We start from the raw sequence: 144,179 nt of genomic DNA, 5'->3' as shown, positions 1-144,179 counted from the left end.
AAAGGCAAGATTCTCCAACATGCATCCAGCCTGGGACCCCCTTGCTGTATTCAAAGCAAATATTGCATGAGAAATTTGACTTGTTAATATTTGTTTACTGCTGCAAACTTTTTTTTTTGTCTGGAACTGTACTCTAGACCCTTACATAGTTCGTGGCAGCTCACCTCCTTTGTAGCTACACAAGGGTATCCTTGTGTTTGGTGAACCAATGAATGAGAGAGAGAGAGAGAGAAATGGAGTGGTGACTGCCACCTAATGCTTTTCTCTGCCTGAATGAAGGAAGCCCAGCTGCTTTTAGACAGCAAGACAGAGAGAACCAGAATACACACTGAGAATAATTAGGAGGACATGGCTCTATTTAATTATTTCAAGGCATTATTCAAATTATGGCACAGCAACTGCTGTGCCCCACTGCCCTCTGGTTCCCATGAATGCAAAATGGCCTAATTTCAAAATCACCAGTACCAGGATAACTAGGGAAAAAATGTTGGGGAAAAGATAATGAGAGCAAATTTATTGTGCCCTCCCTCACCTCGTTCTGTTTGATCCAAATAACTTCTCAGCTGGAAGTTCAGACGTCCTGAGATAATCTATAAAACAAGTCATGCAACTCTTCTTCTTTCTCCACAGATAGTTTTGGGAACCTGCACTTATCATTCTTGTATAGTATTTGAAATTGAGTGTTCTTTTATAATCTGCTGCATCACCTCTTCTGTAGGGGGAGGAGAACAAAAGAGATAAGGGGCACTTGGACTTTGAAAGTGGGAAGGGTAGTAGATGAGTACGTATGTGCGCACATTCACAAGCAAACAGAAATCATCCAAAGGAAGAGTTGGTAACCATGGCAACACTGAGGCCATGTTCTTCATAAATGTAAAATCCCAGCTGTTTAGGACCATATGTAGGCTATATTTAACCACTGCTGAGTGGTAAGTGAGTTTGGAATTAACTCTTCCCAAAGGCAGTGAGCCCTGGACCTTTAATGTTTGCTTATGTCTCCCTAGTCTTAGTACATTGTGGTTTAGCCACACAGTGAATGTATGCAGGGGGGAAAAAGATGTAACTGATAACAAAATTGATTTAAGTGATCAGATGCCCTCCCTTTTACCTAATGCCTCAACAAGTCCATGAGAGTTGTAATTTTAAAAAGAAAAGAGCAAAAGAGAGATGATTCAGTTGTTTAATTAATGGCATACAGTTCTCATCCTTTTATTTGCACTTCTGTTTCTCCTAAAACCAATAATCAAAACTGCATTTTCAGTCCGAGTGACTTTCCTTCCAAATTAAGAAAATCAACGAAGCAATAAATGATACATTTCTAGATGGGGGAGAGACAGGAGGTCAGGTATGCCACAACAGGCAGCTTGACTGATTTCCAGTGGTTCCTCTCCACACCATAGCACAGGCTGAACCTCTCTAATCCAGCATTCTCTTCTGTCAAAATCCATAGACTGTCATGATTTTAGTTAGCCAGACAACCACTTATCCTGAGTGTGGCCAAGTTGCCTGTGGCCCATGAAGTTCATCTACAGCCACCAGTCCTGGCTGTCAGTGCTCTGCACTGTTATTTAGCTCTAATTTACCCCTACCTGTCTTCTAAGTGCCTGGTGAGCAGTGGTAGTGTTGGTAATGCTGCTACACACTATTAACCTCCCATTATCTGGCAAAATCTCTCTTTTGGCGCTGGTCAGGTCCCAGTGGTGCTGGGCTGGAGAGGTTCAGCCTGTACACATAAAAGAGGTGTATGTATGTAAAGCTTTATGATTCTATATGTGTGTATATCAAATCCCACCTTCCTGACAGTCATCCTTTGATTTTCTGAAGTAGCAGTAGATACATTGAGCCCTATCAAGATGCCTCACGTGGAAGAAACAGAACCTATTGGGTACACTATTCATGATACTGGAGAAGAGTACTATCCTAGTATCTCAGGCTGCAACTTGTTTATGATGCCATACACCAGTGCTTGACCTGCGTCCTCTGATGGATTTGTAAACAGCTTGATAGTTCTCAGGATACAGCCCTGTATTCAGTTACTTATGCCTTTTCCAGATTTTAACCACTGGAGCTGAAATGTTTCATTCAAGGTGTCTGCCTAGGGCTGAGTTTACTTCAGTTAAAATGGCTCATCTCTTTGTCAGAAAGAAGCTAGAGGGAAATCTATGGTTTTGTGCTTGTTAAAAAGTACTTTCCATTTTTTGATGGAGCTGTTTTGGTGATCCTACACTGTGGAGCAGGGAATTGAAATTTGGCAGAAGGATCACCCTGTTAGGCCTATTCCTTTTTACTATGGGTGATGATCCACCCTTATTTGACCAAGTTATGAGCCTCTGAAAGTCTTTTTTTCACGTTGTCAGTAGAGATTTTCTACAGTTTGATAATTAAATTTGCTAATTTCACCTTCACTAAACAAAATGGTCTGTTTGTGTACCTCCACCTCTGAACAAATGTGTGCCCCAACCTGGTGCTGGAGGAAAAGAAAAGGAATGTTTCTGTGGTTGTTCCATGGGTTAAGCAGAGCATACTGTGGCTCTGGGCATCAGAACAGAGCAGTCCAGCTCTCTCTGCCATAGGCTTTCAGTGCCTCCTGTTCCACCCCTGCAGTAGGGAAGAAGGAGCCACGTCTGAGAAGACCTAAGAAATTAGTAGTGAAGTAATAGGGAGAAGGGGGCACAAATGAGGAGCCCAAGGGGGCTAGGATTGGAAGTGCAATGAGGTCTAGCAGGAGGTACTAGGCACAGAAGGGGTCATATTTGAAAGGACGTGGCAAAAGGATCTGTGACCACTGACCTCTGAGCTATTTCATTAATGCTGTCAGTTACTCCAGAATTACCCTCTGTGTTTCATCTGCTGTAGGTTGAACCTTTCTGTTCTGGCACCCTCAGGACTTGACTGGTGCCAGACGAGAGAATTTGCCAGACTACGGGAGGTTAATATTGTCTAACATATTACCAACACATCCACTGCTTATTGGGCTCTTAGAAGACATTTAGGGGTAAAGTACAGCTAAATAACAGCACAGAACACTGAGAGCCAGGACTGGTAGCTGAAACAAACTTTATGAGATGACGGAAAACTTGGCCACAACTATGATAAGTGGTTGTCTGGCTAACTAAAATCATGCCAGATTGTGGATGTTGCTGGACAAGAGAGTTCCAGTTTAGAGAGGTTTAACCAGTACAGGGAGATGAGGACATGTTTTCTGTGGCTGTACCACAGGATTATCAATATCTCCCATCCCAACTGCTGCAGATAATTTTAGCATACTGGAAATACTGATGGCATGATGTAAATTACATTCAAATAACCAATGCCAACGTTATAATTGTATCTACTGCAGACTGATCAGTTTTCATTTGTTCAGCAAAGAACGTTCACAATTCTACCTGCATCACAAAAAAGAAGCATGTTGTGTTTCCACAGTTAAATGCAGAAATACGGTTCGAGATTTAAATCAGCTGAGGCGCACTTTGCAGCCTATCTGTATCAGATCTGTCAGTCTGGTCAGCTGGTACCACCCACGTCGTATCAATCTGCAAGCTACTTTCTCCCTGGCGCTTTGGGCTCTAATGCAAAGTAGCAGCCACACAGTGTTTTCCTATTTAAGTGCACCCTGCCCACTCTGAGTGCATTAGAAAGCATGCCAACAGACAAGTGCTATCTTGAACTCCAGTATTAAATTAAAGCTGGGCTAATATTAAGGTTCCCTATTAACGTTTAATTGCACATTAGCGTTAAAAAAAGGAATCAAACACACTTCAAGGAAGGGAAAACAATTGCTTAACTTTGCCCCTGTTTGAGTTACAGGCATGCATCTCATTAAAAAGGAAGCAATTTAGGTTAAAATGAGACTCAGGAGACTGTAGTGAAAACAAGGAAATAGTAGGGCATTAGGGGAGATGCACAGTGGTATGGTTAATCCAAATGGTAGAAATGCAGCCCGCTACGCTAAGCAGAAAAAACACCTCTCTGATTGTACTTCTGTATTCGTGTTTCTTCGTTAGGAGCACTCAGAGAGAATACATAGGAACAGTAAAATGAGACAGCCCTCCCCAAGCAGGGGTAGTGGGGTCAAACCTGAGTGGTGATGTGACACCCCAGGCACTAACAGAACCATGTACTTAGCTTTGGCCTGGCTGTCATCTCGTCCCAACAAGGGGCTGGTTGGGCCAAACCTGAGTCAGCAGCAGTGTGGTCAACATTGCTCCTCCGCACCACTACTAAAGTTACATAATAATACATAGGAACTCTGGCAGCGGCAAGGATAGAATCCAGTTGTCCAGGGCATTATTCTTCTGTCTCGACCATAAGTCCAACACCTCTTTCATTATGTATCTTCCAATGGCTTTTAACAAATGAGATGTGGTTCTTCCACACAACACCCTCATTGGCTACACAATGTCAATTTACTCTCCAACTACCCTGCTTCCTGCGACCAGAATGAGGCAGGTCTTGTGGAGGGAGTAGTAGTCGATCACGTAATTAGAGCTTGTATCATAATACATATATGCATGGAGGCCAAATCTGGGCTCCAAACGTAACTGAAATTCTCCCATTTGCAAACATCTGAGTGCCTGTACAAATTTAACCTCTCTCATCCATAATCTGGCAGGATTTTAGTTAGCCAGATGACCAGTTATCATGGGTATGGCCAAGTATCTTGTAGTCCCATGAAGTTTGTTTCCAGCCACCAGTCCTGGTTCTCAGTGTTCTGTGCTGTTTGTTAACTGTAATTTACCCCTAAATCTCTTCTGAGAGCCCTGTAATCAATGTAAGTGTTGTTAATGTGCTAGACAGCATTGGCAAATACAGGACACTAGCATCTGGGGCCGGAAGGTTGCGGTCCTATGTCAGGGCTCCTCAGCAGTGGGGACTTTTGCCCAATAGCAAGGCACTGAGGATGAGGGCTCTGCAACCTCCCAATGGGCCGGGGAGGAGCAGAGGGTAGCGGCTCTGAAACCTCCTGGCAGGGGGTGCTGAGAAATCGGAGCTACATAGCCTCCAATTTGCGGAGTAGGAGGGAAATACCACAGCCATCCCATGGAGAAGCTGAAGTGTGGGATGCTGGGGAGTGAGGTATCCACTCCACGGTGGAGCTTGCCAGCAGCAGAGGTGGCCAGCATTGGGTGCTGTGGAATGGGGCATCGAAAGGAGCTCCCCTGCAATAGGAGCTTCTGACCCTGGGTGCAGGGTGCTGGGGAACAGGGCAGTTGTCCACCAGAGGAGTTCCCTGGCAGCAGAAGCTTCCACCCCAGACACCAGGCACTGGGGAAGAGGAGCCCTGCAAAATACAGGACAATTTGCCCATTTTTTAAAAAATGTCAGGACACTTGTGAGGCAGCATAAAAAGGGACTGTCCCAGAAAAACAGGATGGATGGTCACCCTATGGCTTAGTCCTCCAAATTCTCTTGTTATGGTTAGGTCCTGAGGGTTCTGGACTAGAGAGGTTGCACCTGTCTTTGAAACCTTACCATTCCTTTAATGTAGATGAAACCTTACCATTCCTTCATTTTGAAAAAAAAGGTCATATTGCAAAAACAAATTCCATGATGTGGCATCACACTGACACTCGTATGGTTCATTAGCAAAGATGAACTGACTGGAGAGGAGAATTTCTATCCCACAGAACATTTTAAGGTTTCAAAAGAAAAAAATATCTTCCCAATCTGGGGCAAAAAGTTAGAACTTTGACCTTCTTAATGGGATGGAAATGAAATAAAATAATTTTGGGAGAGTCAAATGTGACCTTTGTCCTCCCAATAAGCTACTGGAAGCTGAGTGCCCCAGCTCTTGACCTCCCTGTCTCTCCCACAGCATATCTGACAGCAAGGTAGCTGGCTCTGGAGCAGGCAGAGAGCTGGGGAGTTGAGCCCCTTGACGGCCTCACATGTTTGGTGGTGGGAGAGGCGGCCAGGAAGGACCAGCCAAGCCCTCCAGTAGCAGGCCTGGCCCTCCAGTAGCAGGCCTGGAAGGCTCTTGTCAGTTTCTTGATGAAAAATTAATTTTGTGAAAGTGGCCTTAGATATCAGAGAATCATTCAAATAGAAAATTCCCAACCAGCTCTGGTCAGAAGCTGAACTGTTAGAACCAGCTCACAGACCTCTGATCATCTGGCATTTCTGCTGGGAGATGCCAACATTTTCAGGCTAAACCCTGTGGATCCAAACTAACAAAATATACCCATTTACTGTTCTAGTTAACATTTTCTTCCATGATTCCATTCTTCATAAACAAACAAACAAAAAACTACTGTCTCCCCATATACAATAAGGTTCTGCAAAAATTGCTGTTTAATGAGAGAGAATAGGAAGAGAGCCAGAGAGAGGTTAGAGAATTTAATGAAGAATTTTGTTTCTATGACTTATAATTCTTCATTAAAATACACAGTCATTTCCATATAGCTCTAGGAAATAGTTTACAAAATATATAGAAAGGTTGATATTGCCTGTTAAATTCTGTATAACTTTTTTCTGAGGTTCTCTGTATTTAAACTTTGTATATAGATGTAAATATTACTCTAAACGACAATTCCCTGGTCAGGCAATTTAGGCAGCTACAGATACCATAAATTTCTTCTAGGTATCATGCCATGTAGTTATTTCCATTAAGAGTAAACTTGAGTGAAAACTCTAGACCCAGACTTTGGATTATTTGAGAATGGATCGGAGTTATACTCTTAATCCACTAAATCCTACCCAAATCTACCAGTTGCTTAGAGAGCTATAGACTCTATCCATTAATTTGCAACCTCCCTCTTTGTTGGAAAAAAAACTCAGCATGAGTGATATGAAGCTCTTTGCATCTGTGTCCCCCTTGTGAAGGATTCAGGACAGATCAAAAATCTGCACCCTGAAAGACATAGCTATACAAACCTAATGTCCTCACGTAGACAGTGTTATGTAGACAGCAGAGGAACATTTCCCATCAACACAGGTACAGGATGGCCCTCCCTAGTCTGGCACCCTTGGGACCTGACCAATCCCAAACAAGGGTATTTGCCAGATCAAGGAAGGTCAGGCCTCTGAGCTGGAGGGGAACACCAGCCTCCTGACCACTGGGTCCCATTGACCCTGACACAGTGGGCTCAACCAGCTGCACGTGCTCCGCTATGACTACTTTGGGTAAAGCCTGACAGAATGAAATAATACATATTAATATAGTGTGATCTCTATCTCTGTCTACCAATGCAATTTAGCAGCTTTATTTTTTCCAGGGAATCCTGTCTAAAATGTCTCCAAATTTGAATCACTTACCCTACCCCGCACCTTCTAAAGTGAAGGCAGTAAATAATTTTTTCTTAAGGTCCAATTATTTTGTACAGTATATAGTCAATGTCCAGACTCCATAGAAAATAATAATACTCTCCCAGCAGTAATAAGTATATAAAAAGATTTCAAAAAATGTCTGCCATTCCAGATTACTCCTGGAGTCCTCTCTGTCCTGTTCTAAAGGCATAAAACATTTCAAAGAAATTTAAGCATGTCAGTTTTATAGGGTTACCAATTTTGGTTGGACATATTCCTGGAGGTCTCAACACATGATATACTCCTTAATTAAAAAAATATTCTTCAACTCCTGCAGACTCCAGAGTAATCCTGGAGGGTTGGCAACCATTCAGTTTTAGGACATAGCACATATGATGAAATGCAACTTTAACTGTAGTGGTGCTGCTGTGCCACTATATTTAGTAGGGTGAACACAAAGGTAACTGCAGGCTAAAACCTAATCCAGTTGAAACTGGTGGCTTTCGTATGCAATTCTTCTTTTCCATTGGATTGTGGCCTTGAAGTCCACCATGGACAAGAGTACATGCTTATGTGAAAAATGTTGTTATTCTGTGCCACTTTTTTGGAGGCAAGAATAAAAATATGCCACTGTCTTAGCCATGCATCCACTCTCTGACTAGAGTGGAATGCTGTGCTGGTATTTCAGGGAGCAAGGCTACGTCTACACGTGCCCCAAACTTCGAAATGGCCACGCAAATGGCCATTTCGAAGTTTACTAATGAAGGGCTGAAATGCATATTCAGTGCTTCATTAGCATGTGGGCGGCAGCGGCACTTTGAAATTGATGCGCCTTGCCGCCAAGCGGCGCGTCCAGACGGGGCTCCTTTTCGAAAGGGCTCCGCCTACTTCAAAGTCCTCTTATTCCCATGAGCTCATGGTGGTGAAGAAGGTGGCGTCCTTTCGAAAAGGAGCCCCGTCTGGATGCGCTGCGCGGCAGCAAGGCGCGTCAATTTCGAAGCGCCGCTGCCGCCCGCATGCTAATGAAGCACTGAATATGCATTTCAGTGCTTCATTAGTAAACTTCAAAATGGCCATTTGCATGGTCATTTCGAAGTTTGGGGCACGTGTAGACACGGCCCAAGATGGCATAACTTGTCTTATGTTAATGTGTTGTAAACAGCAGGGCCTGGGCTTGTCTAAAAGGGTCTTTGAAAAACTATGTGTTCACCAGCTCTGCTAAGGCTTCATGTGCTTCGCTCATAAATATTTTATAGCTATTCATGCTTGAGTGCTTTTGAAAAGTCCTTTCATACAAGATTCTTAGCCTTAATGAGGCAATATGAAAGAAATTCTCTGTTGCAATGTTAAAGGGGAGCATGGGGCTCCACAAATGGGACCCTCAGAAGACAGATCTCTGCCTGCCCTGGCATTCTCCAACAATGCTCAAGGCTTCAACGTTCAAACTGAATTACAAATAGATTTAATTCCTGCTGTATGAAGATGCCTTTGAATCTCTGGGTTCTGACTTTCTGGGTCCTGTTGGTTCTCCTCATAGTTAAACATGTCTTTATATTTAGGGGTCACAAGAGGATTTTTTGCTAATTTTTACCCTTTGATGCCCAGATTGGATATGTGGTGGTTCTGAGAGAAAAGAGTTATCACCAAAACGTTCCAGACATGATACACTGGTTTTGATTTCACCTAGCTATGTAACTTTCTTTAATTCCCTTCAGGGACTTACATTTAAACATACATGTCTTCCAGCACTGATTGGATTTCTGGAACTTTTATTCTTCATTTAGACATTGGTTTGGGCTACAAATAGTTAATGACCCCAAAGCTCTGGGTGTTTTAAATCTAGGATTTTTTTGACCTGTCTGGATCTAGATTTGGTTTCCTACCTCCTCATCAGGTTAGTTTGTATCTAGAGGTTTGGCTCAGGCTCAGGCCTAGCTCTGCTTGGATAAATAATTATCTCTGAGCTATATTCCTTTAAAATCTGTTTCCTCTTCTACTGCTCAGAAGTGCACTTGCATAAGAGCAGTAAGTACTCTAAATCCTCCCTCAGAGGAGCAGATACTTCAGCAGAATGTTGCTTAAACTTAAAGATACAATCTGTCTAATTGAGGAGATCCTATTCAAGAAACTGCTGCAATATTTACATCAGCTGTACTTACACTCTAGCTGATGGAAATCCTAGGTTTCTTGGCAGGTCTTCCTAAGGAAATGGTAGAACTCTGCATTGCCACGTGATAGGTCTTACTTAGATACCTGCTACATCTCTCTCTCCCATTAGGATGGGAATGCTAACTAAGCAGTGGTTGGAATGTGCTCAGATATTATAGTCAGAAGCATAGTATCAAAACATCTATAGAATTGTCTTGCTGTATTGGGAAAAGCAACTACTTAGCTCTGTGAAGTCCTGGCAGCTGCATGAGGGCACGATTCTGGGCAGGACTGTGGGATGATAGTTAAGATGTGTGAACTGATAAAAAACAGGGAAAAAAATCTGGAGCAGCTGATTGAATCCCATCCTCTAACTCTCACTGGGCATCTTTTATTTCCTGATATCAGTTACTTGAGAAAAAAATCCTTCTTAGAATCAGATTAGGTCTGGCAAAATTTTGTGGTCATCCTAGTGGTCTTTTTAAATCTTTTGAATTTTGGAGGGTGAGGGTAGGAGAATCAGAAAATTCAGATACATTTGAGGCTCATCTGAACTCCCAACTTTTAGGAGCAGTCTATAATGATTCAGTGGTACATTCCAGAAAATCAGAGAGATGTTACTCTTACAATCCCAAGGTAGTCTTAATGAGGACAGGGATTTAATCCTCCCTGCCCAATCAGGTTGCTCAGAGATTGTTTATTTAAGAGGGAAGATGAAAATATCATGGACCTATCGCACGAAACATCACTCTAATTAAATGGAATGAATGAGTAAAATAAATTCCCCAGCTTCCTCTTTCACCTGCATTGTATACTGTTGTGAAAGGGTCCAGAACAGCCCACCATTGTTTTCAGTTAAAGCATTGGCTGAAAACACATTAACACGGTGCTGCTACTAATTAGAATTAGGGTGACTATCCTGCTATATAAAGGTGGCGTCACCACAATGCCCCTTTTACACACTGCACTTTTCAGAGTCTGTCACTGGCATGCAAGGGCATTTCACGCCAATAAAAGAAACATCAATAATACATTGCCCTGGAAGACTGTTGAATCTCCATCACTGGAGATGTTTAAGAGTAGGTTAGACAAACACCTATCAGGGACTTTAGGGAAGTCATTTAGTTCTGCCTTGAGTGGAGGAGACTGAAGTAGACCTCTTGAGGCCCCTTCCAGTTCCATGATTCATTATGCACTGATAGACTGGGACTTCATATCTAAATTATATCACTATGCGTGTATATGGCCTTTTACAGGTAAATACTTTTCCACTGGGTTTACAGTCGATAGCTAGACTGAAACAAGAACAAAGACTGCAGCTCATGGAAGACTGAGAAAGATAGTGAAGTATCAAAGGTGTAATATATTATCCTCCGAGAGCAGGGTTTCTCAGAAAATCTGAGACTAGTCTCACTTAAATTTCGTATTTCATGTTTGTTAAAATTTTACACAAATGTAGAGAAAGCGGGACTCCAGTTGGTGTAAACCAGCATAATTTTGTTGAAGTCGATGGAGGTGCACCAAGTTGTATTAGCTGAGGATTAGACCTTCGTCTTTAAAAAGACAAAATGAACAATTTTTCTGAGGATGGGTTACTTAGATGGGCCTTTCTCTGCACTGGGACTTCAGGAAATGAAAGGTACCAGCTATACAGGCACCCCGTAGGATGAGTGGGGTAGGGAGATACCACTTTGGGCAAATTAAAGCAGTGAAGGACACTTGACATCACTGAGAAGGAAACCTTAGCAGTTGAGCATCAGGAGGAGTTGCATTCCTTGTCCTTTTATGACTGAACAGATTACTTCCTTGGCCATTTGTCAGATTTTTTGAGAGACAAATGCCAGGGATTTTGTGTAAGGAATTCTCCAAGTATCTGTTATATCGTCCTCCTTTCTTTCTCACAGAAGGTCTGTACTTGAAATGCTGCATCAGTGCAACTGTGTCAATGAAGTCAATACAGTCAATGAAGACTCTATTATGCTGATGGGAGACCTCTTGGCACAGTTAATTCACCGCCATGAGAGGCAGTAGCTTTGTTGAGAGGAGAAGTCCACACACGGCTGTCTAACTGGTGGCTTCAGTCTGTATAACGGCATCACTCAGGGCTGTGAAGTTTTTATGTCCCCAAGTAATATAAGTTATAGCAATAGAAGCTTATAATGTAATACTGGCCTTGTCCCCCCTCCCCCCCCCTTTTTTTTTTTTTTTTTTGCAGCCTCTTATTCTCCTAGAGGAACTTCTTTTAGATGACATGATTTTCACAGCTACTCACAGAAACTAATGGCTCTTCAGCCTTAGAGTGACTTCTGGCATTTTGGCTGTTTCTTTTCAAATGAAACCAGTTTTTATTCCACAGCGTACTATCTCTGGGGCTGAGATGACATTTGTACAGCACTGCAGCTGCAGACCTGCCTGTCACAAATAGCAATGAATGTTCTTCCCAGCAGCATGTCCACAGGATTTGAAAGGACAATGTTAAGTTATTTAAGCTGAAAATGCCAAAACTTGAAGAACATTCATTGCTGAAAGTAAAATAGATTTCTAAACACTTGCTCTTTTAATGTATACACACACACACACACAATTATTTATATGTGTGATATATAATGTGTCTGTTTACAGGGATGAGAGGCTATTCCTCAGCCTACAATATAGCATCTTTACAGTGTTGCAAAACAAGTACTGATGCTTCCTGAAAATATATTCTTAGCATTAAAATTCAATGACTATGCTTGGAGCTACAAAGGGAGATGGAGACACCTTCCAAGAAATTTTCCAAATGCTCTGGAACATCAGGGCCTGATTGAGACTACAACCAAGACAGATCTTTAATATCTGTCCCATGATTCCTTTTCTGTGTTCCTTTTGGGTTGCAGGCATTTTGGCAGTCCTCTGTATGCCACAGACTACAGGTTGAACCTATCTTGTCTGGCACCCTTGGGACCTGACTGATGCCGGACAAGAGAATTTGCCGGATGACAGGAGGTCAATATTTTCTAGCATATTGCAACACTACCGGTGCTTTCTGGGCTCTTAGAAGGCATTCAGGGATAAATTAAAGCTAAATAACAGCACAGAACGCTGAGAGCCAGGACTGGTGTCCATAAACAAACTTTATGAGACCACGGGAAACTTGGCCACATCTATGACAACTGGTCATCCAGATAACTAAAATCATGCCAGATTATGGAGCTTGCCAAATGAGAGAGCTCTGAATGAGAGAGGTTCAATCTGTATTTGAATGCAAACTCTTTTTTGTGCCCCTATATTTGTATGGCAGTTTGAACCAAAAGTTTTCTGTTCCAGAGATGAGACTGAAGTCAAGTGTCTCCTACTTTGTGTGAGGAGGACTGATTGATTGTACTTGTCTTTTTAATCTGACCACTAATGATGTTCCAATAGAATTTTCAACCCCAAGGGTGTCAAAGCATTCCACAACCTTAGTGATACTACAGAACATCTCCTGTAATCAAGCTAATGTAGTACTTTGTTTTGCCCAGACTGATTTGAAACTTGACCAAGGTCACACGCAGTTGGTGGCAAAGCTGAGAATAAACCTCAGCTGTCCTGATTTCCAGTTCTTTGCGCTAACTACCAGTCAGTGCAGCTTTTCTGATTTCCCTTCTGCCCTCTAATATCAACGAACAATAAAAGATACATTTTGGAAATCTCATTTAATGGAACTTGATTTATTCTTCTTCATTTAAGCATTTAGTTTTGCCATCAGTTGGATAACACAACAACGGGTCTTTATGGGAGTCTGATCACCAGAGAGGTAAATACAGTGTTAGACAGTTGGTTACTATTAGGCTCCTTCTATTTTCTACAGATGTGGGGGAAGATGCTGCATATGAGTGGGTGAGTGAGCGAGCTAACAAGCAAGCAAGCAATCAATCAAAGGAACACCCTTTCTTTGCTTGGCACTCTGTCAGAAGGTTCTTGGAAAGCTGACTTTGGCTTCATGCTGTCTTATGGAGACAAAATAGGCCGTCTGAAAAGACCCTTGCTTAGAGAGGTACTTATGTACTTAGCCTGATTTAGGTTCTGGGCCTGACTATCTCAAAAAAAAAAAAAGGTCATCCCTGCCAGAAATTGACTGAACACTGTCTTGAAGGATAGTTCCAGCTCACTCCAGCGCAGTTACATTTTAACTACATCATGAGTGCCTAAGCATTATTCAGGATGGCTGCTATTACCTTAGTGGGCAAAATATTGACTAAAGACATGTGCTTTTGCAGAATCTCTCACTCTCTTCTGCCTGCTTTTGTCAATATTGCTTTTTAATCTTAATTCTCACATCTGTGAGGGAGACACAATTGCAAAACTGAGCTCAGCATTCCTGGTGTTTCAAAAGCTAAGCTGCCTTCCTCTGGATTCAGGATAAGGTAATAACTAGTCCAAGCCATCACCACTACTTGGGATTTGCAGGAACAATGATGAGTTGAGAAGATTTTTTTTTACTGTAATATTCACTAAGAAATGTAATAAAATGAAACAAAGTAATTACAAGGAATGAAGTGGTGGTTTATAAAAATATTTCAGATTAATGGAAGAGTGGATTTAAGAGATTTGTTAATGGGAGATAGTAACCTTGAATGTAACCCAGATTGGTAGTGATTGAATGTCATTATTGCCTGAAGGCGGGTTTATGTGAAATCAGCTGGTGATCGTAGTCCCAAGTCCACACAGCATAAAAACTACAGCTCACTGGAGAATAACAATTCTGTTTTTTGGCAACTTTCACAGTTTCAAACAGTTTTGCAAAATGGAATTGTCAAAGGTCAGGTTTTCAATTCAGGGCTCTGTGTGTGTGTAAGCAAGCAGATAGTCTGCCCGCACCTCTGAAACCTTCCTGTCAAAAATGTCATCGAAATCAATACGTCATCAGAAACATTTTGCCTTTCACAAAACAGCATTTCTGGACCAAACAAACATTTAATTGAAAAAGTTGTCATCAGCTCTGATGAGAATCTCAGGCACAATATTAGTTGTTTGTGCAGAGGGACCCAGGACTGAATGGACACATAGCGGAAAGAAACTTTTTACCCTTGGGCTTTCTCCGGCCCCTGGTGAAAGCACACAAGGTAAGGGAACCTTTAACCTGCAGTGTCTGTGCTGTGTCCTTCTACAAAGAGAGGGAGAACCTTAGTCTGCAGCTGAGCCAACCTTTACCTTTCATATATATATATATTTAGTTGCAAGCCAAAAAGTAGAGGTTTACTGTCACACAGACCCTTTTAAAGAAGGTGCTCAGTATCTGAGGTTAAATATGAGTGTGTCAGTTGGACAGTGTACACTCTTTATAAGGAAAAGCCATTCTTCGCTGGAAGACTCACTTCTGTCCACTTGATGTGCTGTTTAATGGCAAAGTTCTCTGCATTGGCAGAGCTCCTCTTGGCTGTCAACGGCTGGAAGCAGAATTCAGAACAGTTTAGCATGTTCTCTGGATTTGTGCTTAAAAAGGATTAGTCTGGAGATAGACTGGTGGTGGACAGGTGGTTCTGGGATCCAGACTGATATCAAGAGAGGGAACGACAAGGGGCCCATATGAAACAAGTAATGACCCACTCTGAGAGTATGTTTACACAGCAGCCTTATCACCTGCACACATAGAACCTATTGAAAACAGGGCCATTGGATGCAAGATGGCTTATTTCAAAATAAACTATTCCTTGTTTTAACAGAACCTATTCTGAAATACAATTTTGAAATAAACCAACCACTGTTCTGAAACCATTTCAAAATAGCAGTTGCATTGTGTAAATGCTAGACTAGTTATTTTGAAATAATGACTCTTATTCCAAAATAACTTCGCTTTGGAGACATACGCTTTGAGGACCCCATATGAACGCAGAAATGACCCCTTCTTAGAGAGCTCACCACAAATTAAAAAGGTATGATGGTCTCTGAAGAAAAGGGGCAGTGTAAGGGAGTAAAGGATCCTTAAAGAGGTGAGACTGTGAAGGGAAAGTTTCAAAAATTTGTTCTCAGAAAAGAATTAATGCTTACATGTGTCTAACTAGGGCTACTCCTTATACATATGAAGGATTTCTCATAAAATCTCTGCATAGCCACTTCCTGGACCCAATTAAAAAAAGTTAGCTGGACTGGTTTGAAAATCTTCCAAAATACTTGCTTCAGATAACAGGCAAAAATTATGTTCCATGCTTGTAGTAACTGCATCTGGTGAGTTACTTAGTGTTAAGACGGCCCTCATGTGAGAGTGTAATGAATATTACCCCTCTATGATTAATTATTCAGAACTTTTTAAAATAATTGTATTTAATGATGGACCAATCTAAAGACTAACCAAATGATAAATTCTTCTTTGGTCCCTTCTTGAAACTGGTAACTAACTCACACCGTAGAGTTTTATTTCATTTGGATTTTTTTACTGCTCTCAATCAATTGACATCTTAAAATGGATTTCTGTCCTCACTGCTCTTTGTTATTGCTATTGTAGGAGGGGGTGTGATTGTTGTAATACTACCTGTTAGTTTATTTTATTGTATATATTTTAAAGAGAAGTTAGAGCTCGAAAGAGGTGTTAAATTTCAGAGCTCTGGAGAGTGAAATTCTGTTTTTATTTTTAAGATACAATCAGAGCCCATGGAAACTCCTCCCTGATTGCCTCTTTCTCGTCTAGTTCAATCATAAGTTAGTGAAGGAACTTTTAAGAATGAGGGAAAGAGTTAGTCTGTTTCTTTTCAATCTTTAGTCTCTCTCCCATGAGCGCCAATGGGAAGTCTGAAAATACCATATCGCTCTCCCTCGTGACTGATTTTTTCCCCTCCAAACTGCATAGTTCCCTGTCTATGCTTTAATATTCCCAGGAAGACGGACTGCTGAGACAAGCCGGCACTTTTGCTTTGTTCTCCCTTTAGCGGCTGTGAACAACATGACTGTTCACAAATGCAAGTTATCACACAGCCCTTTCCACCAAGCAAGCACTTTTATTCTTAAGGTGACAGCCTTACACAGAAAACATATGAATTGCCTCTGCGCTAGCCTGTTCTTTTGAAAGAGCAGGCCCCACTTCGAAGTAGAGTGTGGTGCGTCTACACACGCCACATGATCTTTCAAAGATGAAATCGATGTTAGATGTCGCAGGAATTGAAACCAGTCTTCCAAACGGAAAATAGGAAGAGGCTGCTCTTTCTGAAGAGCAGTCCTTTTCTGAAAAAGGACATGTGTGGACAGTCTGCGTCCCGCTTTTTTGAACCAGCAGAGTCTGCCATGCCGGTAATCAGCTGTTTGGCGGAGACGTGTCGCCCAGCCCCTGGGGGGCTCTATGGTCTGTGTGTGCAGAGGCTTTTAAAGCCACACAGACCAGGAAACCCCGTTGCAGGAAGCTGAAAGTGTGCAGGCAGCAGCTGCTACATGTGCTGCCCCTGCATGCCTTAGTGCAACCCTCAGCAGCCCCCAGAGAGAAATGGCCACCAGCCAAGCATGCGGAGAGCCGCAGGGCCGCCTTCCAAGCACACCCAGGGCTCCCAAGGGTCCAGCCGAGGGGGAAAAAGTGTGCCCCCTTCTGGACTGAGCACAAGCTACAGGATCTGCTGGGGCTCTGGCAGGAGGAGGAGGTGCTCCTTGTCATGGGGAGCAAGGGTTGGAATGCAGCTGTCTTTGCCCAGCTGGCTGAGGGCCTAACTACCCAGGGTCACCCTGCCCGCACTCCTGACCAGTTCAGGAGGAAGGTGAAGGAGCTGTGGCAGGGTTGCTCCCAGGCTCAGGACTCAGCCAGACGGTCGGGGGCTGCTGTCACTTCCTGCCTCTATAAGAGTAAGCTCAGGAGCATGCTGAGCCCCTGGGATACCTCCTCCCTGCTGGCCCTCCTTGGCCGGGGAGCCCCAGCTGGGAGAGGAGCAGGAGCCGGGACCAGCAACGAGCCCCACACCACCAGCACTGGACACAGAGCCAGACTCAGGCAGGGACTGGTCCAGTGAGGAGGGGGAGCTGGTCATAGGCCTCCCTTCCTGCATCTCCAGCTGGGCATCAGCCAGACGGCCATCCCCTGACCTTGGCAGTGGACCCTCAGGTAAGTACCCAACAGGGCATACACTGCAGATAAAGGGGAGGGGAGCATTATATATGACTGGGGGACCCCACAACCCCGGGAGACCCCGTCTCACCAGGGCCCAGCTGGACCACAGCCCTGGGACAGCGGCACAGCCGCCAGTGCTCATCAGCACCTGCTCCCACAGACAGTGCTGTGCCCTGCCCCCAGGGGGAAGACTAGGGGGGAACCACACAAAGGGGCTATCCACAGGGCCACTGCAACCCCAGATGGGGGACGGGGGACAGGGACCTGGTGCCCATGGGGGGCCATGGGGCAGAGGTCAGTACTCATGGCCTGTTCCTCTCTTCCCCACCTGTTTCTGCGGCCACACCATCTGAGGGCCAGGAGAGCCTTGCTCCATTTGTGGTACTGGACAGCCCTGCAGAGGCGAGGGTCGGCAACTGGCTGGCGCCACCACCATTGCCAAGACCAGCTCAGTTGCAGCGGAGCCAGAGGTGGCCGGCAGAGGGCTCCCACCTCACCACCTTCATCTGGCACCAGGTGGAACTGGCTGAGCACGAGCTCCACTTTGAGGAAGGGGAGGCCATCTAGAGGGGAGTTCCTGGCCACCTTCTGGGGTGTCGCAGCCATCTACCAGGAGCTGCTGGCCCACCTGCCCCTCCTGCTGCCGCGCCCCCCGCCCTGGCTGTTCTCCCACCGTGGCCCCACTCACCAGCCCCCCAGGAGAGGACCCTGCTGGCCTGGTCTGCTGGCCTGAGGCTGATCCCTGGCCAAACTTCCATGTACTTCCCTCCCACTCTCAGCCCCACTGGGGACCCTGGACGAGGCAGGGGCATGGAATCCAGGGCTGGCAAGGGTCACACCCCTCCACCCTGCCCCAGAGTGGTGGCCCACTGGGCGGGCCACCTAGGTACCCCCTCCCTGTAAATAGTTACCCCCCCTCCATAAATAGTTAGCCATTCTGTTATGTTTAGCCATCAGTATTACACACCTAGGTTTTGCAGTTACCCATACACTGGTTTATTTTTCAAATACCCCTGTGTGCTGTGTGCTCGATGGGCGGGGGAGTGTGCGGGAGGTGTGGGGAGTGTGCAGGATGTGGGGAGTGGTGTGTGGGAAACCCGCCAAAGGAGGCTGGGGCACCACTCACAGGGGCCCCTGGCCAAAGTATCGGCGTAGGGCCTCCCAGAAGCCGATTCCATCCTGGTGGACCTGGGCTAGGGGCGGCAGCTGGCTGGGGGTGGCCTGTGCCAGCCTTGACCACCCACCCCTGCACAAAGGCCTCCCCCTTACTGTACACGATATTGTGGCACATGCAGCAGGCACCCACGACCTGGGGGACATTGATGTAGCCCATGTCCAGGTGGGCGAGGAGAGAGCGCCACTGCCTTTTCAAGCAGCCAAAGGTGTGCTCAACCCTATGGTGGGGGTGGTTGAGCTGGCCATTGAAGCACTCCTGGCTGGGAGTGGGGTGGCCTATATAGGGCTGCACGAGCCAGGGCTGCAGTGGCTATGCCATGTCGGCCACCAGGCAGAGGGGCATGGTGGTGTCTCCCAGCGGGATCTCCCACTGGGGGATGTAGGCCCCTGCCTCCAGATGGTGGCACAGGCCCAAGTTCTGGAAGACCTGCACATCATAGCTGCAGCCAGGCCAGTCCACGTATATGTCCTTGAACTGGCCCCAGCTGTCCACCATGGCCTGCATGACCACGGAATGGTAGCTTTTCCTGTTTATGAATAGTCCTCCGCTGTGGTCTGGGACACAGATAGGTATGTGGGTCCCGTTGAGGGCCCCGAAACAATTCGGGAATCCCAGTGTGGTGAAGCCCATGATGGCTGTGTCCAGGTCCCCGGTGTGGATGACCCTCTGGAGGAGCATGGTGTTTAGAGTGTAGTCCACCTGGTGGGGGGACAAAGGTACCTGAGAGGGTGTGCGGGGTGTGCCCTTTAGAAAGAGTGCACTAGTGTAGATGTAACTATTAGGAATAAGAGAACCTACACATATACTAGAAAGCTTATCAGAGATCAGCCCAACCTCAGGTTCCTGTAGGTGTCAGTGCTTCAAAACTCTCAGCTAGGTTTTCCTCCTGTTTACAGGTCTGTCTCAGGTTCACTCCCCGATCTGGGAGTGGCACATCAGCCAGTTTCTTTGTACACCTTGGGAGCTTGATCATGGCCTCTAGTAACAGACAGTCACTGCAGCAGGCTGGTTCACATGGTTGGAATGTGGACGGTTGTGCCTGTTAGTCAGAACAAGAGTCAGTAGCCTGGACTTAGAATTCAGACTTAGAAAAGGAGTCACAGGCCAAAACCAAATAAGAAATGGGAGCTGAAGGTCAGAGCCACAATACTTGAAGCAAGGCAAGGCTGGAAACATGGCAAGAGCTATTGTGGTCATGGATAAATGCTTCGGGAAGCCACTAATCTAGTGTGTCTACTGTGCCTGGGTTTAAGAACTTGTTTGATGATTCTTCTACCCTATTTGGCAGAATATTACAGGCCAGTCATACTTATTAGGTTGCCTGAAGACAGGTGGTTACACAGGCCCTGAATCTTGACAGCATTGCTTTCGCTTCTTGTGGGTTTTTTGTGTTGGGTAATTTGCATTAACCTCTCCTTAGAGAATCCCCAAGGAAATTCACTTAATACAGGTTGAAGCTCTCTGGTCTGGCAATATTTGTGATCTGGACCACATATGTTGCTGAACCAGAGTGCCTAGATCAGAGAGCTGCAGCTGCTATCTGGCTGGCTAGCTGGGAGAAGAGTCCTGCTGATGGGCTGGCTGCAGGGGTGCGGGGAGGCCTGCTGGAATTCCCTTGGTGGCAGGGACCTGACCTGGCGTGGGAATTAGGGAGTCCCACTGACAGCTGGAAGTAGAACACCAGCCAGCAGCCCCATGGCAGGGAGCCTGGCCAGGCCAGGGGCAGAGAGCTCTGCTGGCAGCCCAATGGCATGGGGCTGGGCTGGCAGGCCAGGAGCAGAGTTCCCTTCTCCTCACAGCAGCCCTGGAGGAGGGAGTCATGCCATGAGTCATGCCCCGAAGTCCATTCTTATCTGGCACACTTTCGGTCTAGAACTTTGAACTCCCAGCCTGACATTGCATCCTCTCTCTAGGGACAAGTAGTCCTGTAGCACCTTAAAGACTAACACAGTTGTTTATTAGGTTATGTGCTTTTGCGGGTCAGACTCACTTCTTCAGACCCAAAGAATCTTAGCTATGAAAGCTCATTACTTAATAAACTTTAGTCTTTAAGGTGCTACAGGACTGCTTGTTTTGTGTGAAGCTGCAGACTAACACAGCTGCCCCTCCAAGTGTCTTTTGGGACTTTATCTACTATCCCAGCTGTAATAATACAGACACTTCACATTAAATATAATGGCCCCAAAGATACTTTACATTAATTCAGTAAGTTCTCTGAAGGTAAGCAGAAAATGTGTATATTGCAATACGTGTCAGTAACGGCTTTCTGTCATTGCTGACCTAGACTGAATCAGAACCAGCAACGTAGAAGTGAAAGGCTTTATAGCTTGTAAGTAGGATCATGAGCCATACTCATTGGTTACATAGAAAAAAAACATGGAAGAGATCACTCACCTAAGATGTTTAGTTAACAACTCCTAGGCCGTGTCTACACTCACACAAAACTTCGAATGGCCATGCAAATGGCCATTTTGAAGTTTACTAAAGAGGCACTGAAATACATATTCAGCACCTCACTAGCATGCCAGCAGCCACGGCACTTCAAAATTGTCACGGCTCATCACCGCACGGCTCGTCCAGACGGGGCTCCTTTTCTAAAGGACCCTGGCAACTTCGAAATCCCCTTGTTCCCAACAGCAGGAGCTACAGATCTGGCATTTGGGACAGGGGCAGTATGCTGTCCCATGCATAGGAGCTGGGAGGCATCATTCTACTTCTTTTGGGAGACACACAGAGCCACAGCAAGCAGGGAGCTTTCCGTAGCCCTCTGCACTGCCAACCAGGCTTTTAATGGCTTAGTCAGCAGTGCTGACTGGAGCTGCCTTTTTCCCTGGACATTCCATTTGAAAACTGGACACCCGTCAACCCTTAAAAAAGCCTGAGTAACACAGAAGTGCTTGGTCTCATATTTGAGGAGGCACATGGTTGAGACCAGCTTCAGAAAAACAACCAGTTGTGGGTGTGCTTATCTTAACCTGACCCTACAAAAGCTCACAATTTAAAAACAGGTAGCATGGTTGAATACCTTATGCAGCCTAAGGATGCATTTTTGGTATAGTGTAATATTTTATTGATTTAGTATAAAAGATCAAAGAAGCTGGGAGACATCTGGGAATTCGTGGGGTTAGCAAGATAACAGCAGCAAAGTCCTATACATCCTGAGTTTTATCCCTAACGCACCGCCGGTGAGTGGGGTCTCCTTCACTTCTTTCTCAATATGCTTTTGTATTTTAATATAGATTTAGGTGTCTGCTTCTTCATAGTCCCATCTCAAAGAGGCAAGTTGACCACATGAGCCAAATTGCAGAGGGGATTTCACTAAGGAAGGGAGCGAGAAAAATTAAACCAATGGAAAGATCAGAAATAAACTGGATTCTAATTGAATATGGGAACCCTCCCAGTAGAATTCAATCTTGCAGTGGACAGCATCCAAGAGCCCTTCTTATTTGACCCTAGAGCATTAAATAGATTCCATCCAAAGTTTCAGATTGGGATGAAAGCCAAAACGCCTTGTGACATGAGCCAGCAAGGTAGCTTATCTCCGAATGTGAAACTTCTGGGCTGACTGTGCTTGGCTGCCTAATGTTCACAAAGTCAAATCTCATGGGCTACAGGATCTAGGGCTCTGGGACCAAAAGGGGAGCTTCTCTTCATGCAGCTTGTATTAAATCCCTTTCAAGTAAATAGTTTGCTCTAACTTCTTGATCATAAAGCTGGGTTATCCTAGTCCTTAGCAATATCACTCTCAATAAATATATCTTCAAAGCTACCACTTCCTCCCGTGAGGTGTACTAGGGCTGTGTAAGTGTATCAGGGCTGACCTGTTAGGAGGAAGTGAGGAAGAGAGAAAATGCCGATGAGAATGCAAAGTAAATGTGAAGTTGGAAAATTCTAGCTGTCTATGAGTAAATCAGTGTTTCTTGAATTCTTCTACCTATTCTCTGAGTTAATACATCCTGGAGCCTGAAGAGATACTAACAGAAGTGACTGGCAGCTGTTTGCAATTGCTCAGATTCTGCCAAGCATTTATGATTGTTTCCTACGCTGCTCTAAAATACATTCACTATGTGTGGGTCTACTATAATAAAACAATTTTCAGCCACATAATCCCAGGCTATAATCCCTATCTGAGTTTTCAAGATAAACAACATTAGACCTAGTTGGTATTTCCATGCTCAGTTTTAAGGAAATTGTGGTAAGTGGCATTCATCCCATGAGCGAGCATTGAACCAAGCCTTCAGCATAAAGCAGAAGGGTTAGTGTTGTAGGGTTTGTCTATCAGAAGAAAACAAGGTGTGCACTGTCATGCCACCACCCATACTTTACAAAAAATGGCTTATGAATATGTATATTCATAACTTAAAGATGCTTTTGGCAACATGTGTCATTACATATCTTTAACGTTAGTCTACTGAACTTATATATTCTGTTTCTATACCTGTATCATTCTTGTATGTGAAATTAGAAATATGAAGTGTGACTGTTTGTAATTTTAAATGTGCTAATGAGGGCCATTAGTGACACCCTGGAAACATAATGGCTTGGTTCTCAAACCAACAGTCTGTGAATAGCTTTGTTTTTCCTGTAACCCCAAATGTGGCTGGTCCTAAAAAGACATGTGGCTAGGCCACCTGATGCTAGAACCCATTTTGGATCTGGTACTTTTCCAGTTAAGGTGAGAAAAGTTTTATCTGAACACAAAGAATTCCTGCCTTGGGCAAAGGGGATATAAAAGTGAGAAACCAAATAGGGAATGGCCAGAAGATAGGAGACACCCCACTTACCTGCCAAGATGCCTGCTGGAAAGATCTAAGATTGAAAGGGCAAATGATTGTGCCCAAGCAAGGAGACTGCCTCGCTCAAGAAAAAGACAATTAAAACTACTGTTAAAGTAAGGATTTGTGCGTAACAACTTTCTTAGTATTAGGCTTAATTGTTTTGTTTTGTTTTATTTGTCTTAGTAACGTCATTTTTCACTTGCCTTCACTTAAATTCAATTATTTGTACTTAATCAAAACACTTCTGTTTATTATCAAGCCCAGTGTAAATAATTACCTGCAGAGAGCCACAGCTGTGCATCTCCCTCTTGCATTGTTAAAGAGAGTGAACATCTTATGAGCTTTCTTTGTGTAAAACTTTTACATGGACTAAAATTGATTTATTTGGGGATTTGGTAGCTGTGATGGGGCAGACTGGGACTGGAAGCCCCTGCTGGAGGCTTTCAGCATTGCCATACTCCAATTCCTGTAACCATAGAGCAGTCCTCCAAAGGAAGCTAGATCATTGACCAGAGGAAGCAGCCAGTCAGGAACTAGGAAGGCCCTATATGAAAAGCTGCAGGACCCAGGCCAGCTCAGTGTGGAGGGAGTCTACCAGGAGAGAGGACCTATGTGAGTGACTGCTGGTGGCAGTGAGAACTCAGAGTGCAGAGATGGTGAGAGACTATAGAAGAGTGTCAGTAGACTGATATTAAAGCTCTAGTCTAAGGGCAAGGACTCTGTCTCTGGGGGGCCAGGTGGGGGAATCCCTTGAGGTGCCAGTCCCTGCCCAAGTGGGGAACAGACTATGGAGGGCTATTAGTGAGGGCACAGTAATGTATCCTTGTTAAATAGATACGCTGGAAGGGTTTGATTTATATATACTGTATGTGACTCAGCTGGAGAGCTGAGTTTTCAGAGATCTTTGACTTGAGTTGGGGAAGACATGTGCACTTGTCCAGCCAGGGGTGCTACTGAGAGCTGCTCTGTTACTGACCACTTTACAGGTCCTTTTGAGTGTTGTGTTCCTGGGTGTTAAGTTCCTAGAGCTGAGCTGGTTTAGGATCTGTGTTACTCTGCTGGGGGGCTGTTACCCCCAACTCTGTGCCCTGGCTGAGTGAGACCAGACCTTCTGGCATAGCAGGACAGAGAGTTGGGTACCCCAAAGGGCAGGTAGGTGGGCTCAGTGGCATGATCGGCACACCAGATGACAGCTCCAAGTGGTCCTCTGTGATCAGTTAGATCACACTCACTTTATGTAATCATAAAGTCCCCCTGTGATTTTTCTTGCACAAGTAAGTGTTAACTCCTATGTCCTGACAAGCTTCATTTTGAGTAATCAGCTTTTTTCCTTTATTTAAAATCCTCCTTATTGCAGTTTCCATAGGTTATTGAATTCTTTATTTTGTAAAGCATAAGCTGTGTCTACACGTGCACGCTACTTCGAAGTAGCGGCACTAACTTCGAAATAGTGCCCGTCGCGGCTACACGCGTCGGGCACTATTTCGAAGTTAACTTCGACGTTAGGCGGCGAGATGTCGAAGTCGCTAACCCCGTGAGGAGATAGGAATAGCGCCCTACTTCGATGTTCAACGTCGAAGTAGGGACAGTGTAGACGATCCGCGTCCCGCAACGTCGAAATTGCCGGGTCCTCCATGGTGGCCATCAGCTGGGGGGTTGAGAGACGCTCTCTCCAGCCCCTCAGCTCACTGGTGGCCGCGTGGAGCAGCCCCTTAAAGGTCCCCTCCCCCTCCCTGACTCTGCAGGAAGCTCAGGCAACGTGCAGGCTGCAGCCTGCACACGCGGGCAGCCTGCTGCACCCTCAGGCACCCACCCAGCGGCGATGGCGAGCCAGCAGCCCCCCCAGCGCCCCCAGGGGCCCCCCCCAAGGGGAGCCAGGGCAGCCAGCCCAGCCAGAGGGCCAGCCAGTCTGGAAAGCGGCAGCGGGGCCCCTCCTGGACGGAGGCCGAGCTGCGGGACCTGCTGGGGCTCTGGAGCGAGGAGGAGGTGCTCCAGGTAATGGGGAGCAAGAGGCGGAACGCGGATGCGTTCGCTCGGCTGGCCGACGGCCTGGCTGCCCGGGGTCACCCTGCCCGCACTCCTGATCATGTGAGGAGTAAGGTGAAGGAGCTGCGGCAGGGTTATGCCTGGGCCCGGGATGCGGCCAGCCGATCTGGGGCCGCCCCCGTCACTTGCCCCTTTTACAGGGAGCTCAGGGACATCCTGGGCTCCCGGCACACCTCCTCCCCTCCGGCCACCGTTGACACCTTGGCTGACGAGCCCCAGCAGGCCCTGCAGCCGGAGTCCGCCCCGGAGGCAAGCCCCGCACCCCGGGGGTCCCCCCTGGAGCCCATCCCCGGGACATCGCGGGAGGAGGAGGAGGAGGAGGAGGGGGGCTCCTCCTCCGCAGAATCCAGCCTGCAGATCCTCCTCCTGCCATCCCAGAGCAGCAGCAGGGCCTCCGACCCCCGGGGATCTCCGGACCGTGGGAGCGGACCCACAGGTAGGTACCCCTCTCTGGTGGACACCCCTGGGCTTGAGGGGTGGGGGTAACAGATGTGTCCAGGGCCCCCCACACGCTCACATGGCCATGGCCCCAAGGACACGAGGGGCATGGCCCTCACAGCACTGCAGCCATAAGCCCCTGCCCCCCGCCACCCTGCATGACAGTGCCATGCCCCATCCCCGGGCCAGGGGGGAGCGGAACCTTGAGGGGCCCCCGGGCGGAGGGGGTGGGACACCCCGCAGCAGCAGCATGTGATGGAGTGGGGGGAGTGCCAAAGGGAGACTCAAGCTACATATGAGCCACAAGAGCTGAAGAGCTCCCAGGGCCAAAAGAGGATCCTGGCGCTACAGCTGGCAGGTGACACCTCTACCCTGAAGCAACAGGAGGGAGGAGCCGAGCTGGCTTGGAATTGGGGGGCGAGGGCGGGGGCCACAGGTAGAGGCTAGGGGAAGGGAGAGCTGGTAGGCAGCCAGCCTGAGGAGGGGGAAAGCTGCATCCCAGAGGGGCCCCCCTTGGGGTCTTCTCCCCACGACGGGTTGGAAGGACTGTCTCTTCCGACAGCTGGTGCTGTCACTCCTGCCAGAAACTGGCCATCTGTGGCCTAAGAAACCTCTCCTGCTCTCAGACCCTGCGGGGTGAAGTGAGAGTCGCTCTCACCAGGGGATGGGGTGCAGGGCAGGGGGACCCCTGAACCCCATCCATCTCAGCAGCATCTCCCGGGGACGGGGATGGGGAACCTGCAGCACAGGGCGGGGGGGACAAAGGCCACGGCTCGGGGCCCACACTAACGCCTGTCTCCATTCTTCTTTCCTCCCTCCTCTCCTGTGTCCTGCACCTGCACCATCAGAAGGACCGGAAGAGAGCGCCAGCGAGGCCTCAGTTGTCCCGGAGAGCCCTCCGGGACCATTGCTCCAGGGCAGCCCCTCGGCCGAGGAACGACCGGCCCTGCGGAGGGCTAGACGGTGGACCCCGCGCCTACTACCGCCAACGGCGACGGACCCCCAGCTGCTGGCCATCCTCTGCCGGCAGCTGGAGGTCTCGAAGCAGCACCTCCAGCTGCAGGAGCGGGCGCTGGCCTGGCGCCAGGAGGCATGGAGGGCCTATATGCAGACATTTAACCGGCTCGTCGACTACCTGGCCCCCCATGTCGCGCTGGCCGACCCATCGCCCACCCTGCCTGCTCCTGCAGCCCCACCACCAGCTGCTCCAGCCGTCGCTGGCCCATCCGCCGTTGCCCCACCACCCACCTGCGAGGGCCAGAGCACCGAGGGACCCCTGGAGCCACCTGAGACTCACCGGCACCGATACCTTCCGGTCCAGCCCGCTCCCACCCAGCCGCGGACCAGACTGCAGGCGCGGCGGGGCTTCCGGCCGGGCACGCCCAGTGCCGGGCTATAGGGGCGAGGGGCCCGGGACGTGGCCCCCCCCTTGTATATAGTTGGACCCTGTTTTTTTGGTGCCCCCGTTTGCCCCGTCCCCCCCATGTAAATAGTTCTCCCCTTTCTCCTCCCTGGTTTTCTTTTTATTATGTATGCCACACAGTTGTTTCTTTTGGATTGTTTTATTTTTGTACATATTGCTTTGGTTGAATGTTTGTACCTAGTTTTCTGTTTGTGCTTCACATATTTATTTACACCCCAACAAAAAGGTTCGGCCAGAAAAAAAAAATTACGTTCAGCCACAAGTTCGTGCTGTCATTTGTCCAGGACAAGTGCGGGGGGGCGGTGGGGTGCCCCATGGTGTGGGCGTTGGGGCAGGAGTGTGGGGGAGGAAGGGGCGGGCAGTAGGGGGCCTGGGCAGAGTTCACCCCGCGGCCTGTTGGTCGAAGTGGGCCTGCAGGGCCTCCCGGACCCAGGTCCCCTTGGGGTCCACCTGCCGACTGGGGGCAGCAGGTGGCTGCACGTGTGCCCTGCCGGCCTCCGCGGCCCAGCCCTGCAGAAAGGTCTCCCCCTTGCTCTCCACGAGGTTGTGCAGGGCGCAGCAGGCACCCACAATCTGGGGGATGTTGTTGGGGCCCGCATCCAGGCGGGTCAGGAGACATCTCCAGCGTCCCCTGAGGCGGCCAAATGAGCGCTCCACCACCTGGTGCGCACGGTTCAGGTGCTCGTTGAAGCGCTCCTGGCTAGCAGAGAGATGGCCCGTGTAGGGGTGCATGAGCCAGGGCCGGAGGGGGTATGCCGCATCTGCGATGACGCAGAAGGGCATGGTGGTGTCCCCCAGAGGGATCTCCCGCTGGGGGATGTAGGTCCCCGCCTCCAGCCGGCGGCACAGGCCCGAGTTCCGAAAAACCCAGGCGTCGTGGGTGCTGCCAGGCCAGCCCACATAAATGTCCTGGAAACGTCCCCGGCTGTCCACCAAGGCCTGCAGGACGACAGAATGGTAGCCCTTCCGATTGAGGTATCGTCCTCCACTGTGATGCGGGGCGCGGATGGGGATGCGAGTCCCATCCAGAGCCCCGAAGCAGTTGGGGAAGCCCAGGGTGGCAAAGGTGGCGACAGTGGCATGTGGGTCCCCCAGCCTCACGAGCCTGTGCAGGAGCATGGCGTTGATGGCACGCACGACCTGCAGAGAAAGCACATGGGACAGCCCCAATGAGGGGTGAACAGGGTGTGCGTGGCCCTGCCCTGCCCTGGCCCCCCTGCCCTGCTCTGGCCCCCTTGCCCTGCCCTGGCCTCCCCCTGTGGGTTCTCTTACCTCCATGAAGACAGCCCCGACGGTGGCCTTTCCGACACCAAACTGCTGCCCCATGGATCGGTAGCTGTCCGGAGTGGCCAGCTTCCAGACAGCGATGCCGACCCATTTCTCCACAGGGAGGGCACGCCGCATGGCAGTGTCCCGGTGCCTGAGCGCCGGGGTGAGCCACTGGCAGAGCTCCAGGAATGTCTGCCGGCTCATCCTGAAGTTCCTGAGCCAGTGGTCATCGTCCCACTCCCCAAGCACCAGCCGCTCCCACTAGTCGGTGCTGGTGGGGTAGCTCCACAGCCGCCGGCGTGTGAGGCGGGGGGTGGAGCGGGGTGCTGCAGGGGTAGGGGTTGAGCCCTGCTGCCCTGGGGGCATCTCCTCCCCTGGGGCAAGGAGGTACTCAGCTGCCTCCCACATGGCATGGGCCAGGGCAAGCCCTGCTCCTGCCGGGAGGGCTGGGTGGACCTCTAGCTGCTGCTGCTGCTGCTGGGGGTCCATGACTGCGGCGCCCGGGGTCTGTGTGCCTATGGCTCCTCAGACCGCGTGCTGTGCAGGCTGAGTGTATGTGGGAGGGGCCCTTTAAGGGAGCGGCTAGCTGTTGCCCCGGAAGCGCTAGTCCGCTCGTTGACCCTGTCTGCAGCTGTGCCTGGCATCCCTATTTCGATGTGTGCTACTTTGACGTGTAGACGTTCCCTCGCTGCGCCTATTTCGATGTTGGGCTGAGCAACGTCAAAGTTGAACATCGACGTTGGCGGCCCTGGAGGACGTGTAGACGCTATTCATCGAAATAGGCTATTTCGATGTCGCAACATCGAAAGAAGCTACTTCGATGTAGGCTTCACGTGTAGACGTAGCCATAGTGTGGCATTGCCATGAACATTTCCATCAGTGTTGTCTGCATTACAGTTACAGATAAAGTAATTCCAGTAGATAGACTGTAGTTTGTGATGCATTGACTATGGCTGGGATGAAAGAAAAGCCCGCCAGACATAACAGGTGTTCTGCGGTTAGACTGCAGGTTTAGGGCTTGGGCAATCTGGGTTCACATCTGTATGCCCCCCTACCCCTTTCTGTTTTTCACTGAAGTACTGATAGCCTATCTATGAAGCAGGGACAATAGCACTCCAGTGCTTTAGAGAGGTAATTTCGGTGTTTTTTTTCCCCCTCCTAGGAAAAAGGTGCAAAACTAAAGTCTGACTCCTCATAGGGGTTAGGGTGTTGAATTTTAATGCCCCAGTCTCCCTGCTGCTGTGGGACCAGTGAGGACTCTGGCCTCAGTCCCCGTGCTGTTGCGGGACCAGCGGTGAAAACTTCTTCTCTGGTGTTCTAATAAAAAAAAAAAAGTGCCAGAACTCCATTCCAGTTAGTTCTGCCAGGAGAAAAAAAAGCCATAATTTTAAAGATAAAATACATCAAGATTGTTAAGCGTTCAAATTCTATATTATATTCTATATAAGTAAGTTCATTAGATAACAATATATACTTTAGCATTCATCTACAGACAGAAGGTAAGACAGGTGTGAGCTATCACTCACTGGGCTGAAATTAGAATAAGGAGTAAGGACAAATAAAATATTCTTCTCTGCTGGATAGTATTATTCAATAAGATTTCTGTCCATGGAGTAGTCCTTCTTTGTAAAACATTTCCAGTTAAGGCCACCAACAGGGGAGGCAAGGAACAAAAAAGGCAGCTTCCCAAGGGTCTGGCAAGTTTGGAAGGGCCCAGGGCTCCTGGCCTCCATCACTGCTATCTTGGTACCATCAGAGGCCATATCACTGAGCCCTTTAAATTGCCAGTGGAGCCCCCAAGGGTGCATGCCCTGTGTTTTTAGCAGTGCTGAAGAGTTGGTTGATGGAGACTAGCCTCCACCTCCATCCCTTCTGCCTCAGGCCCCACTCCTTCTGGGTCACCAAAGCCAGCTCCCCACCGGGCCTGACAAAGTCTCTCATCAGCACTGTTATCAGAGGTCTTGCAAATGAGTAATATCTACAGTAATTTGAAGGTAACAGTGGACTGAAGCCCCACTTAAGTGTGGCTTCCTCTCATATTTGGGTAGTGACAAGAGTTTTGTGCAGCCTTGTTTGAAAGTGCTCCTGTCTGGAAGAGTTGGTTCCTGAGCAGTTAATCTGGGGAGATCAGTGACTACAAGGATGACACATGAGAGTCTGAGGAAAGGAAAGAATAGAGATGGTCAAGGAGTGTTGCTGATTTATACAGAGGTCTGCTAGTCATGCAAGAGCTGGGGCAATGATAGCTGCACCAACCTGAAGGTCTTTGAGTGTTCTGTGGCCAAATCTGGGGAGCCACTGTTAGTTTGTATGTGCCATGTCTGCAAAGAATCTTCAAAACATGGGGAGGAGAGTACAAGATAGGGCTCCCATAAACAGAGCTCCACTGAGTTGTATGATGAGGTACATAATAGAGAATAGTAGAACTGGAAGTCACCTTGAGAAGGCATCAGGTCCAGACCCATCTAGACCAGTTGTTCCCAACCTTTTCAGGAACAGGGCACACTTCAGACACAAACAATTCCATGGCACACCCACTTTCTCCTTGTGTGAGAGCCTGTCATGGTAGGAGTAACAGCTGAAAATTTCAGCAGTTACTTGATCACTTGCGAACGAGGAGGCAGCTCCAGAGAGCAGGTTCCCCTCCCTACCAGCCCCCTTGAAGTTGTGGTGGTTCCCTCTCCCCTCCCCACTGTTTGCAGAGCCATTGCAGGGGGGAGGGGGAATTGATGACCATGCACCAGCTGAGGGCTCAAGCAGTAAGGCTGCCTGATTCCCAGCTGATGCAGGGTTAGTTAGTTTCTCCTTGCTGAGGCTTTGCAAAGTGTCTGTGGGAGGGAGATTGAGGACTCTACATCAGCTGGGACTCAGGAAGCCTTGATGCTTGCGTCCCCAGCTGGTGTAAGGTCATCTAAGTGTGCTGTGAAATTTCAAAGTCCTACCACCCCAAACATGCCCCCCCCACATCTTCAAAGAGCTGGAGGGGAGGGGAAATTGATGAAGTTTCCATATCACACTTAGACAGTTCTCATGGCACACTGGTTGAAAATCACTGATCTAGACCATCTCTGACAGGCCTTTGTCTAACCTACTCTTAAAAAATCTCTGGTGATGGAGAGTCCACAACCTCCCTAGGCAATTGATTCCAGTGTTTAACCATTCTCACTGTTAGGAAGTTTTACTTAATGTCCAATCTAAATCTCCCTTGGTGCAATTGCCCCTTTCTGCTTGTCCTATCATCAGAGGCAAAGGAGAGTATTTCTCTCTCCTGCTTGTAAAAACATTTTTAGATTCTTGAAAGCTGCTCTCATGTCCCTTGGCTTTCTTTCTTTTAGACAAAACAAACCCAATTATTTCAATCCTCCCTTACGGGTCATGTTTTCTAGACCTTCAGTCATTTTTGTTGCTCTTCTTTGGACCTTTTCCAATTTGTCCATATCTTTCTTGAAATGTGGCAGCAAGAACTGGACAGAATACTACAGCTGAAACCTAATAAAAACAAAATACAGTGGGGAAAAATACTTATGTCTTGCTTACAACACTCCTGTTAATACATCCCAGAATGATGTGGGTTTTTTTTTCCAACAGTTTCATCCTGACTCACGTTTTAGCTTGTGATCCACTACAACCCATAGTTCCCTTTCTGCAGTCATTTCCCATTTTGTGCGTGTGAAACAGATTGTTCCTTCTCAAGTGGAATATTTTGCATTTGTCCTCATTGAATTTCACCCTATTTACCTTACACCGTTTCTCCAGTTTGTCCAGATAATTTTGAATTATAATGCTATCCTCCAACCCCTCCCATCTAGGTATAATCCACAAACTTTATAATTGTACTTTCCAGGCCATTGGCTAAAAGCTTGTCTCATCACTGTATTATTGTGTGTAGTGTTCCCCTGCTCCTGCAAGCTGCTGTGAGTGGGCAGACTCTTAAATCCATTCAGAACTCCCATTAAAATCCATGACATTTTTGGTAAACCCAGGGGACTAAGCACAGGGAGCAGCTTCCGGGGCCAGGATTTTTAGTCATTTTAAAATTTGGAAATAATTTTTGTCACTTTTGCTTTATTCCTCCCCCATTCAGTATGGGTTTTACTTTTTAAAATCCATCTTAACAGGTTATTTTGTCATTATGTTACTGCTTATCAGTCCTCACTTGATTCAAAATGCTCTCAAAAGTTAGCGATCAGGAAGTTGGGGATGGATGACACTTTCATACAATCCTCACAAATGTTCTCAAATCCTTGTGGGTCTGCAAAATTAGGCTGGAAATATCATGGGGACAAAACATATTATTGTGTCTTGGCACTTCCTGTTCAGGTCCCACTCAGAACACAAGTATAGTCTCAGCAAAAATAAAAAAAAAATTAAAAATAGTTTGAGGGGTGGCTGTAAAAAAGATCAGTTTAACATTTTGGATTAGTTTGTGCATTATTCAGTCTTCATTTCAGTTTGCCTTCATAATTTGGCTTATCTATGTGAAAAGACCTTCTAAAGAAATATTGGATGAGTAAACTTTTTGGTCAATAATCATCTGAGTCACTTCAAGATCTCATATTACTCAAATGGTATCTCTCTTTAAATGGGTTTCATGATTGTTAGTACAGCTTAAACTTCTCTTATTCAGCATGGTTGGGACCTTACGGGTCCTGAATAAGAGAATTTGCCAGACCAGAGAAGGTTCTGAGCTTCTGCCCTATATAGTCCTGTATTTCCCCGGACTGCTGCAGCACCAGCAAAGGTACCATAGGGCTGCCACAGGGCTCCAGCCCTTGCCTTCCCTCCCCTGCAGCTGCCATAGGGCCACCAGAGAACTCTAGCTCTGTCCCTGGCCTCACATACTGCCATGTGGCAGGTGAGGGTCTCCTGTACTGGACACTGCCCAAGCCCAGTACTTTCTCTTGTCCAGGAACAGCCATGGTGCTGCTGGATTATAGATGTTGCTGGACAAGAGTAGCGGATTTGAGAGATGCAACCTATGTTGTTGTTTTTTTGAAGTGAAACCAGGGGTTTGTTTAGCCAGCATTTTCCGCTTACATGCTTTTACCATAATACTTAATTGTATGTTCTCCAACATGTTTCAGCTTCACTTGGGCTACTAAATACATTCCTAAGTGACCAATCAGTGCTTAACACATTTGAAAAATCAGGCCCCTTGGGTTGAGATGCCTAAAATGGACTCTGGTGCCTAACCCTTGTTTTGAAAATGATACAACTTAAACACCGGCCTTTATATATTTTAAGCATACACTAGTATCCCTGGTACATCATCAGACAATAGAAGTCTTTGACGTGTATCTTAAATTAGACAATATTCCATTTGACTTAGACCTGGGCAAATTGATTGTGTGTATGGTTTTTTGTTGCTTCTGTTTCAGTAGCTTAAACGGGGGTTTGGACATGGAACAGTTTGGAAAAAATCTGGTTCCTACCCACCCCGCCCCATTTTCTTGTTAAAATGGGCAAAAAATGAAGTTTGCAACTGTTCAATTGATGTGTCTGAACCATTTTGACTTTTAAAAAGTTCCTCCTATTTTAATTCAGCAGAAAGGCAAAATTGTTTTGATTTTTTTCCTAAAGCTACATAGTTCATCAAAATTTAGTATTCATGGGGAAGAGAGGAATATTTCCCAGCTCTAATTCCAGTGACTCTGCTGCTGTGCTACTGAATGAAGTATATGGATTTAAAAATGTAGCCTGATCCTTATAAATGCTGTAAAAATTGGGGTGACTCAATGAACACTCTGAGGTGTCCATGGTCACAAAGAGAATGTGGTGGCATAACAGTGTAATGATCTGGCTTTTGTTGGCACTGTTGCCAGATAAGGAATACAATCCAAACTAGTGAGCATTGGAATACTAAATGAGCTGCTCCCGTAGCTCAGATATTAAAGGCCTATAATGTTAGTACAGGAGGACTTGAGTTGTCTTCTTTCTGAGAATGTTCCAGATGGCCAGATTGCATATTGCAATGGCCAATGTGAGGTTTCCAGGGAGCCCCAGATCTGTTGTATGGGGGCTTTGTAGGACACAGGAATAGACATTGGGTTGGGGGTATGGAAGTTTTCTATTAAATGATATGCAGTAAGCTGGATTTAGTGGGGAGCTGCTCTGCTGTGAGGCTACACAATCAGAGATCTTCAGGTTATATTTCTGTGCTGTATGCAAGCAGGGTGCCATTGTTAGTCACAGCTCCAAATAGGAATCACAGTTCATTTTATAGTTGTCCTGAGTGGCGACTGAATACTGCTTGGCCTCTTGTGTGCTCTGTTCCTTGATCTCTCTACTGCATACTGAATGAAGTTTGCCCCATCTACATTAACAACAAGACAGTCCTCAGTCCTAGTTGAAGGAGGAAAAAGGGAAGCTTGGATACCCATTCTCACCCAGGTTTCCAAATTGCAGTGCTGGTAACTCTTTGTTCACTATCAAAATCTTCCCTTGACAATTCCAGGATACCTTTCTAGGAAGCACCTATCACAGTCGTCCTAGTTAGTAAAATAAGATAACAGATTGAAGCCTTGCTTTGAAAAGTAAATTCCCCACCGTCTTACACCTGTGCTGAACAGCCAGAGATTGACTACTTAAACTTTGTGAGCTCAGCTAACCGGAAACCAGTTTATTTGGACAAAACAGTTTCTTTAAAATATTTGTTAATATTATGAACAGCTGGATGTAGACACCTTGCTCGATGCAATACATGCATCACAGCTCTGCACACAACCACAGAGATCATTCACTGAGAAGTAAGGGGGACTTAACGGTGCTTCTGTACATAGCATTCTGAAGGGCTGGATGCATTTAGATGCTGGCTCCCTTCTCCCGCCCCCCCCCCCCCCCCGATTATAGTCAGAAAGATAATTACAAGGTTGAAGATGAACAGCCTAATCCTCTGCCTTGAATTCTTTCATTTTTTTTCATTATTCATATTTCTTGGCTGAGTGCAGGGTGAATGCTAATGATTGTGCCACTTGCTGGCTGCTTGCTATCACCATCTTTCTTTCCAGGGAAATCTCTCCAGTGAGTATCTATTCTTAAATTCATGATTTTTTGGAAGTGTCACAGCATTGTCTCTGGCATTCCTATAATCCTCTTCTATCCCTGTATTTTAGAATATTCATACAGCATAAAAGTTTCCTAACTAGGAATGAATAGAGGCAATGCTGTTGCCTGGGGAATGCATATATTCAGGAAGGAGATAATTTTGACTCTGGCTCTCTGGTAGGTAGTTACCCTTTGGCATGTTTTCTTTTTTATTCTGTTCTCCCCCGCCCCTCTTCTGCCTTCTGAAACTGTGCTTGTTTCCTTGTATGAAATGGAGTTCCTATCTTATGATAGTTAGCAAAGCTAACAATGCCCCATCTTTTCACCCCGGGCCACAGGATATCAGTTGATGGATTTTTTTTTTAAATGTTGCTATCTGTGTAATATGCAAGGTCCAGTTTGCATAAGCATAAATCCATGTGAGATACAGCTCCAGGATGAAGACCTTTTATAACTGTCCCAGTAAATCTGATATCCGAGAGGGTCTGAATTAAACTTCTAGCTGCAGCAATGTGCAAATGACACAGTCAGCCAGTTGGGATTGGGGATGATGTCAACTTCCTTAATAGATTAAAGATGAAAATCAGTGGGACTTGTGCTCCTAACTCAGGGTGGAATTGTAATCACTACAGGTGGCTGGTCTTCACCTGAGAGGCTATCCCTGTTCTACCCTTTAGAGGTGGGGTAGAACATCCACAAGTAAACGCATAGGAGAAGAGTTTCATTTGCCCATTCTCTCTTCCTCCCCACCCTGCACCTTTATGTGAAGGAATGGCAGAGATACCTGAAGAGCTATCCCAGTGTAATGACATAATGGAAGTCACATAGCCGCAGAGATTGTTTTGAGCACTCTAGTACTTAAATGTCTGTCTAGGTTTTCACTAGAACAGATTGATGACAGGTAAAAGTTATCACAGCTGTTCAATGAAGCAGAGTTTGTGCTATCAGTCCTCTTGTAAAACATTGAATCTACATCCCCAAAGTGACCATGCTTTGAAATGCTTGTCACCTTTGTGGGCACACAGCCATGTAGGATAAAGACTACATGAACCAGAGACACTATACTGTAGAGGTTGGCAGGAGGCAGATTTGTCTTTTGTAGGAGCTCCTGTCAGTTTTATTTTTGGTTTTATCTCATTTCAAAATGGAAAAAAATATTTCCCACAAAAAGACAGCCTGGAAAAAAATTTCTTCAGGTGGACCGAACTGTTTCTGTCTAATTTCAGTTTTCTAAATTGGAGGATGGGGAGGGGAGGAAAGGAATGCAGTCATTTTGAAATGGAAAAATGAAACTTTCTGTTCCAAACAGGTCAATACTAGAATGTTTCAACCTTATGTCCTATTCCAAGCTATTTTCTAAATGACATTTCAATTAAATCAATTTTTTTTCTGCAAACCGTTTTACTTTTTTATGAACAGACATTTTCTCTTTGGATAAAAGTTAGCTGGAGAAATTCTGACCTGTTCTATTGGATTATCAGTTTACACTGAAGTGAGACCATACAGGTCAGGGTGTGGGATATAACGGTAAGGGAGATTTTAATTACATCTCATTCTGGATGGACATCTCCAGGAGCTCATCCTGTTACTCCCCAGTGGGGTATTCGGTTCAGCTCTGAGGCAGAAGATGCAGTGTCACCCATTGAAGAAACCCTTCCTAGAGCACCTGGAGTTGTCTTGGAGATAGTCTATCCAAGTACTGACCAGGACAAACACTTCTCAGCTTGCAGTGCTGTGTGCCTTCATTTTGTGGCTTACTGATGAAACCAACGTGCATATTGTACCAACTCTCATGGTTTTATAGTAATGTGAGTGACAGTCTGTGTGGGAGTATACTAAAGCTTCCAGCTCATGTTAACACACTTGAAAGACATATACCACTAAATTCTAACAAGGCCCCTGTAGAAAGATTATCAGCTATGCTGTAATTTTTCTTCATGCAGCTCCACTTGACCTCCCTGAAACTCTTTCTGGGTTCCAAGTAGGGAGAATGGCAGATATTGCTATAGCTGGCTACATTTCCACCAGAATTACTAAACCATCTGGCAAACGTGCTACTCTGGAGCCTCCAACAGCACCAGCTTTTCCAATTAAAGCTGCTGTTTAGCACAGAGATTACAGTAGCAGTCAAGGGGTTAATGGATGAAAGCCAGGAGTGGTAACTCACCACTCACCTAGGATGACCTCAGCTCTGTGAGAGAACAAATTAGCATCTTACTGATAGGAAAACTGAATCCTGATTGAGCAATGTCTATTTATGCAAGCCATGTGTCTGCACTGAGTTGGGCTGATCAGAATGCTAACTAATGTTCAGGTAACACCACAGCATGCATAGCCAGACCATGTCTGAGGCACATAGTATTCTGTAGGAATGACTGACTGGCTGAGCAGGGCTGTAGCTCACCCCTGGGCAATGCTCTGAGCTAAGACTCTAATTGCAATTAGAATCTGAAGCTAAAAATACCTGAGCAGGTATGTGGGAGGATTTTTCACTCAGTCAGGGATCTGGATCTTCACTCCATTATTTTTCCAGTGGAGAATAAGAATAAAAAGAGCAAGTATTTCCTTCTCCATGGAGCAGCGATTGAAACAACAGGTATCTCCTTTCTAGGACTATGTAAACAAAGAAGGCCTGCCTGAGGAGCACCTACTGCTGCTTGAGAAATGATAACTAATAGTTTCTTAATGGATAATGGTCAGAAGGAAGAGTGGGGGTCACAACCTGGGTGTTAAAGGTAGTGTGGAATTTGCGCCTGAAATGTTAAACACTGGTCTAGATTGAACCACTCATATTTGCTTTTTACTCTATCTCTAGGCATTTTTCATGCTCCTTCTTGATGTGGTGTCTGAGCTCCTAGGAAGACTCTAAGGCTTTTTGCCAGGGATGCTTTAAATTATTTTGTTCGTATATGAGAAGCTTTGCTTTGTCTTGCATTGGCAGTTTCAAGTAACTCAGTGTACTTCCTGATACCATGGCAGATTTGGGCTTCCTTCATGTGTCGGTTCCCCTCCCCTTGCATTAGCAATTGGGAATATATGCCCACCATAACTGGTTTCTCCAATGTGCTAAATCATCTCTTGAATTAGCAGGTTCAAGTTTCCTCCATGTGCTGATTCTTTCCAAGAAATATCAGTTTCAGGAATGCCCCCATGGCCTGGTTCCCTTCTTTATGCATTAGAAACTTAAACATTTTCCCCATGCTTTTTTTTTTTTTTCTTTTCCACGTTGTAGTAGGTTCAGGTTTCCCCACAACATTTATTCCTCCCTATGGACTGTCAATTGCTCCATGTGTCTTTAGATTAGATTTCCGCCTGGTGCTCTTAAGAACTTATTGTAGTTGGAATTCTTTGCAGGCAGCCTTTGGAAATATTTCCCTTTTTTAAAATTCCATTTGCTGACTGAATAGAATGCAGTGGAGCCAGCAATTAGGTGAGTCTTCACCTCCTCCGCCCCCTTCACTTCCTTGTGATAAGACACATTGCTGTCTCCAATACATTAAATATTAATGCCCTTGTTGCAATTTCTCTCTAATGTGCTTTATTTTGGTATCAGTCCAAGCTGTGGAGATGAACCCCTCCCCACATTCCTCCTTGGCACCTGATGTAGAATATACTGTGCTGTGCAGTTTTGGCTGTAAACATGGTAATAAATTAGAGGATGTGATGAATATTCATTAAAGCATGTAAGGTTCCTTCTAGTCCCTCATCCCCATCCTATCTCTGCCCATCAATTCCTCCACACCACCTCAACCCTGATAAAAGACCCTTTCATGGGTGTTGGCAGCTAGTGACTTGATGTGTTCACTGCATTATAGACGAGAGCTCTGCCTTGGGGTGGGGGGTGGAATATTTACTATAGAAAAGCTCAGAGGTGCCTTGTTTTTTACAACACCCACTGCAGAATCCCCAGCTCCTCAAGATTTTGTTTAATGTAGCTAGCAAATTACAGGCCATAATAAGACCTCTTGGTGTGGGTGCATCACCATAACTTAAAAAGGCCAGATCTGCACATACCATAGTTGAATTTGGCTCCTTGGCTGCACTGAGAGCTATGTCTGCAGCCCATAGCTTTTCAAGTATACTGCTCTTGGATCTTGTTTCTCAGTAAGGTCAGTTCATACTGAACTTGGTTACAGTAAAATGTAGTTCACAGAATGGGGGCGGGAAATATCTCAGGCTGCTACAGTAACCTTTCAATGCATTTCCCCCCCATTATTAAATTTTACTCTTCTCATCATGACATTTCACTGCACTACAATAGTCCCCCTTGAAAATATAACTTTAAAGCTGTCACTACCTTCTGGGGAAAGGGGAAGAGAGATTCCTGGTTTGTGAATTATTTATGTTGTGGATTTGCTATCAGATGTGATTGAATCAAGTATTTTGGCTGCATTTTCAAAAAGGGCTGATTTAGCTGATGACCAATGACATTAGTATTCGGCAAACTTGAAATAAGGGTAGTGAAATACTGGACATCAGAAAAAGCCAATGTACATTTCCCCCCTATATGCAGCATAGTTACAGTAAGTTCTCTCTCTTTCCAGGGGAAGGAGATTAGAATTTGTGATTTCATTTAGTGCTGTTTGGTGTAAAGCTGGGGTGGATAATAACTTTTGGTGTGGGTCCATGCCAAGCATTTGGTAAGTGAAAGGGGGTTCTACTTTCTAAGACATGAATGGTGGAGTTGTGGGATCTGGGATGGAACGTTGGTACAGAAGAAAGCTCTGGCTGGGAGCTCAGGGTGCAGCAGGGAAAATGAGATCTGGGAAGAAGTGTAGATTCAGGAGGGGGTTCTGATCTATGGCAGTTTGGATGCTGGAGGGGGCTGTGACCTGAGGCAGGGGTACAGAAGTGGGTCTGGAGGGTTTGGATGCAGCAGGGTATGTGGTTTGATTGAGCTAGTGACCCCACCAGGAATAGTAGTCATCAGGTAGAGTTTGAAGGAATGGCAAAACCTAGGTTCCATATGCAAGAGTTATGGTCAGAGTACAGTCAAGGATGAAGACCAAAGATTAGGCTTGAATCAGGAGGCAAGGGTCAGCATCAGGCTGGAGTCAGTCAGGCAATGAGGCAGTCTGAGACTGCATCAGGTTGAAATCGGTATAGTTTCCTAGGCAACCCTTAGTCTCCTTAGGCAACCCTTCAGACTTAATAGGATGTTTGGCCAATCAGAGGGCCATGGGATACTATCACTCTGGATCTCTTGGGCAGTACTCCCTGGGATGCCTGTTCTCCATAGTTCTCCTTGGCTGGGATACTGTAGGACTATCAGATGTCATGAGTTCTGAAGACCTGTGTTCTAGTCCTAAAGTCCTTATATGTAGCTATGACAAAGGTTAATAGTTCTTGGTTTCTGAACTTAATAGTGTGTCCTGATGACCAACTAAACTGAGGAAGAAATTTCCTCCAATAATAAAATAATGCAGTTTGGCATTTTATGGAGATTTTATACCTTCCTGTAAAGTATCCAGTATTGTGTGTGTTGCACAAAAGACCAGGTTTAGAATGATCATACATCTAGCATGCCATGGCACTTCATAACAAACCTGTCTCCCATTTGCCCAAGGAGTCACTGATTAATTTGCCCATCAATATTTGATTAGTGCAATGTTACTGCACTATTAGGTTTTGTGGTCCCTAAAACTACCCCAGTGGTGTTAGCTGGGTAAAGAAGATACCTCCTTCCTCAGCATTGTTCATGACCAGCTTGTAACCTCTGATTTGGATCAGCCTTAATTTCAACATCTCATGCTTTATACGCACTTTGCTGACTTTGTGTTCTCCCCACCTTGCTGGTTAGGGAGCAGCATTTACATAACTCACTGTGTCTCTGCACAAACAGCGTTATTTGTATTTTAAATGTACAAACCTCAGCACCTATCCCAGACTGTGTGCCACAGACAAATAATAAAAAAATGCAACCCTGTACAGATGCAGCAATGCCAGTTTCTTTTTGCAGTCATGAAACTTAATTTCCCAAATTTCAGCTTCTACAAAAGTTGATGTTTTTTTAACCCTCTAGTATTCCCTGAAAGTCTAAACATGTAGGCTACGTCTACACGTGCACCCAACTTCGAAATAGCTTATTTCGATGTTGCGACATCGAAATAGGCTATTTCGATGAATAACGTCTACACGTCCTCCAGGGCTGGCAACGTCGATGTTCAACTTCGACGTTGCTCAGCCCAACATCGAAATAGGCACAGCGAGGGAACGTCTACATGCCAAAGTAGCACACATCGAAATAAGGGAGCCAGGCACAGCTGCAGACAGGGTCACGGGGCGGACTCAACAGCAAGTCGCTCCCTTAAAGGGCCCCTCCCAGACACACTTTCATTAAACAGTGCAAGATACACAGAGCCAACAACTAGTTGCAGACCCTGTATATGCCGCACGGACCCCCAGCTGCAGCAGCAGCAGCCAGAAGCCCTGGGCTAAGGGCTGCTGCCCACGGTGACCACAGAGCCCCGCAAGGGCTGGAGAGAGAGTATCTCTCAACCCCCCAGCTGATGGCCGCCATGGAGGACCCCGCTATTTCGATGTTGCGGGACGCGGATCGTCTACACGTCCCTACTTCGATGTTGAACGTCGAAGTAGGGCGCTATTCCCATCCGCTCATGGGGTTAGCGACTTCGACGTCTCGCCGCCTAACGTCGATTTCAACTTCGAAATAGCGCCCAACACGTGTAGACGTGACGGGCGCTATTTCGAAGTTACTGCCGCTACTTCGAAGTAGCGTGCACGTGTAGACGCAGCCGTAACCTGGTTCAGACCAAGGTGTAGATGGAGGAGGAGGGATTAAAAAAAGGAAAGGTCCTTCATGGACAATGCCTGAAGCATCCTCTTTTGTTTACTTCTGTGCTCAGATTGAGCATTATGGCACAGGGAAAGATGTGATCCCTCTTGTGGACAGTTGAGATCTTCCTCAGATGTACCCAAGTTTGCAAGGCACCTCACCACCACCTGCCCTCATTCCCCAGTTGAGGAAGCCATGTTTGTATCTGCTGTGGATCAGCCTCCTGAAATCAGCAGCTTCCAGCAGCACAAGCACTAACTTAACAATCCTCACTTTCCTCTTCCTACCTGTACGTAGAATGTATTACCCCCATTACTGACTCCTCAGATTGTCTCCTATAGTGTCCAGCTCTTTATCCACTGGACACTCAAGCTGTGTTTAGATTATAGTTGCAAATATATCCCAAAATAGCAACTCTGTGGCTACTTACTGTGCTTGAAATAGCAGCGCTATTTTGAGCACAATATTCTGTTTCCGCTACCCCTCGTCATGACGAGAGGTAGCAAACACCTTGAAATAGCTGCTTATTTTGAACTTGGAGACATTTGGATGGCACCAATTTGGAAATAAGTTAACTCAAAATAATGTATGCAATTTGTGCAGTGCAAATTGTGAAAATTATTTCAAGTTGGGGAGACAGTCTAAACATAGCCTCATAAAATTGCCATGCCTGCTGTCTCTGACATACACACCAGTTTGCATGCTTCAACTTAGGATCACCATTTTGCTCAACACCATGCCACTGGGATATTTATAGTGAAAATAAGAAGAATACATTTATTCAAGATTAGAGATTGAAGCAAGTATATTGAAACAGTTACCTAAAAAGCATAGCATGTTTTCTGGAATCTAAACTTAACTCTCTGAAGAGGCTTATCTCATCCAAAGTTCTGTTTCATTTTGTTTTTAATTCAGAACTTGAGATTCTTCTTTCACAACGAGATCCTTGTTTCTCATTGGGTGGAAGATGATAGGGTGTCCTCTTTGCAGAGAAAATGCTCGAAAAATTGGTTCGGGGGAGTGAAGGAGTGGCAAAGACCATTACTGAGGAAACAAGGATTTTGCTACATGTACTTTACAGCACTGAGATAAATAATGTTAGTAGAGTAGCATTTTATTTCATTTGAAGCTGGGTATGCATATTATGAGCAGAAGCATAGCAATGAACAGTTCTAAGATTGAGAGACTGGTGATTTTTTTTAATAGCTATGACAGCAAAGTCCTCCAATTGGTCACTTATGAGGTTCCTCAGGTAAAATTTCACCTGTAAAGGAGTAGCAACAAAGGGTCCTGTGGCACCTTATAGACTAACAAAAGTTTTCAGCATGAGCTTTCGTGAGCACAGACTCACTTCATCAGATGAAGCGAGTCTGTGCTCATGAAAGCTCATGCTCAAAACTTTTCTGTTAGTCTATAAGGTGCCACAGGACCCTTCGTTGCTGTTACAGATCCGGACTAACACGGCTACCCCTCCGATACTGTTAAGGAGTGAAATTAGTCTTTCAGATGCAGCACTTGATGGAAGAATATTAACACCAGTAATACATAACTTATGCAGTTTGTGGAAATTCAGTTTATATATGGGAAATTTAGCACCTTCAGCAGACTGTCAACCTTAGACTTAGGTTATTCTTCATAACATTCAGTTACTTTTGGCAAAAGTTTTTATCTTGGTCTCAGCACTCCCAATATCAAATTTTATAGTGTTCTGTGAGTGGCTTTCATTATAAAAAGTCAAGCAAGTTCTCACACGTTGGGTTAAGGTAATAGACACCCAGACGAACAGATATCTTGAGAAAATCATCTCTGAAGTTCTCTAGTTATTTGATTAAGCACTAAGCAAAAAGATGCATTTCCTGAAGTCTCCTTTTCCTCAGCAGGGCTAGTCTCTACTTTGACACTTGGTCAGTCAAAAGCCTCCTGAAATTTTTTAGGCACTTTCATACATGGCTGTATATTCCCCAAATTTCACAGGACTTCTAATCATTTTCTGAAGCTATGGTAACAGCTTCTATAAAAATGGCCATACTTAAGTCAGGCAATGGTTTGTGTAGCCCAGAATCCCATCCTCTGAGAGTCAACATTGCCAGATGTTTGAGAAGGAATGAAGAGAGGAATTTATCAAGTGATCCCATCCCCAATCACCCAGACTACGTGGATGTGTCCCTGATCACTTTGGCTAATAATCATTGCTGGACCTATCCCCTATGAATGTCTCTAATTCTTTTTTTTTTTTAACCCAGTTATACTTTTGACCTTGACAACATTCTTCTGGTGGACCCTGCATTGCGTGAAGAGGTACTTCCTTACCTTTTTTTTAACTTGCTGCCTATTAATTTTCTTTGACTGCTGGTTCTTATGTGAAGTGATGGTTAGCATTTTACATTTATTTTATAAATCTCTGTCATATCTCTCCCTTAGCTTTTGCTTTTGTAAGATGAACGGTCCTAGTTTTTTAATCTCACCTCATAGAGAAGCTGTTACATATGCCTAATCATTTTTGCAGTCCTGCTTTATACTTCATTCCATATTGTGATGTCTCTTCCAAATCTCATGTGCTGAGAAGTTTACAGATTAGAAGAAATACGTATACCTGAGAAGTCATGTTCAGCTGCTTGCAGGTAGTCAGATATAGATTTAAGGAGTCAAAAACTTTGTGACCATGTAAAGGTGGAAAATTAAGTCAGTCTAGCACTGACTAAAGATCTCTTGCAGTCATTGCCTGTCTCTCATGACACACAGCAGTTCTGGAACTAATTTAACCTTGAACCTGTTGAGACTGGATATCCAACTCTCCCAGACCAGACTCTATTGATACAAATGTATCCAGTCCAGGACAGCGGGCAAACCTCTGTCCCAGGCTAGGTCCTCAACTGGGGGGCAAGTGCAGAGCCCTGGGCTAGCAGCAGGTGGCCAGCAGAGATTGTGGTAGGGCCAGAGGAGCCTGCAGCTGGATATATGGTGTATATGTGGTAGGGCCTGAGAGACATCAAGAGGGATGGTGGCAGGACATGTGACAGCTGTTGTGGTCTGGGTGGTGTGAGAGTAGAGTGACTGGCAGAACCCGGGGGAGGGGAAGTGAGTGGGATCCGTAGTAGGATGCTTATGGCAGGGCCAGCAAAGTGCCTTGTGGGACTGCCTCCAGGCCAGGACCAAGGGCTGCAGGAACTGACAGTGGGGCCAGCCCCTATCTGTGAAGAAGCTGGATGCAAATATACTTCCTATGCCTATGTTGAGATAGCTTAAAGTAGTATATGAGTACCACAAGAATGGATGAAATCATCTTTTTCACAAAATTACAAGCACAGACTTGGTATATACATGAAATGTCACAAAACTTGGTCTTCTTTTTCAAGACTTTATTTTTGGTTGTGGTTTTTTTATTTTTACTGGCTATGAATTTTGCTTATATAGCACCTCCAGAGAGAAACATGTACCATTTCTCCAGCATAGTGAAGAATTAATCCATATTTATTTCATGTGCATACAGCTACAATAACTAAATTGAGCCTGTGACTAAAATACCACAGTCATACCACATTTGCTGCTACTTCCCATATGAAAGAGCGAACACCACCAAGACTGCGTCTATCCTTGCATTCCTCTTTCGAAAGAGGCATGCAAATGAGGGAAAATCGAAAATGCAAATGAGGTGCAGATTTGCATGACACCTCATTTGCATATTCTTCTTTTGAAAGAGCTTCTTTCAAAAGAAAAGCGGTGTAGACACAGCTCTTTCAAAATTAAACCCCATCTTCAAAAGAACCCGTTTTTTGAAGATGGGGTTTGCTTATGAAACAGCCGCATCTACACTGCTTATCTTCATTTGAAAGAATACGCAAATGAGGTTATAAATATGCAAATGAGGTCCAGATTTACTTATTAATGACTTCATTTGCATATTCTTTCAAATGAAGATAAGCAGTGTAGATACGGCTGTTTCATAAGTAAACAAGTCCATTTGGAGGGAAAGAATGGAGTCCTATTTGGTGGATGGTAGACAGGGAAGGATAGTGTGTGTATGTCACGGTGACTGTTCATTGCCCCACAGACTTCAGGGAAATTACCCAACCAAGCAGAGGCAAAAGTTGGTTATCAGTGTGAATCTCACTTCTGCTGTTGTGCATCCTGTAGGCTGTGAACTTCTAAGATGGGATAGGGAAAAGCATACCAGGGGCATTTGGGGGATGGTGACTGCTACCCCAAATCAGCCTGCCTCCTTTGTCCCCAAGATACACTTAAGCAAGCCTTTGACATGAAGCTGAACATAGCTGGGAGGAGGAGGAGAAGGAAAAAACCTGTTTGCTTTTTACTGTTGCGCTTCTCTCTTTGAAGTTCTTTCAAACCTCCATTAATATTCAGCTCAGACTGGTCAGGAGATCCAGTGTGAATAATAGACTACTTAATGTATATGTAAACAGTCTGCCAGGAAAAAAAAAACATTTTGGTCTGACAGCAAATCTTGGCAAGTGACCAAAACCTAGACACAGGCATTAAGAACATATTTTTAATGTATATGCATTACTGTTTACACAATTACAAATGATTTCACAATGATATTGATTACTATTGTGATACGGCTTTTATTTGACATATGCCATGACATTCATTGGTCAATTAGAATGTACAAATCAGACCCAAGAGATACTTAACCCTGCCAGTTGTCCTTAAGAGGTTCTTAGGGCATAACAATACCTAAGCCATTTATGGCTCTACAGAGTAGGAAAAACTTCAGTCATGGTCACAGTGACTTATGATACTTGAAGAGAGAACTATCATTTTCTGTGCCAGCTGTAGGTTCCAAGTTGATTTTTAAAGTGGAGCTCCATGTGTAGCATATTGTATGTGTCTATTCTTGAAATAAGAGACAGGCATGACAGTAACAAGGTCCTTTTTGAAGAAAAAATGCCATGGAATGAATTTAGGTCTTGATCACTTGTACCTAGCCAACTGTCAGTTTTAGTTCAATGAGCAATTCAGCTTAATCAGATGAAGCCTAATACAGAATTACCCCCAACGTGGTTGCAAGGTGGTTTGTATTAGAAAGTTATCTATAACATTTAAAAGCACAATGGCTGTTTTCTTAGTGGCAGCATGTTAACCCCAGCATGTGCTCCCATATAGAAGTTCCTCAGGATAATACACATATTTTGTACACAATATAGGTATTTTAGGAGCTGCTGATCCTGTTGCCTTGACTAATTTGGTGGGTTGTAAGAGATACCATCTTACAACAAAATGAGCATCCACTTCCTTGTTTTGGAGTTATCACTTAGAACACTGATCCGTAGCATCCCAGCCTTCTACAACCTGTCTTTCTGAATTATCAGTAAGTCTAAAGTCCAGAATGGTATCTTTCATGTAGGTCCTCCTCCTCTCAACATCTCTTCCCATTCTGTCTTTACTTCTAGGGGGTATTCAGTGATTTCTACAATTTAATCATGTGACTCATCCTATCATTCCTTTTCTGATCACTGGACAGTACAGCTAATAACCTCAGCTAATGTATGGTCATATGATGTCTTGCCATCCAAACCACTTTCAAATAAGAACTGTCTGGCTCACCCCGAAGCTTTGAGGTCAGGGATTTCTTGACAGAAACAGCTAATAGAGATCACATCTTGATTCTCAACCCCACAGGATTACAACTTTAACAACTCACTTCATTATTAAAAACATGAAGCGAGAGAACTGCTTTTCCCTGCCTCTTGAAATATATCTGTCAATAGTAATTCAATGCATCAGGCTATTAAGTGAGAAAGGAGACAGAGACCTTCAAGGGAATATGGGATTCACTGCTGCCTCATGAATTGTGCCAACTGCCTTTCTCACAGGGCTTGGAAATAAGTTTGCTTCAATGGAGGCATTACTGTGGGCAGACTGCCAGGGTCCCAGGGTATCTCACCACAGTGCTAGGTGAGAGAGAGGTTTCAAGTCCATGCCAAGGCTGTGGTGACAAATGGCACCATGTTTTTGAGAGTTCTGTTATGGCAGAACTCACTCACAAGTTGAGTTTTGATTTATACCCCTCACTCAAGTGCTGAAATCCTGCCCAACTCCACTGCCCACCAATAATAATACCAATCCCACTCCCAGCTAATGGAATCTTCAAGACCTCTCACTGTCAAACAGTGTAACATGGCACACGGTACATTATGAGCAACAGTTCATCTGAATTTCTTCATATACTCCCCTCACCCCACTCTCCTCCCGCACATCCTATGGTCAGCACTGACTGGTCAGCCTCTCTGAATTGGAGAAACTGCTTTTTAACCAAATGAATCAAAATCAACATTAATGGGTTCCTGAGGCCGATAATGGTTGCAACCTTTTTTAGTCCTAAATGGACCATCTGGCTGGGGAAAGGAGCAAAATTAAGGGAAAACATGAAGCAATCCTGCAGTGTTCATCCCCACACTCAAAAGCTTCTAGGGGACCTAGAGAGAGACCTAAGCTATATGGTTCCCCTCCTTCTGAGGGTGTTCCATTCTAAGCCTGTATACTGGGTGACTCTCGAATGAAAGCTGGGTTCTAGGAGCTCTTCTGCATTACTCCTGAAGGCAGAGATTCTATTTTAGAAACTCTCTCTCAAAGTTTGAAATCTATCAAGTGACTTATAATCTTCAAAATGGCTGTTATTAAAAATAGATCTTCAGTTACTGTCTGCTTTTAGATCTCTTCCTTAATTTCTGTAACTAATCCATTAGAGAATGACATGTGGACTCCAACCCCAAAATCTTTCAATATCAGGTCAAGGATGTGGACAGCTAGGCCCAGGAGTTAGGCTAAGGTGAGGGACTGGATTCTCCTGCCAGATTTCAGAATCAGGAGGTAATAAACCAAGAGTCAGATATCAGGAATCAGGTCAAGTTTAAAGTCTGTATGTCAAGATAATCCAAAACAGAGCGGGTCCCAATTGTATGAATAGCTTCTGTTCCTCGCCTTGTCTTAAGGATAGTAGGCCAGTTGACCTCTGCTGTTTCCCTAGTTGGAGCTCAGGGGCTGACTCACTAGTCTGTGGTGAGCTTCAAGACATGCCAATAAAACATTGGATGGAGGATTAGAGCATAATTAAGTCCAGGAAACCTGTGAATTTGGGTTTGAGAATGATGGGACTTAAAATATGCACCATTTTACAGAAGATGCAGACTTATACCTATTTTCCTAATATGCAACATGCTCCCCAAAATAAAGGATTATTCCTAGTTTGAAACAAAATGTTTATTTCACAAAAGAAGAAAGTCTCAAACTGAAATACATGGCTCTTTCCTGTGATCTCAGAGCATTTTGCAAACATCCCTGTGAGGTGGAAATGTAACACCATTTAAAAAAACATAAATCAGTGATGTAGTTAAGAAAACCAAGTGCAGCATGGAACAAGTAAAGGAAGAAATCTACTACTAAGATCTTCAAGCACTAGACCATGCTCCCCATTTCAGACAAGAATGGGCAATCTCATGGTGGAGTCTGTAGCATCAGGAAGAAAGACTACTACAAAGTCTAAAGAGACCTTTTGGGAATTCTGTGCAGTTCAGATAAAATAATTAAAACGATGCCCAGGAAGAAGCTTAACTAGTAAAGAATTGCATTTCTGATTGTTTGCCTCTCTTACATGGAGATGTAACATGCTTTTTTTTTTTGCATATGAGGAGTGGAGCAGTGAACAGAACAGTGAAAGAAACATTGACTACATTGGATCTTAAGGTCTCTTATCCAGCCCAGGGCAGAAGGACTAGCCATGTGAATGGCTGCACTGTGTCTAAGATGAGTATTAATTGGGCAATTGTTCGTGATGTAGCTGAAAGTTTGTACCATGTCCCAGTCGGGCAAGTCCCCCACTTCTCATGTATGGAGTAAATGGGTATATCTTCCATGTCAGGTGTAGATGCAGATTAGCACTGTCTCTGTGCAACAGGGGGGATAGAGAGAGGTCTGGAACTTGCACAGTTGGATCATTGAGTAGATTTTTTTGTTTAGTATGTCAGCAGCTGCCCAGGCTTCAGGCCATCTTCTGCGAACATGCTTCTCTTCCCCAAGGACATCTGTGACACAATGTCTTGACTAACCTGAAAGAACAAAGAAACACTAAAAAAAAATCATAGATAAATAATACAGCAATATCCTGTCTGAGATATCCCACCAGCATCTCTATGATTGAATCTAATGTAAATTCTATCTTAGTTACTGTTCACTTGCAACTACCAGCAACCAGAACAATTCTCAATACAGTGAGAATGTGGGGTCACTGGCTTGACTATGATATCATTGTACCGTGCACAATTATTAGTTTCCTAATAAAATATGGTTTTCAGACATGAGATATTTACTAGTATGCACAATATTTGACTTGGACCTAATATTGTGGGAGATACAAGTGACAGCAACTTAATGTCAGTACCTAAATAACCTAAAATATCAGTATCATGACTTTTTAAACCAAATATTTACAGCTACGTTTTTCATGTTTCATTTAAATTATTACAGTGATGATAAATACACATCTCCAGAGTGCTTTACACGAATGGATTAACTAAGCCTTCTAAAACCCATGTGAGTATATGATTCTCTTTTAGAGATGGAAACATAGATGTGCAGAGAGGAGAAGACATTTGCCTATAATTACACAGAAGACCAAGGGCAGAGCTTATAGTCCAACCCAGGACTGACTCCCCACATCTGGTCCAGCTAGTAGCCAGCACTACCTAGTGTGTATAATGTAGCATCCACATAACTCATATACAAAAGTACTTTGATTTGAAGTTAAGTTTGGCTAGCAAGCTCTCTGAGGATGCAGATTTATCAGAATGATTCAGCCAAGCTGAAATTTCTGGCAAGCTTTTAAATCTCTGGTATTATCAGTTAAAATTAGGAAGGGGGAAGGGAAAATAAGAGAGCTATTTTTCTGGTGTGCTTGTGTATATTCCCTGCAAAAAAGGTAATGAGACAGCTGCCATTATGAAAAATTCAGCTCTGAAGGCTTAGGTGTACTTAGCTGATCCTCATTCCTTATCACCCCTTAAGAGTATAATCGTCTTCTGATAACTGCACCTCCTTTTTGTGTCATTAGAACTGAAGCAATTTTCTCTGAAATCCTACAGTTAGGAGATTCAGGGGTGGAAACTGTGTAGGCAGGAATAGAATTTTCAATATCATGGTAAACAGTATTCTAGGAGAATAAGAGATACAATTAATAAAAAAAAGACAAATGCAAAACCATGAAAATTTTTATGGGGAAATTTTATCTTCCCAGCTCCTTGCTCTGAAGACTCCTTGTCAATTTCCCTTTCTGCCTGCAGGATTGCTTTGCCTCTCCACCCGTACACCTGGTGAGTGGGCTTTGGAGGCTGAATGGCCAAGGTTTCTGCCTCACACACACCAGAGTGCAGACCAAGGCTTCCTAAAAGCATTGCCGCTCTGTCATTTTGGCCCTAGAGCTGGGGGCAGTGGGCAGGTAGGGAGCTAGGAAACAAAAGATCTGAGTTCTCAACCTCACTTATCCTTCTGAAAGATTTCTGTCAATTTCAATTTTTGCCTGTAGAATTTCAAAAGCCTTCCAGGTGGGCTGTCATTTGACTCCTTATTATTATTATTTACCATATATTTTTGGGGGGCGGGGATGATCATTTTTGCAAGGGTATTTTCTCTCAGTATATTCCAAACCTGGTCTAATAACGATGATGGACTTTTTCACCAGAAATATTTTCCAGTTTGCTCACTGTCACAAATTGACAAATGAAACAGACATTTCCAATTAGCATTTGCAAACGATTGCATGACATCATCCAAAGGAAAGTAGATTAATGTTGATTTGTGAAAACAAATTATGCTGGAAAGTACAAAATGTAAATTGCTGCCTTTTTATTTCTGATGCCGTGAGGGCCAGGGTCAATTCATCGTTTTTGAAATGGCATGAAAAATCCTTTTATCTCTCTTGTAAACTGATTCAATGCTACTGAATTTGTGAGGCACGTGACTTCAGAGCTGCTGAAAAGAACCTTGTAAAAAAGGAATGGATGCAAAGATTTCTCCCAAAGAGTTCTCTTACAAACTCTGGTGTTTTGTGCCACCTCTGAATCAGTGGCTCCTTCTCGGAGCTGGAGAAAATATTGCAGCCAACGACAAAAATTCTAGGGAGGCTGGTGAGGGATCCAATGGACTGTCCACAGTAGTGATGTGAAAAGGAACCAACCTCTTGATGTGCTGGCTCTGGTGAGAGGTAGGCGCATGGAAATAATCACAGGAGGGCTCATAGGAATAGGCTGAAAGTAAGTGGGTTGAGAAAAGGCCAAGGAGAGACTGACGCTTTTGGTATGATTTAGATGTGAAACCTTAACTTTATATTAGCAGAGATGAGGAGTCTCTGTTTTCATGTGTATTATCTTTTGATTCAAGGACAGTTTCAGTATGGATGTTCCAAAAATTCTGGGCTGCCTGCTGAGGTACATGTTGCTATATAGTTTGTGGGGGGGTGGGCAGTGCAGAATAAAGAGAGGTCATTCTGTCTTCATACTGCATCATTAAAAATAGAGGTATCTCCCGCTTCCCATTTTCTGTGTCCAAATCAGGTGCAGATTTGCTTGCTTTGTCTGATGGCTTCATTTTATTGTTCTTTTTATTTTGTATTTTCCATTATCTGAAACAACTAAGAAACTGAAAATAAAGGACTTGGATCCAGGGTTTAGGTCCTGGGTTTGGATTTGGATCAAGCTTTATTGTAAATGGCCTTTCCTGTTTTAAAGTAATACCTTATGTGGTAAGGTGGCCTCGTTCCTGGGCTCCAGGCCTCTGTTCAGTCCACTGGCCCCATGGCAAAGACACCATTGCCCCTCTTGGGACTGGGGGGGGGAAGGTGGTCTAAGGGGAAGCCAGGCTCCTCCCACTCATTCTGGGTTCTGGCTCAGGGACTCTGTGTGGCCACTACTGAATGGGAAGAGCTCCCCTCACCCTGGACCTCACCACAGTTCTTCTCCCTGGGCTACTTCCCCAGACCCTGCCTCCAGGTAATGGCGGCGGCGGCGGCAGCAGCAGCAGCAGCAGCACACTCCCCTGCCTGGATCAGCTCCACCCCGGGCAACCAGTTCTTTCCGGCCTCACGTTGAATCTCAGGGCCGCTTGGACAGGGGCCCCAGACCCTCGCTGCTGAAAACTTCTTCCCTTCTCTGCTGTTCCTAGGGAAAACTCCTTTTGCTTCTCTCCACTTGCCTCCTATACCATCCTCAATCACTCCCACCTCCCACTGGGCAAGGGTTTTTAAAGGCAGTCTTAAGTGGGACCAGTTGGCCCAAACTGATTTAGAGCAGCCTCCACCCCAGCTTCTCCCACTCCGTCTGTTTTGCCAGTTCAACGGAACCCTGCTTTTCCCTCTTGTACTCACTCCCTGGCCTCAGCCTGTCACACTTAGTTTATTGAAACTGAATATTTCATTAATATGTTGTTTATATTAAGCTGTTGTGTATGCACACTAGTCAAGATCAGGTACAGTTCTGCTGGATGCTGGAAAACCCCCATAAACTCATAGGCTATGTCTACACTAGAGTTTTGTCAACAAAACTGGTGTTTTGTTGAAAAAACCCACAGAGCGTCCACATTCCCAAGGTATTCTGTCACCAGTAAATCCACAGAACATGTCACTTCTGTCGACAACGTTCTGGCACTCCCCCACGAGGCCTCTGTTAACAGATAAGGCTTCCAGGACACTGGGCAGCTCTGTCTGCTGTGCTTCCAGTTGGCCATTTTTGTCTCTGTTGGCAGAGTGGATCACTCTTTGACCCACTTTGCCATCAGGCTGCAATCTGACAACAGAAGTTCTGCCAGAAGATATCTTCTGATAGAAATTTCTGTCCACAGATTAGTTTAGTGTAGACGTAGCCATAGACTTTAAGGAAAGAAAGAATGGAACTATCATGATCAGCTAATCTGACCTGCATATTGCAGGCCACAGAACCTCATCTACCAACTCTTGCCTGAACTGAAGTCCTCAACAAATGATTAAAAACATCAGCATAGGAAGAGAAGATCCCAAAAAGCTTACAGTCACATTCAAATGTGTATTTCTATTTTGTTCACTTTGTACTTCTCCTATTGAAATTAGAATGTTCAATTTCACTCACCAATTAATGTGTATGAGTCAATAGAACCCTGCAAATCCAGGGATATCCTCTTTTATATCCGTGGGTATCCCCATCTGCAGAGGTGGATGCAGGTATTGGAGGCTCATTTTATTTGCAGATGCATTTACCAACATTGTATGTCTGCAGGGCACTATTGTTCAATACCGTTGTGCTTTGGTTGCCAAAAATGCAGAGGAATATTTCCATTTTCAAAGAGGAAGGGAAGGCAAAACCCTTTAAAAATCATGAAAACACTTTTTTTTGGTTAAATAATTTCTCTAAAATGCTACATTTCTTTTAGCTTAGCTGAACTAATATGTTTTACTGCATATAGGCCATGTCTACACTACCAAAATAACTTCAAAGTTGCTTACTTCAAAGTAAGCAACTTCAAAGTTGAGCATCTACACAAACCCTACTTCCAAGTAGGGCACTACTCAATTCCCAGAAATGGATTAAGGACTTGGAAGTTGGGATCCCAACTTTGAACTTAACTTCGAAGTCAGGGAAAAATGTGTGTAGACTCTCTGCTGGCTACTTCAAAGTTAGTTCCTAGTGTAGACACACCCCTATAGATTTATATCCTCATCTTACTCCACTCTCTAATTCATAATAAAAGTAGACTTGAGCAGATGAAATGCATTTGTGACTGTTATGATTAAAAATCTTTGGTATTTTGAAGCAGCACTTCCTAGTCAGGAACAATCTTTTCAGGCAAGCAATCTGTTTGTCAATTATATGAAAATAATATTTTTTAAAAAAAGCCATGAAACAACTGTTAAAGAGAAATTCCACATGGCAAAAAGTTAATGTAGAATTTACATTGTGACTACAGCCTTGTAAATTTATCCTGAAATCTGACTGTTTTTTTTTCTGGCTCATGCCTCTCCATGAATAAAGATTATGCAAGTCTGATGCTGATTCTGTCTTCGGTTGGCCTCTTGCAACTCCCATTGCCTTCTGTGAGGTTATAATTGAGGGCAGAATTTGAACATGCAAATAGAACTTCATTAACTGTCTCCTTTGAAGATGGAGGAATTGGAATAGAATCCAGTTCACTTGCCTGTCTCTGCAAAGCTAACAGTGAAAAACAGTAAAAGTGGTAGTTGCTGAAGTCATCAGAAAGAAAAGCAGATCAAGACGAGTTAAGATTGCATTTTAATGTGAGAAAAGGACATCTTGGCATTTTGAATTAATGGGACTATAGGGACATAATAATAAAAGTTAGTGCTTCCAGTAGCTTTCATACTCAAAGCACATTATTTAACACCTGTGCAGAGCTAAGGGGCCTCTTTCCTTTGTGCTTTACCAGAGTGGATAGTGAGATGCTTTCCCTGTTGCTTGTTCTATTTATTTATTTACTAATAGGTCTGGGGGAAGCTTACAACTCACATTCCCCTCTTTAACTCACCACTTGATATGGATCTATGGACCACTTGATTGTTCTCTTCCATATCCCTTGGGAGTCAGTTCAATAGGCCGTGTGAGTCCTGGCTTCCCACTGTGGCTAGTGGAGGAAAGGGGGAGCCTTTTCTTTTGGGTGCTCCAAGAAAGCTTTTTTTATGTCCATCCAGTTTCTCCATCTGGCAGCCAGGACATAAGGATAGGCTCTTGGCTTTTGGCATCCATACCATAGCTTCGCCATTGAGTGAGTGCTCTGTAAATATTAAGACCATCCCTGACTTAAAGAAGCAGTACCTCATCCTTGTTTGCTGGATTTACACGTCCAATTTAGGTTATTGTGCAATTAATCTTGATTAGCAGATTCACTTATGTAAAAAAACTTGTCATCTTCCAGTTCATTTCCATATTCCTCATGCTGTCCTGTTCCTTGCCTGTTTCCAGTACTGGCTGGCTAGTGCAGCAGATCTTTGGTGGAGGTAACTTGAAATTACTATATCTGGTCATGAAAAATATATTAGTTTTTTTGTTTTTTGTTGTAAGTCAGCTAACACAGAGAGAGGAAATAAAATCCTCTGCTTTCTCAGCTGTTCAATTGGAGACCGTAAAACTGAAGTGGCCTAATTGACAACACGAGTGTTTGGGGTGGGAGGAGGGGGGTAAATGGGCCTGTAGAAGAGAGAATATTCAACCGCAGCTTTAATAGGGCATGAATATTTCACAAGAAACAAGACATAAAATCTTCTGTTTACAGCAAAGTAAACAAACAAAGAAATAAAAGCCCGTTCCCATGATGTGCTGATGCACTGTGTAAGCTGTTGTGTGGCTGTTGTGATTTCAAATGGAAGTCACATGAGAATGGAAGACATTTCCAGGGTTTGGCTTTCAGAATCTTCAACTGACTTATAAACTTCTTTCAGGACATGACTGGCACACTGGCCATAGAGTTTAACAAACTGTGAGATCGTATTATTGCTAATGTCTCTTTTCGCCCTTTCTCACTTTCTTGTTTGCTCATTATATCTGTTCCATACAGTATAATTTCAGATTTTAAACTCTTTCAGGAAGGCACAATTTCTGTTTTTGTTTTTATGAAGCATCTAGTACTGTTTGAGGAGCTCATACATTACATATAAGAATGAGAGGCAACAACATGCCTTATCTAGGGCATCCAAACTACACAATTATGTAGCCGTAACTTATATAAACCTACAGCCACCACAGATGTTAACTCACTTGTGCGTGCATGCTTGGCTCTTTGCATCAGTGGTGTATATCCTCACGTGAAGTACATGTACCGACTGTTTTGGCATTGTGGGATGGCTCCTGAAAGCCACTAACTGCATTGCTTGCAATGACTTTGTCTACAGTGGCACAGCATTGACCTGATTGCCTTGACAGTGACTCTACGCCACTCAGGGAGATGGTGCTGCTTAAGCTACATCTACTTTGTGCTGTTTTTTTTTAAAAAAAGTATCTGCTTGCCTTTGCCTTACAAAAATGTGGTTGCAGTGACAAAGTCACTCTTTGCCACCAGGAATGAACTCCTCAGGAAACAAACTAAAATCACCCCCACTAAAAGGCAGTAGCTTTGCTGCTGGTTCAGCATCTCCCATTCATAAAACACTGTCTATCTGGGGCATTGTCATCCTTAACTTTTGTAATTCAGGCAAGTGTTTTTGTGTTTTTTGTTGTTTTTTTTTCCCCCAACCCTCTGAGTGACTAAAGTTTTAGTGACAAAAGTGAAGTGTAGACATATTCTAAATCAATTTAGAGAGGTGCTTAGATTAGTTGGAGCCAAACTGATGTGAAAACAGTTCCACAGCTATGTCAATGGAATTACATCTGCCAGGTAGGCAAGGCCTCAGCCTATTAGATTCGGTATTGATCACAGTGCAAAATGATTGGCGATGGAAGGCAATAGAAATTCAGAAAGTCTTGTACTAATGGATAAAGAACGTAAGGTATAAGTAATTTGAAACAAGAGCTGATTGAAAAATGTAGCTTCTTAGAGGAAAGCAAACTCCAAATGTGAAGCATTTATTTTGTTTTCATTTTTCCAACTTTTAGGCGAAAAGTTTAACCCAGCTTTCTAAAAACACACTGAGATTGCCCTTTGTCATTTCTCTGTTCACTAATTGGTAGGAAATTATTGGTGGCTGTGTAACTCTTTCAAAATGACACTTTTAGCTCATACTGTTAGTTTACATTTGCATTTCATCAATATTGGAGTGAACCTACAGGGATCAGGCTCACTTTGATGCTAGCCCGTTTCATTTTCCAGGTCTGGTCTTTCAGCAATCCAGTCATCCAGACTCAATGGATCAGAGTCTAATTCTACAAGCCTATTGAGTTTAGGGCCCCATGGTAATGTCAACAATTTGAGTAGAAAATATGAAAAACAAATAAGAATTGAGGAGCTGAATATTTGGACTAATAAATGTGTAACTGACATTGAAGTTGACTGCATTAGTAAAACAAGGGACCTAACAAGGGAAGTGCAGAATAGGATTGAAGCACACTGGCACTGTGATTGTATATTAGCCAGGACGAGGATGGGCACAGTGGAGAGAAAAGGTGGAAGGCTGGAAAAGGGGGCAGCACGTCAAGGCTGAGCTGCGCTAATAAGAGTAGGGATGTTCAAGATTTGGACAGCAGAGACTCTGCAACATAGCATTAAGATACATCAGATGAGTGGTGAGGGTAAGCAGAGTGCCCTCATTGCCTGCATTATGGTTATCTCTTGAGAGGAACCATCCAGGCTCTCTCATTTCCTAGTATTACATTCACCCCGGATGAATAAAAGTAAATTAACTGATGTTTCAGCTGTAAGGAAGAGAAGAATTGTTGCTCTGTTTTTGGTGTGAATAAACCAGGATGACCAGATCCAGCTTCCCTTCTGTTACTGTACTGATGACAATAGGCTTAACCTCCCATTATTGAATCTCATATTACTAGCATAACATACAGCAATGAAACACCTGTCCATCATTTTTGCTGAAATCAGGTGTCATTCTCCATAGAACAGTGGATAGGGCTTATCTGTCAGACATTCAGCCAGGCAGGCATTTAAACAATGGGTGCTTTGTTTGCTTTTCAAGTACACAAATATTAGCCTTAACATTTTAAATTAAAATAATTATGCACATGCTATGAAGTAGGCAGATTTCATTCTCCTCAAAATACACGGTCATAAAGAAAAGAGAGCAAGAGGTTTTAATGAGGTCTGTTGCTTTTGACTGGATTAAGTATGCAGTCTACTTTATCTCTTTCTGCTCTTGGCCTCTGTGGCTCATAAATAGTCCTTGGGATCTGCACACTGACAAGGCCTCTGTAGGCAATAGGTTTCTTGCCCTTCCAAGGTATTATGATTGACAAAGTAATCTGTGAGAAGGTTGTGGTGTCATGCCTGTACTGATATATATGAGTATTGGCTACTGGGCTTTTCTTAATTGTGATGGAGCACAGAGCTGGATTTATTGATATGCAAAATATGGGGAAGCTAACAAGATTTCCAGCTTAACCTTCACAGATGTTCACTCTTATTTCTCCAAGTGCATAGGCATAGCAAGATCTTGCAAATAACTTGGATACAAAGGCATGCACCTTTTCTTAAAATGATATTTCTGTGTTGATTTTACATAGCTACAAGCACTCTAATAACAAATCCAAGTGTTGAGGGAGACAAAATTGCTAATTAAGTCACACTCACATGGATTGGGGAGCTAAATTCTTGGTCCTTTTAGCTTCAGAAAACACAGCCTTTCATCACTTGAACGAATGGAGAACTTACATCTTGTCGAAGCAGGTCCCATATCCTGCCCCACTCCCACCCATGGGCTAAACTCCAAAGGGCAAAATCATAGTTTCAGCCTTATGCACAACATTAGCTCATTATACTGATAACTACTAAATAGTCCCCTGGACTTCTATCATCTTTCAGGTCCATATCTCCTACTATGTCCTCACACTACTGACCTCAACTCTGCCCAGAGAGATATACTCTGATAGACATGGGCACACATTTCAATGTGCAGGGTTAGTCTCTAACCTGTGGAGTTCCTCAGGTACTAACTTGATAGGCTGGTCTTTACCACTCCCTCCTCCTGACAGGAGCAGTAGTGGAAACCAGTCTCAAGTTGTGGTGGTTGGTGGTTTGTTTGTTTTTTTTCCCATTGGCAGTGATGGGAGCAAATATGTGCAGAACTGTGTGGTGGTGGGGTGTGTGTGTGGGGGGGTGCTTAACCGTATTTGTCATGCAGACACACTCTGGCTTAAATGGTACAGTATTAGAGACCAGCAGCATGTTGGCACTGCTGCTTCTACCACTTCTAGTACTTGTGCTAAATCTACCGTGCCAGAATCCCCTAAAATTCTCTGGAGATCCAGCCACAGAGATGAAGGCAAATGCTTTCTTGACCTGAACTCAGGCTATGCTGTGCTTTTTGTTTTTGCACAAGTCTGACACAGAGCTTTTGTACATCAACCCCGTGTGTATTGACTAATAAACACTTTGAGATGCAAGTAAGACTATTCCTTTTAATATTTGTTACCCTGAGGCCATTGATAAAATACAACAGAGAACAGAAGACTAGCAAAAGTCTTCGCACAACTTTATGAAGCTTGTAGGATCAAATGCATGTGTCAAAGTTTCTTTTCAATTCCTAGTTCCATTTTTGCTGAAGCTGGATGGAGTATACCTGATAACCCCACAAAGGCACCAACTCTACAGTGAATGATCTAAACTTTCTGTTACATCTTCAGTTTCATTTACGACTCACCTGCGAGTTCTGGTGAGGGTACTGGTCCTAGTTCCTGCCCATGTTACACAAGTGAAAAACTGGCAAAAGTAGATAATAGTGATATGAATAGCCCATAATGGAAAAACAATGTGCATCGGATTGTAAGGTAATTTCATGATTATAGAGATTGGCTTTCAGGATGCAGAACCAGAACTGCTGGGTTTTATTCATGGCTCTAACAAGCTATGTGAGTTTGAGGAAATCACCAAAATTTTGCTGTGCCTCTGTTTTCCCATCTCTAACCAAAGTATGCACTAGTCAGCCTAAGGTTGTTCACTGGTTTAGTCATTGAAAAAAGGGCTTTTAAATCCTCAGGTGAAAGGAGCCAGTGAATGAAGGGTAACAGCTTCAGCTGATATAAATTGTCATCTCAATGAAACTATGCCCACACAGTTATACTTGCTGAAGATGGGCCTCTGAACAGTTTTAAAGTCAGAATATATGTCATGTAGTAAATTGCATTGGACCAAAGGTAATACTGGCTTCTCCTTTGTTTCTGAAACTAGGCAAACATTTTGTTGGCATGTGCTTATTTTATGAGATCTATTCTGACCTCATTGTGCTCCATAGAGACCTCTCCTGAATCCTAATGGGAGCTATAAGCCGTGTATACACATACACGCTACTTCGAAGTAGCGGCACTAACTTCGAAATAGCACCCGTCACGGCTACACGTGTTGGGCGCTATTTCGACATTAACATCAACGTTAGGCGGCGAGACGTCGAAGCCGCTAACCCCATGAGGGGATGGGAATAGCGCCCTACTTCGAAGTTGAACGTCGAAGTAGGGCACATGTAGACGATCTGCGTCCCGCAACATCGAAATAGAGGGGTCCGCCATGGTGGCCATCAGCTGAGGGGTTGAGAGACGCTCTCTCTCCAGCCCCTGCGGGGCTCTATGGTCACTGTGTGCAGCAGCCCTTAGCCCAGGGCTTCTGGCTGCTGCTGCTGCAGCTGGGGATCCATGCTGCATGCACAGGGTCTGCAACCAGTTGTCGGCTCTGTGGATCTTGTGTTGTTTAGTGCAACTGTGTCTGGGAGGGGCCCTTTAAGGGAGCGGCTTGCTGTTGAGTCCACCCTGTGACCCTGTCTGCAGCTGTGCTTGGCACCCTTATTTCGATGTGTGCTACTTTGGCGTGTAGACGTTCCCTCGCAGCACCTATTTCGATGTGGTGCAGCGCAACGTCGATGTTGAACATCGACGTTGCCAGCCCTGGAGGACGTGTAGACGTTATTCATCAAAATAGCCTATTTCGATGTCGCTACATCGAAATAAGCTACTTTGATGTAGGCTTCACGTGTAGACGTAGCTATAGCTGGCAATGCATTTAGTAGGTCTGTTCCTTTAAATATATGCTTTGGCTTCCAGTGCTAGATTGGGCTTTCCAATGTGAGCCACGGTTGGGGTGGGATTGTCCAGGGGCCAGGCCTGAGCTTTTCTTTTCAATGTAAATATAGCTTGTCTCTCCCAAAGTCAGTGTGAGCCATCCACTTGTCTGAAGGCAGAATTTGGTTCTTGATTATTTATAAAACAGTGTATAGCCAGGAGGAGGCTAGAGGAGAATTTTCTGAATGGGAAAAAGGCCCAAGAGAAAGAGAGTAGTTGTAAGCAATTGACATGGCATGCCATGAATTCCTTTCCCATTAAAGGGAAGCTGATAATTTTCTTCCCTCCTACTGCAGATTGTTTTCTCAGTATTCTTTTGTTTCCATTGGATGAAAGCCTGCCAGGTTACCAATGGTTTATATCTACAGCAAAGTAACATAGAAACTACAGCAATATATAAAGAATCCTAATCTCTATTTCTTTAGAGCTTTTTCCCTCTTTTAAATAAAATTTACAATAAATATAACAAAATTGATTCAAACATGAGGCTGCTATCTTGATAGCTTGCTTTTGTTTGAGACAAACAAATATGCAGTTTAACAGCTAACACACAGTTAAATGACCTAAAAATGATTGTGGTTTTTTTCTAAACTTCAAGTACTTTGTGCCCCTTACTGCGGGCAAAGGAGATGCCAAATTTCCTATGTCACAGACTACATAATCAGAAGTTACTTTCCACTGGGGAGTATCATTAAAAGGGCAGCTCCCATTAATAGGCACCACTAGTGTTTCTAGGTAATGAAGATGTTAAAACAAAGTTATGCTCCAAAAGGAGACCTATTATTAACTGTCATATATGCTGGCAGTGCCATGAGACATGAAAACCCAGATGAGTCATAGGTACATCTACTCTGCCTGTGAGCAGGCACTTCTTAGCTCTGGAAGACAGATATATTAGCCCTAGCAGAGCTAAGGGCTAAAAATTGAGGTGTAGCTGAGGGTAGAATGCCCAGCATCTCAAGTTATCCATCAAATATAAACCGGAGCAGACTCCCTGCATGTGTACCATGTAGATAAACCAAGCTACTGTCTATACTACCGTGAGCTACTCTGAAACTTTTAGCTCTCCAGCTAAGGCAAAATTAACCCCATCTGTCTTCCCTTACTGGAAATATTGCCCTTGCTATAGTGTAAATGTACCCACAGAGAAGGAACATACCCGACATAAGGATCTAATTACTGTAAGCATTTACACACATGCTGAACTACTGGAAGTAGTCTCCATTGACTTAAAAGGGACTTCTCATAGTAACAAAGTTAAGTAATATGTTGAAATATTTGCAGAATCATTTGTGTAGTGGCTTTCGAAATCTATCAGTAAATGCATTAGCAAGATTCAAAGTCACATGGTAGCAGGTACTTCAAATAACAAAGGCCCATTCTTTCAGTGCCTGACTGTAAAATTTTTCAAAAGGCCCAGGTGACACTGTGGTGTTAGGGACAGTATGGTCCATTGGCCTATGAACTCACATCTTTGTTTCAGAAGACAGGGAATAGAAAGTAGAAGCCTGGATGAGTTCTTTGCAAAAGTTCAGCTTACAAAGTTAATGAAGCAGAGTGTCTGGCAGAACCTTGCCCTGTCTGATGTACTTAGCAGAAGATGCTGATGACTGACTTTATTTCTATCCTCTGAAGTCACTTGTTGTTTTGGCTGGAATGATCCTTATGGTCTCACTTCACAGTGTGACAAGGACAAATTCCAGAATATGATTTCAACTGCATAAAAAGAATTGTTGTGGAGATTTTTGATATACAGGGGTTGCTGCTTCCAAATGATTACTCTCCTGTTATCTCTCGTGAATAACAGCTTTTATTGAAAGCAGCAATGACAGCCCCATTATGGTGGGAACACAACCAAGGTTAATCATATTGGGTCATGGGGAAATACAAAGAATTGTGGAGGTACAACATTAAACAAACACTCTCCTCTCAAAATATAGTTTTCACATGCAACATGGAAAAGTAAGAAAAGGGGATTCTTACAGGCCTAATAGTGTTCTTTGCAGCTGCATATGGGGCAAAGCTAACATAACAGCTCCTCATGTGGGTCATGGGTAGGGTTTGGTCATGGGTCTTCTATCAGCACACCATCCACCTCTGCCACTTGAGCTAGAGTAGCTCCAGTAAACGGGTATACTCCTGGGATGTCCTTCTCTGTGCTCACCTGGCTCTATAAAGCACAGGCTTCATCAGTCTTATGTATATCCTCTTGTTTGGCATAGTTCACCTATATATTAAAAGGGTGAGCATATTCTAAATATATGTTATGGCAGGCCAAAATTAGCTTTTGAAGCAAATTCATAAAAGAGGCTGGTGACTGAATGGTCAAAGGAGGCTGAATTCTCAGGTCACATACCTAGAGATTGTCCCACTAGCCAGGGCTAGCCTCATTTCTGCAGGGAGAAAAGGGAATAACTGTGTGCTGGAAAGCTGCACTATTTCTGCTCAATGATGTCTCCTTTCTTTACTTGAAAGGGAACATCATTTTCCTGGGCTTGTCAGTATGGTACTTTTCACCCACAGTATTTCTGTCTTTAAAACACACATGTAATTTCTAAGGTGATGATGGCTGAGGACTGGGAGCAGATTGAATTGATGCTCCCGTTGGAGCTCCTGTCTTCAGATGGGGTCTCGAACCACTTCATAAATATTAATTAAGTTACATAATTCCTCAATTGAGACACAAGTGTCAATAGTCCATACAACAGACAAGAAGACTTAAGAGACAGAAGAATGCAGATCTCATACACAAAAAGGCCTGCTTTACATCACTGAGCAAATACAGCTGAAATTTTGAATTTTTTTCTTAAAATCTGTTTTAGTTTTCTGACCAGGTCTAGTCATGTTTTGGGCACTGTCATTTTAAAGGAATCTGATTTTTGAAATATGTTAAGGTGCTCCAAATAACCAGTCATTGCTTCAAAAATTTGGGCCACAGTTTCCAAACATCACCATTATTGCGTATGTTGGTAAAACTTACGTCGCTCAGAAGTGGAAAAGAAAAACATGCTGATCAACGTGACTTCTGCTGACTTAAGTTCTGGTATGAACAGTGCTACGTCAGAGTGAGAGCTTCTCCCTATCACCATTCCTATCACCACTCACTGAGGTCGTTTTATTGTCTTGATGCGGGGGGTGGGGACAGTTTTTCCTGGACGCCTAGCACATCTGTGGCTGTGGCTACACTTGTATTCCTCTTTTGAAAGATGTATGCAAATTAGGTAAATCAAAAATGCAAATGAGGTGCAGATTTGCATATCTGGCACCTCATTTGCATATCTTACTTTGAAATAGCTTCTTTTTAAAGAAGAAAGCCAGTGTAGACACTGCTCTTTCGAAAGTAAACTCCATCTTCGACAGAATCCTTCCTTTTGTTTTATGGGAAGAAGTGGACTAGGTGAGGGAGACTCTTTCAGGTTAAATTTGAAAACTGATGCACTATGGCTGTGTCAACACTACAGAAATAACTTCAAAGTTGCTTACTTCAAAGTACAACTTCAAAGTAAGCACATTTGAAGCTAAGCATCTGCACACTTCGAAGTTAAACTTCAAAGTAGGGTACTACTCCATTGCCAGGAATGGAGTAAGGACTTCGAAGTTGGGCTCCCTGCTTTGAAGTTAACTTTTGAAGTAAGGGAAAATGTGTAGAGACTCTCTGCTGGCTACTTCACAGTTAGTTTCTAGTGTAGACACACACTATCAATGACATAGTGAAGTTGCCCCAGATCGCAGAAGAATGCTCCTGCAGCAACAGGAAAGACTAAGGGGAGACAAATACAGAAAATCATTGCTTACAAAAGAAGAGTTTCTAAAATCAAAATGTTTTCCTAGCAGTGTCACTGAAGCAGTGAGAGCTTTTCAGTTGTTTGCTTTTTCTATTACTTTTTGGGGCCAGGACACATTGGTGCTGGATTTTACTGTAGAACATTTTTTCTCAAAATATTTGCATGCCACTTTTGGGACTTTGGCCTTATCGGAGTACCCCCTCTCCTAGTGCTTATCTCCTGATTTTTAGTCACTTATTTTCTGCCCCATACCCCTTGAAGCCCTTTCGCATACCACTGGTGCGAAAATTTGGGCCACAGTTTCCAAACATCACCATTAAACTTTCATGGGCAAAGACTCATCAGATGCATGAGTGGGGAGGGGGGGACGGGGGAGTTCCACAGAAGGGTTTAAAGAGGGAGTCTCAGTCAAGGGGGAGGGCCAGAGTTGACAAGGTCTGTTCCATCATGGAGGATGTGGCCCCCCACAGTATGCCAACGCTTTTGTGGTTGACCTGGAACAATCCTGCCTCAGCTCTCATCCCCTAGCACCCCTCCTCTACTTGTGCTCCATTGATGACATCTTCATCATCTGGACCCATGGGAAAGAGGCTCCAACCTCAGCCTGGACCAGTCTACACAAGAGATCCACTTCCTGGACACTATTGTACAAATAAGTGATGGTTACATAAACGCCACCATATACCAGAAACCCACAGACTGCTATGCTTGCCTCCATGCCTCCAGCTTCCATCCAGAGCACACTATATCATCCATTTTATACAGCCAGGCACTAAGGTACAACTGCATTTGGTCCAAACCCACTGACAAAGACAAACATCAGCAAGATCTTCACTAAGCTTTCCTGAAACTACAATATCCACCTAAGGAAGTGAAGAAACAGACAGAGCCAGACGTACTCAGAAGCACCTGTTGCAAGACAGGACCAACAAGGAAAACAACAGAACACCACTGGCCGTCACATGCAGCCCCCATCTAAAGCCTCTCCAGTGCATCATCACTGAGCTACAACCCATCCTAGACAATGATCCTTCACTCTCACAGTTCATTCTTCCGCTCTTCACTCTTGGGAGGCAGGCCAGTCCTCGCCTACGCCTACAGCTAGCCTGCCAACCTTAAACAAATTCTCACCAGCAACTATAGACTACACCACATAACTCTAAACCTGGAACCTATTCTTGCAACAAACCTTGGTGCAAACTCTGCTCACCAGCGATATCATCACAGGACCTAACCACACCATCAGGGGCTCTTTCACCTGCACAGCTACTAATATAATATGCCATCATGTGCCAACAATGCCCTGCTGAAACTTACATTGGCCAAACTGGACAGTCTTTATGTAAAAGAATAAATGGACATAAATCAGACATCAGGAACAGTAACATACAAAAACTTGTAGTAGAATACTTCAATCTCCCTGAACACTCAGTAACAGATTTAGAAGTGGCAATGCTAAAACAAATGAATAAAAACTTCAAAAATAAACTCCAAAGAGAAACTGCAGAGCTACAATTCATTTGCAAATTTGACAAAATCAACCAAGGCTTAAACAGAGACTGAGAGTGTCTGGCCAATTACAAAAGCAGTTTCTCTGCTCTTGATGTTCACACCTCCACATTAGCTACTGCTAATGCACCACATCCCCCTGACTGAACTGACCTGATTTCTCCTCTCTTGATGTTCACAATTCCACATTAACTGCTGCTAATGGGCCACACCCTCTGTGACTGAACAGACCTTGTCAACTCTGGCCCTCCCCTTGCCTGAGACTCACTCTTTAAACACTCCTCTGGAATCCCCCCACTCATGCATCTGACAAAGCGGGTGTTTGCCCATGAAAGCTTATTCTCCAAAATAATTGTTGTAGAGGGCATAGACTGAGGAGTAGTACAGGAGATGATTAGTCACAATACTTGTGTTTCAGTGCAGCTTTGCCTGCTAACTTGTTGTGTGATCTCTCTTCATGTCTCAGTTTCTTCATCTGTAAATATACTCCCATAAGTGGGATTATGAGTGTCAATTAACGTCTCTAAAGTTTGTTTAGATCCTCAGAGGAAGGGCTGGACTAGACTGACGGTGGTAGTAGTATGGTGGCAAAAGAGGAGCAAATCCAACAAGGGCAGAAAAATCTCAATTCTCTGAGATGTTTCTCCATTACTCATTCATCTAACATATTTATGTATTTTTTAAATAAGGGGATGAGGGGAAATCCATCTTTTATTGGGCCCTGTTGTCTCCTAAACTTCATTAAAGAGACACATGCAGTCCATCAATAATGAGATTCTCCATCTCAACCCCCTTCATTGTCTATTCATTTTTCTTTCCCACCTGCACTCACAATGGTCTCTCTTTGCTCCCACATACATTCAACAAGGCATCATTTGTAAGCTGGCCCTCATTCATTTCATTCCTGTTTCAAAGGCCTGACAGAAAGCCCTGTTTAAAAGCCTTTCAATGCAAATGCCGCTTTAATGACTTGGTTCATTCAGCAGAGAAATTTGCAATAACTTTGACTTTTCCCTGCTGCAAATACAAGAAAATGTTTTCATAAAGCCCCCAACGTGTCCTGGTTGTTAATGAATGCCACTAGGGTGAAAACAGAAACTTGCAACTGGACTTCTCAGTTAATAAAATCTCAGGTTTCTCCTAATACCTCACCCCAAAATACGTGTGTGTCTGTCTGTCTGTCTGGCCCCTAATCTGGAAAAATCACCAGTTTACTAAGGCTTTAATTTGGTTCATTTCCTGGGCAGAATGATATTTCACCTTGGGGATTAAATCCTTGTTTGTTTGATTCTTTCTGAGCATGTTTAAATATCAAATTATTGGAGAATTTCACATGTAGTTACCCTTGGTAAAGCTAAAGGACAAACAGACTTAGTCTGCTTAAACAGCTTGGCATAGAGTTTGGTTTCAGGACAAACATTTTTTCTTACATTAATGTCCTTTTATTTTTAAATCTCTTCTTTACTGACTGCACAGAGAAAAAAGAAAATCGATGCCGTGATAATCTAATGTTGAGATCCTTCAGTCAGCTTGGTAGAGACCTGCGTGTACGGTTACAACAGTGGTTTCATAAAGAGCACTAAACAGAGTTTTGTTTCAATTTAGAAGGGACAAATTAGTTTGATTTATGGGGAAATCCTATGAGATGGTATTTGGATGAAACCGTCAGAGCTCACATGAAAATATTAAAGAAATGCCATCAAAATGAATCTTGCAGAATTTGAGTGATCTCCTTTCTGAGCCAGATTTCAAGTGCAGTGGATGACATTGACTTCTGCAGGATGATTGGAACAGTATAACAGTGAGGAAACAGCATGAGTTTCTCGTAAGTGCTCACCCAAGACACCTAAACCTTCATTGGACAGAACCATCTGTAAAGATGTTCACATTCCAGGTCCCTTCAAGACTTGATCTTTCTAAAGCAGTATTTTAAAGAGGTGGCATTTTGAATGGTGGCTTTTGAGATATGGACACCATCTTACCTTTGGCACTTGCAGAGATGGTCTAAAATAACAGAGCACAACATACCAGCTGCAGCCCAGCAGCATTTTCCCTGTTTTTCTACAGAGAAACAGACTGAAAATGACTTTTTGCCATCCCATAATTTTGAAGTGATGTTGTTATAGTGGACCTATCTTTCTGTGCTCAGCGGGGGCATGAGGAGGGGATGGGCATGGTGGGGGGTAGCCGGGGGGCCAGCCATGGCCATCAACTGCAGCAGAAGCAGCATTCCTGGGGGCAGGGCAGAAGGGGAGGGGGGAGTGGTGGTGGCAGCCATGGAAGCCTGGGCCAACATGGCCTGCAAGATGATGGTGGCGACATCAAAGCAGGACATCAGTTGGTCCCAGGCCCGTGTCTGCCACTCCTGTTCCCATGCTTGCCACTCCTGGTTGTCCCACAGCTGCCACTCCGGGAGGTTGATGAGCCTCCAGAGGGCGGCAGTGTGGGTCCTACTTTGGCTGGCAATGGTCCCTCTGGCTGCAGGCCCACCCCCATGGTGGTGGGATGCCAGCTGTCTCTGGTTGTAGTTCTGGGCTGGCTCACTGTGGTGCCAGGGTGGGGCTGGACTGCCCTAGCAGGGAGGTGGGGCTGGCCCAGCCCTTGGGTGGTACAGCTGTAAGGAAGAAAAGGAGGAGAGACAGTGAATCATTCATGCAACATAGCCCCTAAGGCTCCCCCCACTCCCACCGTGAACAGCACCTACCATCCCTTGGGCCAAGGGGTGAGGATGTCCTGGGAGCAGTGGCATTTGTGCCCTGCCTGGCAGGCCCTGCTGGGGGACCCGGCTAACAGCTGTGGGCCCCTCCCCACCCAGGTCCTTAGGCTAATGGCCAAGGATGGGAGTGTCCCGCCACAGAGGGGTCCCAGCATGGGTGGCAGGTGAGCCTGGTGCAGCCTGGCCCACCCCACACGAGTGCAGCAGCCCCCTGCGACCCCCACATGCACATGTGGCTTGCAGTGCTGTCTGCAGGAGCGAGTGCTGACTGTTGCCTGTGGCCATGCCTGCATGCTAGGACTTGGTGTGACTGGGGTCAGGTCATCGCCCATGTGGCTGGCCTGCTTCCTGGGGTATGTGACGCATGGGGTACTTACCAGTGGGTCCCTCAAAGAGGTCCCAATATGCTGAGATGTGGCCTGGTTAAAGGGGTCAGTTTTTGTAAACAACACCCTCTAGTGTAGAGGTAGCCATAGTCTGAGACAGTTTGGTTTAAGCGGGCACCCATACTGGGAGTGACTCATATCTTTGTCCCTGTGACCTGTCTACAAGTGTACCAAACTACTTATCTGTGGATTATCCCTCTTCCCTGTGGGGTTGGCCTCTGGCTGGCTTTCTCTCTTCCACGATATTCATTGTAGGCTCTCTGGGAGTTGTCTGCTAGCTCATTAGTATTTCTTGTTCCTTCAGGTCATTTTTCCCTCTTGCGTTGTAGCCTCATGTAACTAACAGTATCTCCAGAAACATTGTCTTTCTGACTCCAATTCCCCTTCTTACAATGCTGTCCTAGTATAAGACCAAGTGAACATTTGGAAACAAGAAAAACATGATTTCAGTTAGGCCATGGAACTGCTGCTAGACAGCAGTAACGTTTTGTCACTGCTGATCTAAGCCAGGTGCAAAATGATGCCCCTGGGAAAAGCTCCTTTGCTTGCGTATTTTGAAACTTGATTGGACAAACATAAGGAAACATTCTGCAGTAAGAGTGGGATGGAAAGTTGAGGGGAGGAGAGGTACAGAATGGTATATAATAGGCTGTTTCTACATCTATCTTCTTAAAAGATGAAAGGTTTCACTTCTTATTACCAGTCCCCTGAGCAATCCACTTCCCGAACACAATTTTAAATGCAATAAAAAACAAACTACTTTTGGCAGTATATAGTGAAGCACATTTTCCAGACATCATCGTAATATTTCACAATTATGCAAAGCTTTTCATCTTCAAAGAGCCTCACAAATATTTGCTAGTTAATTAATCCTCACAACAGCCTGTGATACTGGGGAGTCTCATCCCCATTTTACAGACAAAGTGAAGCAGAGAGGTTTGGCCACGTGTATAAGGCCACAGGGAAGAGATGGTGTAAAACTCAGGATTAGAATTCTGCCGATCCTGTTCCTATAACTTGAACTTGTGTGTGTGTTTTTTTCTGTTTTGTTTTTTTTTCTTGTTGCATACGGAATTTCTAAGTGTAAAAACTTTTTTAAAAATCTACAACTCTGTGCATGATTAAAAACACTTTTTCACTTCATACAGAGCATGTATTGCAGCTCAATTACCCTCACCCTTGTTAATTTGTTTCTGTGCTGCAGTAATTTTATTAGGATGCGTTATGAAACATGTACCACCATAAATAGCCATGGATCATGTCATGTTTTTGTGTAGTCTTGGCTGCTCCTGAAACATAAAAGCAAATGAAAACCAAAACATTACACAGTCTTCACCATTAGAGAAGACGGAGGAGAAGATGTTACATGGTAATTCATTTTATTAAAATAATAACTAAGGCATATTGCAGGGTGTGAGTCAGATAAATGGAAGAAAAGAAAACCCTGAGCCTAAGAAGCAGCAGAGTATATTAATTGTATTGTTAGCATCTAAATAATTCAATTAATCCATTATCTATAAACCTCATTGCCTTGTCACATTTCTGCACACACTCCCACACAACTGATTCCACACAGGCAAAAGATTCTCTCTCCACATATTTCGGCCTTATATTCCCCTATTACTCTATTATCTTTTCTTTTGTTGTTGCTACTGCTGCTGCACATTTTTAGATCAGCTTTTCATTATTCGTCTTTGTTTATATTCCGGGAGCAACCAGAGGTTCTAATAAAGATCACAGTAAAAGGCAGACTCTGCCCTGAAGAGGTTATAGTTTAAAGTTGAGACAGGAAAGAGGACCAGGAACTTGCCCAAGGCCACAGTCAGTGACATAGCCACAAACAGAAACCAGGTATCATAACTCCCAATCAGGTTCCCTCTGGTAGCCCATGCTGCCTTCTTGAACTTTAATGCATGAAAAGTGTCTTTAGGTGGTTATGGAAATGATTGATTTCTATATTTAAAACTAAACGCATCATTTGGAGTTCCTGGTACCTGTATACTGGTTTGGATTGTTCAGTTTTCTTTTACCCTTCATTCCTGTGGAATATCATCCATTCGCTCTCCTTGATGTTTCCCACTTCAGGAGTTTCAGGATTATCCCATGGAATCTCCGATTTTCTTTGGAACTACATTTTCTGATGGAAAATGCTCCATCAGGGTTTACACCCAAGGGTAGTCCTTATCTTCCCTGCTGTCCAAGGCTACGTTTACACGTGCACACTACATCGAAGTAGCTTATTTTGATGTAGCGACATCGAAATAAGCTATTTCGATGAATAACATCTACATGTCCTCCAGGGCTGGCAACATCGACGTTCAACTTCGACGTTGCGCAGCACCACATCGAAATAGGCGCTGCGAGGGAACGTCTACACGCCAAAGTAGCACACATCAAAATAAGGGTGCCAGGCACAGCTGCAGACAGGGTCACAGGGCAGACTCAACAGCAAGCCGCTCCCTTAAAGGGCCCCTCCCAGACACAGTTGCACTAAACAACACAAGATCCACAGAGCCGACAACTGGTTGCAGACCCTGTGCATGCAGCATGGATCCCCAGCTGCAGCAGCAGCAGCCAGAAGCCCTGGGCTAAGGGCTGCTGCCCACGGTGACCATAGAGCCCCGCAGGGGCTGGAGAGAGAGCGTCTCTCAACCCCTCAGCTGATGGCCGCCATGGCGGACCCCGCTATTTCGATGTTGCGGGACGCGGATTGGCTGTACGTGCCCTACTTCGACGTTCAACTTCGAAGTAGGGTGCTATTCCCATCCCCTCATGGGATTAGCGACTTCGACGTCTCGCCACCTAACGTCGATTTCAACTTCGAAATAGCACCCAACACGTGTAGCTGTGACGGGCGCTATTTCGAAGTTGGCGCCGCTACTTTGAAGTAGCGTGCATGTGTAGATGCGGCCCCAAGTGGCCCTGTGCAACACTGCAAACAGCATTTAAGGGTTTTGTGTTTTGAAAGTTATCAGTCTGACCCATTTCTGATTATTTTTTATCTTTGAACATCTCTGGAACACTGCCTGTTGAAACTCTTCTACTCTGAATGAAAAGATCACAATAACTGGCTCACTGGCTTCCTTAAACTACATGATACAGCAACACAAGACATGAGAGGGAGCTGGGATCATAACTGGTACCTGCCTCACCCAATTTCAAGCAAGCTATCCCGAAGCCATGGCAGAGAGGGAGGGAGATTGAGAGTGTGTGTGCCTTTATACTTCCCTGGAAAAGATGGGTGTATTGCCCTGTATAACAATTTAATTAATTTAAATCCAAACCAAGTTTCTGAGCATTTTTTCGGCATGTTCTTTACAGCAAGAAAATTACTGTAACTCACGGGGGAAAAATAGTTTTAGTATATTTTTTTTCATTAAAGAGAAACTGTAATTCAATATACTTTCCTAGTCTAATTTCTGAGATTCTCCTGCAACTACTCAGCTGGTGACATCAACTGAGACTCAAAGCATGGAGGGGGTGGAACAAGGGCAGCTGAACTGTCTGTGTTTAACTGTTTTGCAGTGTAACTGTCTGGAGATCCCTGTGATGATTACTGACAGACTAAAAAACAAAACAAAACAAAACCAAAAACCTTCAAATGTGTTCAGTACTTACAGAAAGTTGGAGATAATGGTATTGTGCACTTCCCCCATGAAGCATTTTTTTCCCCATTACAACCTCTGAAATCATTATATAAATCTATGAACTGTGGTAGAGTGCTGCTCATTGCTGTACTATCTGAATGGCTTCCTTGTATGCTCATAGTAAAACCCAAGTTCCTACTGGGCTTCATTGCCCTTTGTATTTCTTCTTTTTTGGGTTAAAAACCCATGCTGGGGGTGGGTTAGTTTTTATTGATATCTTATTTTTAAAATTTGGAGAAATTGATTGGTCAGAAATAGGTGTTAAGGTTGTTACACTATTGTGGTAGAAAGGCCTTTCCCAAGGGGAAGGTTTTCCTGTGTTTCTTAAAGATGGATTCTGGATTTAACTAATTTCTTTGGAAATTTAATCCATAGCCCCATCCCTTCCACCACAATTGCTTTCTCTTCAGCTTCATTCTGGGTTTTATGATGTGGTTATCCCAGAGAAACACACTGCTAACACGGTGGCTTGAAATTTGGCCTTCAAAGTAGGTGGTATTTGCTCTATTAATTGCTCTGATGGTTGAGTTGCCAAATGTTTAATCAAACAAAACTGAACACCATTGCCATGCTCCTGCCACAGCCTTTCCCTGAAACCCTGCCCTTTCCCTGCACCTTCACTGACTTCCCAGCCCTACTCCCTACACCTTGGCTCTCTCCTTCATTTGCCCTTCCCCACCTTCACTCTTTCTTCCAGGATGGGGCAAGGGATTGGGACGTGGGCTCTGGGCTGGGGCTGAGGGGTCTGAAGTGTGAGGGGGGGGGCAGCTCTGGACTGAGCCTGGGACAGGGAATTGAGGTGCAGGAGGGTGCTGGCTTTTGGAAGGGTTTTAGGGGTGGGGAAGAGGGTTGGGATGCAGAAGGAGGGGCAGTCTCTGAGATGGGGTTCAGGGCTGCAGCAAGGGGGTTATGGACAGGAGGAAGTGAGAGATATGAACTTCAGGAGGGGTATAGGGTGCTGGCTGTGGCAGAGGTTCTGAGTGCTGGACGGGGAGTGAGGGTGGCTCCAGGAGAAGGTTCAGAGGGATGCAGGAGAAGTTGAGGTGTGTGGCTCCAGCTGGGTGCCTGCCCTGAGTGGCTCCTATTCTGTGTCTGTCCTGGCCCTATGCCACTCCTGGAAGCAGCAGGCATATTTCTGTGCCCCTGGGAGGGGCAGGTGGCTCCACACACATTCTGTGAGCAGGGTTTGTGCTCTTAGTTCCAATACAGCAGCATGAAGCCAGTCACTGATTTCAGCAAGGTAGAAAAGAGCTTTGCCCAGGAAGGTTGGGCTGACCCAAAATGGGATAAAGAAATGTTAGAAAGGGAATGGGAAAATCCTGAGGAACTGTGGTCGCAGTTCTGTAGTTGGAGAACTGCTTGTAGAATAAAGCAGAAAAAGGGAAAAGGAGCTTGTATCTGGCTATTTAAAAGTGCCCTACAAGCAGCATGTAACAGCCATGCTAATCTGGAAGCAGAATTAGAAAGAGTAAAAACGGAAAGAGACGAATTAGAGCAGCGCTGTCAGAAGCTAGACACACAGGGGCGCCTGCTAAGTAATGATTTGCACCAATTAGAACAGCGCCTCACTCCCTTAATAAAGAAGGAAGGAGTGGAGCGGAGGGCAAGATTAGAGAGCAAGCCCTGAACAATTACTCAAGCTAAAGTAGAGGCTGCTCTCTGGCTAGATCCAGAGGACTGGGATGGGGACATATGAGATTCCTCTGATGATGAGGTATATTCCACCTATTCCTCCCCTCAATTAGGAAAATCCCCCATTTGGCCTTTTCTTCTTCTACCCCCACCCACTGGGAGAGACAGAGAGAGAAATAAGCAAGGGAGACAGGTAGCCTTTGATGTCCTGGGAACGCAGGTGTGCTGTCTCGCCCAGCCTCTCTACTATACACAAAAACCAGACAGTGAATGGGCTAGCTAATGGCTGCCCTTCTGGCTGATCTCGGTGATTGACACGCCTGATCACTTCCCCAGGAAGAACGGGGAACCCCCGCCCATCACCTCCAAAGGTGCCCAATTGTCCACAATTCACAGGTGCAAACTGAGCCTTGCACCTCCCTGGGAAACCTGGGGTTCAAAAACATTCCTCCCAATTGGCCATTTGAGACCAGGAAGAAGCCTCCGTGACAAAAGGGGTATAAAGGGGTTTGGCAGCCCACCCCCCCTTTGAGTTTCAATCACCTACACCTGCTGGCCAGGTCTGGAATTAACTCCCGAGACTGGGGACACCTGGTTCGTATCTACTTCTTCCTGAGGGATTGAGAGAGAGATTCTGGGTCACACCGGATCTAGGAGGCAGGGGTAAGAATTACACCTGTATTACACTTCTTTCCTATAGAAATTGAGGGAAAGACTCTGGTTCCACCAGGTCTAAGAGGCAGGGGTGAAAATCACACCTGCAACATGCCTTTCTTGTGTACACATTACTTGTATTAGTGTAAGTTAGCTAGTTTGTCTAAAACTTTTCTTAAGTTAAATTGTGTGGTTTCCCCTTTAAAAACCACGAGTACTAACTTGTACTTTAATCATTTGTCTTAGTTAAATTGTTTCTATCTTTGTATAAATAAAAAGTAACTGTTAAAGCCCTCTAAGTGTAATTTTTCTCTTGCTGCTGTACCCGAACTAAACACAAACCAAAGAACCCAGCCTGCCCTGGCTGCTTAGCGTAGCTGCTGGTGTGGCATCACCCCCTTTTGCCCCACCAGACCCTTAGCTGGCACCTGGGCATCAGCTCACACTGCCCTGGCCCTATGCCACTCCTGGAAGCAGCAGGCATATTTCAGGGGCTCCACACACTAGCCCTGCCTGCAAGTGCCATCCCAGCGGTTCCCCTCCTCACAGCCTTGGGACTGCAGAAAATGTGGTAGCCTCTTCTGGGAGCAGTGCAGGGCCAGGAGCAGCAAACAGCCGGCCTTAGCCTCTGCTGGGCTTTTAGTAATTTAAAATCTCTGATGGGTTTCAATAGCCTCTCAGAGATTGAGCCCAGTTCTGGCAGACTCCCAGTGAGTTAGCAAGGTTGGCAACCCTGTCTGAAGCTGTCCAAGTCCAAATAAACAAGACAAAGAGTGGGAGAAAGGAAATCTCACTAGTCCTATTATACAGATGAGGACTGAAGTGCAGAGCCTTCTTATCTTTCCTGTTATGGAGGAAGTCTGTGACACAAAACAGGATCTGAGCTCCGCACTTCAAATATCCAGTCTAGCATCTTGATTACAGGAACATATTTGCTCTGTAGTCCAGGTCAGTGGGCGATTATTTCTTTATTTCTCCCCTTTCTCTCTTTAAATGGTGAGTTTCGCGTTCTCATTCTCAAATGCTGCTATGAACATAAGGATTTTAGTTTTAGTTTTCAGTGTGAGGAATGACGTTTGAATAATAATAAAGATGATGTTTTGTATTTTAAAAATCACTGTTATCACTCGTGTACGATTTTGTAAAATACTTCCACATCACCTCCAATCCCCTCCTCACTTGCAACTATTTTTTTTCAGCAAACCTTTGAGGGTCTAAATCCAGGGAATGTATCTGAGAGTAAAGAAGGTACAACAGGGTGTACCCACTTCTCACTTGAGGACTGTGGAGTTTAGGTTAGGCAACCTGTTTCATTTTTTACCACAGTGTCTAACTTCATTTATATTTCCTGTTAAATACGTTAAAAAATCTCATTGCATTTTGTACCTTATATACATTTGAGTTTGAAAACAGTGGTGTTCGCAAATTTAGCAGACTCTTTCTCGTGAATTGTTTTACTTACAAAGCCTCTTGAGCCATGAAGCCTAACGACTTGGCTCATCCCTCAGAGAGACGTGGCTTGAAAGCATGTACATGAAGGGAGCCAGGGAATGAATGACAGTGTTGAGCAGTGAAACTCTTGGTTGGGATGGAGCAGGGGATGGGAGGTGCTGGGTTTCAATAGACCAAAAAAAAGAAAATCCCTATAGCCAATCAAAAGAAGAGTGTAGTCGGAGGATGTCAGATGTACCCTATCACCTGCTTTCAGTCCCGTCCACAGACATTTAGGCACGTCAGCCTATTGTGTGAATGTACTGCTTATGAAATGTGCCAGTTGGACTTCCAATCAGCAGACGCTTTGCAGGCAACAACACAGCAAATGTCCCACTGGAAGGTACCTCACCCTGGCCTGGAGGACTACCTTAAGTTACAACTGTGGACTTTCAACTGATACTGCTAGAGTGGATTCAAACTGTGCTCATGGATATGTGCAGTGTTCACCTATCCCCTAGGAAGTGCACTGGGACCCATAAAGGGAGCCATTGATTGATAACTGTGTGTTAAGTTCTTTCTGACTTGAGTCATATGTGAACCAACAGTGTAAATATTTGATCTTAATCACGTTCCCAGTCTGATCTATCTAGTCCCCTAGGTAGACTATCTAGTCCCCTCACTTACATACAGAAACATATTGTACAATGTGCTAAGAAACTGTAGGGTTACATTTCAGGCTATCCTTGCACTTATGCTTCTCAAGGTGACAAGCGTCAGAGGGGTAGCCATGTTAGTCTGTATCTGCAAAAACAACAAGAAGTCCAGTGGCACCTTATAGACTAACAGATTTTTTGGAGCATGCACATCTGATGAAGTGGGTCTTTGCAATGCATCTGACAAAGTGGGTTTTTGTCCATGAAAGCTTACACTCCAAAAAAATCTGTTAGTCTGTAAGGTGCCACAGGACTTCTTATAGCTTCTCAGGGTGTATTTTGTGTATTTCTGTGAGGGAAAAGATTGACAATATCTAAATATGACCTGCATAAGGATTGTGGCGAGGTCAAATTCCCAAGTGACTTGAGACATTTTTAAATCGCTTACATCGGTCACTATTTTAGCCAAAGGCTCATTGTTTATTATGTTTTCTTCTTTGAGCCCCAACTTCTGGATTCATGTGATTAGATGAGAATCTTTAATTTTCAATGTAGTTATGCATTTATTTACTGACAAAGTTTTTAGACCTCAACGTTGGAGTGAAAAGCGTAAAAATGTGATCTGATTGCATTCCCAAGGCTCAGAAATCAGAAGTTGAAAAAAAATCCCCAAAATTATTTTCATTGTGAGAAATTAAGTTTAAGCTATTCTAATCTTTGTTTGGACCTCATTGGTCATTCTGGAATATTTTGTGTCAATAATACTGAAATCTGCCTAAAAGTTTATTTCTAATTACCCATGGTCTTTTTAGATGTATTCCAAAACTCCAAGGAGTCCAGAAGTCTTAACACTCTTTCCTTGTTACACAGATTTCTGTATAAAGAAATGCAAAATTATATGCTTAGGGCTGCCAAGAATACCCCGGTAGGACAATATCCAGGAGCCAGCATTGAATATTGCAGGTCGAAGTGTTCAAAAAGGGTATGAATAATGATGGCTTCTGTATGGAATAACCAGCTACTGCTCCATATCCCCATCAAATTGTGAGGTTGTTCTAGAAGAAAATGGCTTCTATGGGCTCAAAGATTGGGAACTGTGAGTTGTTCAAATGTCTAGGAGAATGTTCAGGTTTCAAACCAACAGTCATGTCCTAGCACTCAGAACCTTTAGGGCCAGCATATCAACCTTGCCTTACTGGTGAGGGTGGATGTGGCAGAAAGACTGGAAATATCTTTCGTCAAGGAGAGCTGACTCTTAGGATAGTGGGTGTTCTTCAGAGTACCATAGGTTGGATTTGTGTGAACGTTTTTTCCTCAAGAAAAGGGAAGAGAGAGAGAAAAGTGTGATTTAAAGGATATTTTTGTATTATTACTGAGACCTACTCTCCAGCCCAGTGCACATTTTTATAGCTCAGTTGTATTCTGGCCTTCAAATCATTCCATGTACCATTTATTTGCTTTTTTTTTTTTTTTTTTTGTTACCCAGAAAAGGAAATGCTTTGCATATCAGATGTGTCTAGAGATGTATAGAGGCACAGATTTTTACAAGTGTTTTAAATTTTACCCTACATTGTGCCAGCAATTTCTTTCAGTTTCTGTTGGTGTTGAAATTATGCCAAATGAAAAGGAGAGAATATGTACCCAAGTGTATAAAAAGATGTATCTAGTCTATGCAGGGACCAAACCAAAATGTGCAACAAGGAAAATAATTCCAAAGTTATCTGGTCTTCTTTCCTATGGTGACCAGACAAAATAACCATTCTTTCCTATAACTACACTTAAGTTCACCATAAAGTCAGAGACAGCAAACTCTGTGTATGCCGACTAGGCTCGGTATGGTGACAAAGGGAGGATGTGGAAAATAGAGCTTTTTAGGGAAGAAATTCAGGGTGTAACTTTTTAATATTAACACACTTTGGTGTAAAGGATCTGATCTCTATCCAGTAATTTCAGTGAGCACAGAATCAAACAAGCCTCATTCTTCACAGTGGTGATGATGCTAATATCTGCCATTATTTCATCTACCAGACACAGATCCCAAGCTGCTGCAAAACTTCAAAAAATTAACTTTATATAGGGATCACTCTACTTGGCAGTGAAATTCAGCCACATCTGGAGTAGAATATGGCTATGTTTAAACAGAAATCAACAATTTTACAAAAACATTATAGAGATGCAATTTTCTTTACTTCCTCCAACTGAAATTGAAGAAAAATATGAGCTTAATACAATTATCCAGCTGGAATTTGGCCAGGACAGCTTATTTTTTTCAAAAAAGTATATGTCCCTAGGGCTACGTCTACACGTGAAGCCTACATCGAAATAGCTTATTTCGATGTAGCAACATCGAAATAGGCTATTTCGATGAATAACATCTACACGTCCTCCAGGGCTGGCAACGTCGATGTTGAACTTCGACGTTGCGCAGCACCACATCGAAATAGGCGCTGCGAGGGAACGTCTACACGCCAAAGTAGCACACATCGAAATAAGGGTGCCAGGCACAGCTGCAGACAGGGTCTCAGGGCGGACTCAACAGCAAGCCACTCCCTTAAAGGGCCCCTCCCAGACACAGTTGCACTAGACAACACAAGATCCACAGAGCCGACAACTGGTTGCAGACCCTGTGCCTGCAGCATGGATCCCCAGCTGCCGCAGCAGCAGCCAGAAGCCCTGGGCTAAGGGCTGCTGCCCACGGTGACCATAGAGCCCCGCAGGGGCTGGAGAGAGAGCGTCTCTCAACCCCTCAGCTGATGGCCACCATGGCGGACCCCGCTATTTCGAAGTTGCGGGACGCGCAACGACTACACGGTCCCTACTTCGACGTTGAACGTCGAAGTAGGGCACTATTCCTTTCCCCTCATGGGGTTAGCGACTTCGACGTCTCGCCGCCTAATGTCGAAGTTAACTTCGAAATAGCGCCCGACGCGTGTAGCCGTGACGGGCGCTATTTCGAAGTTAGTGCCGCTACTTCGAAGTAGCGTGCACGTGTAGACACGGCTTAGGTGTTCAATACCGAGAAGTGTTAAAACCTGTTTTTTTAAACTCTTACGTACATGTTTAGTACTTTCTGTTTCTATGCCAAGTTCAGTTCAGTACTCACTCAGAAGGAAGACCTACACCTTAATGATACCAACTCCTCTTTAGACCTCCCGCAGCATTTTCCCTAGCAGTGTCTTATGGAAGTGTCAGCTGGCCCATTTATGGAAAGTACCTGGCTTAATTCATGAGACTCTGAAATTATAATGTGAGGTGGGGACTACTTGATTTAATTTTCAAGGACTGGCTTGATATCTAGTCTACTTCCCTGATCTTTGCCATAGAAAATGTAATGGCATCTCCATCACTTCAGCTGAGTGCCGGAATCATCCTGATCTACCAATACATCCATTGCTAGAGTTAGTATCTCACACAGCTCAATGAAATTTAATCTCACTGGAAAGAGGATAGTGGAAGAAAAGAGCCTGGAGTGAAATTTATGATATGCTAACATCTTTGAGATGCAGCTGTGGCTGGTGAAATGGTGTCAGCTGAGGCTAGTGGTGAGTAACACGCCTAATGATTGTATGTTTTTTCTTCCAGTATTTACATCCACTAAGGTTTCCAGATGACTAAAGAGCCACACTTCTGTAATTGCTTCCTCTTAATATCTTGTTTTCAGTCGTGTGGGGAATTTTCTTTCCAGAATGCTGCTGAAAAGCTGTTTCCTATTGCTTCTTCTCCTGTGACAATGGACCTTAATGTTTGCAGCTACAGGACTCTCTTTATTTAGACCCAGTAAGTTCACACTCTAGTCTAATCCTAGACTAGAACTAGATCTGACATTAAACCCTTAGAGGTAGATCCTTAGATGTCAATAGCCAGTGTCTGATTAATGGCAGCTGTGTTTAGATGTCATTTTCTCCTTCTGTCAGTGAAAGACTTATTTGACAAAGTTTTAAATTTAATATTGTCACTCACTGACATGGAAAATCCTCTTCAATTGTGTTGCATTACAATATCATTTATTGTCTTTCCTTGGGTTGGTGAGGAGAGAGCACAGGCTGTGTAATGGCTGCTGGAGGAGCTGTCAGAATGGTAGTACATTTGGACTGAAACTGGAGTTCAGTACCCTTTTTGAGCTAAATAGGAAAATAAATCAAAGGGATGTGTACAAGCAGGTAGATGGGACAGCATTAGTGGAAGAAGCATCTTGAGCTGGTTGGTTGAAAGATTAGAGAGAGAGGAGTCAGAGAATTAAATAAGGTTGAGTAAGTACATACAAATGTAGGAGTTTTCAGGAGTGACCAGCAATTTTATGTATACATCTTTTATGAGATCTTATTCAGCAATTTGCCATGTAACCCAGTGATTTCCATATCCTGAGTGTTTGTGTATAGTGTATGTTGCCTTCTAATTTCAAGGGTGCCTCCTTCCCCTTGCATTAATGAAACCCATAACTAAGAGGGCCTGATCTGGTAGAGACAAAGCCATACTTGGCTAATTTTCTCTGTTCCATTCTAATTACATCTGTCTTTAAAATTCTTATAATGGCCATTGCCTTTTCATCAGGACATTCTCTATTTCTGTCAAGACTGGTGGTAGTATTCAATACGAGAATAGATGGCTGCATTTCAATAGACACAATTATCTATACTTTCTTCTTCTTTATCCTCTGGCTGCCAGTGAACACTAAGCAGATATCTTCACTGCATTGTCAAACGAACAATCTTGAACTGAGAAGTTATAGTTGGAGTGTACACTCATTTTAAATTGGGACAAAACCTAGACCTTTCAGGCATGTGGGACTTTTCCCATGAAAAATAGAAGAAAGTGCCATGCCAGAATAGTCAATAAACCTACGGCCATGACACTCATCTGGAGGTATGAGCAATCCCAATTCAAGTCCCTGGTCTGAAAAGCACCCAGGGGCCTCTGAGTGCCCTAATCACTGGGCTAGAGATTGTCTTATTCTGGCCTAGTGAATGTTTACTTATTTGTGTGAAGTGCAACAGCTCAAACAGGTGAGATTGAGGGAGACCCACTCCATCGTCACCAGTGGCCTAGCCTGATTTTGGCAGAATGAGGATTTGACTGAGTTTTACATTTTCCAGGTGACTATCCTGATCATGTAGTAATTCTGATCTCTCTCTCTCTCTCTCTCTCTTTCTCTCTCTGGTTTTAAACAGAAATTCTGTCCTGGACCTGAGGAAAGTTTAGCCAAAACTAGTATCTCCCAGTGAATAAGTTCCATCTCAATGAACCAGCATACTTTGTTGAAGAAAAGCTAATTAAACTTTCCCCGTCAGCTCTAGTTATAACCCATGCTCCATGTCCTGAGGTGGCAGAAGTCATGGAACTCAGTGATTTTTCAGTGGCCAGTGTGGTTGACCCAGTACAGCCAAAGAAGATGGGGCTATTGTCAGCTGCTCATGTGGCTCTAGAAACAGCCACCGCAGATGCTGTTTGAGTAGCTTTGTAGCCAGGTGCTTGGATGGTCCCCAGGATCAGCCATACAAGGCACTGCATGGGCATACTAGGAAGCCGGGCCCAGGGACTGCCTCAGCAGGTACAGCTGGCTCCAGAGACTGCCTGAGCAGTGGTCCCTGGGGCACTCAGAGCAGCCACTGACAGCAACCTCAGGACAACTGGAGCTAACAAAGTCAGCAGCTGGTAACACTCCCACCTTCCCATGAGCTAATTCCCCCACACCCAGATTTAGTTGCCAATATTTATAATAAATCATGAAGGGTCATGGGCTGTGAATTTTTTTATTGCCCATCTCCTGTCCATGACTTATCAAATGTACCAGTGACTGACCCAAATCTGAGGAAATGGGTCTTACCCATGAAAGCTCATGAACTAATACATTTATTAGTCTTAAATTGCTACAGGACTGCTTGTTGTTTGTGAAGTTACAAACAAACATGGCTACCCCTAAGTGACTGAACTGTAACCTTAGTTATAACCAACTCAAGACACAGGCATACATGGACAACTTGCAGTTTTCCCCCTAAAAGATATTCTTTTACACTCAAAATTCAAACTAGATTCATCAACCACTTCTGTTATACAGTTAAAGTTTTGTTACACCTTTCTGACCTCTTCACAATCATCCTACATTTTGATTGACCTACATTATTCTGTGCTGTCAGCAAATTTTGCTAATTTGCTCCTATTCCCCCCTCCCAGCCACCACACACACCTTTTCATGTTTCTAATTAACCTAGGATTCAAGACAAGACCAAGACCTCACGAAAGTGCATATTTTTCTTTTTTACGTGTTTGATTTCCTGGACAGGTTAAAGAAAACCCTACTGTAGATATTAGTAATATCCATACATTGGATGCTTTATCCAGCCACTAACTGTCTGGGGTTAGGAAGAAATAACCTGTATGGGCATTTTATTGCATCATAATCTATAATGAGCAGTTGACAATCACTTTGAAACAACTGTTGTTGATCACACAAATGGGCTATTTTCCAGTTTTTTAAGATCTGTCTGATTTCAGGAAAATAAAACTAAATACATCACCACCACAATGCAGCATGTGTTAAAAGATCTGCACTTCTTAATTTACATATCTTCCATAACCCCCCCAATATTACTTTTGTAATATGATACTACTTCTCCTTTATGGGCCCTGATTATGAATGCAAGTCAACAATGCTGACATCTTAAGATATATTCACTGCATATAAATTAGCCCCCATTTGAATGAATGAGGCAGGTCACCCTTCATAAAGACTGTTCCTGATGTTCTGCAAACTTAGGTAGGTGTCTCTGTATCAGTAACACCTGCTTTGCACTTGTGTGAAGCCAATAGACCCAGGCTGCTGGCACTGGCGATTGAAGCTGCAATAAGGACTAAAGTCCTGTGCTGTATCACATGAGCTAAAGACCAGCTGGCTCTCAGCCAAGGCTGTAGAGCAGAGACTTCACTCATCCTCGTATGAGGTCTCAGTGCCTCTGGGTACTACACTTGAAAGTTTTTTTTGTTCTCATCCATAAGAGCTTTTTTAATTTTTTTTCAAGTGAGTCTTTTGATGAAACACTGTCCCTCCCTGCGCCCCCAATGTGCTCCTCTTTTGTGTTTCCCATAGTGGGTTAACCCACACTTTGGGAAACTGCTGCACTGGCAAGCCATTGGCAATCTGTTACGCACCTTAACTTCATTGGATGTAAGCTACTAAGATCTATGCTGAGCTGGTCTTGCTTGAAGTCAGCATTTGACAAGTTTACAGCAGCCCTAGAGTTTGTTTCCAGGACAGAATCACCCACTTATTTATTTTTTTTCTTGTCTTCACTGACATGTCAAGTGTATCATTTTTAAGACTTGTCTGTAGACCTATGTCATGTTCTGCCCATTCCCAGCAGAAAGAAGGGAAGCTGTATGTTCTATTTCCTGACCTGCCATGAATATTTATATATTGTCTGCATCTTTACAAATTAGAAAGCAGCAAGATGAATGAGAGTAGTGAATCAGAGAAGACACAGTATAATGCCAGCAGAAATTTACTAGCTCATTTTTATTTAAAACTGATGACTCAGAAGGAGGCTGTCCACATCCATTTCAGTAAATTCTTTCATGCTCTCAAATATGGAGTTTTGAGTTTTATTGCTTGGTTGGGACTGTTTGATTTAGTTTGAGGGAGAACCAGTAGATTAAAAAGAGACATTTTTAACACTAGCCCCAATAATTCTAGTTTAGCTAATCTCTGACTTGTCTCCTTTTTCAGTGCTAGAAAGCCATAGCCTCTGGCACTAAAGAGTGCACACAGCATGTAACACAGGTTGTTTGTGCACATATGATATGTGGCCTTGCTTTGAAAATAAAATCTTCACTGGTATGTAGCTACTATGCTGACTCTCAGATACCTCATTGCCTTGGAATTGTGCTATGCAAGAAATTCAAACTTCATGCCACTGCTGTCAAGGAGTCAACAAATTCAACCCCACGTGCATCTTAGATCTGGCTTCCCTTTGCCTCCTGCTTCTATGCTATGCTGTTTGCACTACCAGTGATGTGAGCCCAAATATCTGTCTTCCTTCCTCCTTCAACAGATGTGTCCTTGCCCTTTTTTTGATGGGCCCTTATGTTTGGAACTTTTTGCCAAAACACTGTCTTTGCCAATATCTCCTAGAAACTTATTTCTGGTGTTTAAGCCTATAAGAAAACTAGAGAGAGAAGTGAAGAAGGTGGTAACAAAGTGAAAGCTCTTTCAAGGGGTGCCAATGCCTTACTGAGTAGAACTCTTGCTAGTGTCTCTCATATCCTCTTCCCTTCTTCTCGTCTTTATAATCCTCCCTCCTTGTGTCATCTGAAATCAGGGTCAGGTGCTCTTCTGGGCACATGTTTTCATTCATTTCATGAGCTATCTGGTGTGTTACTGGTTGCTAGAAAAATACTAATGAGTAACTGTCAATATTATGAGTCAATCAAGATCCTGTTATCTTGGAGATCAAAGTGATTGCTTGGAAAACTAAAAAAGCTACTGTGGTGGGGTGGAAAATTAGTGTTTGATAAAAATGAACAGTGAGTCAAAAAGTAGCATGTAGTAAAACTGAATTGTAATACTACATATTAACCAGAAATATTTTGTTCTTTACTAGCATAGGTGCTTCAAAAATGGAAACCTATCTTTCATTTTAAAAATATTCACCAGTAATAAAGATACCCAGGAAATTCTACAACTGGAAGCCTGGTAACAAAAGGAGAGCAAGGTATTATCTTAGGTCAAATTTGACTCCCTAGTATTGATCTCATGAATAAAAATGACCAATTCTCTAAAGTCAGTCATGACCTCGCCATTATGAAGGCAAGCATTGGACATTAATGATGGCAATTATCCCAGAGATACATGGAGCCAGGTCTTCAGCATCTGTAAATCTTCAGAGCTCCAGTGAAGTCAATGGAGTCACATTTATTTACACAGATGGATGATCTGGACTAGGTAGTGCAAAAATGCTAACAAGATACATCCATATTCACTGTTTGATTTGTGTTTATAATGGGTCATTTTGTGCTTTTCCTTAAATTTATAAGAGTAGGACGTGGCATTTCCCTTTGGATAATATTTGCCAAGAAGTAAAACCTCGGTTTTGGAAATGCAGTGAGCAATGTACAAAGTCTTTACTCTTTTGACCCTCGCTTTTTTTAAATGGCACACATTTTAAAAGGTGAGTCTGTTCTGGTCTGGCTATGGTCTGAAGTAGTGGGTCTGTCCCATGAAAGCTCACCTAATAAACTATTTTGCTAGTCTTTAAAGTGCTACTTGACTGCTTTTTGTTTTGATAGTGTATAGACTAGCACGGCTTCCTCGCTGGTATCGGAGGGGTAGCCGTGTTAGTCTGGATCTGTAACAGCAACGAAGGATCCTGTGGCACCTTATAAACTAAAAGAAAAGTTCAAAAAGTTCAAAAGCTCAAAACTTTTCTGTTAGTCTATAAGGTGTCACAGGACCCTTTGTTGCGGCTTCCTCTCTGTTACTATTTTAAAAGGTGACAATTGATTTGGGGTTGCCACAATGTCTACTTAAAACTGAAGACCTTAAAAGAATGTACAATGTCTTTACTCATCACCTGTCTATCATTTCCAATTGTAGTGGCCAAAAAGAGTGTTGGCAGGTTGATATAATGTGAATATTTTCTGGCACAAGTATCCAAGAGCTTCTCATGTACTTATAGGCTCACTTTTAGGAGATGGAAAACTGGACGTTGAAGAGGGGAAATTATATATGCTCATTTGTTTTTTGATGAGTTCAGGTAAAGAATATTGCATACTAGCAAAGGATCGTAGTGAGCCTGCATGATTTGTTGTTTCTAGCTGCTCAGTGGGAGCTGGATAAGTGGTTCTTGCAGCCTGCTGATAGCACTTGATTTCACACCAGCCTCTCCCTTCAAGGCCAAATATATCAGCCTAGTGCATTCCATGGTATAAATTCACTGGCCCCTGCTTTGTTCTCTAGGAGAGGTGAGACCCAGGTTACAGTAATATACTGTATTTGATACAAAAGTGTAGTCTTAATTTTTCACATGGAGGAAGGAATGTAGCAACTGTGCTCATTTGGGGAAGGAGGGAGAGGGTTATTTGTAAACTAACTGTAGTTGCCATTTGAAAATAATGAACCTCCAGAACTGCTCTCATCCCAATATATTTTAATGGTGTTAACAGGTATAACTTTTTTCACCTCTTCACATTGTCCCTATTTGTTCCTTTCAGATATTGGCAGGTGCAGCATGGAGTGTGTGTTAGTAAGCAGCCAAAAATGAAGTCTGCAAGGGAATGTTAATCAGATCTATGGAAAGTACTCTATGTTGACACTGCTGAGATTTTTATGGAGAAGTTAGGTTTATTTATTTATAGGCATTCATGGTATGCCCAGTTACCATAGTATCTGATTACCTCACAACATTAATCTGCTATAGTATGAAAGCAATATTGTCCCCCATTTTATAGGTGTGACTCTGAGGCCAGGGAGATTGAGAGTGATTTTTCAGAAATACGAGGGGTGACTTGTGCCCTTGAAAAATCTCCCATATGACTTTACCAAGGTCACAGAGAGAGCCTGTGGCTAAGGCAGGATTTGAGCCAACATCTCTTGACCTCTTTGCTAGGACAGTGCTTTAACCACAAGGTCATCCCATCCTTCCTTGTCTTTGATAACCAAATATTTGTAAGGAACAGATTTCTTTAACTATGCTCTGAATAACCCTGAAAATATAAATCCAGATGAATTGTTACATTGCAATGCACTTTTCTTCTCCATCTATTATGTTACGGGGGTATTATTTTTGCAATCCACTCTGCTTGAGCTCAGGTGGAGGAAATGACTTGGTAAGTGTAAAAAATGGACTCCTCGGACTCATCTGTCTCTAGACTATTTCAGCTTTCTCGCTTTCACATGCTAATGCAAGGCTGCAGTAGTTCAGTTACAAATGGTGCATGCAATTTTATATTCCCCCTTTCCATCCCTCTGCCTTACCCCAAAAGCAGTTTGCTAATCTTTTAAGTGGTGTACATTTTCCAAAGTAATTGATCATTTGCGGTGTCACAATTTCTGCTTGAGACTTAACAACTCAAAAGAACCTGTTTTTCGGAGGATGGATGCTCTTTCCCAAGACAGAGTGAAGTGGACCTGTAGATGACCTATGCTTCATACAGAGTACAAAGGTTTAAGTCAAGTAAGTCAAGATGCTTAGTACCTGAAATTGGGTGCTCCACAATTTAAAGCAAATGAAAATAGTAGTATCTCTGAAATGAAATTAGATTAATATTTGCCTTTGGTGAAGAATTTTTTAATGAAACTGAACTGTTGGTCATAAGCTACCTGCCAGTACATCTGTAGCTTACACATTTTATCTTATTGTTGATAACATGACTGATACATGTAGAGTATTAATGGAATATACCCAATTAAAAACTTGGTAAGATTGACAATATAACCAGGGATGGCCATTAGGAACAATTTAAGTCAACAACTAACCCATGCATTTCTGGGAAGGATTCTGTCTAGCCATAGTTTGCAACTCCTAGGCTAATGAACCTGGGAAGGTGACCAAAGGAGAGAGAAACAGACAGTGGTCGCATCTACACTAGCCCCAAACTTCGAAATGGCCATGCAAATGGCCATTTCGAAGTTTACTAATGAAGCACTGAAATACATATTCAGCGCTTCATTAGCATGCGGCCGGCCGCAGCACTTCGAAATTGACACACCTCGCTGCCACATGGCTCATCCTGATGGGGCTCATTTTCGAAAGGACCCCGCCTACTTTGAAGTCTCCTTATTCCCATGGGAATAAGGGGACTTCAAAGTAGACGGGGTCCTTTTGAAAAGGAGCCCCGTCGGTGAGAGGCGCATCAATTTTGAAGTGCCGCAGCCGCCCGCATGCTAATGAAGCGCTGAATATGTATTTCAGGGCTTCATTAGTAAACTTCGAAATGGCCATTTGCATGGCAGTTTCGAAGTTTGGAGCTAGTGTAGACACAGCCAGTGAGTCATTTGTTTATTTCCATGCCAGCAATGTTCTGATTAAATTTCTACGAAGCATTTATGTTATCTGCTCCTTGTGTTGCCAAGGATTCTTCTCTCTGGGATTGTAGGTACTGGCTCCATTTCCCACTTAACTTTGTTTATTTTATATTATGCAAGAGTCATTACTCTAAGGAGCGCTGCTGCTGAATAGTTAATACAGCAATTGGTCAACTGTAGGGGCCATCCCTTTCCATGCTGTCTCTTGGAAAGATTGCACCTTTCTGAGCAGTTTGTGGGGTATAATCATGTAGCAAGAATGTCCAACGTTAACTGGGGGACTCGAGGGGGCTGTTTCCTTGCTATTAAAGGTACAGATTAACTTTAAATCTCATTTTAATTGGGTCAGGAGTTTTCAAGGAGTTCTATAGAGATGGAATTTCAGATGAATTTTCAGATCTCCACAACTTCTTTGTCAGGCTGTGTCTTATGATCACCAGCAGTATAACGTAGCTGGACAGCGCACTGCCATGTATGTTAGATTGTTTTTCCCTTATGTGGATACGTGGCAGGCAGTGAAAAAGTGCTAAATAAGGAACTTGTGGGAGGGATGCAGGGAAACAGGGGATCAAAAGGATTGCTGGACACCTGTGTAATGTGTGGGGAGAGTCCAGCTCAGTGCTTCCAGAAGAGTTATGGAGCCTCGGGTGGGAGGGATGGGCTGGGGCAGCCAGATCTCAGCTCTGCCTGGACCATGTCTACCCCATCCCCTCACCAGCCCTCAGAGCCATCTGGAGCATGTTGTGTGCAGCTCTGGAATGTGCCAACCAGCACTCCAGGGCTCTAGCCACCAGTAGGTATGGCAGTGGCCAGGAACTCCGGGCCCATTTGAATTTCTGGGTCCTGGCAGTTGACCCCTTTGCTTCCTGTGCCCCACTGGCAGTCCTGCAGGGGACACACAAGGGCAGATCATAACAACAGTCATTGTAATGCTCAAGTTTTGCTCCATCTGGGGAGTAAATTATCCTGAAAGGGGAAGATGGAAGCTTACAAAACAGAGTAGAAGTGGGTAAATATTTTCATCCGCATTTTATAAATGGTAAGTCCAAGACATCAAGAAATTATGAGCTGCCCAAGTCTCTTGAGGGATCCAGTGGGAACACCAGTATTAAAACACAATTTCTGACTTATTACAAAATGAACTTGTATAAATAAAACATCATGCTTGTATAATAATTCATTAACATAACCAACTGTGTAATTTCCAGTGAAATCTTGATATTCATCTCTCAGAGATAATCCAGTGTGATGTATATTGTAGATATGTTTATGAAGTACTGCTTGCAGTGTTTGTTTTATTTCTTCTAAATCTCTTCTGGAATAGTATTGGGAGTATTCTAACTTTTTAAATAAGTAATATGTCTTGCTAGTCGAATGTTGATATCCAAAATATATTTAGAGCTTGTACCCTGCATCCATCAAATACAAACCAGTGGATTCCTAAAGTCCCTAGTCTCCAGAACTCATTCCCTTGAGAATGGTAGTTCATTTAAGGCTTATCATTTATATGCCCACTTCACCATAGTGTCTAAGCAAACTCTCAAACATCACTGCATTTTTCTTCAGAATAAGCCCTCAGAAGCAGGGAATTATCATCTCCATTTTACAAAAGGGGCAGTAGAGGCGCAGGGTTTGTGGGTAAACCCCCAAAAAACACAGGAAGCATACAGCAGAGGTGAGAAGTGAAAACAGCTCTATTGATTCTGATCCATAGCCTCAAATACAAGGCCAGCCTTCCTGCAGATACTAAGCATGGACCAGTTCTTATGAGACAGGCAGTAAAATAATCTCGAATGATGCTAGTGAGAACTGACCCTGTGAGCTAGGAAATGAAAAGCTCTATATTTTCCAATAGCCTGAGCTCCCCAGATACTCCACTGTACCCCTTTTTATTTTAATGTCTTCCAGCCATCTCTTTTTTGTTAGAGCACTCAAAGCCTGCACTTACTATGAATGGGTTTATTAAAAAAAGTCTTAAACCATGCATTCTAACTAGATCAAAATTAAAATGACCTGACCCAAGTAGAGATGAATGCAGTTTTATTGCAGCAGATTGGTGAAATAATAACAAAAGACGTCTCCATGTTCAGTATATCTAATGTGGTTTCAAGCAGTGTTAATTTATGAGTAGCGGTTACTACAAGACATTGGTACATAATAGCAGAGGTTGGGGCTGACTCTAATTGCATAATAATTTTACAGTATATGGAATATGATCAGGAGATTGATACTGAGATGTGGGATGTTTCACTCTTATACCAGTTATTTAACTCCAGGCCATAGGGCAAAGATTCCACACGTGGCACTTACCATCTGATGGCTATTTGGTAGCATTCATGAAATAAGTTGCTGGTCCTATCCATGATGAAAATAAAACACTATAATATTCCCGATTATACAGTTCTGAATTGATGGTTGCCTATTGATTTGTATTGGTTTGATGCAGAGGCCTCATTTGACACTAAGATTTCATTGTACTGGGTGTTATATAAGCACATATGACAACATTGTTCCTGCCCTGCAGAGCTACCAATCAAAATAAACGAGACAGACAAAGGAAAGGAAAAGTGATATCATTTGTCTGAGGTCTCCTAATTACCAGAACAGGGCTGGGATTAGAATCTGTGTTTTGATTCCCAGCCCAATGCTGCATCCGCTCTGATAAAGAATCTCTGGTAACTCTGTAAACTATGGGTGTATTGTAGATAATTCAATAAGCTACTAAAGGGTGGCTCCTCCAGGTCAAGGTATAGGCATATAGGTAGAATGTGGTTAATTTGGATTTTCTTCTGCTGCTTCTGCCCTTCTTGTACTTGTATGAATAACTAGGACTTTAGTTTCTGGCATGTCAGCCAAGAACCTTTTACTAGCACTCAAACTTGGTTTAGGAAGACATGACGAAATATAGATGTGCATATCATGCAGTAGTCCAATATTACTGTGAAAGATTCACCTGTCATGTTGTGCAGTAATATAAGGGAGATGGAAAATAGAGACTGACAGACTTGTAATATGTTGTGCCTGGTTGCTATGGGGACATACGTGATAAATCAAAGAACATACCATTTTTTGCTATGTGCACATGTCAGACAGATTGAAATTACTTGATGCTTGGTTTTAATTGAGGTTGGAAGTTCTCTTCTGTCCTTCTGTCAGTGTAGCAGATGAAGCTCTGGAAGGAAAGAAAGTGATACCCAATCAGTTTTCATCCTTATAGCGTCTGACACTTCTCTCGTTGAATTTATTCTGCCACTTTCCTGTTTCATAAAGATTATGAGAGAATTTAAGTTTGGATACTTTTCATAACTTTGGTTCCCCAGATTTATCAGATCTGACAAATTAATCTAAATATTTTTGAAATGTAGAAGATTCATAAGAGTTTTTCTTTAAACCTATTACATTAGCAAACATCAGAAACATTGAATAGTGTGTGAAGTAGTGAAAACAAATGAAATAGTGTTACGCTTCTAACTTGAAGTTAATAAAGGCAAGGTATGCAGAGATGAAACAAAACTAAGTCTCTGACCTGTTCTGTTTGATCAGGAAAAACAGAGCTGTCTGAATGTGTTTCAACTGTCACAGATGCTGCAAAAGCTGGGCACCAGGTATGGATAAAGGTGTTTATTAACCTCTGTGTCTTTTGGCATTAAGTTGAAATCACAGCACAATTGCACTGTGAACTTTTTTGGGCATTGGAATTTTTGTAATGAGGAACGGTGTTTGCAGGTTGATGGGGAGTATAAAGTCATAGGCTAGTGTAAGACTTTGAGCCACAACCTGCTGGCTCAGATATAAGTACTGCTAACAGAGCCACACTGTGACAGCTTCCTTTCAGTAATGTGTTGGAAAGCTTCTGGTACCGGGGAAACAAATGTGCCCTAACCAAATGCCTCCCATTTGAAGAGGATTCCAACCAAGCAAGCAAACGAATAAAATACCTCTGGAGCTACATCTACACTAGAGAAATCTTTCAAAAGAAGCCCTTCCGGAGGATCTCTTCCTAAAGAACTTGTTTCAAAAGAGCATGTCCACACACACAAAAAAGTGGATCAAAAAGCGATCTGCTCTTTCAAAAGACAGATAGTTCTCCAGGGCTATTAATCTATTACTTTCCATGAACACTATATTTTTTTCTTAAATCTCCCTAAACTAGGCTGTGTCTACACTACAAAAATAACTTCAAAGTTCTTTACTCCAAAGTAAAACTTCAAAGTAACAAACTTCAAAGTTGAGTGTCTACACACACCCTACTTCGAAGTTCAGCTTCGAAGTATGGTACTCCTCCATTCCCAGGAATGGGGTAAGGACTTTGAAGCTGGGCTCCCTTACTTTGAAGTTAACTGCAATGAGGCTCCATGTTTGTTTCCACATTATTTTAAGTTAACTTCAAAATAAGGGAAAATATGTGTGGACTCTCTGCTGGCTACTTCGAAGTAGTGCCTAGCTTCAAAGTTAACTTCAAAGTTAGTTCCTAGTGTAGATGAATTCTTTGGCAACCAAATGTCAAAAGTCAGTTGACTGGGAGAGGAGTTGTAATGGGGAGAAATTCCAAGCTAAGTAAAAACACTGCATTGCCATTTTATTCAAAAGCATTGTGATTTTTTTCATGAAGAACGGTCAATTGTTGCTGATTCTCTGTGTATTATTTTCTTCTCCTTTTTTTTTTTAAATTTTCCCCATGCAATGAAAGCTAGTTCTTCTTCTTCTTATCCCTGGTTTAGCAATCTGCAACATGTGAGTGCCTTAATTTATTGATATTTTTATTAATTCCATGTACTATACTCAAGAGAATAATCAAATTTAAAGCTCAGGGACACTGATTTGAACATTTCCTGTGTAAGTGTTTGCATATTTCTGACATAAGACCTCAGAAGATGTTATCCCTTCTGTCCCTGGTTTCAGGCGATATTCACTCAGTGTTAGTCCTTGCTCTTCCACTACATTAAGAAGTAATTTGTGAGAGTTTGGCTTCTCTCTGTATCTATATGTAACCAGTATCCCTAACTCTTAATTTTCACAAATGAATAGTTCACTACACTTAATTTCAAGGACAGAGTACCTGGGCTGCTGCTTAGCAATTTGCTACTTCGTTAATCAGTCGAAGGGTATCTAAAGGGCAACTCAGCTTACATGCATAACCATTACATTAAAAACAGCCAGACTCTTCCCCTCTTTCTTCTTCTTGAAACAATATCTGCTGGGCAAATTCTTCCTGAGAGGAGCTTCAGATAAAAATAGCATCCACAGATAGGAATCACTGGTATTAAATTAGACAAGCAGAATACAAGGAAATGAATTTTATTTCTAAAGTGTTTTTACACTGGAAATGTGGTCCAGTGTTGCAGCTGATGACTCAGACTTAGGACTAAGCAATTGCCTTCCTTGCTCTTGTACTCACTTATTGTGTGACTTTAGAGAGAGGTTTATTTAAATTTTCTGGACTGGGTTTTCAAAAATCACCTAAGCAAGTTACCAGCAGATACCATGACTGTCAGTTGAACTTCGGCACTTAACTTTCTTAGGCACTTTTGAGGGATGCACCTTCAGTGGGTTCCTTTGTTGGCCTATCAAATGGGATAATATTTTATGGGATAATACTTACAGCTCAACTTGGTAGGTCAAAGTGTATAGAAGAGTACTTCAGAGCTGCTATGAGGCTCCGTGTTTGTTTGCACATTATTTTAAGATCCTTAGATGGAATCTTCTGTTGTCATGGAAAAATTTTTATTCTACAAAAGAACTGCCTGATAATCAGAGTTAGATACAGAAAACACTGTGCCTAGGGGCCTGGAGTTGAATGTTAACTATGTAGACAGAGAACTTGCCATGACACATTCAATAATTGTTTTTGTACTTGTGATGAGGCACACAAATGCTACACAGCAGAATGGGGGATAAAGAGCTTCTGCAAAGAAGCTTTGCAAAGACCTGAAGTGGATGTAGAAAGGAGTTGAAAGGAAAATAAAAGAGTACCCTTGTGGGCAGATCAGGGAAGAGGACAGATCTGTAACTTGCAGTTGCTGGGGAAAAGGGTAGACCTTCCCTAGTTATTCCCTAAAGATCCCTCTCTGAAGGAAGAGAGGTCCTGACTTTGACACACTCTAGAGAGGAAGGCACTCCCCCCGCCCCCCCACACTCTCTTAATTGCCCTTGTTTTTATCATGGACTACCATGGAAGGTGAGAGACCTTGTCAGAGGGGTTACTGAGACCCTCTGAGTGGTCAATTTTTTGCATCCATACTAGACGCACAAAATGGAACCCTGGAAGATCGAACCTGAGGAGGCTGATATTCTGTGGTAGTATAGATGTAGCCCAAGTCAAACTGCTGTACCAAAACCTCAACTGAATATTTTTCATCTTAACAAAAGAGTTGGTATGATTTGTGCATCCATCTTCAGTTTTTGTTTCAGGAATAAGTAAAAATATAACAAAGATCCTAACTAAAATCCGTGTTTGTTTTGTGTTTCCACTGCAGTAGTCAGTCCCTTCTTGGGGAGATTTCAGCTGAGATTCTGAAAGTTGTCATATGTTTCTGGAGTTTAGGGCCAAAAGAGTCTATTATATCATCTAGTTTGATCTTTTATATATCATAGGCTATTAAAATTTCACCCCAGCATTGAGCCTTATTGTCAACCAGTTTTACTTTGGATTGCCAGTTCCCATTAAATGGCAATGGGTCTCTGAATTCTTTAGGTGAAGTTCTCAAATTTCCAGCACACCTTTTGAAAACTTAAAAAAATGTGGGTTGAAGAAATATCTGCAGTTTAAGAGAACGACAAGAAGTCCTGTGGCACCTTTTCAACTAACATATTTTGGAGCATAAGCTTTCGTGGGCAAAGACCCACTTCCTCAGATGCATGAGTGGATGCGGGGGGGTGGTTTCAGAGGGGTATCTAAAGAGTAGGGTCCCAGTAAAAGGGAGGGCCAGAGCTGACAAGGTCTATTCAGTCAGGGTGGAAAAGGCCTATTATCAGTAGTATGCATGAAAAGAGGAAAAAAAAGTCAAATAACACACGGGGGGGATATGGCCCATTGTCAGTCTAATGTAGAGATGTTAGCACCTAGGGCAGAGAAGCTCTTTTTGTAAGTAGTAACAAAGAGGAAGCCGTGCTAGTCTATACACTATCAAAACAAAAAGCAGTCAAGTAGCACTTTAAAGACTAGCAAAATGGTTTATTAGGTGAGCTTTCGTGGGACAGACCCACTTCTTCAGACCATCTGAAGAAGTGGGTCTGTCCCACGAAAGCTCACCTAATAAACCATTTTGCTAGTCTTTAAAGTGCTACTTGACTGCTTTTTTTTTCTTTTTGTAAGGTGTGAGCCACTCCCAGTCTTTGTTCAGTCTTTGGTTAGTGGAGTCAAATTTTGCAAATAAATTGCATTCAGAGATTTCTCTCTGCATTTGATTTTTTGAAATGTCTTTGTTTTAGGACTGCTACTTTTAAATCTGTTTCTGAGTGTCCAGGGAGATTGAAGTGCTCTTCCACAGGCTTCTGTATATTACTGTTCCTGATGTCTGATTTATGTCAATTTATTCTTTTACGTAAAGACTGTCCAGTTTGGCCAATGTAAATTGCAGTGAGGCTTTGCTGGCACATGATGGCATATATTGTGCAGGTAAAGGAGGCCCTGATGGTATGGTTGATGATAGGTCTTGTGATGATATCACTGGTGTAGAGATGTGAGCAGAGTTGGCAGCGAGGTTTGTTGCAGGGATTGGTTTCAGGCTTAGAGCTACTGTTTTGTGATCTATAGTGGCTGGTGAGGATTTGTTTAAGGTTGGCAGGCTGTCTGTAGGCGAGGACAGGCCTGCCTTCCAAGGTCTGTGAGAGTGAAAGATCATTGTTCAGGATGGGTTGCAGATCACTGATGCGTGGGAGAAGCCTTAGGTTGGGGCTGTATGTGATGGTCAGTAGTGTTCTCTTGTTTTCCTTGCAAGGCCTGTCTTGTAGCAGGTGGCTTCTGGGTACTAATCTGGCAGAAAGAGAGTCCCCGAGAAAGGGCAGTTTCTTCTGCTAGACTGAGCGTGTAGTTGGATAGATTGACAATATTGCTGGGTGAGTTAAGGGTACCACTATTGTGGCCCCATGTGGAAAGTAGGAGTTTAGACAGTTTATAGTCCTTTTTCCTCTGTAGAGAAGAGAAATGTGCATTGTAAATCTCCTGTCCTGTTTTAGTAAAGTCCAGCCATGTGGAGGTTTGTGTGGAAGACTGTTGGTCTATGAGAGCCTCCTGATTTGAGAGCTCTCTTGATGTTTCCCTGTTTGCAGTACAGGATGCTGATCAGGTGGTTCCTCATTTTCTTAGAGGGTACGTGGCACAATCTCTCACTATAACCTGTGTTGTATGTTGATTTCAGTGGGTTTTTCACCTTCAGTCCTTTTGGTATGATGTCCTTCTGTTTATATTTGGAAAGGAAGGTGATGTCTGTCTGTATCTGTGCAAGTTTTTCCATGAGGTTGATGGATTTCCACTCAATATGGCTAAATGCAGTGCCTTGCATGGTGACAGGTATCAGAGAGGTAGCCGTGTTAGTCTGTATCTTCAAGAACAATAAGAAGTCCTGTGGCACCTTATAGACTAACATATATTGCATTTTAAGGCACGACTATGTACCTCATGTTGTATATAGTTTAACTCAACTCCTGGTTTGAATCCTTTCTGCTCTTATTCCTGTATTTCAGCCATATAGAACTCATTATCACTGAGGAAAAGACCACAAAACTTCTGATTGGTTGAAATTGAGGATGGTCCTATATCTGGAAGAACTAGACTTTTCAGTTCTAAAGTTTAGAGACATGCCTGTAAATTATAGTGGGGCAGATTATTCCACATTGACCTGTTTTGGGGCTTTAATATCTTCCACCTACAGCTGTTAGTTCTGGTCATGGTAAAGAGAGGATGAACTCTGCCTCTGATTCAGTATGGCTGCTCCAGTGTTACTTTGCTCCCAGAAACAGTAGTGTTAGGAATCAGAATTTTGGCTTGGATCTGTCACTAAAGTTAAAAGATGTTACTAATTTATTTATTCATTTTTTTCGTATTCAGTTTATTTGTGTTACTGTGAAAAAGCAAAGCCAATAGCCACCGCAACCGTAGGCTGTACACAGTTCCCTCCCATCCCCATTAGCTGCAGCTACATGGCCCCTCCCTTTCAGAAGAGGCGTGCAAATGAGTGAGATTGGAAATGCAAATGAGGCACAGATGTAAATATCTCTCACCTCATTCGCTTATTCCTATTTTGTTTCAGGAAGAAGGATGCTTTCAAAAGGGAGGTTTCCTTTCGAAGGAACCTCATCTATATGGCTGCTCTGGCTTCCGGAAGAGCCATTTCTGGAAGCCAAATCACGTGGGAATATGCAAATAAGGCACACAATACTTGAATCTGTACCCCTTCCAACAGGGAGGGTCCTTGTAGATGCAGCTCTTGGTGGGCTTGCTATGAAGATCAGTTTCATTTTGTACAAGGATTTTTTCTACCTGCAGAGGCTGCCTTCTTCACACACTGTTTGATAGATGGGCTTGTATACGCATTACCCATCCAGCCCCCATCTGGAGACTGCATTGCCCCTTGAAGGGCAGTTAATTGATGTAGTGAATGTTAAGAACAAACCTCAGAAGCTTATTTGCTGCTGGATATTGGAACATTAATGACAGAGTTGCAGGGAGGGTGTTTCCTGGGTTTTAATGGGATGAGTAGATGGCTTATGGCAAAGTTTTGGTCCATTAACTATGCACAATGAGTCATTAAACTGCATGAAATGTACTGTTAGGGTCATTATTGTTATGATAACCTAAACATCTTTTGAAATCACTTTACACCAGTTCCTTTTAAGGTTTATTTCTCCATGAATTTCCCATTCTTTGTGCGTGACTCCAATGATGATGATGATTCTGTTAAGCAGCACTGACTTCCAGTTTTGATTCATCTCATACTGTAGGTTGTGCTGATCCCTATTCTCCTTGCTCAGATCTCCTTTTAATGACTGCTTTCAGGTGGAATTTGGCACAGAAATCTGTTTTATAAATAAGTGTTTGCAAGCCTAACACCAATAGAAATTATTTTAAAATAAATGCTTTGTTTAAATAAACATTCCAGCACTTCTCGTGGAATAAATTGCTATTCAATATGTGTAAACTTAGAAAGCTGGGGATTATGGTTTTCATGATTTATATAGCACTATAACTGAACATGGCAGTTACAGCTAGAGCTGGCTGAAACTCAGGATTTCTGGTTTGCAGGAACTTTTGGCATCTTGAAATTTGGTTTCATTCTGATTTGGAACAAAACATTTTTTTTTAATTCTCGCATACCAGAAATCTCCTCTCCCCGCTTCCAAAATTGTTTCAGAAACACTGACACATGGTTTCTGGTATCAGCAGCTGCTTCATAAAATTGACATTTCATGCAGCACCTGTCAAGACACCTAGAGCCTGTGGCTACCATCTATACTACAAGATAAATTCGAATTTATTAAAATCAACTTTGTAATGCTGTGTTTTATAAATTCAAATTGGAGTATCCTTACTTCCCCACAGGCTCCCCACAAAGTCCACTTATTGCTGCCACATTCTATTGCCAAACAGTGACTGCTGCAGCAGTGCATTGTGGGAGCCGATCCCACAGTTCCTTTAGCCCTGTAGCATTCAGGGTGTTTTTGCTTGTGCAGTGTGGGAGAAAAATGCCCCACAAGTAGTTGTGAGTATCTTCACACATTGCATTGCCCTTATTTCCCTCCTATGGAAAGTAAATGGCCATTTTTCCAGGAGGAAGGAAGGAAAAGTAAGGCATCAAAAAAGATTGCCAAATTAACTGAAATCTCTTGTTTCAACAACTCAACTGCTTTTTATAACTGTAGCCGTAACTGAATTGTCAAAGATTTTACAAAAAACAGCAGGTGTCTGAGTCTTCAAGTGGCCCTCCAGCCGCTGTTCCCCTCCCGTGATTACGTGTGATCCGTGAAAATAATACAGGAACAATGCAAAGCTTGAAGAAAGAGTAGGATAGTAAAGGTTTGGAAAAAAGATTAAGTGAGGCAGGGTTTTTGTCTTCCCAGCCCATTACACAGCTCCCGTGCCCTGGAATCACCCAGCAAGTCTCTGTCTTCTCAACTGGCCTTCCACCCACTCTTCCCAGTGTTAAGGAGGCAAAGCTTGAAGGAAGAGGATAGAAAAGTTTAAGAAACAGATTTTGGGCTTCCCACTACACTAAACAGAGTTGTCCAACACGAGGGATGGGGCTCGTCTAATTTCAACAAGTGGTGATGCTCAGGTGGGTGGGGGGCAGTGCTGACTGACTGTGTGTCATGGTGCTGGACCCCTCATCCCATGTGGTGGATGGACTGGAGGATGATAGGCCAGTTGATATAGTTACAGAAAATCTTTTTTTGTGTGGGGGGGGGGACCATGGAGGCAGAGCCAGTTGAAATTGTTCCCAGGCAGCTGCAAGCCCTTGAAAATATTTTTGGTGGGGGGGGGATGTGGGGTCCGTGGCTGCAGAGCCAGTTGAAATGGTCCCACATGTGGCAGCAAGCCCCAAAAATCTTAGGTGCTGGGGGAGACTTCCCCATGGTGGTGCAAGTCACAAAACATATTTTTGTTGGGTTGGGAGGCCAGTTGAAGCAGTCCCCTGGACAGCAGCAAGCCCCCAAAAATATTCTTGCTCTTGGAGTCCCCAGTACACACAAGCCAGGATGTGGGACCACCTGGCAGCATGGTCTGCACTGAACAGCAGGCACGTCCTTTTTTACTGGGTCAGGGGCTAGCTACATGATGTAGTTGGGTTTGGGAAAGACTGTGGGAGCGCCTGTGGAGGCGGTTGGTTCTGCACACATGTAAACAACGGAAAAGAAATTTCTTGGCCTCTCTTTCATGCATAACCTCCTCCCCCGCCCACACACACAGCACAGCACAGAAAAAAAAATCAAGTGATCAGTTTGCTGAGGTAGAGACAGAACCATGAACTCCGTGTTGGGGCTGTTTTGGATGGGTAGACGCTCTCACAGAGCTGATAGCAAAGAAAGAAAGGCATTTGTCCCAGACTCTCATACAAGCATGACCGCACAGCCACTGGCTTCCTGGTGCTGAATTCAAATTTGCGGGCTTCCTTTTACCTAATTCCTGCACACCTGAAGAGCAGCAGAGATGGAAGAGGCCAGAATGGAGCACTGTGGGGCATTGTGGGATACACACAGGAGTCTGATTTTAAGATGTTGTGCTTCCATGCTGGCTTTCATTCACACTTTTAAATTCAAACTTGACACTATACCCAGCTGGTTTTGATGGTGTTATGATATTGATATTAGTTCTCCCTAAATCGAGCTAATGGTATTTACAATGAAGAGAGTGATGTTGTAATATCAAGCTAACTGCTGTAAATTTGCATTTATCTCATAGTGTAGACATAGCCTTTGACTCCAGAGCCATTCCACATGTGGACTTTCCTCAGGTCAGGGCAGTCTGAGTGGCAGGGCTATAACCACTGGCTCTGCCCCCAAACCTCCCAAAAGAGGAATAACCCCGTAGTCTAGAGCCCTAGGCTAGTACTTGGAGACCAATGTTCAATCCCCTGCCCTGCCACAGACTTTCTGTATGAGCACAGGCAAATCACATAGTTTCTCTTTGTCAATTACCTATCTCTAAAATGGGGACAATGCTTACCTCCCAGGGGTATGGTAGGATAAAAGACAGTGAATAGCTCTGTGTTCCACTAACAGAAAAACATTTTGTAAGAGTTACATATTATTTCCAGGATCCCTGTTGTGGAGTTGAAAACCTAGACTCAATCATAGTGAAAAACTGCCTCCCAGGGTTGCCCTGGAGCCAAGGACGAGCCAAGGACCCTAAAGCCTTAGGGTCACTGACCTTAGGGCTATTCCAGAGCTTTCATCTCTTAAAGAATGGGATCCCCAGCCTGAGTGCAGACCATGTGGCACGGCTTTGTAAAAGCCCATTAGTCAAGATGGCAGGGAACCAGGAAGTTTTCTAATAGAAGCCCCTGCCAGTGGCTCAGTGCAAGTGTTGGAAGCCTAACTCACTTTCATGTGAAATTTCGGGTTCAATGGATCACCATTTTCTGATGAAACAGAGAAAACATTCAAACAGCTCTACTTGCAATCTGAAAACATCCTAAACATTCTCTACCTGACAATTTCAAGGTCATGCAGGAAGTTGTTATGGTTGTCTTAATCTGATGAGCTGGGATATCTTACCAGTTTTAAAAATAGATCTTGTATCCCTAGGCTTTAGTGCTGGATGCTATCTCCTGCTGTCCAGACTTCCCTCTCTGACATCATCTGAGATCTGAAAGACATCTATAAATTTCATATGTGTTTTTCACTGCTCTGACCTGTCCAACTTCTCCTTCTGTCTTTACTCTAATTCCCTGTCTTCTGTCTTGTGACATTCAAATTTCTCACTGAGTTCTGTCCTTATTCTCCCCCTATGCCTTCCTTTTCTCCCTGTATTTCATCCATGTTTTGCCTCCTCTCCTGTTCTGACTGCTCCCTTTGGAGCTGTCTGCTGTACAAATACATCAAAGCCCACAGTGTTGTATTACAATGTGGTTCTCCCCTAGAGTCACTGAAACATGATTGCAATGAATAATGTAGACGAATCCTTTGTGTTTCATAACGGGGCAACCACCTCTTTTGCTTTGATAGCACAATGCTTTATCTTTTAATTTTGTGTCTTTCACTCTGTGTCCATGATGGAAACCTATGCAAGGGTGTTTGCAGGCCTGTGGTGGAGGTGGGTGTTTTTGTTTGTTGTGAGTATTTGAGAGTTTAAAAGAACAGAATTTGCTGCAGATGAGTCACTCTGCTACAGAATTCAAGATGAACACGAAAGGGACATTGATTTTTGGTTTGTGTGTGTACACAGTCACTTTACAAATGTCGTCCTAAAAATCTCTTTCAGTTCAGGATATTGCACTGAGGGCTTGTCTACACTAGCTCCCTACTTCAAAGGGAGTGTGGTAAGAAGGGCTTTGGGAGTTTATTTATCAAGTGCTAAGATGCATATGCAGCACTTCATTAAGCAAATTCTCCCACCTGCGGCAACTTCAAAGTGTTAAACTTCAAAGTGCCGGCTCATGTATAGCTGCGGCTTGCCTGCTGGTACTTTGAAGTGCCCAGGGCTGGGAGTTCGAAGCACCCTGTGCACTTCAAAGTACCAGCAGGTTAGCTGCGGCTAGACACGAGCTGGCACTTCGAAGTTTAACACTTCGAAGTTGCCGTGGGGGGTAATTTGCTTACTGAGCTGCTTCATATGCACCTCTGCATTTCATTAATAAACTCCCAATGCCCTATTTACCATGCTCCCTTTGAAGTAGTGTAGACAAGCCCCTAGGTTTTCAAAATCCTGTAAGGCCAGTATTCCAAGAACCTCATGTTTTGGATTAATTTTACATGAATTTTCCCTCTTAAGATAAGAGCCTCAACTGCTGTAAAGTGGTATAGTGTCCATAACTACAATGACTTCTTTTCTCTCTACTTTTGCCCCAGTTTTAATATCTCTCTTTTTGAGATGGGAGACCACAGTTGCACACAATATTCAAGGCATAGTTGTACCAAGGTTTTATATGGTGGCCTTAATACTTTGTCTTGTTACATATCCCTTCTCTAGTTTTTTTAAGCTTCTTTGACTTCCCCTGCACATTAAGCAGTTATCTTTTAACTATCTCTTCCTAGTGACTGCAAGATCTTTTTGAGTGGTAGTCTAACTGCCTACAGGTAGACGCAAACCTAGAACTTCTGGAGCTTAGTGGAGGCACCTCTACAGCTTGAGCTGAAGGCCAGCTGGCTCTCAGCTTAGGCTGTAGAGGACACTTATTCTTTCTCTGAAGTGGTCTTAGTACCACTTACATGGGACAGTTTACCACATGTAGGTGTGTGGGTAACAGTAGCAGTTAACTTTGATCCCATTATTTTGTATGCATGTAGTCTGGAATGTTTTCAAATATTTTATCTTTTCATTTGCAACACTGAATTTCATAGACCATGTTGCCCAGTCACCTAGTTTGTTATTACTACTTTCAACTCTTTGTAATCTGCTTTGGATGTAAGTATCTTGAGTAAGTTGGTATCATGTGCAGACTTGCCATCTCACTGCTTACTTCTTTTTTCGCATAATTCATGCCTATGTTGAACAGCACTGGTTCCAGTACAGATCTTTGGATGACACTGCAGTTTCTAAAAACTGAGCATTTAGTAGTCCTACCCTTTCGTACTGACCTTCAACCAGTTATAGATCCATGATAGTGTATTGCCTTGTAAACCCAGGGTTGTGAGCCCAGTCCTTGAGGGGGACCTTTCAAGGTATTGAGGCAGGTTAGATTTAAAAAAAAAAATTGTCAGGGATGGTGATAGGTCCTGCTGTGTGTGCAGGGGACTGGACTCTGTGCCTCTGAAGGTCCCTTCCAGCTCTATAAGATACATATAGAACCTTCCCTCTTATTCATTAACTACTTAGCTTGCTTAAGAGCCTTTGGCAAGGAACCATGTTAAAGGCTTTCTGAAAGTCCACCTACAGTATATCCACTGGATCACCCTTGTCCACATGTTTGACCCTCTCAAAGAGCTCTCATTGGTTGGTGCCACTGTATGTCTGATAATTCCTTTATAGAGCTTCACCAGTGTGCGTCATAGTGAAATTAACAGCGAGGAACCCGTGCTAGTCTATACACTATCAAAACAAAAAGCAGTCAAGTAGCACTTTAAAGACTAGCAATTACCTAATTACCTAATAAACTATTTTGCTAGTCTAATTACCTAATTACCTAATAAACTATTTTGCTAGTCTTTAAAGTGCTGCTTGACTGCTTTTTGTTTTGATACTGAAATTAGGATTACTGGCCTATAACGGTCAGGATCACCTCAGACCCCTTCATTAAAAAAACTCAGCATTATATTATGTATCCATCAGTCACATGGTACAGGGGCTCAAAGTGGCGACTGTTAGACTGCTATGGTCCAACTGAAACAATGCTACTGTTGTGTGATTGGTCATGAAGCTTTCTGGGGAATATGAACTTCCCCAAAGTAACACCTTCTCCTATCCCTTTTCCTTTCCTCATGCTGAATTTGATCACCTTGAAATGAAAGAGTGGCACATTGTCATGTGAGCTCCATGTAAAATATTTCTACCGCTGATGACAGAGCTCTGTGTTTGCTGCCTGCTAGCTCTGTGCACAATTTATATTATTATGTGTAAAGTACTTCTGTACTTGTATAAAGTATTACTGAAGAGGAGAAACAATAGCAAATGGTCAGACTATGATGCTCGTGAGCTGCAGAAATCTGGGTTTTATCTGTACTGAAAATGTTTTCCAACTCCATAGCAGTAATTAGCAATCTTCTTTTCTGGCCAACCTCATTGTTGGTATGCCAAGCAATGGAATAATAGAAACTGACTGACCTCAGAGTCTCCCACTTCCTGTTGCCTGGAAAGGCAACACAGTTAATTAATGAACGTATCTAAAAAGTGACACTAAAGAACAGTGCAGTAGGTTAAGATAATGGGATGGAAAAGCAATCAAAGAAGAGAGATGCTGATGGAATTCACACAGTGGCCTCAGCTCAGAGGAATACTTTGTAAATTCTGAAGAATCTCAGTGTGGTTTTCTACGTAAACCCTCCCTCGTTTTTTCCTCAGTGACTGCTAGGTCTAAATGGTGGGTGTCAGAGGTAAAATCTATTGCAGGGGAGTATGATGGGCATAGAAAGTCAAGTTATATTTATCCATCTCAATAAACTTTGTCACTTCACTCCTATTCTAGTCAAGTTTGAGTCTGCTTTGGTGTTGAATTTAATTATCAGTACTTGTGAGAAAGCGCTTGACAATAACCTTCAGGAAAACTGTTGAAGCTTCCCTTGTCGTTTCACTATATGTTGTTAAGTAACTCTTAGTGCAGAGAAGGTGTTGAATGGCCAAGCTGTGGGGATGTTGTTTGCTTTCCTTATTTGGAAGAGGGACTTTAACCTAGGTCTCCCACTTCGGGAACTACTCTGATCACTAGATAAAAGTCAGACTTTTGCTTCTCTGGCTAATATTTAGTCATAGGCCAACAGGAAAGCTTGAATGTGCTCAAAATTAGACAAAGCTTGACGTGAATCTGGTTGCCCACATCCCACCTGAGTCCCCTGATAGCTAGGCTATTGGCTATTCCACGGGAGGTTGGTCTGTCTGTCTCGAGCATAAATACTGTACTACATATAAGCACATTTCATAGACGTGTTTCTGTGAATTGTCATTTTCAGACAAAATTTGTCAAAGTCCTGATCAGCTCTAATATATATATAGATGACTGGGCAAATGTTTGTATTTCTGGGTGGCATTTGTTACAGTAAATTCAATTGCTTGCTGGCCCTCAGGTTAGGATTGAATTGTGTCTGTATGATAACTCTGAGTTATGGTTATATAGAGGGGCTTTATGGGTTGCAAACTAATTTGTTGGAGAGCACATTTCTCTTTTGTGCTTGTGTATCTATCCACCAGCCACAATTTAGCAAAGTACTTCAGGATGTTTTTAAATTTAAGCATGCAAGTCATCTCACTGAAATGATTGACTGCTCGTGCTGAAAGTTAAGCAGAGTCTTAAGTGCTTTGAACAACTGGGGCCACTGTGAACTCCCTCAAAAACACTTGCCAGTTTTTGTGTTTACTATAATTTGTTCTATCCCATATATTTAGAAAAGGAATGGATCATAAATGTTAGTGGTATCAGTATGATCAGATAAATGTGATACAAACTAAGACTTTTAAGAGCACCTTCTTAATCTGGCTGTAAACTGCCAATTTTTCTAACTGCCAAGTTTTAACTCCTAAATGTAATTGTCTGGTTTAGGTATCTAGAAATGTGGGGGCTTTCATGTGTAAAACAAACATTAATGTAGCCCTGCCTAATAGCTTTCTGATGAAGCATAAAGATTAGAACCACAATAAGCAACCATTTAAAAATTCCCTGTTCTTTATTCATTACCTCAATTTAACATATTTTCCATTCTGTTACTTCTAGGCAAGTAGCACAGATGGAATGTTTGGGGCAATGGTTATCCCTCTTGCTGCTCAAGGCTGCGTCTACACGTGCACGATACTTCGAAGTAGCGGCACCAACTTCGAAATAGCGCCCGTCACGTCTACATGCGTTGGGCGCTATTTCGAAGTTAACTTCGACGTTAGGCGGCGAGACGTCGAAGTCGCTAACCTCATGAGGAGATAGGAATAGCGCCCTACTTCGACGTTCAACGTCGAAGTAGGGACAGTGTAGACGATCCGCGTCCCGCAACGTCGAAATTGCCGGGTCCTCCATGGCGGCCATCAGCTGGGGGGTTGAGAGACGCTCTCTCCAGCCCCTCAGCTCACTGGTGGCCGCGTGGAGCGGCCCCTTAAAGGTCCCCTCCCCCGCCCTGACTGCAGGAGTCTGAGGCAACGTGCAGGCTGCAGCCTGCACACGCGGGCAGCCTGCCGAGCCCTCAGCCCCTGAGACCGGCGATGGCTGCCCAGCAGCCCCCCCAGCGCCCCCAGGGGACCCCCCCCAAGGGCAGCCAGAGCAGCCAGGGCAGCCAGAGGGCCACGCAGTCTGGGAAGTGGCAGCGGGGCCCCTCTTGGACGGAGGCCGAGATGCGGGACCTGCTGGGGCTCTGGAGCGAGGAGGAGGTGCTCCAGGTAATGGGGAGCAAGAGGCGGAACGCAGATGCGTTCACTCGGCTGGCCGACGGCCTGGCTGCCCGGGGTCACCCTGCCCGCACTCCTGACCACGTTCGCAGTAAGGTCAAGGAGCTGCGGCAGGGTTATGCCCGGGCCCGGGATGCGGCCAGCCGATCTGGGGCCGCCCCCGTCACTTGCCCCTTTTACAGGGAGCTCAGGGACATCCTGGGCTCCCGGCACACCTCCTCCCCTCCGGCCACCCTTGACACCTCGGCTGACAAGCCCGAGCAGGCCCTGCAGACGGACTCCGCCCCGGAGGCAAGCCCCGCACCCCGGGGGCCCCCCCCCCGGAGGCCATCCCCGGGACATCGCGGCAGGAGGAGGAGGAGGAGGAGGAGGGGGGCTCCTCCTCCACAGAATCCAGCCTGCAGATCCTCCTCCTGCCATCCCAGAGCAGCAGCAGGGCCTCCGACCCCCGGGGATCTCCGGACCATGGGAGCGGACCCACAGGTAGGTACCCCTCTCTGGTGGACACCCCGGGGCTTGAGGGGCGGGAGGAACAGAGATGTGTCCAGGGCCCCCCACACGCTCACATGGCCATGGCCCCAAGGACACTAGGGCCATGGCCCTCACAGCACTGCAGCCATCAGCCCCTGCCCCCCGCCACCCTGCATGACAGTGCCATGCCCCATCCCCGGGCCAGGGGGGAGCGGAACCTCGAGGGGCCCCCGGGCAGAGGGGGTGGGACACCCCGCAGCAGCAGCATGTGATGGAGTGGGGGGAGTGCCAAAGGGAGACTCAGGCCACATATGAGCCACCAGAGCCGAGGAGCTCCCAGGGCCAAAGGAGGATCCTGGCGCTACAGCTGGCAGGTGACACCTCTGCCCTGAGCAAACAGGAGGGAGGAGCCGAGCTGGCTTGGAATTGGGGGGCGAGGGCGGGGGCCACAGGTAGAGGCTAGGGGAAGGGAGAGCTGGTAGGCAGCCATCCAGAGGAGGGGGAAAGCTGCATGCCAGAGGGGCCCCCCTTGGGGTCTTCTCCCCACGACGGGTTGGAAAGACTGTCTCTTCCGACAGCTGGTGCTGTCACTCCTGCCAGAAACTGGCCATCTGTGACCTAAGAAAGCTCTCCTGCTCTCAGACCCTGCGGGGTGAAGTGAGAGTCGCTCCCACCAGGGGACGGGGTGCAGGGCAGGGGGACCCCTGAACCCCATCCATCACAGCAGCATCTCCCGGGGACGGGGATGGGGAACCTGCAGCACAGGGCGGGGGGGACAAAGGCCACGGCTCGGGGCCCACACTAACGCCTGTCTCCATTCTTCTTTCCCCCCTCCTCTCCTGTGTCCTGCACCTGCACCATCTGAAGGACCGGAAGAGAGCGCCGGCGAGGCCTCGGTTGTCCCGGAGAGCCCTCCGGGACCCTTGCTCCAGGGCAGCCCCTCGGCTGAGGAACGACCGGCCCCGCGGAGGGCCACACGGCAGACCCTGTGCCTGCTACCGGCGGCGGCCACGGACCCCCAGCTGCTGGCCATCCTCCGCCGGCAGCTGGAGGTGTCGGAGCAGCACCTCCGGCTGCAGGAGCAGGCGCTGGCCTGGCGCAGGGAGGCATGGGGGGCCTATATGGAGACCATCAACCGGCTGGTCGACTCCCTGGCCCCCCATGCCGCGCCGGCCGAGCCACCGCCCACCATGCCCGCTCCTGCAGCCCCACCACCAGCTGCTCCAGCCATCGCCGGGCCGTCCGCCGTCACCCCACCACCTCCCCGCGAGGGCCACCGCGCCGAGGGACCCCTGGAGCCACCCGAGACTCGCCGGCGCCGCTACCTTCTGGTGGAGCCCGCTCCCACCCAGCCGCGGACCAGACTGCAGGCCCGGCGGAGCTCCCGGCCGGGCACGCCCACTGCTGGGCTGTAGGGGCGAGGGGCCCGGGACGTGGCCCCCCACCTTGTTGGACATACTTTTGTTGGACTGCTTTATTTTGGTGCCCCTGTTTGCCCTGTCCCCCCTCTGTAAATAGTTCGCCCCATTCTCCTCCCTGCTTTGCTTTTTTGTTGATGGTGCACACTTTTTTATTCGCTTTGTGGTTGTATTGTTTTATTTGTGCCCATCTTGATTTGCTTGAACGTTTGTCCCTCCTTCTTTTTGGTTTCTGTGTCAGATATTTATTTAAAAAAAAAAAAAAAAAAATTCGTTAAGACAAAAAAAACGTTTACGTTCACCCACAAGTTCGTGCTGTCATTTCTCCTGGACAAGGCGGGGGGGCGTGGTGGGGTGCTCCATGGTGTTGGCGTTGGGGCAGGAGTGTGGGGGAGGAAGGGGCGGGCAGTAGGGGGCCTGGCCAGAGTTCACCCCGCGGCCTGTTGCTCGAAGTGGGCCCGCAGGGCCTCCCGGACCCGGGTCCCCTCTGGGTACACCTGCCGACTGGGGGCAGCAGGTGGCTGCACATGTGCCCTGGCGGCCTCGGCGGCCCAGCCCTGAAGAAAGCTCTCCCCCTTGCTCTCCACGAGGTTGTGCAGGGCGCAGCAGGCACCCACAATCTGGGGGATGTTGTTGGGGCTGGCATCCAGGCGGGTCAGGAGACATCGCCAGCGTCCCTTGAGGCGGCCTAATGAGCGCTCCACCACCTGGCGCGCACGGTTCAGGCGCTCGTTGAAGCGCTCCTGGCTGGCGGAGAGGTGTCCTGTGTAGGGGCGCATGAGCCACGGCCGGAGGGGGTAGGCCGCATCCGCGAGGATGCAGAAGGGCATGGTGGTGTCCCCCAGAGGGATCTCCCGCTGGGGGATGTAGGTCCCCGCCTCCAGCCGGCGGCACAGGCCCGAGTTGCGGAAAACCCGGGCGTCGTGGGTGCTGGCAGGCCAGCCCACATAAATGTCCTGGAACCGTCCCCGGCTGTCCACCAAGGCCTGCAGGACGACTGAATGGTAGCCCTTCCGATTGAGGTATCAGCCGCCACTGTGGTCCGGGGCACGGATGGGGATGTGAGTCCCATCCAGAGCCCCGAAGCAGTTGGGGAAGCCCAGGGTGGCAAAGGCAGCGACAGTGGCCTGTGGGTCCCCCAGCCTCACGAGCCTGTGCAGGAGCATGGAGTTGATGGCACGCACGACCTGCCGAGAAAGCACATGGGAGAGCCCCAATGAGGGGTGAGCAGGCTGTGCGTGGCCCTGCCCTGCCCTGGCCCCCCTGCCCTGCCCTGCCCTGGCCCCCCTGCCCTGCCCTGCCCTGCCCTGCTCTGGCCCCCCTGCCCTGCTCTGGCCCCCCTGCCCTGCTCTGCCCTGCCCTGCCCTGCCCTGCCCTGCCCTGGCCCCCCTGCCCTGCCCTGCCCTGCCCTGCTCTGCCCTGCCCTGCCCTGGCCCCCCTGCCCTGCTCTGCCTCCCCTGCCCTGCCCTGGCCTGGCCTCCCCCTGTGGGTTCTCTTACCTCCATGAAGACAGCCCCGACGGTGGCCTTTCCGACACCAAACTGCTGCCCCACGGATCGGTAGCTGTCCGGAGTGGCCAGCTTCCAGACAGCGATGCCGACCCGTTTCTCCACAGGGAGGGCACGCCGCATGGCAGTGTCCCGGTGCCTGAGCGTGGGGGTGAGCCACTGGCAGAGCTCCAGGAATGTCTGGCGGGTCATCCTGAAGTTCCGGAGCCAGTGGTCGTCGTCCCACTCCCCAAGCACCAGCCGCTCCCACCAGTCGGTGCTGGTGGGGTAGCTCCACAGCCGCCGACGTGTGAGGCGGGGGGTGGAGCGGGGTGCTGCAGGGGTAGGGGCTGAGCCCTGCTGCCCTGGGGGCATCTCCTCCCCTGGGGCAAGAAGGTGCTCAGCTGCCCCCAACATGGCATGAGCCAGGGCAAGCCCTGCTGCTGCCGGGAGGGCTGGGTGGACCTCTAGCTGCTGCTGCTGCTGCTGCTGCTGCTGCTGCTGGGGATCCATGACTGCGGTGCTCGGGGTCTGTGTGCCTATATGGCTCCTCAGACTGCGTGCTGTGCAGGCTGAGTGTATGTGGGAGGGGCCCTTTAAGGGAGTGGCTAGCTGTTGCCCCGGAAGCGCTAGTCCGCCCGTTGACCCTGTCTGCAGCTGTGCCTGGCATCCCTATTTCGATGTGTGCTACTTTGATGTGTAGACGTTCCCTCGCTGCGCCTATTTCGATGTTGGGCTGAGCAACGTCGAAGTTGAACATCGACGTTGCCAGCCCTGGAGGACGTGTAGACGTTATTCATCGAAATAGACTATTTCGATGTCGCAACATCGAAATAAGCTATTTCGATGTTGGCTGCACGTGTAGACGTAGCCCAATAGTTGTGAGCCTTGAGTAAACAGTGCAATAGTTTAATCACCAGGGTGGCTGATATAGTCACTGCATTGGTTCACCTACTTGGAAAGGCTTAGGAAACTGAAAGCTAGGCATGACTTGAAGATTGCTCAAGGATGGAGACGTGGGAAGCAGCTTGCTCAACATTCCAAAACTGTGACTCGTACAATGGTGTATTAGGCCTCTATGGAACCTGCTGTTTCTGAGACAGGCAAGAACACTGGTCTTGGACCACTCTTTTCCTGTGGAAGGTGGAAACACTTTATCTAAAGAATAAACCAGCAGTCATGTAGCACTTTAAAGACTAAAAAAATAATTTATTAGGTGATGAGCTTTCGTGGGACAGACCAACTTCATTAGTCTTTAAAGTGCTACATGACTGCTGATTTGTTTTGTTAAAATACAGACGAACACGCTACCTCTGTGTTACTATCTAAAAGAATGTAACAGTCAGTGACAAACTATTCAAATTGAGCTACTTTGTACTAAATGTCATTTACAATGAACAAGCTCTCATTTTAATTAATTGCAACTGAAGTAGCTTAAGATTTTCTTTGCTCCAGTAGGTTCAATTGATTCAGAGTTTTAGGACCAGAAGGAATGATTAGATCGTCTAGTATGACCACCTGCATAGGTACATTATACCTTGTTACCTTTGAGCACGATACCTTATGTTTGGCTAAACCATATCTTCCAGAAAGGAATCCAGTCCTGATTTGAAGACTTATATGATGGCTCCTCCATCACTTTACTTGGTAGATAAAAACAAAAAGCAGTCAAGTAGCACTTTAAAGACTAGCAAAATAATTTATTAGGTGAGCTTTTGGGGGACAGACCCACTTCTTCAGACCATAGCCAGACCAGAACAGACTCAATATTTGAGGCACAAAGAACCAAAAACAGTAATCAAGGAGGACAAATCAGAAAAAAATGATCCAGGTGAGCAAATCAGAGTGAGGGGGCAGGAGGAAGGTCAAGAATTAGATTAAGCCAAGTATGCAGACCTGCCCCTATAGTGACTCAGAAAATTCCCATCCCGGTTCAAACCATGTGTTAATGTGCCGAATTTGAATATAAAAGCCAGCTCGGCTGCTTCCCTTTGAATAGCGGTGCGAAAGTTTTTTTTTCAGTAATGCGCATACTCTTAAGTCTTTAACAGAATGCCCCATTCCAATAAAATGTTAACTAACTGGTCTGTGGATCTGGAGTGTTTTGATGTTTGTTTTGTGCCCATTAACCCTTTGTCTAAGGAAGTTAGAAGTCTGTCCAATATACAAAGCATCTGGGCATTGTTGGCACATGATGGAATATATGATGTTAATTGAGGAGCATGAGAAAGTGCCCGTGATTCTGTGGGTAACCTGGTTAGGTCCAGTGATGGTATTTCCAGAGAAGATATGTGGACAAAGCTGGCAGCGGGCTTTGTTGCAAGGAAAGGTTCCAGGACTGGTATTCCTGGGGCATAGACTGTGGCTGTTTGTGAGGATGCTCATAAGGTTGGGAGGTTGTCTGTAGGAGAGAACAGGCCCGTCACCTAGGGCCTTCTGGAGTGTGGCATCCTAATTAAGGATAGGTTGTAGGTCTTTAATAATTTGTTGCAGTAGTTTGAGTTGGGGGCTGTAGGTGATGACCAGTGGTGTTCTGTTTGTTTTAATGAGCAATCATACTCATGGGCCTTATTTTGAGAATATTAGACATCTTTTTAAAAAAAAAGAGATTCAGGTACATTCCACTAACATATCTGTGTACTGTGATTGAGGTTGTCACCTTGGTATGGGAAGATAGCTGTAGCTAATTTAGATTCATACTGTACATTTATCATATGGTTCAGTGGATATGATTCTTCCCTTTTGAATAACAAAGCTAATTAACCTCCTACCAGGACTTGGACAGATACTTTAGTGTGGTCGATATCACTATCCAGAACAAGAACTCTGCACGGTTGGGGAGGTGTGTTTCTTCACAGGAAACAGTATGCTGAGTTTCCATCTGTCTATTTTCAGCAATTAACCAGGACATAAAAAAACCTCACAAGGGGAAAATAAATGGGGCAATATATTCAGCATTCCAGCGAATGATCCATCAGTGGCCCTAACCTGATGCTATAGTCTCTTCTCCCTCTTTTAGATGAGCACTCTTGTCAAAGGTAGAAAAACAAATGAAGAGAAGAGCCCAGCAGACTCAGAGGCCAGTGGAGTCTCTGTTAAACAGCCTAATCTCAATATGCCTCAATTTGTCTAATCCTTTATTTATTGCCTTTTGTGCAAAGGTCAGAATCTGCCAAAATTCCCCTTGTGGTCCCCCCTTTTTTTTCCCCTCTTTTACTCTCTCCATCTGGTTTGTGTAGATCCAAGTCATGGCCACTGTGGACCACTTTATCAGTTGACAGTTACTCTTTGGAAATGACTTTTAATCAGCCGAGAGCTTTGACAACGTGGGTAAGGAGAGAAATGTTTTGAAGGTTAAAGGCAAATAACTTGGGAAAAGCTAATCTGGCTAGCAGAAGAGTCAGGGCCATCTGTAGTGTGTGCAATACATGGGACAGCCAGCCAATTTTTCCCTCCAGCATTAGCCTGTTCGAAAGAAGTGCCAAGACTGTAGAGTTGCTGTGGAGCTTCTGTTTCCCACCCCCCATTTGGAATGAATGCTCAGTTCCCAATGTGTTAAGACAAATTCAGCACTACACACTAATAAAACACTGTGGGCTTGTCTATATTAGCCTGCTTTTTAGAAGGGGGCATGCTAATTAGACCAATTGGAGAATAGCAATGAGGTGCTGCGCTGCATATGCAGCACCTCGTTAGCATAAATTCTGCCACATGAACTTCAAAGTTTCTAACTTCGAAGCAGTGGCAAGCAGTGTAGCTGTGGGCACTTTAAAGTTCCTGCACTACTTCGAAGTTCTCTCACTCCCTTACCCTACACAAACCAGATGGAGAGGGTAAAAGAAAAAAAAAAAAGTGGACCGCAAGGGGAATTTTTGGCAGATTCTGACCTTTGCACGAAATGCAATAAATCAAGGATTAGACAAATTGAGGCATATTGAGATGAGGCTGTTTAACAGAGACTCCACTGGCCTCTTAGTCTCCCAAGGGAAATTCGAAGTTGTGCAGGTACTTTGAAGTGCCCACGGCTACACTGCTTGCCACCGCTTCGAAGTAAGCAACTTTGAAGTTTGCACAGTGGGAATTATGCTAATGAGGTGCTTCATATGCAGCGCAGCCCCTCATTGCTATTCTCTGATCGGGCTGATTGGCATGTCCGCTTCAACAGAGGGGTCTAGTGTAGACAAGCCCTGTGAGAAGCAAATCTAACACCAAAATGACTCTGTCCATCATCCTCCTTTGAAGCAGGGTCTAAATGAACTGTCCCCTGACAGCTAGCTGGAACAGGGAGAGACTTCAGGAGGAAAATTCAGTTACATGAACACATCAACTCTGTTTAAATATTCAGTGGAGAGAGTAGTGAGTTTATAAAGGGAAAACTGTGCTGAACCTACCCAAAATGAGGCAGTCACCCTCTTCTGAAAGGATCTTGTTAAGCCAGGTGCTAGAATACTAGAACCTTGTGAAAATAGGAAGAATTGGGACAGATATCCTAGACATCTCCCTAAGACTCCCAGGTCAGGTGTAACCTGTTCCTCCCCATCGGTCAAATATAGTCTTCATTAGGAGCATTTGATATTTTAAGTACCCATTAAACTGAAATCGCTTGTGGTGGAGCAGTGATTCTGCCCACCCTACTTTGAACTAAAATCACTAAGAGCCTGATTGACAGAGGTCACAGCTGCGGCAGGTGGCAGCCAAAGGTAACTGATGGGAGCCACCAGCGAAAGCTGCATGCAGCTGGCTGATGGGAGAGGCTGGGAGGGGGGTGACCAGGCAGTGAGGAACAGTGATTAATGGGGTGACCAAGCAATAAGGAACAGTGACTGTCAGGGTGACCAGGCAAGGAGTGAGATGCTACAGCTGGCCAGATGGCCAGCCACAGCAAGTGCTCAGATGGCAGGAGAAGCAAGGTGTTTTCTTCCCTGGGTGGGAGGTGAACTTATACAAATACACTTCTGAACCCAAAGTCCTCACTGACCAAGGACAAAAGATGTGGTTATAGCTACACTAGCCCCTTCTTTTCGAAAACAAGGTGGTAATGAGTGAGCTTGGAAGATGCTAATGAGGCATTTCCATGAATATGCAATGCCTCATTAGCATAATGGCAGCTGCAACAATTTGAAAGTGACACTTGAGAATTGTGCACTCCCCTGTAGACGAGGGCCTTTCAAAAGGACTCCCAGTCTTCAAAAGCCCCTTATTCCTAAAACCAAATAGGAATAAGGGGCTTTTGAAGATTGGGGGAGTCCTTTCGAAAGGCCCCTGTCTACATGAGTGGTGTGCCCTTCTAAAGTGGCACTTTTGAATGGCCACGGCTGCCATTATGCTAATGAAGCACTGCATATCCACGGTAGTGCTTCATTAGCATTCTCAGACCTCGCTCGTTACCATACCCCTTTTGAAAAGAAGGGGCTAGTGGAGGCATAGCCTGTGAGTGGGGAATAGTGGGGGAGCAAAGGGAGACACAATAAAGGAAGTTTTAATTGTAGAACTTAAACAGAGACACCACACTACTCTAGCCACACCACTCTGGGTTCTGCCACACCACTCAGGGTCCTGTGTCCTGCTCAGAGTTTTATATGTATAAATCCTGTTTATGGCATTTTCCCAAATTAATAAGAGGTGACTTCTCTCCTTTCATTAAGATTCTTTTCTATATTCATATTCTGTGCTTGTGAGTAGGGAAGTCCTGCCTCAGCTTTGACTGGGGTGGCATGTAATGTACCAGGTTACTGGGTAGGGGCTTGAGCCAGTTTTACGTTGCTTTGTTGAAAAGGAAGCCCTAGATATTGAAAAGTATCAGAGAGGTAGAATGAGTTAGTCTGTATCTGATGAAGTGAGTCTTTGCCCATGAAAGCTTATGCTCCAAACTATCTGTTAGTTTATAAGGTGCCAGAGGACTAGATACTGAATGAAGCCTGGTTGCTGCAGGCTCCACCTGGCAGAAGGACTACCTCCTTATTATTGGTTATGATTCAAGTGGATCCTAATGCAATTGTTGCCTTATTTTTCATGCCTAGGAATTAAAGTGACTATGAAATAATATGGATTGACTGCTAATTTATTTTCTATGATTCTTAGGTTTTGATTGGCTCATAAAAGAGAGACCACTGACAACCTGGTTTTGTTCTTCACAGGGTTTCTTAAACACAACTGAGACCAAAATAAATGAAAATCATTCTTCACGTAAGGTGCATTTTATTCACTCTTTGAGCATGTGTTAGCCTCCAGACTCCAATTCAGTACAATGCTTCTGCTCCCTTAGTTAGGGATTTCCTGGTGACATTTTCAAAAGCTGGATGTAGTTTAAAGTCTGTTCAAGAGCTTGTCATTCTCAAGCCCCCCTTCTGTTGCATGAATATCCTCCAGTTTAGTGCAATCTCCTGTTCTTTGTAGGAAATCAGCTACTCTCTCAGGCCACATCTACACTGCATTCTACTTTCAGAAGCAGAATGCAAATGGGTGAGATTGAAAATGCCAAGGAAGCATGGATTTACATCTCATGCCTAATTTACATAATCTTGCATGATCACACTTGTGGAAGAGGGTTTTCTGGAAGCAAAAACAGCTATTTAGACAGGGCTCCTTCCAAAACAAACCTCATTTTTGAAAGAACCCTGCTTCTGATTTTCCTTCTAGAAGGAGGGTTCTTTCAAAAACGTGGTTTGTTTTCAAAGGGACCCCATCTTACATGACTGTTTTTGTTTCAGGAAAAACCTTTTCCAGAAGTGAGATCATGCAAGAATAAGCAATGAGATATGTAAAACTATGCTTCATTGGCATTTTCAATTTTGCTCATTTGCATTCTTTCAAAAGCTGAATGCAGTGTAGATGTAGTCTCACAGGTATAGGGTGACCATCTCTCCTGTTTTTACTGGGACAGTCCCTGAGTTAAGCTGCCTGACAGGTGTCCTGACTATTATAAGAAAATGGGCAAATTTGTCCCGCGTTTTGCAGGGTTTCTGTTCCCTGGCACCTGGTGTCTCAGGGCTGAAGCTCCCACTGCCAGAGAGCTCCTTCACGGGGCAGCTGCTACGTTTCTTGGCACCCCACAATGGCAGCTCCCACTGCCATTGAGCTCTGCCTAGGAGTGGCTGCCTCATTCCTGGTGTCCCACACCTAGGGGAAACAGCTTCCACTGCCACAGAGCCCCTCCAAGGGGCAGATGCTTCATTCCCCAGAATCCCATGCCTCAGGAAGCAGCTTCTGCTTTGTGGAAGCTCCTTTGTGGGGCACCTGCCCTATTCCCCAGCAAAAAGCCTCTGTTGCCAGGAATCCCCATTCTCTGCTCCCCCACCCCATCAGGAGGCTGCAGCATCCCCTAGCGTTGAGGAGCCCTGACATGGACAGCAGCCCCCCATCCCTGGAGGCCAGTGTCCCGTATTTGCCATAGAGCAATGTAGTCACCCTACTGAGTGTTGGCTAGTCCCAAGCCTTTCAGCTGTTAATGGGCAAACCACCCACTTACTTAGATATCTAGGCCTTTTTTAGCCAAGGATTCCAGTGGGCTACCTAGACAACATTAGGAATCCTACACTAGAATACAGTTTTTTTTTTAAAAATAACATTTTACATGTGGTTTCTGCAAAGATTTTGCATAAATATGTTGGTTTTTTTTCCCATCAGGGAAAATCAAACTGATTTTTTTGGTGTGCAATATGTCAATATGAATTGAAACGTCTTAGTTTGGCTAAATGAATCAAAATGTTTTGATTCAGGATCAGTGAAATGTTCCCTGACTGAAGAAATGATCAGAATCTCTCTGCTCCATAGTACCTCTTTTGTGGGAGGGGGCCGTGTAAACTCGCTTCTGGCACCCGATTGGTTATGGATAATGAGCACCTTGTAGTTGTCCTGTAGTGGCAGTCGCTACTTTATTTTCATTCTCGGGTGACTCTTCAGACACTCCTCTTCTCTTGTGATGTGGCTTAGCCCTCCATCTTAATCACAAAGTTACTTAATCACAAAGTTACTTAACCCCTTCTGGGGTTTAGCTCGATTTCTGTATGGTTTCTGCAGCACCACAGCCTTGAGATCAGCACAGGCTCATACTGCATCATGGCAGCATCTCTGTATGACTAAAGAATTGTAACCATCCCATCATCCAAAAGGTATCTGTGCCTTTTGAGACTTCTGTCATCCTCAGCTTCCCTGGATTTCATTCTCAGCTTCTTTCAGGGTTTATCCCACGACTAGAAAGATCAGAGTACAGATTGAAAATCTATAGTCCGGCACACTCTTTTTCTGGCAGTATCTGTAATCTGGTGTGATTTTAGTTAACCAGATGACCATTTATCAAGGGTGTGGCCAAGTTTCCTCTGGCCCCTTAATTTTACAGCCACCTGTTCTCGTTCTGTGTTCTGTGCTGTTGATTAGCTCTAATTTACCCCTAAGTGTCTCCTAAGAGCTCGATATGCAGTGGAAGCGTTGTCAGTGCTGCTAGACAATATTGACCTCCCGTCATCCAGCAAACTCTGATGGTACAGGCCAGGTCCCAAGGGTGCTGGACTAGAGACGTTCAACCTGTAGTCATCCTCCAGACTGGTTTCCAAGGAACACTGTTCTCAGTTTCTGCTGGACTCCATTCCTTTTGTCCCTCTTCATGCATTGTGGAGCACTGGATAGTGAACATCCTGCAGATACTTAGGGCCTTTTACAGGAGCCTATTTGATGTGGTTCTGCTTCAGATTAAGCACTCCCAACCTTTTTATGAGGCTTGTATGTCCATTAAAGCATTTGCTGACCCTTTTAGCCTCAACCCTTCAGGTTGGTAGGTAACTGATTATGTTCTATGGGTCTTACCTCTTCTCTCCTGAAAGGCAGAAGGTTCCTCATGTCTGTTTTCTCATCTTTGGGCTGGGCTGACCGATTGGCTACATATTGCCCAATTTCTTCTGTGGTTAGGCTGCTGTGGCACGTTAGGGGAGACTTGATCAGGCTTCAGAATCTGACTTATAGAAGGGGACAGAAGCATGAGACACCTGAAATACTCACCACAGCCATTCAGGCAGACGGTCCAATATTAATTCAAAACCAAAATACTTTGATCTGAGAATGCTGAAATATTTTGTTCTGATAAAAAATGTGGAAAGGTCAACATTTCTGAGTCTAAATGTATCTCAGATTTCTGTTACACAAAAAGCTCTTTTTTGACTTTTTTTTGTCCTTGTTCGGAATAAAAATAAATGTCAAAATATATATTCATATATTGGTCTAAAGCTGGAATTTCTGAATTTTGCTGAACTCCTTGTCAGTCTGTAGGCTCCTTGGATGCCTTAGAAATTTTATATCCAGAAAAGGTATGTACTGCTAGCCAGTAATCCTGCCACCTTAACCTCTACAACTTTACTTTTTTTGCAAAGAAGGAATTTTTAAAAGCTCCCTTTAAACATTACAGCACAGTTACAGCTGTTTGGAAACTGTAGCTGAGATTCTTATCCCCAGAATGTACGCTATGCAGTTTCTGCAGCACCACAGCCTTGATATTAGCACAGACTCGTACTGCATCATGGCTGCATCTCTCTGTAACTAAGCAATTGTAAATAAGAGAAAATAGAATTCTGGGCAGATATTTTGCCAACAGAGTGCAGCTTTGTCTAGTGACTTGAATACCCAGGTGCGTGGTGTGGTCAGATATAAAACAGTTGGAGAGAGTAGAGTTGCCTTCCTTTTATCCATTGGCCAAATTTTGCCCACCCCAAAACCACAGTGGCCCACAAGTCCACTGACTGGGGGCAGAGGACAAAGCCGGGGTTTCTGATTTGCCGCTGGAGCACTGTGATTGAAGAGCACTGAGGGCAGGTGGCATGCCATGATCCAGGCAGTGCTGAGGGCTGGTTAGACCGAGCCTCACCCCTTCCATCTAAGGCCCTGCCCTTTCCAGAGGCACAGAGCAGGACATGCCCCATCTTACCCAGGGGTACAGCAAGGCTGTCAGTCCCCTGGGGGCACCTTAGTAGGCCCTTTGGTCTGAATCTTTGCACAAATTTGACAACTGAAGTAGGGCGATAGTGGCTGCCTAACATAAAGTACTAGTTGCCAGTAGCCATAGAAAGGCTATCCTGATCAGGAGAAAGCACGTGTCTTTACTGGCACTTTCCATTTACCTATACCTGACTTTTTCTGTGCTGATTCTCACCAGAGACCTTATTGTTCACGCTAGTTAAAGTAATATTCACCCAGATAAGTAATGCACCAACCCATCTGCATCAAAATAACATTCCAGGTCTAATTTTGCGTCGTCTTTATCCTGAAATATCCACTGTAGTACCATTGTCATCTCTTGGAATATGCCTTCATGTATAGGACTATTCTTAGTGTTACAGTATAGTGCCCCTCATCTCAAAATAGTGGCACATGAGCAATGAATAATTCCTTAGATCTGAAGATTCAGAGTGGGTAAGTATCAGAGAGGTAGCTGATTTAGTCTGTATCTTCAAAAGCAACAAGATAAGAATAAGGAGAGCCCTGCATATCTGCAAATATTTGCTTTATATTTGCAGATATCCTCATCTGCAGATGTGGTTGTGCATATCATTTTTGCACATACAAATGGGGCTACAAATTTTGTATCCAGAGCCCGGGAAATTTATGGAGATCCATGGATATCTGAATCTGCAAAAGCCAGTGCAGATATCTACAGTTCATTTCAGTAGATGCAGATAGAAATGTTGCATCTGTGCAAGACTCTATGGATTAGCAGCCAAAGCATAAGTCGTTTCTTAGCGCAATGCAAACCTTTGGGCCTCTGAGCCTAGACTCCAAAGCCATGCATAGAGAATTTCTTCTAGTGCTTTGCTTCTTTGCTTCCTGATTCAAGATGGTTCAGGTGTGGAATGCAGGGGCAGAAGAAGGGAGGGCAAGGGCAGAGCAGGCGGCTACGAAGAGAAAAATAACACTCAGTGAACTTATGGAACTCTGTGGATGGTTGCGTGTGTGTTCTGGGTGACCGAAGTTCAGTGGGTTTTCATCATATTGAAAACACCTCTTTCTCTAGCGGAAAGCTTGGAAGATATCGATTGTTAGTAACGTTAATATACAGTGATTTCACTCTTCACACAAATATAGATGAATATATATTGTAATGGTTGAAATTTATGGTCAGGGAAAATAATGCTAATTGAGAATGTATTAGAGTTTGAGTTGACTAAAATTTTGAAGTGATGTTAAAAGTTTGTGTTTTAATGATTATAAAGCTTGAACTTTTGATACTCAGTGTTAGCTGTCATAATTTTTTACAGCTGTGTGCATTTCAATTGATAAAAAGATAAAATGCTTAAAATAAAAAAAAAAAACAAAAAAAAAACTGTCCATTATATAAAAAATCAAATTCTGCCAAGCCTATTCGAAACATGTGGAAGAACTTCCTACAAAGCCCCACCAACATTTTCTGGGCTTTCTGTATGACTAATTATTTTTTATTTCTCTGTCATTGCCTCTAAAGCTCTCTGTCCCACATGTGGGTGCAATTAAACTTATGTTTAGAAGTCTTTTGAAAGCACTTGATTTGGAGGCCCTGTTCTGTACTTTACAGACATAACTCATCCCTAAAATGTGTTCTCCAGTACACTCACTCACTTATATTCTTTATGGAAATGTACTTTTCCCCTTTTTGAACCAGCTAGTCATATTGAACTAGCTGGAATGAACACAGATGGCAGTAAAGGCCATGAGAGAAACTAACAAAAATCCTCTTAAATATATTCAGCCTCCTCCAGTGCACAAAAGCATGCTAGCAGAATAAAAAGAAGAAGAAAAATAAGAGCAGGGCAGAGTGCTGGAGAAGAGCCGGAGGTTATTTACTGTGTCTTTAGTCCCATGTCCAAAAATGTAAAAGGCAGTTGACTGTACTGTAAATTAGACACTGTTAAGATGGAGGCATGAGTTATGACTGAGCTGTATATGGCCCTGTTTATGTCTGGCAGAATGAGCTGCCTGAGGGGGCCATGTAGTGTTTATCAAGTTCTGAATATGAAAATGGCAAGATGTCAAGCCCTGCCAGGAGAGAGAGTTCTGAAAAAGAAAAATTACAGAAGCTCAGAGAGCGTTTTCTAATCTCCAAGATGGTGGGTTTTGGTGAGGATCCTGCCATTTGCTTGAAAACTTGGCCACTTAAGGAAAATGGATCTACCATTGTTGGACAAAGTAATCTAGGTAAATCATATAATGTTTAAAATTACTCATTAAACTGTGAAGACTGGTGTTTGAGTCATAAAACCAGACTTTGTTTAACAAAGTTAGTACATTTTAAGCTTGTTCTGTCCTTAGGCTTAATAAAACCAGAGCAATGAATGATTGCAGAATTGAAAACAGATTGGCTTACATTTTAGACCACATCAGGTTTGATTTAGCCAATATATCAATTTAGATTTTTATGGCAATTGTATGGAAAGTGCTTTTGAACAATATGCCAGTTTTATCATTACACTGCACAGAAGGTCTTTAAACTACCTTGAGATGCCAAGTAATTAGTTTCATGTGCTTCTTGGTACCTGTAGTTGATCATTACTATAGGAAAAAAAATGTTGGAAGTCTGAACAGATTGACTTTTCTTCTCGCCACAAAAATAAATTGTAAAAATTCTATGTTGCTAAGAAACTTAGAGTGGGATTTGTGTCTGAAATGCCCAGTGCACTGGAGACTTTGGCAATGTTGATATGTCAGGATCTAACTTCTTTCTTTCCACTAGTCCTTCCAGCTCAGCAGGAACATTTCCAATACCCTGACTGTGCTTCATCCTATTTTGCTAGGATCCCAGGAGATTTTACAGGATAAGCAGTGTTGAGTAGTTTTTGTGCTTCAATAGAAGCTTTCAGAAGAGCTATTTAGAGGCTGCAGGAAGTTGTGCTGGTGACTCAGTAGTTCTCACTTTGTCATGATTGAACTGATACCCCAGCATGGTGCCAACAGGTATTGTACTACTTGGGTGATATCACCTTTCAGAGGAGAAGTAAATCATTAGGGTCAAAATGCTCAAAAGGCATGATTCGTTTTGGTTGTCTTGTTTCTTGGGTGTTTAGTATGAGAAACGTACAACTTGATTTTTGTAAGGTCTGAGCACCCATTGTGAGCTGCAGGTGTTGTACTCCTCTGAAAACCTGGTTTTCTGGCACTCAGTCAGTGGCCACATCTGAAAATATGGACACATGTTACCAGTTTGGCTTCTTTTTTTGGGGGTGGAGAGGAGTTAGAAGGGAAGGGGGCTGATGAGGATGAAGAATGTTAACCACTCCTACTTTGGTAATTCTAAAGCTAGTTAAATAATGAAGATGATATGTTAATTTATTTTTAGGTTGATGACAAATATCAATGTGTATGATGCACATTAATCAAATAAATAATTATAAGTTTGCTGAATACAAAACTGATTTATTCATAAATAATTTATTCATCAGTTGGTGGGGAAAATGTGTTGTGTGAAATATTCTTGACTTCCATGACTGAGTGAAGTATTCTTGATGGCTATTCAACCAAATTACATTCTGCCTGGTGTCTATATTGCTCCCCGTAGTTTCAGTGGGATAAGGTATTACTTAAAAAGGTGAATACTGCAAAACATTTTCCAACAAATATTCAGTGAGTTATTTTAATGAAATTGTTCTAATACTCTTTTTTGTTCTCTTAACTTTTTTCTATGCAAATTAAAAAACAGTATATTGAGTTTACAAGCAATAAACATGAGTTCAGGAAAACAGCCCTATTTCAGAGAGGTATTTGAGCCACACACTTAAGGCCTGCAACTATCAATGGAACTTAAGTACGTATTTAAGTGTTTCCAGATGTGGGTCCTTTTAACTAAATATTGGAGTGAAATGCTGAATACAAATTTTGAACTTGTAGTCAAAAGTATTAACATTGGAAACAAAATTCTAGTATTTGTATTTGTCCAGTTGGGAACTGAAATAATATGTGACTTCTGTGTCCAGTCACACAAAAAAGTTTACCTTTTGGGTAGTACTTGCAATAAATTGATTCAGAACAAGAACGTTTTACCAGAGTTGCTTTTCAAATAAGCATTTGGTGTTTTTATCTTGCTCCACATAGGCTCTGTCTACACTAGGAAGTTCTTTCGAAAGATTTTTTTAAAGGGGGCTCTTTTGAAAGAGCCCATGGAGCATCTACGCACGAAAAGCGTTTTTTCGAAAATACATCAAAAGAATGTGGTGCTGTTTTAGAAATTGCTTTTCCTTTCCCATTACAGAAAGAGCATCCCCTTTTGAAAGCTTCTTTTGAAAGAAGATGTGTAGACGCTCTGCAGGGCCCTTCTTTCGAAAGAAGTCTTCATTTTTGATCCCTGGCCTGTTCTTTTAAAAGAGCAGGGGCTCTGTGGAAGCTGCCTTTTGAAAGAGCAGATCACTCCTTTTGATCCGCTTTTCTGTGTGTGGATGCTTTCTTTTGAAAGAAATCTTCTGGAAGAGCTTCTTTCAAAAGATCTCTGTAGTGTAGACGTAGTCTCAGTCTACAGTTGTTGTAGAGGAAACTTTTCACCTTTGTACAATTTGTCTTAATGTCGTTAGGTTTATTATTATTATTTCAGAAATGAAACCTGAACTTTCTCTATGGTTCTGATTGTTCTAGGAAATCTCTGACCTTAGTCTCCTCTTTCCAGATCCACCTTGCACACTTCCTGGTGGAGTTCAGGACCTGCGCTTGCCACAATGAGTAAGCAAAATTTAATTACCAATTTGATGATGCAGGGTTTTAACTCTGGCAAAGAGGCTGGAATAGGAAAAAAGCCTGGCATCCCTGTGTGGGTTGTCTATCACAGGGGTCAGCAACCTTTCCGAGGCGGAGCGCCAAAATTTGACCTTTGAACCTCTATGTACAGTCTGAGTGCTGGTGACATTTTTTTAAAGTCTCTAATAGTCCTGCTTACAATATCTGCATTAATAAACAAACTAAGATGCAGAGCTTTACCATTTAGGTGGTGGTTGGTAGCATTAGGTGGTCTTCTGTTAATCCACAGGTAGCATGGCTTTGAGCGAGATCCCAGCTGCACGGGGGAGGATGGGTGCGGCTAAGCTCCCACCTTGGATGCCGATGAAAATTGGCTCGCATGCCACTCTTGTCACCCATGCCGGTGGTTGCTGACTCCTGATCTATCATATTTAATGTGATAATGTTGCTACATCTTGCATGAAATGTTATTGTAATCTATGTATATGCAACAGTGACTGCGCTATCCTGCCTTCTCTCTCCACTGTTTACCACTGTCCTCTGCTGGATAAATCAGGACATATTAACTGTGTGCCATATGTGCTATGTGCCAACAGCTAGATGCAGTTTTCTTTGACTTTAAGTAACAGAGAACTGTGTTTTACAGACACTCATTGTCATGAGTAGCTATGTTCCGCTTACTGTAAAATTCCTAGGTGGTTATGGATATGTTAATTTTAAAAGGGGTTGTCGTTTTCTTCCCGCAACCTTGCAAGATGACCAATATCAGTACTTGGAATCTCTTTAAAATAATTCTGCCGAGGGGTTTCCGAGCATTGACTTGACCATTTGGCTTCTCTCTATGCTAGTTTATATTGGCTGCTGTGCTTCTGATAGCAACAAAAGGGTGTGAGCCTCAGAAGATTAAAAATCATTAGGAAAGTTGAGACCGGCACCTGAAAAATTTTTAAAGTTATAGAATATGACTAAAAACTGAAGTGACATTTCATTTCCTTACTAAAACAAACATAGATCCTTTGTTCCTTCTAATGGCAGATTTGAGTGCACACTAAAATGAGGTAGACATAAACTGTGGGGAGAAAGGCAATTTACTCAGAATGATATGATTTTTTTTTGTTAGGATATAAAATTTCTGACATTTACATTTCATAAAAAATTGATCCTCAAAATGGTCACTGGTCTCATTGACCATGAGGACATTGCTCCAGAAGTGGATACAGTATGCCCTGCTCCTTTGAATAGTGTCATCCTCAATCTGTAGTTCTGTATTATTTTCTCTTTTTTAATTAAATGTAGTTACATTGTGCTTGTTCAAAGAGCATGAGAGGTAGACTGAGAATAGGCAAATCAAAGCTGTGATTCATTTTATGCATGTACACTTCAGAGGTGTTGAAGCCTCACCATTATTTATTGATTCATGTCGTACTTTCCCTAAGGCTCAGAAAAAATGAGCCCTCTGTGGTGAGGTGATCTGCAACTGTTATAATAGCACATGAATGCTACCTAAGAGTTGAGGGGCTACAGGAGTGAAATATATATATATATATATATATATATATATATATATGCAATTAAACAAGTAGGGAATTTTAGGCAGAGAGAACCTAATTCCCATACTATAATTCAGCCAGGCTATCATGGCACAAATCATCAAAAGAACTGCATACTATTAAATACTAGGCATATAGTCATACACTTCATTTTATCTTTCTTTCAAAAGGCAGCATCACCGGTAGAATGATGTTGATGTTGACAGAGAAGAGCACCATGCCCTCCATTACTCTTCCCTGTAGCATCTTGCTTTTTCTTCCAGGCTGTCTCATCCAGCGATAAGCCTGGTTAAACCCTGCTTAGTTTGTAAAGTGTAACAAGACGGCAGCCTGAAAGGGTCTGGTTGAAGTCGCTCTGAACTTTCTTTCCACCTCCCTTCCTTAGGGCAAGAACATGGCTTAGGTGCTTACCTTGCAGTGAGTTGGAACAGGGTCTCAATTTTCTTCTTTCCACTGCATACCGGTGACTGTTTTTTTCAGTAGCTTTCTTTTCTTCATAGCAGATGCCAACTTGGCATAATGCAAACTTCCTCTGAACTAGATACCACTGCTTTTTTCCTAGACTGGTGAACAGGGAGTTTTTATGTGAGCAAGTGCAGCTGGAATCCTCTTAACCCCCTCTCCCCTCCCTGGGGCTAGAGAGTATTATCTCTTTGACACACCACAGGCTGCTGAACCATGGAGCAAGACCGTAGTCTCCTGCCAAAAGCGAGCTTTGCGCACAGCAGTGCGATGTACCACAACTAAAATCCTGAGCTAACTTGAAACTAATACTTGATTCAATTAGATTAATATCCGCTGCTCAATTCTGCATAGTAGCTATGCATGTAATCTGGTTGAAATGATGCATGACATACAAGACAGCCACCCATCTCACTTCCATTTTGATTTCCTTTGGCAGTTAATAGAAGTGAAATCTGACGCCCCAATCTAAAAAAAGAACATTAAGATTTCTCCTCTCCCTGCATTCCCTTTGAAACTTTTTTTCTGTTGCTTCGTTCAGATAATGTAGCCATTTAGGAAGCAGCCGTCACAGTGGTCTTAGAATCATTTACATTTTTAATGTTGAAAGGCAATAAAATGCCATTGTTGCCTATTGGAGTGTTAATGTTCTCTTATTATGTTTCGGCTATAAAGAACGGCTGCATTGTCTGTTTGTTTGTAAGGAAACTTGTTGCTAAGCACAAAGAAAAATGAAAAAAAAAAGTGCTCAATTTACTCCAAACTGGTTAAATTGTTAGGGTACCAAAGAATCACTTTCCTCGAGAAGGTAGTTTAGATGTGCATTAATAACCACATTTTAAATTGTCTGTTTCAGCATTAGATCTTTAACTGCTTTAAAGATGTGGGTAAGCATTATTGGTCCCAAATTTACAGTTAGAAAAACTAAAGCACAAAGATTAAATGACTTGCCCAAGATTACACAAGTCAGCAGAGCTTTGATTAGAACCCAGGTTTCCCTGGCTCTGGCACATCTTCTGATCTTGGCTGAAGGATGTTGTACTTTCTGTTACTTTTCCCTAGTTAACCTTTCTGCTGTTTTCTGAATCCCATTTCTTTCTCACACCTTCAGACAATAACAAAAAAAAAATTGAATTTCATTAAAGCTTGCTTTTGCACTCCCTGAAGCCAATGCGAATTTCACACTAAGTTCAGTGGAAGCAGGTTCAGGCTTTACAGTAAAAAACAAAACCAAACCAAACCAAAACAAAAAAAAACCTCTACAATAAAAGAAACCATGCTAAATAAATATGATTACCGTGTATTATACATAATATTTCCAAGGGAATATTTGAATCACTTTGAAGCTTTTTGATTCTTACACGATTTGGTCAATCCTCTTCTCATGTGCATATGGTAAAAGGCCAAAAATAAGAGGGCTCACCTATGGTTATTTTTTTACTAATTCATTTTCAGAGATTGCTTATATGCAGTGTCTAAAAACTCATTTTATTGTGCATCTCTCCCACTTTCTACCTCCTCCTCAACCCCAACCCAAGTGCAGAGGTGGGACAGTGGAGCAATGTGGGAGTTGTTTGGGTCGGTTGTTAGAGATGATTCAAGCAATGCAGAGCCAGCAGAGAGAGCACAAGAAATCTAACCCCTATATACTGCTTTGTAACTGTGACTGTGTTAAAAGTATTGTGATAAAGTTACTAATGTCATGGCTCCAGGTGAAACATTTACATTTGTAGTAATAGTGGATTCTTTAACAAAACAACTGGAAACAGATGGACATTTGTTTGACATTATGGCACACATTTGGACATTTCTGTAAAGTGGACTAAGGGGAGATGCATTTGCATAGGCCTATTTTTGCTAACTTTAATTTGGCTAACACACGTGACAAACCAGCTAAGTTATGGGGACATGGGATTTAGCATGGGCTAACCACTCCAGTACAAGCCAGCTGGTAATCCTATGCACAAAGCTGTGCTTCTAGCCTTTGCTAATGCCAACAACACTTCATCTTCACTACTGTTGTTCCCTGCCTACCTTTATTAGTGTACTGCATTAAAGCTAGTCTGGGTATGGCTGCATGCACTTCAGTTACCCTTTGTGATGTAGACACACTCCAAGTAGCCTTATAGTCTAAAAGAGCAAGAAACATACTAGAAAAAAAACTATCACATCCTGTTTGTGAATGAGAACATAATGCTGATTTGTTCCCTCTATTGGCCATCTCAGTGAGGACTGGATTACTTGGCATGTCCTAAGCCAAGTTTCTGAAATTTAAATGGAAGGCAATAATACCTAGGAAGATATCTTCCAACAAAACTTCTGTTGACAGACTGCAGCCAGACATGAAAGCAGGTTGCTCTGTCGTTCTGCTCTGTCGACAAACAGCAGCCAGAACTGCCCAGCCTTTCTCTTGAAAGAACAGTGAACTGGAAGCACATCAGACAGGGTTCCCGGTGACAAGTAAGACCCGTCTGTTGACGGAGCATCTACACGGCTTTTTTGTTGACAGATTCTGTTGAGAAAGGCATTCTGCCTCATGGGGGAGAAGCAGAAGGCTGTTGACAAAAATCCCATGTTCTGTTAGGTTACTGTTGACAGCAGGCATTTTTAGTGTGGATGTGCCACGAGTTTTGTCGACAAAACTGGGCTTTTGACAAAACTCTCTAGTGTAGATGTAATCACAAGCTGCAGTTTGTGGTGCACAACATAGGTAAAGTGATGTAGCTCCTCTAGTGGAGACACAGTTATATGGCTATAAAATTGCTTGTGCATGTGGCATATTCCAGCACAGGAAGGAGACTGTGCTATATTGATACAACGCACCTTTAGCTGGTACAACTGTTTTTACAGTAGGGATTCTACTGGTATAATAATGTCTATAAATAATTACACCCTTAAGTAAAATAGGGTTTTGTGCCAACTTAACTATCTCAATAACGGACATCATTAACTTGAAGCATGAACTGCATTTGCTAGCCTTCTCAGGGCCTGTCAGAGAGGCTGCCTAAAGGGATTCCTAATGGACAAAATCTGGCCAACAGAGTTCTAGCTCATCTGATTGTTTCTGTGTTGTTGACTTGTTTTCCTGTATGTTTGTCCCTTATCCTTCCTCAATCCATTATTCAGCAATGGGTTTGGGGAAAGGGAGGGTTCACTCTTATTTTCTGAAACAGTTACTCATGTTTTTAGTTACTTACCCAATCAGTTCCCCCATCCTCATCAAAATGATCAATGTTCACAGTAAACTGAAATACAATAAGAACCAAACATGTTTCTGATTAGCATTCAGCCTATTCTCCCAATAAACATTGTAGAAATGGAAAGTATTGTTATTACTAGATGTTCTGTGTCTCAGGGACATGAGTGTGAGGTGGCAGTTGCTACGGAAACTAGTACAAAATTGTTATAAACAGCAAATCTCCTTATAAGACAGCTGTCACTGCTGACACATAGATTTGGTCTCTCCTCATTTGTGAGGCTCTCTTTTTAAAATAAGTACAAAGTTCCTATGTTTTCCATATTTATGATGGGACTTTTCCTTTGTCAGTGTAACTGTCAACCATAGGAACTGTGTAGCCATAATGGAATTCATACAGTTTGACATATAAGTTCCTCCTGTACTGCAGTGATGTTTGCTCTCCCAAGCTAGTGGTGCAGAAGAAGCTTTTTCAGTTTCACAAGTACTGGAAATAATGACACCACATGATAGAACACTGAAGGCTTTTGTTGCCACAGTGGCAGAATTCTGGGTCCCTAGACTCCAAGTTTTGATGGATTCCTGTCAACAGAGGTGACTATCTCAGCTTCATAGTTATTCGAATTTCATAGTTATGCTAGGACTGCTGTCTCAGACTGTAGATTTTTTTGCTATTCAAGTAGCTCCTGAAACACGTATGGAGTTCCCATTGTAATTATCATCTGTTAGCTGATGTTCTCAGTCATTTGTAATTTAGTGCGACCAAACTTGTGGCTGTTTTAGGTCCTTCTCACATCAGAGAGAATATCTAAAATTCTTCCATTACACCCTTAACATATTTTCACCTCCCACTTTGAAGATTCTTTACATTTCATTAGTGTTGATCCCATGCTGAGGCTTTGTTTACTGCCACATTCCTTTGCTTCTTAAAACATCTTCCCAAGCCTCATGACCGAGAGAATGAGAGAAACAAATGTAGAAAAGAAAAGCTTTGGCCCTCAAGGTTGAAAATATGTTGACCAAGTAGCTGAATAACCTCCCCAGACCCTCCTCCCAAAACACATTTGATTGAGTACAAAAACTTTCTTCACTTCGGGAGGTGGGGAGAGATAGCTCAGTGGTTTGAGCATTGGCCTGCTAAATGCAGGGTTGTGAGCCCAATCCTTGAGGGGGTCATTTAGGGATCTGGGGCAAATAGATTTAAAAAAAATAATAAAGGCGGTGGGTAGGGAGGGCACATGCTTGGTGGGGGGACATTATAGCAGTTTTCAGGTATCTACAAGGGTGTCATAAGGAGGAGGGAGAAAACTTGTCCTTCTTGGCCTCTGAGGATAGAACATGAAACAGTAGGCTTAAACCACATCAAGGGAGGTTTAGGTTGGATATAAGGAAAAAGGTCCTAACTGTCAGGGAGGTCAAACACTGGAATAAATTGCCTAGGGAGGTTGTGGAATCTTCATCTCTGGAGATATTTAAGAAAAGATTAGATAAATGTCTATCAGGGATGGTCTAGACAGGACTTGGTCCTGCCATGAGAGCAGGGGACTGGACTCAATGACCTCTCAAGGTCCCTTCCAGTCCTAGCATTCTATGATTCTATAGGATTAATTTTCTCTCCTGTCAGAAGTCCAATGGGCTATTTTGAAGGCCCTGGTTTAAGGAGAGCAGTTTTCAGTGCCAGACCCCCTTGATTCTATATATGTTGGATACTCATGAAAGTGTTCCTTGCATCTGTCGTCTGTGGAAATAACTGTGGGAATTAAGCTTTCTGATTTAACTCCCACTCTTAGTTTTTTGGTGAAAAAACTGTTTTTCATTTGCGTTGGGAGCCTTCTCTTTATAGTTTTGGGCTTCCATGCATATGAGCATTTGTGCCTGCTGATCTTCTATCCAAATACCTCATCAGTTCCTTTAAGAAGAAACTATCTTCTCTGGATCTGGAAAGAGATGTTAACTACGTCACTTTCCTGTAAATGAATGTGGCCTTGTTAGTTTGCTTGTAGGGCACAAAATGTAGAGTATTCTGCTACCAAAGATCAATTAGCTTAAGTGCAAACTCTCTGGGTGCTCTGAGGCTGGAGCAAGTAGGGAAAACGAATAGGCTATGTCTACACTAGAAAGTTTTGTTGACAAAACTGGGGTTTGTTGACACAACTTGAAGCATCTAAACACACAGTGTGTTTTGTGAGCAGTCTGTGGACAATGCTCAGCACTTCCATCAACAGTGTTCTACCTCTTTGAGATGAGAAATAAGTTTCTGTTGACAAAATATGCTTCTGGTTCACTGGGCAGCCATATTTGCTGAGCTTCTGGTTGGCTGTTTAGTCAAGAGAGCAGCCGAGCAGTCTGGCTGCTCTGTCAACGGAGCAGATTTCTTTTGTGATGTGCTTTTGTGGCTGCATCTATGCGACAAGATAAATTCAGATTTAAGGCAGTTAGCTCAATATTATCACATGACTGTGTTCACTGTAAATACCATTAGCTCTATTTTTGGGAGCACGAATATCGAGATTACAATATCACAGTTACCTGACGGGTATAGCTTCAGGCTCAAATTCAGAAGTTTGATTAAAGGCCAGTGTGGAAGTGCCACATCTTCCAGTCAAATTTATTAGCCTCTACATGTGTTCCCTATGTATCCCACAAAGCTATGTGAGATGAACCTGGGTTCCAGCTCCCTGCTACTAGTGGGAGCTCGGAAACTGACCATGGCCGCTGCACTCCTGTGACACGAGGTCAGGCACCTCACAGCTCCGCTGGCTCAAGCCACGCGGGGCCTGGCACCCCACAGCCAGGAGACTCCAGATGCCCATGGGCAGGTGCCCACCCTGAAGTGCCCTTGGCCGCCAGTGACCAGGTGCTCCCAGCCAGCAGGCTGTACCATCTCTTCCACTAGAACTGGTGAATGGCAGGGGTGTGGGTTTTTTGAAGAGGGTTTTTTTTGTGTGGGGGAGTGGTTTTGGGGTGTTTTTTTTAATGGGGAGTTGTTTGCGGGAGGTTGTTTTTTGGGGGGAAGTTGGGGTGGGACTGAGGCTGGGGGAGCCTGTAGGGAGGGGGAGTAAACCCTTGCATTTAATGGACTATCGGGAAGAACAGACATCCTTCCCCCACCTTAGTCCATTAAATGGAAGGTTTACTGTACTAGGGGGAGCCAGGAAGATGAGCGGCCTGCTACACTGTCAGTTTCCCAGGTCTCCCAAGCTGCTGGATTCAGGAAACGGACAGCACTGCTGCACCTGGCTCCTGGCTCAGAATGCAGGCCTGAGGGAACTATGGGATAGGCTCCCACAATGCACTGCTGCACCAGTTGATGTTTGATTTCAGTATGGAAGCAGTATGTTGAATTTGTTGGAAGCCTGTGGGAAGTGAGGATACTCAAAATCGAATTTAAAAAACAGCATTATAAAATTGATTTTAATAAATTCGAACTCATCTCATAGTGTAGACGTAGCCTGTGTGTAGACATGATCTGTCAAAGTTTTGCCAGACGATCTCTTCTGCAGTGATTTCTGTTGACAGATAACTGTAAAGTGGACATAACCACAGTGGGTCTTCAGCATCCACTGGGATCCCTGCAGATCAGTTCCTCCCTCTCCTCCAAGTGCCTCGTACCTGCTGGTGGTCAGCTGTTCAGCAGTGTGCAGGAGGAGCTGCAGGGAAGAGCAGGGGTCCAGCATCCCTGGGGAAAAAGCACAAATTTGGTGCTTCTGCCCATTACACATTGGCTAAAAGTCCTCAGATGCTAAACTGACTTGTGAACATATGTGAGAAACTCCAGTGAACAGAATATTTCCACTTGCTGAGCTGAAAAAGATGAAGGTGCTACTCTGGAAATCTGTAACAGAGGCCTGCGGTCCTTAAATCTTAAAGGTGCATAATTTTCATAGATGATGATAGATGACAGAAACCAACTTAGCTTGTACAGTTTTCCAAGCAGTCTCAAGCACATATTTCCTTAGTGCGTGGCTTGCTAACATTGTCTTATTATCTGAAATATTCTACAGGATGACAGAAGAGGATGAGAAATAAGGCAAAATTACTCACTGGTAACCGGGTTTCTTGGAGTCCCTTCTCTTCTCCACTCCTACATCTTTCTCCCCTCCTCTTCATAGTCAGAAGTAGACGGGTTTTAAACCTAAAGCAAAGGCTGGGTGTGATGGAAAACATGGGGAAAGTGGAGTTTTCCTGTCTGTCTCAAACTTTCACTATGCTTGGACTTCTTTTACCCTGGTAAAATATGCCATAGCATTGCTTGTCTGGAATTTTCCTCAGAATGGGAGAAAAGAGAGCTAAATTACACTGATTACAGTGGATAAGTATCTGCACAGAGAGAAAAGGGCTCTTCAGTCTAGCTAAGAAAGACATAACAAGAAACAATTGATGGCAGCACAAGCTAGACATGTTCAAATTAAAAATAAGCACCATTACTGTGATAGTGATTAACTATACAAGACATGAAGAGAAGCATTGGTGCTATGTCTACATGTGCCACTTCTTCCAGAAGCGGCACGGTAATGATCCATTCAAAAGATACTAATGAGGCGCAGATGTAAATTTCCGATGCCTCATTAGCATATGGGCATGTGGTTTGGAGTCCGGAAGAAGCTCTTCTGGAGTACAGAATACACATGCAGATGTGTGGCCCACGGAGATCTTCTGGAATGAAACCATCCATCTGGAATCCCCTTCTTCCTCAAAGATCCCTGCAGGCCGTGCGTCTACACGTGTATTTTGGAATACAGAAGAGGTTCTTCCAGACTCCGAACCATGTGCACATATGCTAATAAGTCATGGGAAATTTACATATGCGCCTCATTAGCATCTTCCGTATGGCTCATTACCATGCCACTTCCAGAAGAAGTGGCACATGTAGACACAGCCTTGATGTCATATTGAGATCAGATAGCTCTCAGGAAAATAAACTTGCATTTGGCTAAAATATTTGGGAACAGCATAAGTGTAACTGAATGAAATTTAATGGCCTGTCATACGGAAGAAGTCAGTCTGCAGGTTATTCAATTATTTCTTGTCAAGGTACAAATTCTTTGATCAAGCTTCAAACTCCAGAGAACATTTTTTTTCACAATGTAATAACATCAGTAACGATAATAAGTAAATAGATATTTTTGCTCCATTCAAAAGCATCTGGTGGTTTGGATTTGACCTGCTGTCTGACAGTCTAGACACTTATGGAGAAGAAAAACACTAATTAATCAGTAACTTGTAGAGACTATATAATGGGATGAAATAAATTCAGCAGTGCAGATGCCCATTAGAGATGACTACATAAACATGTAAACAATCAGTTCATTATCTGCAGAGGTGAAAAACTGTTTTGTTTTGATTTCAGTCAGAACTTTGCACATGACTGACAAGACAGGAAGTTCAGATTCTTCTGGTTTTGATAGTGGTGTCTGGCATAAATATTGACTACTGATATAATTTACTTTATTCAAAGTTTATTTCAATGACATTATTGTGCCATCTTGAAGTGGAAAAAAGGAGGTACAAGACTTGAGAGACAACAGCCAGTTTTATGCACAGCATTTTGTTTTCTTCTGGCTGTGCGTGTTTGTTTGTTTTTTTATTATTAAACTGTTCAAATTTGAGACCAGCTGTTGTCAAATATCTTGCTCCCAGGAGATGTTTGGTGCTAGGGTTAGAAATCTGTGCATGACTGCAACACATCTGGGATTTTAGCTTTAGCAGAGCACAAGTAGGGGGAACTGCCTGGAGACAATTTAGTGAGAAAATTGTGTGACACTTTGGAGTTCAACCCAAACCAGTACAGGATTGTCACTACATACCCTGCAGCTCTGCTTCCTTAAATTCTGTGCAGTTGTGGCTCATGCTCCAGACATCAACATCCATCATACAAGCATGAAGGTTGTATCCTGACTTCTGCTGGCCACTGACTTTTGCAAAGTGGCCCCAATATCTGCTACAATCAAATATTTACCCCCAGACTGCTTTCCCTGTGGTTTCCAGCTCTCTTGCTGGACACTTAGGCTATGTGTATAATATAAAGCTATTTTGGGATACCTGTGAAACATGCCTGATGTTTTGAAATATTTTTCAAAATAATGGGCACACTATTTCAGCATCCCTGTACTCGTTGCAGAATGAATAAGGAATGCTTCGAAATAATACAGTATTCTGACATTTGGTTCTGTGTATTCAGTACCAAATGCCAAAATAGCCTATTTAGAAATAAACTTAAAATAGGATACACAATCTGTGTAGCGCAAATTGCGGATCTTATTTTGAGTTTAGGGTGCAGTTTAAACATAGCCTTACAGAAATCAAGTTTGCTGATCCCATAGGCTACATCTACACAACAGCCATATTTTGAAATATCTTATTCTGAAATAACACAACCACAGGCACAAACTGCATTTCAAAATAGCATTTCTGGATCCAAAGCGCTATTTCGAAATATTGCCATTAGAGTCCATTATGGCCAGTTTTGAAATAGGAATTATTCCTCAAGAAATTAGGTTTACCAGAATTGGAATAACACACTTGCTATTTCAAATTTATTTTGAAATGGCATGTATGGCATTTAGATGCTGCCAAAGTTCTTTCAAAATAACTGCTATTATTTTGAGCTAACGTGGCGGTGTAGACATAGCCTTAAAGATAAAGTACCCAGAATGTTATTACCTTTGCTAGGGCTAATGAGCACTTTATTGTAATCAAAGCAGTGAATTGATTCACAGTAAAAGTAAATTGAGTGTTAAAGAAAAAGCCATACAGTTAAGTGATACTAAAAATAAGATAAAGGTAGAAAGGGTTACAAAAAAACAAAGGTAACACTAAAATATGCTTTTAAGACTGAAACTTAATTTCATCAGTTCACAATCTTTGCCTAAACTGGTTTCTCACTTACGTTCAGTTACTAGCAATCAAACCCCTTGGCTGAAGGATCCATCACTGTGTGATTTCAAGACCTCTGGCCCTTTTAGTCATTCAAGTGATGCAGGCTAACATTGCTTTTTCTCTCAGTTTATATCTTCCCAAAGTACATTAACCTGACTCCAAAAGGCAGGAAAGCTTGAGGAAGGTGTTGTCTCCAATCCCTGTTGAAATTAAGTAGTTATTTATTCCCACTTTTAACCCCTGCTCCCCCACAAGCCCCATGCCCACTTTTTCCAAGCCATTAGCCATACACCAGCCCTTTGTGCACTGTTCTGCCCTTCCATCAAGCCCTCCCCACTCTCACTGCTCTCCTCCCTCCTTAGCACTTCCTGATTTCAATTCATCCTCATAGCATTGTTTTAGACTGGGGAGAAACTATTCCTAGTAAACAACATATTTGGTTGTAGTCCTTGTTCTCTTCATGCATTATCCATACATATTAATTTTACTTGCTTATTTACCTCCATGGTTATGTCTACGCTAGTCCCTCCCCTTTTCAAAAGGGGGATGCTAATAAGACACTTCAGGATATGCTAAAGAGGCACTTTAATGATTAATGGCGGCCACACCACTTCAAAAGTGTCGCTTTCAATTGCACGCGGCTCATCTACACGGGGTCCTTTTCAAAAGGACCACGCACACTTTGAAATCCCCTTATTCCTGTAACCACTTTCGAAGTGGCGCGGCTACCATTATGCTAATGAGGCGCTTCACATGCATTGCAGCACCTCTTTACCATATCCAAAAGTGTCTCATTAAATCTCCCTTTCAAGTGGGGGGGGGACTAGTGTAGACATAACTCTTGTGTATTTGAAACACTTTTGATTTCTGTGAACATTCTTGTGAATAAAAGCCTTATTCATACAAACAAAAAGAAGTCCTGTGGCACCCTATAGACTAACAGATTCTTTGGAACATAAGCTTTTATGGGCAAAGACCCACTTTGTAAGCTTCAAACTATTTGTTTATCTATAAGGTGCCACAGGACTTCTTGTTGTTTTTGAAGATACAGACTAACTTGGCTACCCCTCTGACAGTCATACTAATACTTGTTAAAAAGAATAAAAATGATAATGAATGTTGGAAACTTGAATTTCCTTCTTTTTATTATTTCTTGAAATATTCACTCAGCTTTTGTTAAAACAGGTTTCACTATAATAGTTTTAAACAGTGATTGAGGAATCTGAGTGTGTTCTGAAATTCAGTTCCAAATGATTGAACTTCTTGGGCCTGCAAAATTGAGCTTGAAAACATGTGAGATGTCTTTTATCCACCCCATGCTTCCAATGAGGTCCATAAAGTGTTTAGAATAGACTCTATTGAAATATCAGAGGAAGGCTGATTGGTGGGTTAGGCCTTGGCCTCTAGGTGGGAATATCTAAGTTTAAATGGATATGGAGATACACATACCTTAGAGCTGGAAAGGACCTCAAGAGGTCACTCAGTCCAGTCCCCTGCACTCTCACTGATAGACTTTTTTGTTACTCTATTCACACCAGGCTTCGGAGTGATTGCCTCAAGGACTGAGCTCATAACTGCGGATTTACAAGGCCAGTGCTCAAACCACTGAGCTGTTCCTACCCCCTTGATTAACCTGTACTGAGATTTTCAAAGAAGGGGGCTAAGTCCCACAGGACTTATATAGAAACTAAGACCCTAACTCTTCCAGGCTCACTTCAAAATCCCAGTTATGGTTTCTCTTTATTTCAGTTTCTTATCTGTAAAATGGTGTTTCAATACTTCCCTATCTCACAACTGATGATGGGTAAACTACAGAGGTGAAGGCCATATAAGTACTCGTAGACAGATACACTCTTCACTTCCTCTTCCAGTCCTGGTGAGAAGTCAGACAGCAGTGCTTATGAAAGTTTAAAAAACAATCAGTGAAGTTAAATATTGAGTTTGGAGTCCTTTATTTTATCTGCAGTAATTTGTCTAGCCTAATTTTGAAACCTTTAAACACCTCAGAATATGGCCAAGAATGTGGCTACTATGAGCCCTAGTAACAGAGCAGGTTGCCCCATCAGGTACTGAGCCTGGGGCTAAACAAACCTGATTACAGAGTGAGGTGCACAAGAGGGTAGTTAGGCAGTTCCCCATAAAGACCAGGGGTGAGTGGTAGTAAAGAGGAAAGCAGGCTTCAGGGGCTCGAAGGTCAGGTGGAGACAGAGCTAGCATAAGAGCAGCTAGCATTGGAGGATAGGGTCATAATTCAAAATGATCTGGATAAACTGGAGAAATGGGCTGAGGTAAACAGGATGAAGTTTAATAAGGACAAATGCAAAGTGCTCCACTTAGGAAGGAACAATCAGTGTCACACATACAGAATGGGAAAGGACTGCCTAGGAATGAGTACAGCAGAAAGGGATCTCAGGATTATAGTGGACCACAAGCTAAATATGAGTCAACAGTGTGATGCTGTTGCAAAAAAGGCAAACATGATCCTAGGATGCATTAACAGGTGTGTCATGAGCAAGACATGAGAAGTCATTCTCCCGCTCTACTCTGCGCTGGTTAGGTCTCAGCTGGAGTATTGTGTCCAGTTCTGGGCACCGCAGTTCAGGAAGGATGTGGAGAAATTAGAGAGGGTCCAGGGGAGAGCAACGAGAATGATCAAAGGTCTAGAGAACACGACCTATGAAGAAAGGCTGAAAGAACTGGGCTTGTTTAGTTTGGAAAAGAGAAGATTGAGGGGGGACATGATAGCAGTTTTCAGGTATTTAAAAGGGTGTCATAAGGCAGAGGGAGGGAACTTGTTCTTCCTTGCCTCTGAGGATAGAACAAGAGGCGATGGACTGAAATTGCAGCAGGGGAGGTTCAGGTTGGACATTAGGAAAAAGTTCCTAACTGTCAGGGTGATCAAACACTGGAACGAATTGCCAAGGGAGGTGGTAGAATCTCCATCACTGGAGCTATTTAAGAAGAGGTTAGATAGATGGCTTTCAGGGATGGTCTAGAAAATGCTTGGTCCTGCCATGAGGGCAGGGGGCTGGACTCGATGGCCTCTCAAGGTCCCTTCCAGTCCTACTCTTCTATGATTCTATGAAGAGCAGCTCTCTAGGCAGGGAGGCCTTGAAGAGGTCCTGACAAAGCAGAGGAGAGCTGGAAAATCTCCCCAGTAGGCAGGCCTAAGACAGAAATTGATCAAGGAAGGAACATATTGGGAGTCCCAGAGTGGAACTTAAGGATCTGGAAAGAATGAGACCTAGGGAAAATGGAAGTGTGGCTGAAGCAGTAAACAGAATTGTTCCATCTTGGGACACTAAACTAAACACAGAATATGTGAAAGGACTAGATTTCCTCCCCTCCCACCTGCTCCCTGAAAAGGGGGCATTCAAGTCCTTTGTGAGGATTTATGGAGACTAGCACAGAAGCTGCAAGCTAAGCTCCAATGCCAGGATGAGGAATAGCCCTCAAAGGTAGGAGAATTTTTGTGTTTTTTTTTTTTTTTTGTTATGGGCTTTTTGGGACTTTACCTGGACACTTGTGACCACAACAAGGGAGGACTTCATATGGTGACCTGGCCAGAGGGCAAAATCATTTTAAAGAGAAGTTAAAACAGAACAGGAGCAACTGTTGGCAGGGTGTGTTAGAGAAGTGAGAATTGCTAAACTGTATTACACCCTGAGGCGGGTCTCTAGCTGGTGAGTGGAGTCCTTTTATCTCCAGTTGCTTTCTTTGGTTGGTTGAATTCCTGTAGCTGCCTTCACATGATACCATTTTTAATTAAAGTTTAACCTTTAATTCCTGGAGACTCCAGGACACCAATGCAAGGTTGGCAACAGTCTTTAAAATCCTGAAGACTTGCATTACACATTCAGCACTGCGTAACTTAAAAAGTGTGGGCCTACGAAGAGCTATGATTCAGGAAGGCTTAAACAAAACTGCAGCTGGGCAAGCCCTCTTGGAAGCCTACCACTCTTATCTTGCCTCAGTTTCCCTCCTGGATTTTCCAAGGGCTTATAGCTACAAGTAAATAGCAGTTCCACTGTTACTGTCTAATTCTCAAAGTACTTACGAATTCTGCTTTTGTGGCTTACCAAATTTCCCGACCTCCATTTCTGGGACTTCAGGCCTTGGATCTCCTGGCTCCCTAAGCAGCAGAATTCAGCTGACTTCATTCAGGCCTGAGGCTCCTCTGGAGGTTCTCTTCTCCTCATGTCTCTCCTCAGCCTCAATACTGGATTTAAATTTCTTCCTCTTTGGGTGGATTTGGGACCACAGTGTTCTTTCTCCAAGGTCAAATCCTTGCTCCAATCCTGGACTCATGTTTCTTCCCTCCTTGGGACAGGGCAGCCACAGAAACAGTCCTTCACTTCTGGCAGAGTTCCCCATCCCAGGATGGTTCCATTCTACCCTTTGGTTAGGGGTGAATGTATTTTTCTGTGCTGAATACAGAGCACTTGGTAAAATTACTCATATTCAGGCAAGTTCAATGGCAACCAATCATGTTGTGACTGATTGACTTCACCTTGCCTGGGACCTCAGGGCAGACTTTCCTCTCCTGATACCTCACAGGGTCTTTCTTGGGCAACACTTGGGGTTGGGTATGCAGGGTGATGTCCAGATTTGTACCAACGTTCAGACAAGAATTGGCCATCAGCCACCTTTTAGACACTGTTGGGAAGCGATGGGGAGCTGATTCCAGCTGTATGGAAGGAATAATATTGCATAGATCATCTCTTTACTCCCTACCAATGTTTCTGTGTGAATGTAGTGGAGAATAACAGCTAACTTCTCCAGGCTGCTGCTGGCTATAAAAGTACACATCTCATTCCTTGTGAG

At 43.9% G+C, this 144,179-nt stretch overlaps 1 long non-coding RNA gene across 2 annotated transcripts; it reads right to left on the bottom strand.

The window, feature by feature from the left end:
- Window positions 1-67,779: 67,779 nt before the first annotated feature.
- Window positions 67,780-129,680, bottom strand: LOC142015443 (uncharacterized). 2 transcript variants are annotated; one of them, XR_012646153.1, is made up of 5 exons: window positions 129,230-129,680; window positions 123,330-123,469; window positions 121,395-121,539; window positions 93,604-93,712; window positions 67,780-70,904 (listed from the first exon to the last, which is right to left on the bottom strand). It is a non-coding gene; the product is annotated as an uncharacterized LOC142015443 (long non-coding RNA). The 2 variants fall into 2 exon arrangements; XR_012646154.1 differs by lacking the exon at window positions 123,330-123,469 and having other exon boundaries at window positions 121,395-121,543.
- Window positions 129,681-144,179: the final 14,499 nt, after the last annotated feature.

Source organism: Carettochelys insculpta, chromosome 6 (genome assembly GCF_033958435.1).
Source record: "Carettochelys insculpta isolate YL-2023 chromosome 6, ASM3395843v1, whole genome shotgun sequence".
Lineage (NCBI taxonomy): Eukaryota > Metazoa > Chordata > Testudines > Carettochelyidae > Carettochelys > Carettochelys insculpta.
Note: the sequence above shows the minus strand (reverse complement) of the source record. Positions and strands in the feature narration are given on the sequence as shown.